The sequence below is a fragment of the Pyrgilauda ruficollis genome, unplaced genomic scaffold (genome assembly GCF_017590135.1).
Source record: "Pyrgilauda ruficollis isolate IOZ18807 unplaced genomic scaffold, ASM1759013v1 scaffold14, whole genome shotgun sequence".
Classification (NCBI taxonomy): Eukaryota; Metazoa; Chordata; class Aves; order Passeriformes; family Passeridae; genus Pyrgilauda; species Pyrgilauda ruficollis.
Window position 1 is genome coordinate 4,800,065 of NW_024512543.1, and position 134,476 is coordinate 4,934,540.

Consider the following 134,476-nt stretch of genomic DNA (forward strand, 5'->3'; position numbering starts at 1 on the left):
GGACAAGTGACCTACAAACCAGTCCAGCAGCCCCAGACATGGAATCAGAGGAAATATGCATCACAGATTTCTGTATTTTGTCTGAGCTTGTCCAAAAGAGTCCTGATCACACCAACACCACAGTAATTGCCAGAAAGGCAACAAAATGCAATCCACGTGCTGCAAATGCCTCCTTCCTAACTTAAAACCTTTGGTCAGTGTCTCTAACAAACACTTCAATTTCTCACTGTACCATAACAGATTCCTGATGCTTGCACACACTCCTCTTACTAATCCCAGCTTTCTCTGGCTTGGCTCCCTTTGGTCCTGGATCTAACCCTCCAAACCTGTGGGAACCAGGATACTTCTGTGCAGCAGTGGCAGCAAACCAGCCCCAAAGAGCCCCAACACCCCCCAAAAATCCTCTTGGTCCCATCAGTGGAGTCAAAGATGAGCCAGAGCCAGAGCTGGAAATTGTGTGTTTGCCCTTAGGTCAGCAGCAGGTGTGCTCTCTTTGGGCAGGAGCTGTCCAGCAGGGCAGGAGGTGGGAAGTGACACCACAGGCCTGTGGAATGGGGTGGGAGTGTGCAGGACCCACTAGGGCAGTGGTCTCTTTTGCTTTGCCAAGCTCTGGTTGCCCAAGAAAGCAACATCCAGGGCAGCCTTGCCACGGCTGCCCTGCCAGGGCTGCGTTTCCTGAGTCCCCGACTGGGAATTCTTCCACCCCACTTGGTCATTTTGCATTGCACTGTGAGGTGCCCAAGCCCCAGCCTCCCCTGGAGCCCATAACTGGAGTTAACATAACACCCATGCTGTCAGGCAGACAGGAGACTGGGGTTATGGGCTGCACCAGCTGCCCCTATGCTTCAGAGGGCAGGTAGGAACAGTTCTAGCTCAAGGGCCACTGTAAAGGGCATTGGAGGGTCAGGTGTCCAAATGCATGTGGAAATAATCAGTCAGTGATGACACTGGCTGAGGAGCCAGCATGGTACTGGCCAAAACTAGGACACAGTTCCTGGAGAGCTTTTGGGGGACAGGTGAGTGTCTCTTTGCCAAATTCTTCTTTACCCAAAGGCTGATTTTTGACCAGCACCCATGCAGTGCAGCACCACTAGGACAGCAAAACCTGTGGGGTGCTGTGGGTGCCCTTTGTGACAACAGTGATGGGAAGGCAGCTAGAGGTACCCCTGGCCCCACACCATGCATGAACCTTGGACTACATCCCCATACCATGGTAGGCCCAAGGGACAAAGCAGCTCCTTTGATCCCTTTGGCTTTTCCCTCCTGATGTCAGGATGTGTTTTTTACTCTCAGCCACAGCAGTGATGCAGGGGAGGAGGCAGAAAGGGAAGATGCGCAGCCCAGAGCACAAGGGCTGCTGGGAGGGGCCAGCAGTTGTTATTGCAGGCTGCCATGGGAAGCTGATGGGAGAAACAAAGGGGAAAGGTCATCAGCAACAAAAACAGCTGCAAAACCTCCTCTCTGCCAGCTAGACAGGGCCAAGGGCTGCAGGTCCTCCCAGCAGCACCAAACCAGAAGGCTGGGGTGGTGGGGTGGGGGACCAAACCAGGCAGAGCCATTGCAACCAAGTCCAGGCAGCTGCCCCAAGGAAAACAGAAGCAAGCAGAGAGCAAGACCTGAAATGAAACAACAGCTTCAGAAAAAAAGCAAAAAATCCCCAAAGGCACCAAACCTGTTGTGTTTTTTTAGCTTGCATATTTTTTAATGGAGTAAAAAAAAAAAAAAAAAAAAGAACATGCCACAGATGTCAGCCTGGTGCAGATCACCCTTCTGCACGGAGGGCACCAGGGGCTCCATACAGTTCCCTCACGGCAGCCAGCCCTACCCCACACCCCTTCCCTGCAGTCAGCTGGAGAAGGAAGTGGATAAAAAGCACACGGTGGACACAGCACAAGCACAGAAGAGCACAGCAGCATCCCAGGCTGGGCTTTAACCAGGGATGGCTGTGCTGGCATGGGCAAAATAAAAGTTCAACAGACTCTGTACGTCCCAATTAAAAACAGCTACAACAACAATCTCCTCTTGAGAACTGCACGTTAAGCCCCCCAAAAAGCATTTGGGGACTCTTGTAATTTTTGCTTTAGTGTCACACATATGAGCTTTGAGGCTGATGGGCCACATGGCAGCAGCTGCTCTTGGTGGCTGCTGGCACTACTGGAGCCAGAAGGACCCACGAGCTCAGTGGGAGCCTGGCCTTGGGGTCTCTTGCCCATCTTTTTCAGGTCCTTCCCCAAAGGCATGGCAAAGGCAGGGTAAGGAGACAGGGTTGGATACTTCTTAGCTTCAAACCAAGTGGCTTTCACTCGTGGGCTCCCACCAACAAAGCTCTGGCTGCTCATCTCAGAAGGATCCCTCTTCTCTGCTTCATGTATACACATTTATATATAGATATCTGATTATTTTGTATGAAAATAAATGTTTTAAGAACCATCATTGCCTCCATCTAGTCACCTGCTATAATGTTACATCTTTTTGTCTATGACAATCTTGTTCCCATTGCTTTTTCCCTAATCCATGGGCACCTCCTCCCTACCTCCTAGGACAGCCAAAAGGACTGCAGCAGGCAGAACTGTACCTTTTGACAGCCCTCTCTTACTTGCTGCCTCCCAAAGTTTAGCTTATTTTAGGGAACTTGATGAAAATTGCTCCCTTTTACAGCACCTGTTTCATGATAGAAGAAATTATCTTCATTGCAAAAACACTTTACAAAGAGTAGGATTTTAACATTCTCTTACCGGGCTCTCAATTAAGAAATATGTTTCTAGATAGCACTGTTTATATAGATATAGGTATAGGTTTTATTTATTTTATTACCAACCCAACATTTCAATTTGCAGCTGTTGATGTAACTCATGACATACTCTCATGGTGGTGGGTTTTTTTCTTCTTTATCCTTAAAAAGAAATGCATTTCAAATTAAAATGATGCTTTTTTGTCTGTCTGGTGTTCCTAAAAGGTACTTGAGATGATGTAGGAGTCCTGGCGTGGGTGGCAGTTTTTAAGCCCGTACCTGTCAATGGCCTGGAGACCACCAGCGAGGTGCAGGTGCTCTGAAAAATGGAGTAGCAACGGAATGGAAGGGCAGCCACACCACGAATCTGGGTGGGATGGTGCTGGGAACATATGGGCACACTATCCATGTTCTCCTGAATTCATTTCCACCTCTGAGCAGGAGGACCACGCAGCAAACCTGTCACCACCACCATCCCAAGGAGCCAGTGCTGGTTTCCCTGTCCCCCTTGCTCCCCTCAGGGCAGGATGTTTTATTTCTTTCACAGTTGTAAATTAACATAATCTTCTCTCCCTGCAGTACCACGAGCTCAAAGTTAATTATACAAAGAGAAATGCCATAGTCAAAATATACATGACACATATTGTATTAGAAGGTTGGGGTTTTTCTTTCCTTCCTTTTTTCTTAGCCCAGGCAGGTGGTTGAGATGCTACATGCTCCAGCTTTTGTCACTAAATGTGTGTGACTGTGTGTCTGTGTTTGTATTAAAAATATATCAGTCTTGTGATGTTCTTAAAAAAGAAAGAAATGGAAGGCGGCAGGGGAGGAAACGGGTAATAGTGAAAAAGTTTTTTGACTGTGTCACAGTCTTTTGTGGCTTCAGAAATACACATGTTCAGTTCCAGCACTGACGGCAGCTTGAAGCTTTAACTTTTCAACATTTTTCAGATTAAGTAGTAAAAAAGAAAGAAAGAAAAAAAAGAATCAGCGTGCTCCCCCAGAACCAAAAAGCAACGAGCAAACAGAAAAAAAAAAGAAAAAAACCCCCACAAATTCCTGAATCAGATTTCTGCAATTCTCAACTAGTAAAAATGAGGATACATCTCCTTACAGTGGAGGGGTGCTCAGCAGGAAAGGAGATGACCCCCTATGGGAGAGGTGGCCTTTGGAGATGGTTGAAACTTCATAATTTCATTGAATAGGGTCAGTGCCTGGGTTTATTGTGTTTTATTTCAACACTTGCCATTGTTGCTTTCTTTTGTATCATTTTTGGATGGGTTTTGTCTCTTTGCTTTTTCACTCTGTGATGGTTTTGCCCTTTTGGCACACAGCTGTCCGACCGTCTGGGCAGCGGCAGCCCCTGGCAGACAGCCGTACCCTCCAGTGAAACCGCGCTTCCAGGACTGGTGTCCGGTGAGGTAACGGAGGAGGGGGTCCCTCCCCCGGCAGCACCGTCCCTCCGCCGCCTAAAACCCCTTGATGTAGCAATAGGCCTCCAGGGTGGCGAAGAGGATGTAGAGCAGCCAGAGGCTGACGAAGAGCAATGTCGTGGCCACTTTGCACCCTCGGGGGCCGCCCAGCTCCCCCCCAAGGTGGGGTCGCCGGCGGTAGAGGAGGACGCTGATGCAGATGAAGGCGAAGATGGTGAAGAGGGTGACGGAGAATGCCAGGGTGCCTGCTGACACCTGGAACTCCTGCCCCTGCGACGCCCAGTAGATCGCTGCCACTGACCACGCCAGCCCGATGCCCAGGAAGACGTTGACAGCGTTGCTGCCTGTGACGTTGGTGATGGATGCATCAGCGTACATGTCCTGGATGGCTGCGGCTTTGCTGGCGAAGGTGTCTGGGGTTGAGGGAGGAGGGAAGGAGAAATCACTGAGGGTCCAACAGGAGAAACAGACAACCCTTCATGCCTGGGGGGCAAGAGAGGCTCAGGTGTGTCACCAACCAGGTTAGGACACAGAGCAAGAGGTGCACAGGCCCCTCCTAGGTTCAGAGACCCCGTGTTGTCACAAAGCAAGGTGCAGACCTTGCCTGGGGACAGAACTTTGAGGATACCCTTCCCAGCCTGAGCCCCATCCCATGACAGAGCTTCTCCCCTGAAATCAGGAGCATCTCCAGAGGAGATGCTTCCACCTTCCACCCCATCCCCTCCCCATGGCCACCCCACCTGGTACAGAAGTGCCAAATGCGACGAAGACGACGGCAGTCACCGAGTCCTTGAGGCCAATGGTGCAGCCGAAGTGGGAGGCAAGGTCGCCGATGACAGCCGTGAGCATGCCGATGATGAGGATGGAGACGACGAAGCAGGCCCAGCCATTGCAGTACTCGGTGGGGGGCACGCAGGCAAACAGCACCTTCCAGAAGACTGTCAGGAAGTGCATCACGTAGTCAAAGCAGGACGGCAGGCGCTCCTCACCAGACTCATCCTCGTCCTCATCGCCTGCTGCAAACAACACAGAAGGAGAGGTCCAGCATTCATTCATTCCAATGGGGCAGCTCGTGATTGTCTTCTCCACCCCAAGGCTCCAGGGATTCTGCTCTACTGGGACAAGGTGGTGTGGTGCTAGCCACGACAGTGAATTGAAGGCACACCAGGTCCTTCAGTGATGGGTGAGGCTCAGCAAAAAGAGTATCTCCCAGGCACCCCAGAGCCCTCAGGGATGGGGAGTGATGTAATGGGGCGTTGTACCCACAGAAGGGCAGCCCTGTCCCCATCCATAGGCAGATAGTCAACCATGTCCCCATACACAGGAGATAGTCAACCTGTGGAAGGGCAGCCCTGTCCCCATCCATAGGCAGTCACACAGGAGATAGTCAACCTGTGGAGATCACTGTTGAGTGGCACGAAGTGGCATGAAGAAATTACACGGGCAAGTGATGTTTTGGGCCAAAACTAGCGGAAAGTAATAGAATTGGGAAACTGGAGAGATCTTTTGATCCTCCTGTTCCAGAGGAGGATCATCCACTGCCTCCTCTACAGCTGGGTGGAAAACACCCTTTTGAGGTAGATGCCAAACCAGCCATCAAGGAAAGGTTCAGAAAGATGCCCAACTGCCATTAATGGCATAGATATGCCTAAAATACCTTCCCCACAGCTGCCTAGCCCTGAAAGCAGTGAGCTCTCTCATCAGGCAACAGCTGGCAGGTCTCTGGGCCTTTTCCTTCACCAGCTGCTGCCTCATGAGACAACATCTCCAGTCTTCATGTGGTAACTCTCCCTATTCCCAGGAACTCCACTGGCTATGACAGGACATCTCCCAGTAGGAACTACCTGCACTGGCCAGGATCCCAGCCAGGATGGGATTTTGCTGCCTGCACACTGCTCATCAGATCACTGAAGCAGCAGGAGCACTGCCAGCTGACGCAGCCTTTGAAAACTGGCCTTCTGGAGGGCTCTGCACCAGAAGATGGATCTCCTGGGCTCCTCACTAATGCACCTGCAAGATCCCACTATATTTGGAGCAGAGGAGCTCTTTGGACTGGCTTTGCTGATGGATGACCACAGCTGAGCATCACTGGCCAGGGAGATGCTGTCATTCCAGGCTGCATGAATCCTGTGGATGTTCGTATGGATGTTCTGATGTCCCGCTCACCTGCGCTCACAGTAATGGCCTCCATGAACTGGTCCCTCCAGGAATGTGTCCCTACAACCAAAGCCAGGTTTGTCTTCCTAATCAGTTTGTCCACGGTGCTCTGTTGAGGGAATAAAGATGCACAGCAATTAAACCAGCTGCTAGTAGGCAAGGATGATCTTGCAGTGCACTGTGGTCTCACAGACCCTTTCCAAACTATGGAAGTGTCACAAGCACTCTCCTACCAGCTAGATTAGGCCATGACTAGGGCTGAGCCCACCTTCTCACTGGACTGGCTGATCCAGACCTCACCAGAGCCAGTTTGTTTGCCACACCTCAATCCTGATTAAGTTCCTTCTTCCCTCAACCCTGCCTGACCAGAGACAGCTTTGCTCCTACATCCTCCTGCCCACTGGCTTCTTCTGCTTCCAGCAGGGCCTTCTAGCCTTTCTCCATCCACTCCCACCAACCAGCAGCTGCTACTTTTGACATTTCTTGTAGACTTCACCCACCCTTTACTGCATTACATACTTCTTTTCCTCTCTCAACAGCCCTTTTCCTGCAAATGCTGCCCCCTCAGTCCTGCTCTCCAAGGCTGCTCGACAGTGCCACATGGCTTTCCCCTCCTGGAGGACCCTTAGGACACCCACTAACCTTGAACTCATAGGACTCCTCAATGATGACTTCCAGTTTGGGGTGCTCTCCGAGTATTGGCTTGCCCATCTCTGCAATTCTCTTGGCTTCCTCCTCTTCAACTGTCATCTTCCTCTCAGCCACCTCTGTGGAAGCAAGGCCAACACCAAGCTGTGGGCAGCAGCCCTGGACCTCCAGGGCACCATGGGGGCTTGACTGCAGGGCCTGAGCATGAGTTTATGCAGCCCCCTCACTCAGCAGTTTGGGGGGCAGTGGTGGGGTGTTGGACCACAGAAACAAATGACCAAGATTTCTGAATAGCAGTCACCAAGAACATAGGCAATGCATTTTAATTTATCAACAAAAAAACCCCTTGAATGTTTCTTCAGTCTGCATTGGTGCTCTCAATTGACACTCTCCCATCACCCCTACAGCAGCCACAGTTTAGGGGAGACCGAGGTACCAAATCATTCTGCCATTTGGCAGAAGTGCCCTTTAAGACACTTCTAACACACACTCCCTCATTTGAATTAACAAGAGACAGAGCCTTTTTTCCCCCTTTGAGTAGAAAATCTTGGTTGGCTCCTTGTGCCACTCAGTGCTTGATCTAACACTGACACACATAGTCACAACCACATGTAAACCACACATGAATTGGAAAAATGAACAAGAGGTAATGAAACAAGTAGTTTTTTCCATTCATAATGCTGTGAAGGTGCTAAGGCACTGGAACAGGGTGTCCAGAGAAGACGTCAATATCCTGTCCCTGGAAGTCCAAGACCAGGTTGGATGTGGTATTTGAGCAACCTAGGGAATGGTGTCCATGGGAGTGGGATTGAAACCAGATAATCTTTAAGATTCCTTCCAACATATTCCATTCTGTAATTCCATATTTAGTTTCTACTGAAGGAAACTAAACCAGGACCCCGGGTCAGAAGCATGCTGAGATGACCCTGTGTCAGGCTCAATGTTGCTGATGACCCAGCTAACCCAGCAAGGTGCCTCAAGAGCGTTCTGGTTGCCCAGATGGGAAGGAGCATCCCAAACAGTAGAAGGATGCCTAGGTCTGGCCCAGGTCTTCTCTTCCACCCACATGCCTAAGTGCAGGAATATGCTGAGGGGCTCTCTGTAAAACTGATGCCTCAAGAAAGGGGCTGGGTTTCCCTGGCTTTCCCGTGCCTGAGCAGTCAGGGTGTACAAGCTGCAATACAGGGCCCAGCTGGGCCTGGGAGTGCAAGCTGGAGCTCTTTAGAACCTGGGAAGGCATATCACAAAGGCAGAGCATCTTGTTCTGGCTAAGCAGTGGGTGAGATGTTACCTGAGGTTTCCTGTAGAGGTTACAAATGCCCAGGTAATGCCTCAGATGTGATTAATCCCATGTGGACTCCAGCAGATCTCATACTTCATACTAAAACTCACATAGAAATTATGCAGTGAAATCTGTTTATAAACTCTGACTTCTGTCTTCATCTGCCTGGCTAGATTGACGGCAAAGACTGTGTGCCTTGCAAGACCTTCAGTTTATAAAACATAACTCCTGTGGCAGGTGACATTATTGTAACCCATCACAGAAACAGAAAAGTTGCATCCATCATTTAAAATCAATGATGTACATCAAAACCATCACTGCCTAGCTCCAAGACAGCATCGTCTGGTTTTAGGAATCCCTGCTAAGTTTAGAAAAAAGTTACACAGGCAGAGGAAAACAGCACCTGGAGAAGAAGAAGGGCAAGCAGGATGCTGGGGGATGAAGGGGGCACACTTTTTCACTGAAAGGTTAGTTAAGCATTGGAATGGGCCACCCAGGAAGGTGATGGAGTCACCATCCCTGGAACAGATCAAGAAACAACTGGATGTGGCAGTGCTATGGTTTAGTTGACATAGTGCTGTTTGGTCAAAGGTTAGACACAATCATCTTGGAGGTCTTTTCCAACCTTAATGATTCTATGATTACATGATTCTTTGAAAATGTTCTGCTTTACACTACACTTGGAGGCATGAATTGATGGTTATCAAGAACAAGATGCAAGGTGCTCATATTCACTGGAACAAGGAGTCAGGTATCATGTACATCTCTTCTTCTAAGACACAGAACAAGAAAGTTCAGTGTCTTGCTCTCCCTGGGAGTGTGTGAAGATAAGCTGTATCCATTGATGAAAATGCAGCTGCTCACACATCAGTTGCCATAGCACATATGACATGACTTTGCTTCTGTATGAGCTCCCCATAACCTGAAAGTCAGGGGCAAAGGTACCCTCAGCTCCACAAAACCTAGCTTGGCAGATGAGCTTGAGCACGTGCCAACATGTGCTGACAATACAGAACTGAGCAAAAGCACTACAGCCATCCCAGCCGGGTTGCAAAGCCCAGACTTGGTGGCAGTCTGACTCACTACAACCTTCCCTGGAATAAATACATTTGAAAAGCTGTGGTCACAGTTGGCAGCGCAGTCCTTTAGGCTTCTGCCCACTGGCTGCAGTTGCAGAGTGCAGAGGAAATGCTCTGAAAATAAGGAATATCAGGCAGCATTTCCTCAGCTTAACTCCAGGAGAAATGATGCAATGAAAGCTCAATCCCCAATCTAACCGATTTGACAAAAGCCTTTGGCATGGTGAGAGAACAGAGTCTCACGCAAATGTTATGCCTCTAGGCAAGGCTGAACTGCAGGCAGGTCTGTAGCACATGCAGTGCAGTAAGTTTTTTTATCTCCATAGGAAATGGTATCCAACACAGCTTTATCCCAGAAGCTGGCATGTTGCTTATGCTAATTTATGTACTTGCACCGGGCAGGACAGTGAGAGATGTGAATCCCTCCCTGAGGAGGAAGATCTTCTGTGTCTCTTTGTGTGTTTTGCTGCGTCCAGGGCTGTTGGGCAGGCTGCATGGGAACGCCTGTGTCCACAGGACCTTGCACCTTCTAGTATGTGGCTTTGTTGTCTCTGCAAGCCACCTGTGGATCACCTACTGATGCAATAATCAAGGCAATCACTTGCCAGGCAGCTCTTAGAGTAAATCAAGAAACACAACCATGTCCAAGAGTGTCTGTCAGCCTAGGGGCTAGATGCTAGTATGAGCATGGGACCGGATACTCCACAAAGTGAAGGTGGTAGGAATCCTGCTATTCCAGAAGGCACCTTGCCAGCAGACTAAGTGCCACCAGAGGCACCTCCAAGCCCTAGGTAAGCCACCTGGAGAGAAGAGACAAGATGACTGGCAATGGAGACCTTCAGCCTACTGACAGCACACCCACGGAGACATGGATAAGGGAGACACTGATGTCACCTCCTCTTCCATGTGTACAGTGAACTGGGGTGCAGAGAGAAGAACAGGGGCACCCAAGATGGCACACCAAGGGCATCCTGTGGGGACAGATGATTGAACATGACTGCCCAGCTAAGTCTTTCCATGTCAGCTAAAGGCAAACCACAGAGAACAGGCACAGGGAGCACGTCCAAATGGGTACCTCATAGAAATGTTAATAGTGGAAGCTTTTGGATAAGGAAGAAAGAAGGTAATTCCTTAATGTCTCATTAAAAAGCAGTCACATTTGTGAACGTGCAACAGGAAAGCAAAGCACAGAAACCTAACCTAAACCTAAATTTCAAAGCTGCATCTGAAAACATTTAAACTGCAATTGTGTTTTCACTGAGGCTCCATCCTAATGTAGGAGAAAAACACAAGACTCCCATGTCTTGCTCAATGCACTTATGCAAGTGACCCACAGGTGCTAAATACCAGGCTGCTGACTGTGCTCTGAAATTAAGGCAGTGTCAGGAAGGACAAATTTAAGAGTTCAGCTGATATTTTTGATCCAGAGCCTATACTTGCCACACAGTTAAGGTGGGGAGCTAAGCACTTTCAAATAGCAATATGAAGCACCTACATGATTCCACCAGTTCTGCCTACCTACTGTTTAGAACACATGAGCATCTTGTGGCGGGAATCAGTGTCAACCTCTACAAAACACCACATCCCACCCTAAACCTGCTCCAGGTCTGTTGGGTCTGCCTGTTTCAGTGGAATGCTGAGGGCTGAGTTGAGCCTGTGTGTAATGACCCAACAGCTGAGAAGGAATACACTCTTGCAAAAAACCCAGTGGCAGAGAACAATCCCAATGCTCTGGCATTTCAGGGAAGCACTTCAGCCAGCACAGGGTGTACCAGCCTGCCTATAGAGCCACAGGAGGTTGCTATCCTCCCTTGCTTCCATCAATCCTTGCAATCCATCAGGCTGCTCGCTTACAGCAAATGTGGAACATGCTCCCACACAGTCTGGTGTACGGCTGGGGTCTTGGAGGGCTCCTCCAGGAAGCAGAGACAGAACATCTGTGATGTGTGTCACACATCACCCCAGTATGGCAGCCTGCAAAGAACACTACTAAGGGCTGAGATAAATAAAACACAAAGTAAGGGGGAGTGAGGATGGGGGGATTGTATGCTGGGAGAGAGATATTAATTTGGAAGGTCAAGTCTGTCAAGGTGAATGCTGCCAAGCTGCAGCTTAATTATTAACTAGCCTGATTTCTGTTTGTATCTGCATCAGTACCTACTTTTCAATGTGGATTGCACCCTGGACTCCCTGCTGTCAACTCCAATTAAGCCTGATAAGGTCTGGCTGTGCCTATCAAGAACAGAGCTTGCCAGGGCCTTCTGGGCTGCCTCCACCTCCTCCCTGAGAAGGAGAAGGTGGCAGAGAGGGGTCCCCTAGACCCTGTCTGCTCTGGCAGTTAAGTATGTGCTACCTTTGAGTGTTAGGAACCTCTCTGGGCTGCAGGAGCACACACAGGCTGCTGAGGCCAGGCAAGCTGGGGCTGCTGTGCCAGCTGCTGCACCAAGGTACCCTGCTCCTGGTGCCAGGGAGCCAATGAGTTAGAGGGAATATTCTACAAGCAGGTGAGACAACAGTCTGGTAAAATCAAAAGGCTGGGTGGGAGGAATGAGGATCAAGTATGCTTTTGCTTTTGCTGTAGCAACAGCCACAGCTGATACTCACTAGGTGCTGGACTGTGAAGGAAGCAAGAGAAATTCTTGGATAAACCACTCCATGCTCTCATTCCGCTTGGCTCAGACCCTTAAAGCTATGACAGACAAGGGGGCTGAGCAGATCCTGGTTATGGTCCTGCCGCTGCTGTGCTCTGCAGCCCTGGGCATGTCTCTGCCATGCTCACCGCTCAGGTTTCACCCCACGTCTGTCTCAGTCTGCCTCTCTCAACTTACATCTGCAGGGCCATCCCAGGACTTGAGCCGCAGTGATCTGCAAAGCACTTTCAGACCTGCACATGACAGGCCATTCCTTGGGGTCAAAATACTGTAAGCATATCCCCCCTCACTGTATTTCTCCCAGGGAAAGGGAGCACTGAGATATGTTCCCACATCATGCATTGCTTGCCCACTCAACCTCCTTCAGACTGGGGGGATCAAACAGGAACTAGACATTGCCTGTGGCCTCTTGGACACATTACAAATCAAAGTTAGATAAAGTCCATTTCTGTGGTGTAATCTGGCCTCTGCATCTTTTGAGCTGATGGCAATGATGAGCTTTTGGCAATGGGAAGGCCCTGTAACACCATTAGAGAGGTAGATTCTCATCACCTAGGCAATGCTGTAAAACTACCAAACAACCATGGAGCAGTTTGTATTCCCTGACACTTGCTGAATAAATTGGACTAAAACCAGTAATGTATTCATGAAAGATTGCTATGAAGGCCATTTCACATTCTTCAAGCTATCTTGTCTCCATGCATTTCTGGAGGAGGAATGTATCTGCATGAAGGTCACCCCTTTTGGAGACTATGCTGCTAGGAAGAAATTAAAACAATTAAAATGGGATCCTTTTTTTTGTTGTGGCTTAATAAGAAATAACCCTGGCTAAACAAAGTAAATAGAGAGCATGAATGAGTTCTTCTCTCCAGAGCACTGTCAAGCTGTCAGTCATAAGTGGAGAAGACTTCTGGCTAAAAGACACTCTGGCTTTGGAGATTAGCATATGGATATGCCCTTTATGGAAGAACATGCTCACATACAAGCACTGGAGCCCAGGCTGCCTTCTAAAATGTAAGGAATCTGCTTACTTAGCCCTGAAAGCTATTTTTGAGACATGATACATCCCGTATACATGCCCAGCATTCCTTAATGGTAACTGGGAAATGATGCACATTCATGAGAGAGAGGCTAAGGCACAGGGCTGGGAACTGAGCATTATTCCACTCCTGGCTCTGCCTTGAGATTGCTGCTGACATGACCATCCCTGTCTGGCCAGACAACTGGCATCTCAATCTTTCCCACTGCTAAGTGGACATGGGAGTTTTAATGCATAAATAAAGAAATATATTTGGAAATAATTTCTTGGAACTGGATGAATATACAGAAATTATGATATAGAAGTATCTACCATTTAGATAATTCCATAGCCCTTTAAGGATCTAGATCACTTGAGCCCAAGATCTTTCAAGCAAAGGCTGCACTCAAGCTTTCAGTGACTTTTGCAAAGGCTGGAAAGACCTTGAGAGCAGCTCTTCCACTGCTGGCAAAGGCAGGGACAACTGGAGTACCTTTGCACTTTGGTATCAAGTATTTCCCTGTGTAAACAATATAAAGAAAGATCATTGCCAGTGTCAAAACAGAAGGTTAAAAAAACCACCCAGACTCTCCACAGTTATGCCACACTACTCTAAAGCCTGAACAGTTGGCGTTGGACACATGGCCAAGCATTGCATGGCCTTGCAAGTCTGGCTCAGAGACAGAAGAAATTTGGAAGAAATAAATGCTGAGCAGAACTGGTGCCCTGCCCAGTTACTTCACCTTGTATAAAATTCACAGCCCTGTTTTCCTTGGGAGAGCCCTGCAAGGCTGGGGGGCCAAAGTCACGATTCCTCATTTCTTCCCAGGTAAGGGCTCTTGGGACAAGAGAGGCATTGTCACTTGGGCTCATCCATTAGGGCACCCACACTTTCTGTGAAGAGAAGGGATCACTCTTGTGATCCGGGGCTGTGCAGCTGCTGGCCCTGCAGGGGCTGCCAAAGCAGTGCCATGGGAAGGGGAATGCCCCAGGGCTGCAGAGGAGAGCCAGGGCACCCAGCAGCCCCAGGGACACATCCCCAGGAATGGGATGGTGCCCAGGAAGAGCTGTACAAGCTGCTCCAGGAAGCAAGGGATGAGGTGTGGGACAGACAGATTCCACTGGAACATTCAATAATGCAGTTTTTAAACAAAGATTCCCATGCGCCGGTGTAACCTAAATCTAACATGACATGGACTAAACGAGGACGTCGCTTCTCTCCCCGCTGATCAGCCGTGATTGCTGCTGAGTGACACTCCAGCACGTGCCTGCTTGCCGGCCTGCTGCTGGATTGAAGCACGTGTGGGGGCCGAGCACCACGAGCCCAGCACCCGTCACATACACAGAGAGCACCCTGAGGCATCTGGGCAAGGGGGGCACCCCAGGGACCCCTCACCAGACAGAGAGGAGGCTCTCCCTTATGAACCGAAAAGTAACTTTTCATAGCTGATGATTAACTTCTCCAACAACAGCTGCCAAAAGCAATCAGCCTGGATCAAAACAGAGGGAGGAAAGTTATGTTATTTTAATAGGAATTATTTGGTTCCCGGGGTTCTGATCAAATTAGGCAGCTACTGAATTAAAGCAATGAAATTACTGGGAAGGAGGCTGTGCTTAACTCATTTCCAGTCCTCTTGGATCTGAAGAAGTAACAAAGGAAACCGTCCAAACCATTCCGAGGAGTTTTCCATAAACACCCTAAGCTGGTATTTGGGGAACTGGGGATTTCTGCCTGCCACTAGCAATTTTCTAATTAGTCCAATAGCCAATGGGCTCAGGACATCCCCTGTGCAGCAGATTTGGCATCCTCTGAAAAGGGGCCAGACTGAAGGCTGCGTGGCAGATGCTGCTCCTTGGATTTGCACACAGCTCAGGCATCATGAATGCTTTGGTTTTCAGCTCTGCTCGCAAACCTGTGGGATTTCAAGCTCCTCTCTGCAACCTCCATGCCCACCCTTATCTTTCAAGAAATGCTTCTTTAGTGGAAATTGAACAGTAATCGCATCTGGAATTGAAAGAATAACCACAATACAGGAGGCATACACTGCACCACAGCAGGATAAAGACAGACCAGTGTAACGGGGATTTCAGGCAAGGAAGAGGGGCTCTGTATCAATACACATGAAATCCTGACGCAGGGACAGGAGATGCAGAGTGCAGAACCAGAGCTGAGGGTGAGGAGGGAAATGGTGCTGATCATATTCTGGTAATACAGCTCTGGTGCTGTGCACACCCTGGGGACCCCCTTGGATAGGAGGTGGAGAGCACAGGGGTGAAGGCACTGAGGGGTGACATGTGACCCTCCATAGGAAGGGGACACCTGCACAACCTTGTACCCTCACCCACCCCAGGCAACACTGTCCCACACTGCAGAAATGCCCCCTCCCTGCAGAAATCCCCATCTTCCCCCATGCATCAGCACAACCCAAGCACCAGAGTTGCCTAACGAGAGGCTTGAGTAACAGCTTCAGACCAGGTATAGCTGCATGTATTGCTTTGCAACTCTGTCTGGATCATTTCCCCCAGACTGCAAGGAAAAATCTGGAATATGGGAAATGCTCTCAGATGTCAGTCAATCAATCAATCAATCAATCAATCACTGTTATTTTCTTAATTGTACTGCTCTTAACTGAACTAGACACAAACATCATGAGCTGAGGTTGTCTACAACATAACAAACACAAGCAGGGAGGATCTGACCAAAAGGGACAAAAAGAGAGCCAGAGCAGCAAGAGGAAAGGAGAAAAAGCACTTACCTTGTGTGAGCAGCAGGGCTGTGGTGAAAGAACATGAGAAAGACAGAGAGAGAAAAGAAAAAGAGGGAAGAAGTTAATATCCAACAGGAAAAAGCTGTTTTGCAGATGAAGGCTGTCAGTGAGCAATGGACATGGTGCAAGGCAGCGTGCGAGCTCACCAGGGCTGCATGTTGGGCACAGGCTGGGCAGCAGACACCACAGCAGCAAGATGGAGAGGAGACTGGGTGCTCCAGGGAGCCCCACGGCACTGGCTCCCCAAGGTCACCCCTTTCCCCCCAACAAAGGCAAAGGGATGGGATGCAGCGGGGGGAAGTGGCAAGGAGGGGAAGGGAAAGGGGGGAAGGAGGGCAGTTACACTTGCCACTGGGGCCTGACACAAACCAAACTGACCCAAAGGCGTGGGAGGTGCCCCCGCCTAAGCTGGGTATGTGTGGTTGTGGTGGGGCTTGGCACAACTGAGGAGCCCCAGTAAACCTGCAGGCATTGAGAAGAGGTGATGGGCAGCTCATTGAGGAGAGCAGCATCAGAGGGAGGCACTAATTAAACAGATGGCCTTCAGTGTCAGAAGGGCCAGGGGATAACACAGCCATGCATCATCCCTCAGGATGATGCCCTGGCTCACCTACTCCTATCCCACACTCCATAGGTACCACTTTTAGAGGGTCAGGGTACCTAGAGGAGCTTAGCCACATGTAGAGCATCACTGTTTTAGTCCTCCTGGATCTCTTTGTTCCAAATTACTGATCTGCCTGACAGTGCTGCAGGGACACAGGCCATGCAATATCACCATAGTGGGATGCAACTGCCTGTCAGGAAATGTGGCTTCATGGTCTCAGGAAATGTAACTGCACAGTCCTCTGAGATTTGAAGTGGGAGAAAAAGAGGAGAAAGGAGCAAAGGTCCTTGCAAGGGATGACCTTACCCTGGCTCTCCATACAGACACAGCCCAGCCCCTTTGGGCAGTGACCCCCTCCTCTCTTGATTTCCCCACTCCCCAGAGCTGTCACAAAGAAACATCTGGCTGGATCCCTCTTAAGTGTAACCCACAGACAGCCACAGCCTACATCCAGGTATCAAACCAGCTACAGCAGAATCCATAGAGCTAAAAAACTCAAACGCTCTTTGAGAGGGGCCAAGCACCAAGTGTGTGCCTTAGCTTTAACTTCTACTTGTCTTTCAAACAGCAAACCAATCCCTGAAGACCTGGTTGCATGTGGTGACAGTATTGTAATTACTAACACTTATTATCATGCACTTTTAGTCTCAGAAGCTTAAAACTCTGTACAGAGTCAGTCCAGCCCTATTTGACAGATGGTGAAGCAAGCAAAAAGAAGCTAAAGGGAACATTTTGCAAACTCAGAAGTGGGCTGGAGTCCAAAAGTGCTGATTTTCCCAGACTTGCTGGTTCGGGCCTCTGAAAAGAAGGCACTTTTATATAGATGCACCCAATTGTATCTGTGCCATTTGAAAGTGATTTCCTAAGCAATTTATCAAAGGTTGCACAGCACATCCATGGCAGAGCCAGAGAAACTAATCCTGAGTCTTGACACTCAGTCACTTCCTTGCTCTGTTGAGCCACAACCATGGGCACAGCTTTCCCAACAGTCTGCAGAGAGACCCGGTTAAGATCTTCACCCACTGATCCATCTCCCCAGCTGTAAGAACTGTGGGCAAACCAAGAGATCTTCCTTGTCCATGTGGACAGGTAGAGGCACAGTGAAGGGTGAAATGAAGAGGCTCCTTGCTGAGCAACTCTTCTGTTTCAGGGTCAATTCCTTTTGAGAGTCAAAAACCTTGGGGAAACTATTCGTGAGTACATTCTGCATTAAGTACAGTACCACTGAGCCACAAGATGCAAAGGGATGTTTGCTCTGCCTGCACGTCCTGTCATCCACACACCTCTCCTTGAAGTCTCCAACAGGCTCGTCAGTACCCCTGGTTGCATGAATCTGGAGGTTCCTTATAGCTCTGTCCTGCTGCAATTCATGCTGTCATGTGACCTTCTTACTGTTCCATGGTCTTCTGGTTCTCCAGACAGTGTACAGAAATTTAATTTGCCTTTTGCAATTACAAGCATTAGTACAATGGGTCGATTTGGTGTTCAAATGTAATATAATGAAATATTACTGGGACCTAAGCTACTGTGGCTATTAAAAAAACGCATTGGTTCCTCATGTTTTTTAAAACTGTTATTATACTGCTCTGGGATTTGAGTTTATTTTTTTTTCCCCATTTGCTTGTGAGCCTGAAAAAGAACAATTTTTCTCCCTTTCACTTGTGATATGATACATGAATATTTGAAGAAGCCTATAAAGCTATGAATGAAACATCAAGAATACAGCATGCAGAAAGCCAAGGGATTATTTTATCTTTATATTTCTGAGTGAATGCTGTGCATGCAAGCAAGAAAATGATTTCACGGACTAAAGCTTTCTTCCTGCACACACATCTGCTAATGTGCCCTTAGCCCTGACCTGTAATGTTTCCTGACAGCCCATCTGGGGATGCTGTACCTGTACCAGCTTCACTGATGGCCTCCATGCTGTTCCCATCCCACAAGCCTCCCTCCACTCTCCCCATCCTGGGCTGCATCCCTCCAGTCCTCCCCAGGGCACCTCTCCCTCTCCTGCACTGCTGCTCTGCACATCACGCTCCTTATGGGGCCAAGCCAGGCCACCTCACTGCTCTTGGCATTTCAGGTAGTCTCAGAGGCTTAACATGTGTACTCTTACAGGAAACTGCTAAAATTAGCTCTGCAGCCAAATCCAAAATAGCAGTCCCAAGTATCCCTTACCTAACCCTTGCATGGTGTGATTGTGGACAAACACGTGTCCTGCAGATAAGGGGGCTGTGACGCTGACTCACCCAGGAGGACCCAAAGCCTTTAGCTCTGCATCTCTGTTCCTCCTTCACTGGGGTTTCTCTGCCCTGAAGGCTTGGTTTTGAGTAGGTGAAGTCAAAATTGCATGCATGAACTCTGCTTCCCTTGTAACCCCTGAAAATGGACAATTTAGACCTGAATTTTAAAAAGCTGTTAAAAATCTGTTTACTAATAAGCCATTTAATCTGCATGTAAAAACATGTATACTTTGAGGTCAAATTCTGCTGTGACATGCATGTTGGTGTGGGTTACAGATCAGGAATTTCATTACCTCCTGCTTTAACTCCAAAAAGCTTAAAGCAAGAGGAACCAGGTTTGAGATTGAAGCAGACCAGCAATCCAGCAGTCCTGTGTTTACAGCAAGCTGATGTGCTGAACCTTTTTCTAAACAGGGAAACATTTTTCTCTGCTGTTTACCTCACTGAGAGATTTGACTATGCTGCATGCTTTATTCTGGACTCATTCTTCATTAACATAAATCTTTTCTAATCAGTATCCCTAAAGACTCAGAGAAGCCACTGTGTAGATAAGAGGATCCTTGTTAAAGGCCTGGGATTTAGAGAGGGAGTTGCAATGAGGGAGAGGAGGATGAATTTTGAGGAAACTCTCAGTCACACAGCAGGGCAGTCACAGGACGCCGCAGGCAAAGAGAACACACTGCCTCCACCTCCTGCACACTCAAAGGTGACCAAGAAGCGACCATGTGAAACACAGGCTCCCTTCCCCAAAGAGATGATGGTCCTCCATCTTCCAGATGTAACTGTCCACAGGTTCTGCCTCCAGATTTTCTCACTGAGGTGAGTAAACTGTTTCCCTAATAGACTGAAGAGACCCATGCATGAGGGTTTTTACAGACTAAACAAGGCAGAGATTTTGCAGCATTAACCAGAATGCTATAATTATTGAAGTCAATAGCAGAGCTCTTGCAGACTCCAAGAAACTCCTCCCCATCAGGAAAATTAGCAGCATTCAGCCTAATCACAGAGCTGTGAGCAAATTATTAAACCTTGAAGAAATGAGGTAATAACAATCTAACATTTTTTTGCTACTCTCATCAGCAGCTGATGGAGTTGGTGAAGAAGGAGTTTCCTGGCATCTGTTCACATTTCAGAAAACTGCAGCACATGTATCAATACAGCTTACCTTAAACAGGTATGGATCTTTCTAACAAGTCAAATAATTTCATCAATATTTTGATACAGATAACTTGATGGATCAATCCAAGCTGGGAATCCTTCCTTCTTTGAAGTTCAATCCTTCCTCTGTGACTCCCAGTCACATCCTCCCTCTGGGCACAAAGCTTTCCCATCAGAGGTGCTGACACTTGATTAGAAGGAGATGTGCTATGAGATTTGTCTGCACCAGTTGATTCTGTGCTGGGAGGGCTGAGAAGACTTCAGACAAAATCCTCCCAAGCCAGGGCATGCCACCCAGCTGATAAAAGTGTTTGCCAGCCATCTGTACTCCCATTTCCAGCAAAGTCATATCTTGTGGGAGACATGCTTTCTGAAGCAAAACTTCACATGAAGGTTTTTCAGTCCCTTCCACAAAACATAGCCCTCAGACTCAGCCTTCAGGCATCAGCCCTGAGTTTTAATCTTCTACCACTGTGCCATGAATTCTCATGAGCTGATTCCCAGTAACCCTCATGCAACATATTTTTCCAAATGCCATTTGCACCATTATCTGCAATCAAGTGAAATCTTCCAAAGTAGCCTCACTTGCCGTTCAGGCTGTATCAAACTAAGTTTAGCCACAATTTAAGGAGAAGAGCAACTTCATCCAGGGAACACAAAGGAAGTTCTTCTCCTGTAATCCAGGGCTGAGGAAATACTGTAAAAGCTGATGTGTGAATAAAGTATTACTCCGGGACAGCAGCAAAATCTGCATTCTGAGTTATGAGCTGACATAATAGCAGAGATGCTATGAGAGCAAGAGTCAAACCAACAGACAGCATCTAGTCATAAAGGAAGACACTCGTTTCCCTGCAGGAACCCTTTAAAAAGGTGCTGACAAAAGGATGCCCAGAAATGTGGTGTAGGGTGCAGGGAAGTTGCAAAACCCTGCAGCTCTCAGTAAACAGGCATTCAGATTACATGACTTTGCATATGGAGGAAAAGTGAGACAAGAAGGATTTGAAGATTAATTTCTTAGAAATTGAGAGGACAAAAAAAGTCAGGAAACCTGGAAAATGGCCAGGAGGATAGAGAAAAGCAACATTTACCATCCTGGCCAAGCAAAGAATGTGAGTCTCTCTCTTTGATTTCTTTTTACTCATTCATTAAGATACAATAAGCTTGCAGCAAGCACCATCTTTGCCAGTGCTCTGTGCATCTGATATGCCATTACTGAGTCAGCACTGGTCGTGCTGGCTGGCAAGATACCAATCTCAGATCTGTTCTCATCTCCTTGAATTATTGGAGCACATCAACAAAAAGAGCTACTATAGTAAAACTACTTGATGTGATTTGTTTGGATGATCAGAAAGACTTTGAAAAACTCCAGCTGCAGAAAGTGATTGGTGAAAAAGAACAGATGACCTGTGAGACAAAGGAGATGTGGCATTTATGTAGCAGGAGTACATAGTCAGCTCTCCTTACTGCAAGGGTTAACAGCTGAGCGTCCCAAGGCTCAAAGCAGCATGACTCATGTAACTGGGGATGAACAGTGAGGAGCAGCATCTGCAGATGATGCAAAATATTCCAGTTCAAAGCTGTATCAGTGGCTGGTCTGCATTCTGCAAGCCCTGGTCAACTTCAAGACAGGCATTTGTGTTTGGACCACCACAGGAACACTTCTGTGTAGAGATTTTTCCTCCAGTAAGGTGATAGCAGATGCAGAGAGCAAGAGCAACAGGATGGATGCCATGCTGAGTTCTGGCCCTAACAGAGACCATCCTGGAGACCCCTGTGCCCCACAGCTCTGATCGGAGCCAAAGAGAAGTTCCCTTGACTGGAAGTGACTGCTTTGTATTGGCAGGTGTACAGGACAGCACAGACACTAATGCAAATCAACCGTGTGGTAGTAAGCCCTGCTCCCACCTGCCATCCTCCTCCACTGCATGTCTGTCAGGAACCCCTGCCACTGCAGCCTGCAGCAGTGTGGGTACCCTCAGGGACAGCACACTGGGTCTGAATAGCACCAGGCTCTGGACCAAGTTCTGCATCCCAAAACAAACCACTCAAACTCTGCCCCAGGCTGCTTTGAAAAGCACATACTACTTCTCCCTGTCATCAGTTCTGCCATCACTTCAGGGAACATTTCACCCCTGATTTCATCACTGCCACCTTGTTTGTATCCCTAAGGTAAGTTTGGAGCTGCCCTCTGCATGGAGAAGTCCTGGGCTGGCTGCAGGCCCTCAGCACAAAGCTGTGGTAGTGCAGGCACAGCTAGCTGTCTGCGTGACCCGGATTGCAGATTACTTCCAAACATGACTGCCATTTATCTGAAGTGCCCAACAACACTCTGCTTTCAGAGAAGCCAGGAGAAGTTTTGAAGATGCTGCAAACAGCTGAGAGCATCAGTCCTCCTACAGCACTGAGGCACAGGCTCAGGGTGACACAGCTAAGTGAGGAGTAACAACAAAACGAGGACAAACTGTCAAGAAAACCACATCTTTTGCAGCACTGGGAACAAATGCATGAATAGCCAAAACCCAGAGAGACTCTACCTCGAAAGCTACCGGGCCTGGGTCCCCAAGTAGAGGCAACAGCTGTGCTTTGCCCTTGCTGAGTGAGTTACGTGGGGGTGCATCCGCCACCACAACAAAACCCAGCGAAGCCCCTGCTAGGTGATTGTGGTGTGGGATTTTCCCTGTCTGTGGGCACGGGACAATGACAGCACCTGTGCTGATGCTGGCAGGAACACGTGTGCTGGAGCCAGCACGAGCATCCCTTCCCAAAGCTGCACGGCACGTCACACAATGCCCGAGCACGAGCAAGCCCGAGCGTGGCCCAGGCTGCCTCCTCTCCGCCGGGAGCCAGCTGGTCATGCATGAATTCTGTGAAGCTGCTGGCCACAGCATCTGCTCTTGATCGCTCACAATGCTCTCTACGGGAAAACCTCGTGTAGCTCCTTATTCGTCATGCCAGGCACAAGGCAGGCTCATCGGAGATGCCGCAAAGTGCAGCAGTACAGAGCTGGGGATCTTTCCAGATGCCCGGAATTTAGTGTAGCGACTGTGCCACCTTGTGCCAGCAACATTTACAAATGCAGTTGAATCTCCTGCCTCTCAGATTTTAAAACCATGGTGCTCTCACTCTGACTTTTCTCTAATGAGGCCAGCCAGGGCCCTGCGTCTCCTTCCTGGCATGGTCCTTTACTTCCTCCAGGCAAAAGAGGGTCTGTCCAAGGGTGTGCCCTCACCTCCTGGCCTGCAGCCTCTGTGCTGCAGATCAATTTAGTCCAGCTCTGACCTCTTCTCTGCCTCTTGCAAATCAGACAAGCACACTGGCTATAGCTGATATAGATGTAAATAAGAGATATATGATACTGGCTCTGTAGTTCTAGTAATAATGAGGACGTTTTACAACTGGTCCACTTCTGGGGCCATTTGGGTTTTATGCAAACACTTGTTCTTATTCAGCCAGGAGCAATGTGACCTGTGTAGGAAAAAGCAATGTGGGCCTACATAAAAACAGCCCATTTCTGACTCTGTATTCTGATTCTGCTCATTGTTTAGAAAAGGCTGCAGGATTCACAGAGAACAGACAGCTGAGAAAAAATTCATTGTGTTGCTCCAAGCTGCCAAGTGCATAAGCAGGAGAAAGCCAGGGGCCTGTGATTTTCCTCCTGGACCTGCTGAGATGGAGGTGGGAGACCCATGGATAGAAAGACATCCCCATACATGTGGAGAGGAGACCCCGGTGTGGTTCTAGGACTGAAGACTTTGATCCAGGACCAAACATTTGGCCTTCACAATATCCAAGAAGAAATCTGAGCGTACTGTGGGTGTAGAGAACAGATACCTGCATGGAAGCTGTGGCGTTATATGGTTCTTTTTTATGATGGAAAAAAAAGTAGTAAAAAAAACTAGTGGCTACAAGCTGAGACCAGACAACTTCTACTTAGAAGCCATGCTCACATCTTTACCCTGGAGGGCAACTGATTGCTGGGACATACTCCAAGGGATATGGCAAGGTTGGTCACTGCTTCTGCTTAAGAGCAGTTGGACTTCAGTGAAAACTGAGGGCTTGTGCTTCACAAAATGAAACCTGATATCCCTCATTGACTGTGGGCTGCAGGAGGCAGTCTAACAGTATTAAAATACGGGTTTACATTTTACAAGGCCACAGATGCTACATGATACTGAAATGCTAACGTAAACTGTGTCTATCCTGAACATCCTATGAAGCAGTCTGTGGGAGCTTGGACTGGCCAGAGGGCAGCTGCTGTGCTGGTGAGGTAAGAAATAGAAGACATTTCAGCAAGGGAGAGCTGTGCTGAGCAGTGCACGGGCAGCAGCCAGGTGTCCCATCACTGAGAGCAGCACCTGAGAGCAGAAATAAGCCTGTGGGCACACACATCTGGCTCTACTCTATAACAGGCACCCAGAAGGTGGATTTGAACTCCTTTTTGTAAAGTGCCTCTGTTTAAATCTTGGCTCTCCTAGGCCACCCCAAAGCTAGTGAAGCCAGTGGCAAGACTCAGTGAGAAAGGGGTCAAATACATAGAGGATAAGAACAAAGATAGATGTTGGCAAGACACAACTGTAAGTCTGGGTTTATTCCAGCTATGAATCCTGGTCTGCTGGGAGATGTTGGATCTCACTGCTGGTGAAGTAGGACCTCAGTAGAGCTTCACGCCCTCTGCATGACAGACTGTGATTGTTTGTGACACATTTAAAGGGGTTTTCAAATGGAAGACATGAAGAACCATTTCAAAAAAAAGCAAGCCAAGTTACTTCACACCTCCTCTCTTCTCCTATGGACTTTTCATCACACTTCATGGAGACCCAAGAGCACCAAAGCAGTGCCATTGGAGGCAACAACAGAGGGAAGGACAGGGGGAGTACAGGAGGAGCTGAAGGGGGCAGCCATGCATTACGCCCTTCTCTTGCTTTTTGCATTCCCCAAGGTCCTGGCAAAGAAGCAGGAGGAGGGAGAACAGCAAAGGTGTGCTCAGAACAAAAAACATTTCAAGACAAGGCAACCCAATCAAAATAACACAGGCTCCGAGACTCAAGCATTGCACAAAAGGAGGATCAGAAGTAAGCTAGGCTCTTAAGGCAGAGATGACACCGAAACAGGGTAAGAGCAGAATACAGGAGGGCAAAGAGTACAAGTCGATCCCTCTACAGGAGGAGGAGAAAAGGAGGAAGGGTAAGGAGGAGAAAGAAGGTTATATTTTCTGGATTTGGGGTTTGGATACTTGATTTTGATTTTTTTCTTTTTTGCATTTTTTTCATAAAGGATCTCACACCTGATATTCCTCGTTCCATCCATTGCGGTTCACCAAGGGCAATGAAGAAATTCTCCTGCCTTTCGTATTCCTCCTCATCTACTATCTTAACCCTTATGGTCTTCCTGTAGGGACAACAAGAGAGACAACCGTGTACAGCGGGTCAGCTGGCTGGAGGCGAGGCAGCGGCGGCGGCGTGGGCTCCTGGCACGCAGCCCCTTCCCGCTGGGGCGGTGTGCGCTGGCCTGCCTGTCGGACACAGCATCCTCGCAGCGGCTCCTTGGGAGCAGGGCTGTTAGGGGCAGAGGGGGCTGGCAAGGGAGTGAGGAGGCAGGGAAAAGTGGGAGGAGGACCTTGCTGATGGTTAGTGGAAGGTGACTTCTGCAGCGCATTTTTTTCCAGTGTCAGATGGTAATGGAAAGGGTATAAGTTGCCTGAAAAGCATCAGGGACCACCAACCTGAGCTACCCACTGCATTTTAGCTGGAAGACCAATTTCTTCTTACCATTAATAATAAATACAGTAATAATACCCTCATGATTAATAATAAATCTGCAAAGACTCTGGACTGGGAACCTGAAGAGAAGAGAGAGACACATTCCCCAGTGCGGTGAGGTAGGTCTCTGCCAGTGGCTACAGCTCCACCAGCTGCTAAGGAGGCTGATGGTTCTAACTCCCATTTTTAAAACGGCACATCTTATTGCTTTCTCTTCTTGATAGTATCTATCCATCTTCCAGTCCTGTTCCTCAAATGAAGATGCAGTTTCTCCAGGAGATGGACAGCTTTGCTCACAGGGGACACAATGGGACAATGCCTCCAAGGCTCAAAAGGAAATGCCCTGGGCACTGAAGCAGGTCTAGCCTCTTTCCCCTGAGGCCAGCTTATCTGGCTCCCTCCACTACCCCTGCAATGCACACAGCTGCTGTGAGCCCCCAGGCAAACCAAAGCGGGCCCTGGCTCTTCATTGCCCTCAGCTCCTGCTCCCAGTGTTGCTCTGTGACAACCAGACCAGGGGCTGCACAGCCTTTGCCCACTGCTTCTCAGAAGTCACGGAGCTGCTTCTCTGCCAGGCCTCAATTCTTCTGTTTTTCTAACACAAGTCTGACTGGAACAACCCATAGGACCAGGGCCAGGGGATGATTTCCTGAGATGCTGGATGTGTTTCTAGCCAGCATCTTCCCACTGACACTACAAAATTTTCTCGGGCCCTCCAGTGGGGGTAGCAGAAGTTTCCTCTCAAGTCACCACAGAAATATGGACAAGCAGGACTGCTCTCCATCCTTCTCTCTCTCCTCCCCTTGCCACTTTGCCTCTCAGCAGCCCCAGCACCACTCCCCATGCCACCCCATGGGTACCATGTGACACGGTGTGCGTGCACAGCAGTGTTTAGGGCAGAGCAGTCAGAGACAGAGAGACATCAGAGGAAAAGAGGAGGAAGGAGATGGAAGAAAGGAGGAAAGAACGTTAATGTTAGTCTGCAGGGCCAGTACTACACCTTTCTGTAAACTCATATCCACCATGCGGGGGCTCATCAGCTCAATGAAGAAATTCTTGGTTTTTTCATACTCCTCATCATCAATTACCTTGATGTGAACTGTTTTGCTGTGGATGGAAAAATAATAAGGGTCATAAAGGGGAGAGGGGAACAGACAAGCATAAGTCAAGGAAGGACGGAGTTAAATGGGTACATTAGAGAGTCAAAGTTTTCTCACCCACTAAACAAAGTCAACATGGCCCTTTGAGAAAGGCTAAAGCCCCCTTTCTGCAAGCAACACTGGCCAATTTTCTGTTTAACCCAAAGGCAGAATGGCAGGCTAAACTAGAAAGTGAAGTTAGACAAAAACAATCCCCCAGCAAACTGGCTCAGGGCTCAGCCTGTGGGCAGTGAGGTCTGATGGGCAGCAGAGAAGCAGGCTTCCCTCACCCTGTTACCCCTGGGCACACACACACACAGGCACGCACACCAGCAGCCACACAAGCACTCACACACACCCTGCTGCACCATGCTGCCACCTCAGCTGCACTGGCCTGCTCTGAGCTGCTGGAGCAGGTGGGCAGCAGATCCGGTGTTTCTCCTTTAGCAAAATTCGTACAAGTTCTTGTACCATTTTGTAGGAAAATAAGAGCTCACTGTGTCATGGTTTCCTTCACAGCAAATACATGCCTTATGCAGCGGTTACTGTCCCACAACTTTCACACCCAAAGAGAACAAGAGAAACAAGTCAAAGATTGCCAACCCACTGCCTGCCTACAGACAGGCTGCACTGACTGCTGCAAGCTCAAAATGACCCCTGCACTCCCCTCATTCTCCCAGTGGCTGCCAAGGTTCATTCAGCCGCATCCCTCACTTGTGACTGAAGACATTGGTGCTTTCACTCCAAGCTGGTATGACCCCCTCTTAAATACAACATTGTTTGCATGTGTAACTCCTCTGAATGGGTATCTGCTTGCCATCTTGGGTCTCCTAGACTTCTAGTTGATCCCAGCCCCAAGCTGGAACTGTATTTTTTAAACCAGAAGTCAGTTCCACATAAAAAGTGTTTCCCTTACCTCAAAACAATTGCTCCTCCTGCCAGTGAAAAATCCCCTGCTTCCCACTGCTCTGTACCCACATGTAGCCCTGCAACAACAACAACCTCCTCTTCTTCTTCCTGCCCATTCTTAGCAGTCAAATCAGGCCCAGGTGCATGTTGTGCACAATCAGTCTTGACTGGCAATGGGAAGGAAGAGAAAAGCAGGACTGGCAATCACAATCACTGGCAATCTGGAAAGATGTGCCCAAATTCACATCTCTATGTGCCTCAGCCTGTAGCCTTTGCAATTAAATCCTGTATCTTTGATCTCACAGTGCTTTAGAGAACAAGCGGTCTAGCCCTGCACCTTGGGAGTACTGTGGTCCCCACCCTGGGGATGCTGCCATGGCCAGCAGCCTCTGGAAAATCACCATTTCAGCACAGACTAGGAGAATCATCACTGCAGCTTGCATTCCTACTGATATCAATAACAACCAAAAAAATTATTCAGTCATCCTACAGTTTGACCCTCAAGTCAATTCCTCCTGCACTCCAGCTGTGGAAATCCTGTTCCCTGTTCTGACTCTGGTCTTGATCTCGGTCCCAACCCCTCTCTTTCAAATGATGGCACAGGGGTAAGAGTAGAGTTTGGACAACATCTGCCTATCCATCAGTGCAGGAATATACACGAAAAATCACCTCCAATTCTTCTTTCTGCATTAAATCAGCTTTATTTTGGCAGTGCTTGCTCTACCCATAGCCGGCACCAATGCCAGCAAGCCTCCCTTCCCTTCTCTAGGCTCCTTCAATCTCTGCTAATCCAGCCAGAAAGATTTTAAAAGGTATTCCTCTGGTGTAAATGTTGCTGCTCTGCTAAGACTCCATCATGATGATTTTTTGTTTCATTTTTGTTGGAGATGTTGAATTTGGCTTTTGAACCAGATTTTATCTGGGTCCCTGATACTTTGCAAAGCTTGTTCAATTTGCTGAGTTAAACCTACAGCTGATTCATAGCTCTGATCTTTCCTTGCTCATTACTACAAAACAGAAGGTGGGATTTTCCAAAGCAGACAGTGCTTCCTGGACGTGGGTTGCTTTTAAAAATCCTTTTCATAAGTACCATTACTTATGGTTTTTCCATTCTAGGAGCTTCGAAATAATCGGTATTGCTAAGTACAAGGAGCTCTATATTCCCTACCAAGTAGTTCCACAGTGTTGAGACTTCCTTAGAATAGTCTTTGTTTTAATGTAAAAAAAAAAAAAAACAAAAAAAAAAAAAAGTTCAAGAAAGAGAAGGAAGGGTTGCTGGGGATCCCTAAAAGCTAGCATGGCAAAGTACTGGCTTTGCAAAAGCAGGTCCCCTCAAGTCAGGAACACAAACCTTTTGGGCTCCAAAACCAACTCAGCTCTGCTGCAAACTGGACCACTACCACACACTCAAGCATCAGGTGGCTTTTCCAAAAAGAGAGTCTGAATTTGATTACCAATCCAGTAACTTCCTGGTTTCCTCCTTTGTGACAAGCTTTTAAGGGGAAAATAACCTTTTATCCAGCTCTGAAACACTAGGTGAAGGACAGATCAAAGTGACAGGCCAAAGCCACAGATGCCCTGCATGGACACAGGCTGGGCCTTGCACCCCCTCTCCCCATCTGACTGAATCCCAAAGGAGGTGGTGCCCGACCTCTCCAGCTTTGCTGAGAGGTGGTGAGTGCCCAGCAGGTCCTCCACCCCAGTAAAGCCTTGGGGACACAGCAGGAGCCCGGAGGTGATGCTTGGGGACCAGGTGTGGTGGGATGGGAGTGATGGGAGCCAAACTGCAGCCACTGCCAGCTCTTGCTCCAGATCAGGGTGTTGCCAGACCTCCCTGTGCAAGGAGAAAAGGAGCAGGGCAGAAGTTGGCAAGGACTGTGCAGTGACACGGGGAGGTGGGTGAGGGCTCACAGACTCAGTGCCACATAATGGGGAGTGGTTAACCTTTCCCTGGGATTTTGTGGCAGAGGGAAGAGCAGCATCCCTGCTCCCAGGCCGCTCTGCAGCCTGCACAGATGGGGGCACAGCGCTGGGTTTGCTCCCTTGAGGGGAAGTGCCCTTCTCTTGGCTGGCTGCTCCCGTGACTGTCACCACAGAAAGGTCAGTGCTGATGGAGGGGGGGTTGTGGTGGCCCATCAGGCCACCCCTCCCAGTCCACTGTGGCTGGTGAGGGCTGCCTTTTCCCCAGCTCTGCAGCTTCCCTACCTCTGTGAGCATTTCGCTCAAATCCAGGCCTATGAAAGCAACCATAAATACAGCTGCGTCCTGAGCTGTCATAAATTGTCTGGAGGCCAAAACACAGATTGCTCCCACACAATCTCATCTCTCACCTACAGCCACACTGAGAGCTGCGTCCTCGGAAGGCATGAAGAGTGCAGGAGATGGATGGGGAGAAGGGCTGGAGTGTAACGCTGCCCCGGGAGGACATCACGCTAATGTGAGAGATGTGACAGAAGGACACCGAGAGGCAGAGAGCGTGTGGGAGCAGGAGGCTTGGGAACATTTTGCTGCAAGAACATCATGACAGCTTCTTGAAATTAATGGAGGCAGAGGCAGGCACGAGAGGGGCTGGCCATGCAGCAACCCTGATGGGCATGCTCACCACCATGGGAAGCAAGGAATCTGAAGCCTACCTTGCTCAGCTGAGCAGCTTTCATTCCCCAGCCTCTGGCTGCTCCACATGGGGAAAGAAGGACACTTTCCAGCTTTCTCCATTTTCTCTGACAGTTTGACTAGGGGGCCAAGACACACATCAGACAGCTCAAAAGCAGAGAACAGCAGAGACCATCCAAAAGCCTCTCCTGGCAGCAAGGAGCCACTCTGCAAAACACAAAGCCCCACTGCCAGCACCAAGCCACAGCACAGTCCAATCTCAACACCTGCATGACTACAGTGATGGGAAGGGCTCTTTAATTCAGGGCTCGGTGCAGCTTTCAGCAGACTGAGCAACGCTTTCAATTTGGCCTGTGACACAGCAGAGCAAGACAAAAGCCAGCACTTCATGGAACACCTGGCCATAGAGAAGTCAGGATAGCTGCTCACTTGCTTCTTTTTCTCTGAGGTCATTGCAAGCTGCCACCCAATAGCCTTCAGATGAGGTTCTGCTTTCAACATACACTTAGAAACAACCACTGGTTTTAAAAATCAGGGATGGAAAAGCTCCTCTGGGGAGCAACATTAAGAATGAGATTTCCCTGAGTAAGCAACAGAAGCTGAAATGAATAGACATCGATCTTCTCCTAAAGAACTTTGTGCACATGATGTTGCTAAATTCCCCATCTGGGAAGTACAGAGGATAATCTATAAAATCATTTTATTTGACAACATGTCCACTTCCAACACATAAGGCAACAACTGAATGGTTATTTGATTAATGTGCTAGAAAATACCGAGTATCTCTTTGTGTGGACACTCTCATTTGCAGGAATTATTGCTGAGAAGGTTAAGAGGATGTGTCTGTGTGGGTCTGTGTGACTTTGGAATGTGAAACAACTCTAAAAACAATGCAAGTCAGGAGATGTCACATAGTGTATACCACTGAAACAGGCAGGGCTGTGCAAGGGCACATTTTAAAGTCCCTGGTGGGATGCTATTAGCCAGGATGAAAAGCAGCCGGGACAGCAAGGTAAACATCCCGGAGCAGTGAGATGAACCAGGAGATGTTCAGTAACTCATTAATGTGAATCATTAGTACCAACACTTTGGGTCAAGCCATTCTGTTCTTGACACATCCTGATAAACCCAAACCTTCATCTGATTTGCTGTGGGTGCAGGTTCCTGCAGCATCAAGTTCAAAGCCTGTGGTACCCAGAGCTCTGCACTGGTTTGGGATTTCACTGTGAAGCTGCAGATAGGGCCCAGCTACTATGCTAGAAGACCTCACAGAGCAGTCACAGTATCACAGAATATGCTGAGTTGGAAGGGACCCACCAAGCTCATCGAGTCCAATTCCTGGCAGGATACCCCAACAATCACACCATGTGCCTGAGAGCATTGTCCAAATGCTTGAACTCTGTCAGGCTTGGTGCTGTGACCACTTCCCTGGGGAGCCTTTCCAGAGCTCAACCACCCTCTGGGTGAAAAACCTTTTCCTGATATCCAACCTAAACCTCCCCTGACTGGTCACAAGAGCAAAGAGATTAGTACCTGATGCTTCCCCTTGTGAGGATGCTGGAGACCACAATGAGGTCTCCCCTCAGTCTCCTCCAAAGAACAGACCAAGTGATCTCAGCCACTCCTCACGTGGCTTCTCCTCCAGACCATTCATCATCCTCGTGGCCCTTCTTCAGACACCGTAATTGCTTAATGCCTTTTTTATATTGTGGTGCCCAAAACTGCACACAAGACTCGAAGTGATGCCACCCAGTGAAGAGCAGAGCAGGAAAATCACCTGCTTTGACTGGCTGGCAATGCTGTGTGCTTGAGGCAAACCAGAAGGGATTAAATAAGGTTATAAATAGTGGGGATCTGTCTTTGCCCAGTTCACTGGGAGGTGGATATTTAACACAACAATGTGGCAGTGCTCACAGGAAAGGTGAAGAAGCCAGCAAAAGAAGCCTGATTTGATGCCCAAATATGGTCATATGAAATTGTGCATCAATAACCCAGAGTAACAAACTGAGAAATTTTGAAGTAAAGAATTATGTTGTCACATGGCACAGAAAAAGAAAAAAGTGTTTGAAGGGCAGAATCATTAGATCCAAAACCAGATTCACTAAACTCACCAAGGAGATGCTGAGTGATCTTAATTTCAAGAGAAAATAATGGTAATTTAAGAACCAATCCAGATTATGACCAAGACAGGAAGGTTGCACTTTGGTCTTAAAATCCTGTTTATGAAAGAAGATTTTTTGATTACTATGAAGATTATGGAATGGGGGGGACAGGTTGTCAAACATTCAGCTGCAGAAACTGGCAATGGTCACAGTTTGTTGTAGCAGAAAGGTCAGAACTGAAGGTGCCTCTAAGGTCAGATTAGATGTTGGTACCAATTAACTAAGCAGGTGCCAACAGGATAGATGAACTGTCAGAACACCGTTTCGAGCAGATCACTGATGTGCATGTTGCTGATGTTTGAGTTACAGGAGAAGTGGTGCTGGTGCAGAAGCTGGAGACAAGCCATGGCAGGCCAGTTTCCAAGAACTGGCTGTGTTGTTCATGAGGACCTTGGAAGAGCAGCTGTGCAAGAGTTATCCTACTTTGTGTAGCAAGCACATGGGAGACAGCCCCAACAGCTTCACTACCAACCAGTTGCCTATAAAGTAACATAGTCGAAGCCATCCCCAGAAAATGAGATTTTTCTCTTCTGTGTTTTCTCTTTTGTCATCAAGTTGTTTTATGGGATAACCAGATGGTAACTAATTATCTTTTAATCAAAATCACCTGATAAATTATTATAAGAAACTATAATCTTATCATTAAAATAAGGTTCTTTGCAGTGCTAATTACAATATGACCTACCTATTTCTAAGCCTGAAGCCATACAAGTAAGTCAGTTGATACTTCCATACTTTAGTTTCTATATCCATGCAGTGCCCGTGGTCCTTATTTCTCACAGGGACTTGACAGGGGACAGTCCCTACTTGGTTTGAACTCCTTATGTGGAAGATGCTACAGTGATGCAACCAGAAAGAAGATGAGGGAAGAGAGAAAGAGGGAACTTGAAGTGGTGGTGGAAGTATCATTTATTCATATGAGTATCAGCTTATTCTGGCTTCATCGGACATGGTTCCCATTTGCAGGAGCACTTCTGTAGGGCACCTTCTCTTCCTTGCTAAAGTCTATTTACTTCATGAGGGAACTAAAAGACCTCAGGAAATACGTCTGCAAAAAACTATCATCCTGCCTCTGGGCAGAGGCATTTCCACCAAGCCATTCCTGACAAGTAGGTGTTGCCCAAATGCTTTCTAATAGCCACATTACAAAGATGGTTTTCTGGATGATCTTTCCCTATATTTCAACTCTTTACCTCTAGAAAGTCCTTTGCAATGTCCATCCAGACTGACAAAGCAGGAGGGGGAAGAAGCCTTTGGCACTGCCCCCTGGAGTGGCTCCCTGTGTCCCTGCTGCTCCTCCCACACAGGCAGAGTCTGAGACCGACCCAGGAGACCCAGAGCCCTTCTGCAAGCCTCTATCCCTGCCACTCCTGCAAGGGCCAGGGCCAGAAACATCCAGCTCTGCTACAGCAGCTCACAGGCAGGGAGGAAAGGTTCACTGGAGAAGACACCATGCAAGAAGCAGCTGTACCCCGAGGTGGAGACAATGACCCCAGTCCAAAGCCTTGTGTGACCCCTCATGCCCACCCTGGGACTGGGCAGGACAATGTGCAGGACCACCAGGAGCTCAGGGGCTCTGCCTGGCTGTTGGCAGTGTAGTTTGTTCACATAACACCAGATCTCCTAAGGCATAAAGGAGGAAATATTGACAGAGAAAGGCATCTTTCCTTTGTGTATTCCTCATGTAATCTTGGCTAATTAGTAAATTGGCTCATGCTTCAATTAGAACTATTGAAAATGCTTTAGTAGCTGACACATGATAATTAAAGGGACATAGCCAAAACTAAGAGCTGTATTTTTAGTCTTTAGTTGTATAAGAAAACTTTAAAGTATTACAAATAAAAGATTCATAGTGATAGCCATTAAAAAAATAAATCCAAAGTAAAAAAAAAAAATTAAAATTGCCTGTCATGGTTTCTCCATCCTACATGACAACACTAAAGGGGTTTCTTTGTCTTTCTGGTCATCTTCATTTTTCAGTTTGTGCCTGTTTTGTGCACAGCAGCACAGCCCTCGCTTCCCACTGCCACCCAAGACTGCCAAGAGACATGAAATGCTGCCAAATTCACATGACAATGTTCCACACCTACTTTGTACCAATGCAAATAACTGTACCAGCAATGAGAAATCAGAGCTGCTAAGTTGCAAGTGAGTCCATTAAGCACTTCCATGCCATCAAAAAAACCCCAAAACCTTTAAGTGTCTAATAAATTCAGGGCAACCCAAGAGATGTGGTATATCCGTGTATCAGCCATAGGAATCACCACTGGACCCAGAGAATGGCAAATTCACTCCACTCTCAAGTCTCACACTCAGCTTGGAAACCCTGAAGCACCAAAATGCTCCATGAGCTTTCATAATGCAGTCAGCCCTGCCAGACAAGATATCCAAAGCACTCTATATTTCACTTTGTTCAAACATGACAAAATGCTCTAATATACAGGGTTCTTCAAGGAAAGATGCCACAGTTTGTTTTTAAGAATTTCTGCAAAAAAAAAAGGGAAAATCAGAGTTTGTTAAACCCCCTTCTTTCAGCTGAGTCCATGTTGCTGACCAGCTGAGCTATTTAGGTTCGGTTGTACAAGCATAACAGCCCAGCTCCACAGGTTTTCTTTTCCTTATTCAGTTTAATGAAGCTACTTGGGTTTGAATATTGAAGCTGTGGGTACAGACTCATGCAGGCCCTGCCTGGCTTGCTCCAAGTCAGCTTCTTCTTGCTTACCCTATGAGACTCGATGCTTCAGGGCCAGGGGAGAGCAGACAAAATTTCAACAGCTTGTGGAACTATTTGTTGAGGTCTGTACAGTAAGTACATGTCTTTTACAAGCAATAATTCAACGTGGCAGCCCATGAGACCAGACAGTTGAGATGGGTATGAGCCTGGTGTAGGTGCAAAGCAGAGCCAGGGCCCTGGGCACAGACATTTCACCCCTCCCTACCTTGGACAGATTCCCAGGGGAACAGCTTCATTGAGGAGATTCTGTGCCATTTTTCTCTTAGAAAGGAATTTCAGAAGGAGCAAGACTTCAACCACAACCATACTGTGGGGAGGGAGAAAGGGAGGAATGAAGGGATGGACAGAGGGAAGGACAGAAGGAGGAAGGGAGGAAGAGAAGAGCAGGAAGGAAGGCAGGAAGGACATTTATTCCTTACTAAGGGTCTTTGAATTTTACTGCTTCCATCTGAGTCTGATGTACCACAACAAACACCTATGATATCAAAATGCATCATAGGCATCAATGGCCAAAAAAAAAGTACTGGAGATTTTTTGTTTGCTCTAGAGAATGGCTCCAAAACTTGACAGGGTGCAGGACTGGGAGTGCCCTGGACAGGAAGAATTTCTGCAAAAAAAAAAGGGAAAATCAGAGTTTGTTAAACCCCCTTCTTTCAGCTGAGTCCATGTTGCTGACCAGCTGAGCTATTTAGGTTCGGTTGTACAAGCATAACAGCCCAGCTCCACAGGTTTTCTTTTCCTTATTCAGTTTAATGAAGCTACTTGGGTTTGAATATTGAAGCTGTGGGTACAGACTCATGCAGGCCCTGCCTGGCTTGCTCCAAGTCAGCTTCTTCTTGCTTACCCTATGAGACTCGATGCTTCAGGGCCAGGGGAGAGCAGACAAAATTTCAACAGCTTGTGGAACTATTTGTTGAGGTCTGTACAGTAAGTACATGTCTTTTACAAGCAATAATTCAACGTGGCAGCCCATGAGACCAGACAGTTGAGATGGGTATGAGCCTGGTGTAGGTGCAAAGCAGAGCCAGGGCCCTGGGCACAGACATTTCACCCCTCCCTACCTTGGACAGATTCCCAGGGGAACAGCTTCATTGAGGAGATTCTGTGCCATTTTTCTCTTAGAAAGGAATTTCAGAAGGAGCAAGACTTCAACCACAACCATACTGTGGGGAGGGAGAAAGGGAGGAATGAAGGGATGGACAGAGGGAAGGACAGAAGGAGGAAGGGAGGAAGAGAAGAGCAGGAAGGAAGGCAGGAAGGCAGGAATTTATTCCTTACTAAGGGTCTTTGAATTTTACTGCTTCCATCTGAGTCTGATGTACCACAACAAACACCTATGATATCAAAATGCATCATAGGTATCAATGGCCAAAAAAAAAGTACTGGAGATTTTTTGTTTGCTCTAGAGAATGGCTCCAAAACTTGACAGGGTGCAGGACTGGGAGTGCCCTGGACAGGACCGGGTAGGTTGGACTACCTCAAAGCCTTTTGAGGTGTTCTGAGCAAACACAAAACAGGGATTCAGCTGGAAGTGATCCCCTGTCCCACCACAGTGTTCCTGAATTCCACCTGCAAGACAGACACTTGTCATTGGCTGGTATTGGCAGATCAGTGCTTCAAGCTGTTGCCCCTAGTTTTAGACTTTTTGCTGAAGGCATGTAGATTTGGAAGCTATATTTAGATGTCTTTTCTATTCTTCAGCAACAGGGTTGCCATGGAGATGCTGGTGAGGACGAGAAGGTGGGGACGAAGGGGGGAGGAAGTTGAGGAATGAGAAATACTAGATTCAAAACAATCCTTACCAGCCTGGGAAGGCTTTAAATTCCTCCTAGGGCAAAAACTGCTGGAGCTTGTTAGCCAAAATGAGCCCCTGGCATTGCCTGATGGCGTGACCCTGCCATGCATTGCTCAATGCTTTGTGATGGCAGGTTTGAAGAGACACAAGGGGCTGGCCTTCAAGCATTGCTCCTTTGGGAAAGTGTGGCCCCCTTCACCTGAGCTTGCCAAAACCAGAACTCTGGGAACTTCATAAATGTCTTCCTGCTGCCATGCTGCTTCACAAGTTCATACTGACTCCATACTTGGTCAGCTCCTGCCGTAGCTGGGGTGGCTTTGTCTCTGCTGCCAACAGTAGAGGCAGACAGGGCACTGCAGCTGGGGCCAGAGCTGCCCAAGCCTACCCAGAAGCATGGGCAGGGACATGCTAGCACACTAGGGACAAACAACCCAGCACAGGAGCCAGCATGTGGTGGGATACAGGCAGGGAATACAGGTCCTTGATCTCTGCCTGCCAGGCACATCTGCATTCCCTGGGATGACACTTCCTGCAGGCACAGATAGATGTGCAGATTCATACCTACAGCATTGCTGTTCCCAGCAGAGACAACATAGACTAAGGGCTCCTCCTAACATGGCTGTTCAAGACTCACTGTACAATTACTACACTGCTGATGTCCAGGTATTAGAAAGATAAATTACTTGTTGATAGAATTTCCTTGCTAAAAGTTTAGGGCTTGACATGCTTCAGTGATCTCAGACCTTGGGGGAGGTTAACAAAGCCTGGGGAGAAGCATGTACTACTGATAGTGGACACAAAAAATGCAGGATTTCCAGGCCACAAGGACATTTGGCAGAAATCCCAAGATAAGGAAGGAACTAATAAAGCCAACTCAGCAACTGTGCTGAAATCGGCTCTGACTGGGCAAAAGGTCATTTTGACAGGAGGAGATTGCGACCATCACTCATGAAGTACCGACTCAGGAAACTGATGGACTCAAAAGAAGAGAAAGACTGAGCATGTGGACTAATTAGCATGAAAAGGGATGAAAAGCTGGTAGAGCAGAGGACTGAAATAATTTAACCAACAGACAACAGAATACTAATTAATAAGAGCACTAATATGCAAGTAATTAATTAATAAGAGCATTAATAGCCAATGAACATCAATGCCTTTGTTTGCTAAAATGCATAAATAGTGAAAAGTTCTGATAGTCCTTGTGCTAACTTTGTGGATTTGTTACCCAGCATGCCTTTCTGCACAGAACTGTAAATCAGACAAATACCTTGATTCTGTATGTGGATCAGCTTCTTGCATACCAGGTGAAAGAACCTGTTTTGGGACAACAATGGCAATGAAATTTGGCTTTTCAACAAAGGTCAGGATAGTCCCCCTAGTTCCCAGCATGGGAGCTGGCATATCTCAACACCCCACTCTTTTCTGGCTCCTGCATGTGACAGCATCCACAGATTTCAGTGCTCAAAGCACATCAAAAAGGGTGGAGAGCAAAGCCAACTTTCCCATCACAAATGCCTGGGGATACCAGCCTCACAAGTCCCCCGTCCCCTCCCTCACCCTGCTCTTCCCACACACCCACGCAGACGGCGCTTTCAGCTCGGCAGGACGGCACTCAGCCCAGCCACTGGAGTTGCACTACATCCAAAGCAGCAAGGCAGCAATCTGTAGGAAATTAATGAGCTGCAAACAACGCTGTGCAGCTGCCAGCCTGAAATGAGCCCGCTCTGCACACTGCAGATACAATTATTATATATGAACAAAAGGAGCTGGAGCCAGAGCTGGGGTGCTTTGGCTCTGGTCACAGGCTTCTTGTGACCAAGATAAGGGGCAGCACAATGAATTGACACAGCCAAATCTAAGTTGCATATCCAATAATTTACATAGAGCCAAGATACTGCATCTTTATCCAAGGCTCTGTGCATTTGGTGGGACTCACAGTTCTCTGTAGCACTGAAAATAGGGCAAAGGATACTCAGTTACACCATTTCATTTCACTCTTTGGGGCTGTTTTATTTCTGTTTCTTACAGAATAAAAACACACGGGGAAAACCAAACAGGGCTATTTTCTGAATTTCCAGGAACTCATGCCTAGGGAGAAGCTGCAGATTCCCAGAAGGAGGCCAGCCCTGCTGGGCTTTTAGTTTCAGAATCCAGAGCTTTGCACCATTAAAAAACCACCTCCTTATTCACAAACTGAACAGAAATCATGTCATCAGCCAGCTTTGCAGTGAACCAGAGTGATCCAGAAGGGTTAAATCTAGGAGCAGTGCAACCCTCAGGCCTCAACTGATGAGCTTCATCAGCTCCAGATCACAGAGATGGGCTGCTGCACTGCCTCCCTGTCTTGCCACAGCCTAGCCCTGTGCAGAACAGTCTGGCTCAGCAGGCAGGGGAGTGCTGCACACTGGCAGGACCCCATCAAACAGACCAAGCACACCACGGCCTGCCCAGCATTCAGCCACCCATGCAGGTCTCCTATAGATTCATGGAATCACAGAAAGGCCTGGGTTGGAAGGGACCTTAAGGACCATCTAGTCCCAACCTTTCTGCCGTGGACAGGGACACCTTTCACTAGATCAGGTTGCTCAGAGCTTCATTCTGGCCTTGAACACCTCTAGAGATGGGGCATCAACAAGTTCTCTGGGCAACTTTTTCCAGTGTCTCACTATCCTCATACGAAGAACTTCCTCCTAATATCTAATCTAAACCTACCCTCTCTCAGTTTGAATCCATTTGCCCTTGTCCTGTTTCTACATGCTCTTGTAAAAAGTCCCTCTCATCTTTCTCCTAGGTTCCCTTCAGGTACTGGTACTGGAAGGCCACCATTAGGTCACCTCAAAGCCTTCTCTTTTCCAGGATGAACAATCCCAGTTCTCTCAGCCTTTCCTCACACCAGAGGTGCTCAATTCCTCTAATTATCTTGGTGGCCTCCTCTGGATTCACTCCAGCAGGTCCTTGTCCTTCCTATGCTGGGACCCCAGAGCTGAAGCAGCCCTGCAGTGGAGTCTCAGCAGAGCAGAGGGGCAGAATCCCCTCCCTCATCCTTCTGGCCCCGCTGCTTTGGATGTAGCCCAGGATACAACTGGCTCTCTGGGTTGGGAATGCACATTGCCTCTCATGCACCAGCACCACCCAGTACTTGGCATTTTGGCTAAGCTGCTAAATGAACCACGTGAGAGACAGCTTAAACTCCTCCTGGAGTCCCTGGCTGACAAACAAGAATGTCCTCCTATCTTTTCTACCTTGTGGTAAGAGTTAGCATCAAGGCCCTTCACCCATCCTAAAAATTTAGCCTACCCTCATTCCAACATGTCCCTCAGTTCTTGTTCCTGTTCTTGCTGTCTAAACCTTCCCACTACAACCCTTTCAACACCTGAAACCTTAATAAATGATGCTCTGTCTTCTCCCTTCCAAGTTCTGATAACACCACTGAACAACTGTATGACTTGACCAGTCCTGTCAAGGACCAGCCACAATCCTGATGCCCTCTGGCATATATCAAACACGACTAAATGCTGGGTTTGTAGGCTGGTCTCACATATTTGTTTCCATCTGCAGTTGGAACTGCAACTAATAAGAAAAATCACTCTCAGCCCTGGTCTGATACATAGCTTGGTGGCAGGTGCAGCACCCTTCACCCCAGCATCAGTAAACATGTCCTCAGGGGCTTAGCAACGTGACACAACTGCTCTAAAGGCTAAAACCTCACCAAGAATTCTAGGATGAACTCCTTGTGGTGTCAGAGGAAGGGCTGTTTAATGGGCTCCCTCTGCCCTCCCAGCCCGTTTATTTAAGAAAAGTAATGCCATGACTCAATCAGGAGTTTTGCCCATTATGGGACCTAGAAAACTTTTTATGACTTGAAATCCCAAGGTAAAGATCTTCTAAAGAGAAAGAAAAAGGTGCACCTGAGGTTTTTTTGAGCTGATTTTATTTTTTTTCTGAAAGGTCCCATCCCAGCTCTCTGCCCAGCCAGTACATAATTGAGCTGCAATGCCATTGGTGCCTGAACATTGTTTCCTCCCTGCTCCAGCCTCTGCTTTCTTCCAGTTCATTTCACATGTGCCCTGCAGTGAGTGTCAGTGCTCTTACAACAAAACTGCTATATGCCAGGGAGACTGTCAGGAGCAGGAGCCTTCTGCTCTGTCTGTTTACCAGGGTGTCTGTCTGTGTTTATCAATGGCTTATTCTATTTTTCAGAGGCTGTCCCTTGCTCCTTGCCATCACATTGCCCCATGCTTCCTTTGCCACCCTAGAAAGGCAGAGGAGTAAAATATATGCTGAGAAATAAACTGTGCATGTTAAAAGCTCTTCAAACTGATGCCAATCAGACACAAACAGACCTGAATGTGCACCTCATTCATCTGAGGTTCTCCCCTGGCTTCTCACCTGTGGATAGACTGCACTTATCTTTGCTCTCCAGAAGCAGAGCCGAAGCAGAGAGGATATCAAAGACTTGCTTGGTTTCACAGGCAGCAACCAACTGGAGCAGATGGGAATGAACACACAAGTGAGATTCCCCCCACTGCTGGCTCCCCTGGCACTTGCCAGGCCTTCCTGCCACCAGGGAACACTCCCACACCCAGGGCTGCTGCTGGAGTGGCGCTGGCCCCGGGCTGCAGCACAGCAGCTCTTTCTGTCCATCTGCAGAATGCCTGCTGCCAGGGCCAACAAGGAGTGCCCTGGGCTCTCCCGGTACCGATGTGTGCCCTCCTGGGTCGCTGGGTGCTGCCAAGCAGGAGCTTACCAGGCTGGGCCCTTGAAACCAGAGTCAGGCTCTGAGCAAGGGTCAGAGGAAATCATTTAGGGCTTTCTGAAGTAGTCTGAAAAGTCCACTTTCACTTGAGCTGTGTAAGACTCACAATCACAATGCTGAATCAGGAGAAATGAGGCTGCCTGGGTAAAACAACACTCGGTGTAATCTCATGGCAAGACTGAAGGTGAGTTGCATCACCTACAATTGTAAAGGAGTCCCTGCGAACCCCTGCAAACCTTTTTCAGGTTCTAATGTTGAGAAAGGTCTATGGAGCCAGCCTTGAAGCTGGAAATAACTCCCCATGAAGGACTCAGAGGTGGTCTACAGCCAGAGACAGCTTGCAGCAGCAAAAGCTGGCTCTGCCAGGTACACTTGCCTACAGACAACCAGGTCACATCCCACTTCCAGCAAATTAGAAATAATGCTGGGTTTGGTGGTTTGGTTTTTTGGAGGTTATTGTTGTTTCCTTTTTTGGTTTTGTTATTAAACATTTATTTACCAGTTAGTGCCTCCTGCAGAGACAGGCATTTGGAGATCTGCAGCTGGAAAAAGGACAAAAAAGGGCTACTAACAATATTGCCATCTCTTTAAAAAGCAATGATAGTAACAGTCCCTACTAGCCCTTGGAGCTTCACATATGACTCCGCTCTGACAGAGTGTGACTGTACAGGATAGCAGCACTGGGCTCTGTTTAATTTTAGCCCAACTGCTCCAGATCAAATTTTCACAGCCTCCAACGAAAGACATGGCTTTTATTAGAGGCAAAACTTATTAGTTTACAGTAAAGCTGGACTCCTTCCTTCTCATGCTTCAGCACAAATAATAACAGCTTTGCAGGCTAAACAAGGCTCTCCTGGCCATCTGTGAGACCCACTGAAGACTGAAAGATTGCCCAGGTGTAATTCAGGATAAAAATCTGATTTTTGGAACATTCAGCACTGCTGGGATTCAGTGCTGAGAGAGAAAGGGCCTAGCTCCATGCTTTGAGCCAAGAAAGCCTGTTAGTGCAGAGATGCTAAAACCTCTTTTTTTTGTCTTCTACTTTCAGCAACTCTGACTAGAAATGACAAGGAATGAACATGTGGGGCAGTTTGAAGGTTTTCTTTGATTTTTTTTTTCATAATTTTTTGTTTTGGTTTGGTTTTTTGGTGTGTGTTTGAATGTTGCTTTTACAGTAAGAGCAGATTTCAGACAGTTCAGTGTCATCTATTTGTTAAACAGGGAGATGGGTTTAAATCCTGTCCTTCCAAAAATGGATTTAGGCAACATTGCACACAAGATTAGATTCACCCTGAGCATCTCTGACACCATCTAGCTCTATTTTCTTCTTTTGGGGGCAATGCACTTAGATGTGGCATTGTTTTCCCCAAAATGTACATGGCTAGGAGTGCAGTGCTGTTCTTCAGCTGTGCTCTGATGAGTTTCTTCCTACCCCTCCAGGTGTTAAGGTTTTGCTCAAGTCAAGAGAGATTTATTATCTTAGTCTAATCTAAAGAGAGCTTCACTCTCTGGAGCCCCTGGCAGAACTATGCCACCACCCTAAAGCTTGCTTGGCCATTAAGCCAAACTCTGCATGCTGCATCTTCCCCGTGCTCACCTCTAGCAACACTGGGGGCTGCCAAAGGCTGCCTGGCCTGAGAGAGCTTTCCTGAGCAGGACATGTCTTTTGGCTGGCAGTGGTTCCTGGCAGACTTCCATCAAGGCAAGATACAAGGCACATCCCGGTCCCATCCCGCCCCCCTTACGCAACCACCGCCGGCTAAAAATACAGCCGCAGCCCCTGCAGCCCCGGCCAGGCGAGATGCAGATTTAATGAGGCTTCCATGGCAACGGGCTCCACTTCGGCAGGGACCGGGATGCAGGGGACAGGGATGCTTGGGGGGAGAGGTGCTCCTTGGCGGGGGAAAGCTGCACAGTTAAAAGCTTGCGGTGGTGGGGTTTGAGGGCTTTTTCCTTGCTGATATTAATAAAACTGTGGAGTGTTTGGTTCAGTTAACTGCAGTCAAAGAGGCAAGCTGTGTAGTATTTTTAACAGACAAACCTGGACCTATTTCTGCCAAGAGAATAAATATTTACTAGTCAGCCTTAATTAAACTCCATCACCCACAGGCAAAAATGTTAAAACAGGGATAAACCAAGGAGGCTGTTTCATTCTACCTATACTGTAAACAACTATCTCAGTAAAAAGTGGGTTTCTCATAGGGTTGACAAGATGTAGCCGTAGAACTGGCCAGTACAGACAGGAGACCTGGAGACAGCTAAGGTCACAGAGGAAGTGGTATTAGTTTATGTTTCACGGGTGACATCTTCTGTGCCAGTGCAGGGAGAGGGGCAGGGGAATCCAGTAAAAAATCAACACTGTTGATGAAAAATCTGGGATAAAAAACCACTGCAAGCATGGCTTTTCAAAGAAGAATAAAACAGAGATTATCAGTCCTCCATACTGATCCTCCTACACTGTGTGCAAGAGTAAGGATGTATGCCAGCCAAAAAACCACTTTGGTGTGCATAGCTCTAAGTAACAGATTAGCAGCTGGTGTCTTGTGGCTCACAGGTGTTCATGGATCCATGGATTATTTTTGTGAAATGTGGAAAATACCTTGGACAAGATAGTTTATTACTAGTCAGATTAAATTTGCTATTCAGAAGGTGACACCTTTGCTGGCGTGTCACAGACCAAAGTCTCTGTTCCCATTATAAAGGCAGAATATTTTTCCAAAATGAAGAATTTTTTCCCCAGGAATTTCCTTCACACAGTGATATTCCTCCTTGTCCTGTGACACAACTTCCTGTCTAAGGACTAATAAGAATAAAAGAAACTCAAAAAATAAAGATAAATAGTAATACCTTCACTTCAGTCATGAGAAACTGAAGCCTGATAAAATATCATGGGAAAAAAGAATGCCCAACCTCTGCTCAAATATACATATTTGGCAGTAGGAACTCATAAATCAAGGCCCTCAGAATTGCTGCGTATTAATGAAAATTCTAGCAAAAGCAGGTGCCTTTAAACAAAGACACCCCTAAAATCAAACAACCCAGCCAGGCACTCAAACATGGTTTGGACCCAGTATATCTGAATGTTAAAATCAAAGATCCCTGTTTTCCACTTCTTTCTGCTCAGGTCCTTGTATTCAGGCATCCTTCAACTCAAAGCAATCTGCCCAGTACCCTTCTCTCTAGAACAAGCCATTCCGGTGGGCATGAAAAGTCATCACTTGGAGGCACTGAACCCTTATATAAGCTGATTTTGTATACATTAGCTCCCATCTGTTACGTCTCTCCTGCTAAACCAGGTTCATATCCTGCTGTAAGCCTACCAAAACACGAGGTATTTCCCAAACTGTAATAGAAAATCATCTCTCCGCCCCACAGAAAGGGTTTGCTGCTAGGATGAAACATGGCTCATGTTAAACTACACACAGCACTAAAACTATTGTCACAAATTAGGATGTCAACAGCACCAGGAAAATTTAAGGGACCCATGCAGAAAACTGTCCACAGCTGCTTGCTTAGGCAGAGACATCTCCAGCACTGCAGCAGCCCCAGCCCTGACCATCTGTGGTCATAAAGCTGGACCAAAAATATTGTCTGTTCAGATATCCTCCTTTCTTCCTTCCTGCTTCTCACAACACAAGGCTGCTAGGCTGTCACCTCACCCTCAGTCTCCCCCCGAGCTGCACACAGAGGGCTTGGCAAGATCTCCCCTCCTCTGTGGCACCATGGCTCATGCCAATTCAGTACAGCTGGAGCTCATTCTGGTCTCTGTGACATCTCCTATTTGCAAAGGTGATGGATGCACAGGTTAGACAACACAAACCTGCTTTCTCAGGATATTGTAGTCTGAACCTTAGTGGTCACATGTCAAGATTTTTCTCCTTTCCCTTGAAAACTCCATTAAAAATAACTTTTGACATGAAATAAGCGTGGACAGTCATTTTGCCTTGTACAGCGATGCAGTTCAAAACCAAACCTCATTACCCCACTGAGTTCTGTAATAAATGAGCAGACATCAAAGTTGTACACTCCCTTCCCCACACTGACAGATGTGCAGCATCTTCTTGATCAAAGGAGGTGCCTGCAACGCAGGAGCGCAGCACTAGTGGGGCATGAGGAAGTCAGTCATGTCCGTACCTTTACTTACACAAACACCAATTTTCATTTAAAATTACAGCATGATCCACTATCATTCCCTATAACATGGAGTTAAGTTACAAATGGCACAGAGGGAGAGCAGAGGCCTCTTCCATCTCAAGCTCCTTAGCTAATCTAGATTTCCAAACCAAAGGAACCAGAGCACTGGGGATGCCACCACGCAGTCCTTGCTCTGCTTCTGACAGTGTTCTCTGTTGTGACTCTAAGACAGTCACTTCTGTCCCAACTTGTAAAATGGGAACAAGTGCTTCTTTGTCTCTGAAGCATGCCATAAGTATGAGTGCATTAATATTTCAGAACACTTCAATATATGGGGGAGAGAATACTTGAAATGCATAAATAAATAGAAGCAAAGTTTTTAAGGAGAGGTGCTATGCTTTACTAGCTCAACTAATGTTGCTCTATGAGATTCTTAACACATGGGATTTGGGCCCAAAATGGACTCAGTTTCAAAACTGGGATTTCTGTTTGAGCCTGTATAAAAAGGTTTGTATTGCCTTAAATTGTCTTTTCTGTGGAACTCATACAAATCAGCCGGGCTCAACTTTCCTCTCCCTAGAGACTTATATCCTTAGGCCATCACAGTTTGCAACAACATAAATAGCTAATTAAGGTCTTACTTAAAAGTAAGAAAGCAATAAGAAGGCATCCTCAATTTCTTCTGGAAATACTTGAGCTTTCCACCACAGCTCTGGTTTCAAACAACCTAAGATGAGACCTACAATATTTGCTGCAACAATATATTCCACCATTATCACACTATATTTGCTGCTCCAGTCATGGGGAAGGCGGCACACAGAGAGATGATTTGTCCTATAACCACCCACCTTGCTAAACAAGTTGACACAACCTGGTGAAACAAATGCTAACTCTCACAAAATGGCAAGACATGGAACTTAACAAGCCAAGCCCTTAGGAAGGCTCTTGAATGTCTGTTCAGTCCTCACCAGGACTGAGAAGAGCCCGCTTGAGACAAGCTCCTGTAAGACTGACCTCAGTCTCACAGCAAGGTTAGTTACTAGCTTTTAAGAAATACTAAGGTGCTCCTGGTCTCTTGCAAAGAGCAAGAGCTCAGATGAGTCTACCAAGGACATCTGAAAAGCACAGTATGTTTGGAGATAAGCATTCATGCTGCAGGAACTAGAACCATGCAAGCTGTCCCAGAGACTCCCCTTCAGAGCACAGGGCCCTGCCCTGGAGGATGGGAGCAGAGAAGATAGCCCAGAGGGGACATCCCAAAGCACCACCTCTCCTGCCTGCCTTCCTCCAGTCATGCTGTCATTCCCAGACAAACTGGAAATCTTGCTTTACTACGCATACAAAATGAGATAACACTTTTTTTGGCCCCAAAGCAACTCTCACAGGCTTTGCACATGGGTTGTTTTCACACCTCACTATGAGGCAGAGAACTCTGGCAGGTTTCCACCTCACCAGGCAGCTCAGCCACCTGGCCTCAGATATCCTCCATGCTTTTTGTGTTCTCTCCCTTTCCAGGATTTTTCCTTACGGATGCTCTTAGCAGGGCATTCTTCCTGGACTGGCCCCGTTTTTCTTCTCTTCCCACCCTTTTTGGCTCTACTCCCAGGCATTCCTGTGCAAGATTCTCTGGATCCCCAGGAGGACCAACATGGGACTAGGCAACGGTGCAGAGACAGGCAGGGAGCTGCCTGTAAGGAAGATGAAGCTGTCAAGATGGGACAAGCTTGGCTTCCATGGACCTCCTGTCTGCTGGCAGGAGGGTGTCCAGCACATGACACTGAGACAGGGATATGTGGCACATAACCCGAATGAAGGCTGTGGCCAGCGCTGCTCCTTAGTCCATTTCAGGAGCCCTGCTGCGTCCTCGGCTCTCACAAACCAACAAGTCAGCAGATCTGTCAAGAATGATAAAACCTAGCCACGGACCCTTAGACCTCTGCTTGTTATCAATTATGAGGCTTGCTGGCAGCACTTAAAGGCTTGCTGTGAATAGGAAGGCCACAGTAATTTCTAGCAATCTGGTCTCTTACAGGACCCCTCATGTCTTAATGTCTAACACACTTTCATGCATTTACCCCTGCAGCATGCCAATGAGACGGGAACCAAAGGAAGAATTAAGGTAGGAGCTGTGACTCCCATCCAGTGTCCAGCTGGCACCACAGAACTCCTGGCTACTGGCTCCTGTCTGGGGAGAAGACGCTTCCTTAGAAAAGGGTTGCTATACATAGCAGCTAGGGATGGGAAAAGATGCCTGAACACTGGTAGGGTCTTCACCCAGATGCCCTCCACCAGATTGTCCAGAGGGATTTTGGTGGCTTAATCCATCACCGCATACCTCAGAAGCATGCGTAGCTCCCCGTGGCTGCTCCAGGAATGAACTCCTCTCAGCAAGGCCAGGCTGGCTCCTGGGCAGAAACCTGGTATAGCCAGGACCACCTGAGTTAGAGCTGAGCTTATTGAACAGGTATGTTTTCACACTCAGCAGCTGAGAACTGGGCAGCTTGGTTCTTGTGTGGAACACTCAGAGCTGGGCCCAAGGCTTGGAGAATGTGCTACAGTTTTGAACCCCTTGCAAAAGCATCTCTTCTACTTCACTGCTTTTCAAACATTAGTAACATGTGGGCAAGGAGGAGTCAAACTTTGCCTTTTATTTCACTTGATTTACAAGAGCTCCTAAGACACGGCTACACACAAAGAAAGAACGGGTTTTTTTTTATATTTTGTCTTAAGAATAGGTACACAATCTGGTATGCTGGCTGTAAAGGAAAGTCTGTAGTAAATTACACCCTCCTTGCAGGCTGTTGTTGCATTTGGGTCAGGCAAGAAAGAGAGAGAATAAAATCATTACACTTCTTTTTTTCCCCTTCCCATACTCTGGATTTAGAGAACGAGCTAGAGATGAAGCTCCTGTTAAAGCACATTTAACAAGCAACTCTGGTCTGCAGCTCATGCGTAAGTGATTCTCTCAATCTGAGTCCTGATCACCTCTGGGGAACAGCCTGCCAGAGGCACCAAAGGTGACAGATGGGTAGTGTGTGTTTGGGATAAAAGCCCTATCGTCTGCATAAGGTAGCTAAGAGATGATGCCTCAACTGAGCCTTGCATTATTACCCAAAATGAAGACATTTATAGGCAGCTATTGTTTTGTGATAGGGAAGGAAAAATAACCTCTGTGATGGAAGAGGAAGGACTATAAGACAAAGACTAAAGTAGCAACAGCAGAAAAACTACAGTCTGAGTGAGAAACAGGATTCAGTCTCTGCAAATATCTGGTTCTCATCATGCTCTCTTATCTCAGCCAGCTCAGTCCTGGGGCTAGGGACCAGGGAGGGTTTGCTTTTGGGTTTTGTTATTCAATATAACTGCTCAAGTTAAAAGGGGCTCCATGAATCTATATTGTCAAAAGGAAAATCATTAGCTCCAAGCCCTAAAGAAGACACGTCTGAGAGCTTGTACCAGCTCCCATGACTGCTAGCACGCCACACTCACTTCCTACCCCATATCAGAAACCTACCCCCTGCTTTAACCTCAATTTCTGAAAAAGCTGAGCATGAATTCATGAAAGAGACCCTGTCTGCTAAGCTCAATGGGAGGGAAGAAAACACCACATAAATGCAGCGGAGATGAGTCAACTCCTCCATACACACAAGGAGCCTGCCATGCTCCCACCTTATTTGACGCAAGGTGGATCTGCAGTCTCTTTACTCCTAAGACCCAACAAAACAGGCTGCAAGGCTGAGTTTATTGCTCTATCTGGTATCTTCTCATTTGGCTCTAATCCTCACCAATATATATGCAATATTTCAAATGCTCTTGTGAACATGGGGCTTTTCTGAAGACCTGACATGTTTATAGTCCTGGCAAACCATCCATTTCTATTTAATTTAGTTCTTGACAGAAATAAATATAGGCACTGAGATTTACATATGGGTAGACAGGCCAATATTTTCAGGCTTGCATGCTGAGGGCTGCATCTGTACTGCAATCACTGCTGTAGCTGTACATGGTGTCAAGCTCCTTGTGCTGGCTACCACCAGCTGCTAGCAATATAGCCACAGCAGTGCAGGGCTCCCCCACAGGCTAAAGCCATCTGCAAGTCTGGGGGGAAATTAATTTACACTATTGATCTCCAGGTTATTGCAACTGTTTAAAACTGGTCTCCTTCTAAAAGCTGCAGTCACTGCACAAATGTCTCTAGAATCAGAAGGCTAAAAGAGAGGTTTTATCCTTTCTGCACCACAGCCACACCCCAAGATGCTACATGGACGCAGGTCCCACTTCCTCTTCACATTTACAGTAGTCTTGTTTGAGAGCCTTGGCTTTGGCTTCTCCAGACTGCTTACTAGGGTATACAAAGCTCCTGCCAACCCTGGCTGGAGTACCTCTGTGATGTCAGGACATAGCTGCTGCCTGCACCACCATGGCTGCCTCTGCTACCCCCGTGGCAGGGGAAGCGAGGGCTAAGCAGGCAGCACTTGATCTTGTCCCCAATGAGGGACTGGAGCATCTCTCCTATGTGGAAAAGCTAAATGAGCCAGGACTGTTCAGCCTAGAGAAGAAAAGGTTTTTATCAATGTATATAAATACCTAGAGTGAAGTTCCAAAGAGGATGAAGCCAGGCTCTTGTCAGTGACACCCAGTAAGTGTATCTGAAGAGTTGAGCACAAACCAAAACAGAGAAGATTCCTTGTGAACATCAGGAAACACTTTTTCACAAGGGTGATCAGGAAGGTTGTGTACTTTACAATCCTGGAGACAGTCAAAATACACCTGGACAACTTCCTGCGTAACAAGATCTAGATGGCCCTGCTTGAGCAGGGGGATTGGAACAGATGACCTCTGGGGGTCCCTTCCAGCCTCAGCCACTCTGTGATTCTGTGAATACTGAATAACCAGGATGATAAAATGCAAAATGATCTGTGTGAAATTCCTCCCTTTGATGGAATAAACATTCTTCAAAAAGCATAACAAGCCAGAAATGGCCCAAATATGCTACCATGTACTGGGAGTAGTGTGAGGAAAACTATTACAGGCAGAGTATGCTCGAGCTGATGTTCTGTCTGGGACTTGTGCAAGGGCTGGTAAGACTCAAGCTGATGGCAGCAATAATGTCTCTGCTGCTCCATTTCACTGGCCTGCATGTTTTAATTAACACACTGGTACCTACCTCCTTCCATCCTGAAAATGCTTGCTATCCCTCTGGATTAATACAGGGAACAATTTCCTCTCTGCTCCCCTGATCCAGTGACATGTCCACAGAGAAAAGAGGATTGGTGACCCTTGTTCTGAGACGGATTAAACTACTGGCTGGACTTCCACAAGCAGATTAAGGGAAATGACTGCCTATCCCTCTGTTCTGAAAGGAAAATTCACCCCGATCATTATGAAGGCTGAAAATTGTTGAGAGAAAAGTCAAACCTTGCACTCCTGGGATCTTGAACTAGAGCAGCCAACACAAAGTGGTAAAAGGATGTTAAATGTTTCAGTGACTGAAAGACACTGACTGAAAGACAGAAGCCAACTTATTAAAAACCCATGTGGTAGCCAGTGGTGCTTAGATCATGGTCTGTGGGGCACCAGTGGCCTGGAGAGTGTCCCTACATGGCCACCAGGCCTGCTGCTGTTGCAATTAGAAAGTATCTGCCAATTTTGAAACAGGGACCTGCCCTGCTCTTTCTACTCCTGTCCAAGATTCACAGATCTTCCCAAGACTATTTTTGACCAGCAGGGCTAAAAGACAACCTTAGCCTGTCTCTCTGTACCAGGCTGTCCTGAGGCTCCTTTTGATGGCAGATTTGAATGTGTAGAGGGAGCCACAAAAATGCCAAGGAGGGGACTACAAACAATCTCAGGAGCACTGCAACTTGTTCATCAAAGGATCTGTTAGGAAAGCAAGCAAACAGTGTGTCATGGTGGGCAGGGTACTCTAACCAGCCAGCTGGGCCAACTGCTCTGAGATTTTCAGCTTATATTGCACCTATGATTTTCACTAATGTTTCCCTTGTGGATAATTAGCTGCGGCATTGTGCTTACCTCAGGGAAGAAATGGGGTCAAGAACAGAGATTCTGGAAGAGGAGAGGAAGATGATGCGGAAGCTAAAAATGTCAAAAGGATCAATGAAAGGAAATCCCCAGTTGCCACCCTAGTAGATGATTTTCAAAAGCAAAAGAACAGGAATTCCCAAACCCCCTTCATTTTCAGCTCACCCTGAAGAGCTCCCTTACAGAGTTATTTTGAATTAGATGCAACTCTGATAGAAAAAGCTGACTTGAAATCCTGTAAAAACAAGGTCTCTTATGTTGCTTTAACTTCAGGGCCAGAAAATCCACACAGCAGTTGTCATCTATTCAGGGTCTGCAAGTACCTTCTACCCTTCGTTAAGTAACTAACACTTGTCACGTGTGCTTTACTAACACTCCCTTCCTCCCCGCAGGCTCTGGGTGCAGCACAGAGTTTTGCCTCTATGGGGTTTAGTGGTTTTCATTTTTCAGGGTACTTGCTGCTGTGTGGTCCTGTTGGCCACAGGAGAGTGCCCCACATTTAGAGACGGAGAGGCAATGTCTGGGGAGGTCCCTTGCTCCAGTGAAAAGTGACTCCACTGCCTGGCATGGAATGTGCCTGGCAGAGCAAATCACACAACACCTTGGCAGGTACAGCTCCAGCCTGCGTTGAATTTAACCACAAACATCACTATTATTGATCCTGAGCATGGGATTAGAGGGGGTATACCTCTTGCTGGAGGAGAGGACACCTACACCTGACAAACCTGACAACATTGCAGATGCTGTGCAAAACACCTCACATGCTAAGCACAACCGGCAGGGGGCTAATCTCACCTGGCACACCAAAACAGGCCAGCTCTAATCAATTCTTGAATCTCCTTCATGACACAAGTAGTTTTAAATCAGGCGTCTGAATGAAGTTGGGGCTGTTACAAAGGGAATCTATCCGTAACATATAGAGAATTTTTTCTTTCCTCTCGGTGTGGGCAAACAACATCACAAAAATCCCAGCTACTTCGCTTTGGTGACCTGAGGCAGTAGGTGACCTTATCTCTCAACCAATCTTTGCAGTGCCTCCATCTCCCTCCCCCTCCACGCTGGGGAAGGCAGAGCAGTGCCGCTGGCATGCTCAGTGAGTCAGCAGCCCTGCAACTCCCTGATCATGGAAATGTTCCCGTTCCCATGGCTTGCTCACAGCTTTGAAACTAAGATGGGACACCCAGTTTGTGATCAAAAATTGTCTTTGAAAGAAGGCAGGTCCTTCAGTGCAGTCAACACACCCATCAAAAAAGCTCTGTCTGGGCCAGGGTATATGCAGAGGTGGTCCTGACCACAAGCAGCCAGTAGAGCCTTACTGAGTGCCCTGATTTACAGAGAGAGGAGCCACCTTCCTCTTGTTATCAGGGCTTGCAGGGCATTCCAGTTGATGGTGGGATGGGATGGTCATGATGTATTTCTGAGAAGTCAAAACAATCAGTGAATGAATGATGGGTTTTGAGTTTCTCAGCAAATGCTCTTGTGAGTAAAATGTTATTATAGCTAGGAAAAAATACTCCCTGAATTTTTGTTGCTAGCATCTGACCTGAATCCCACTCCTGAGATTTCAAAGGAGTTTCTTTAGCTTTTTAACTTTTCACTGCTCTTTGCATTTCCATGCCTGGACAGTGAAAAGGCTAAGTAGACTATTGCTGTTTTCACAGTGTGTGGATTGTGTTCAGTATCATACTGGCAAAGCCAGGCCTCTTGAAGTTCTAGCCTCAGCTTCTGTGAAGAGACCTGAACTCATTTAAACACTCCAACTCTGCCTGTGCTTTTAATCAAATCCTTTGAGATCACCTTTGGGGCTCACTGTCTTTGTTCTGCAGCCAAGTGCACGTCCCACACCTTTATGCTGCTCTGGCTTCAGCCATAGTCAGTGGCTCTTTTCAGACCGAGCAGCACTTAACAGTAAGGACCAAACCCAAGCTTCTGTGTTTGCTTTGTATGGTACCAGCCTGTCCTGCAATAATGAGGCCCTCACTGCATTTCCATCACAGCTCGGTCACTGTGCATCACTGGTCCTCTAATGACGATATTTATGAGTTGAGAGGGGCTGAACTCTGAACCATCAATGACAAAGGTGGTCAGCCTTTTTGCCTACCTCTCAGGAGGTCTGGATGTCCCCTATAAGGTCTGCATGACTCTTAAAAGGGTTAACTCCTCACACTGAACTTCTATTGTGTCACCCCCTCTCTGGGCTGGCACCCAGACAGTGTCCTTTACTGGCCACTCACCTTCTCACCAACAGAGATATCAGATGTCACCAGGAAAGCACACTCCCTTGTATCTTGCATAGGAAGTGTTGACAGCCTTGAAATGTTGATTTAAGGAAATAGTCACCACAGAATTCCACTTACTACTTCCAAATAGTTCGTACTAATTCTTACTGACTTTGACCACACAAGAAATTGTAGTGGTTTAGTTAAAATGGGGTTAAAACCTTGTGCAAACCACAGTAGAGACATCAAGTAGATCCCTAGTTTACATATATTTTTAAAGAAATAACATGATTTGTTCCTTGGTGTTCAAGCTACAAGGTTAATCTAATATTAGCATTCAGAATTGCAAAAAGCAATAACCTGTTAAAGGGCTATCTGTGCTAGATCTGACTGTTGATCACCCTTTTAAATTTAAACAACAGCATATTATGATAGGCTGAGAAAGCTGGGGTTGTTCAGTCTGGAGAAGAGAAGGCTCTGGGGAGACCTTATTTCTGCCTTGCAGTACTTAGATGAGGCTTTGAAAAGGGAGGGAGAGTGACTTTTTACACAGGCAGATAGCAATAGCACAATGGGGAATGGTTTTAAACTAAAAGAGAAGAGATTTAGATTAGATGTTAGGAAGAAATTCTGTTGTGATGGTGGCAAGACACTGGAACACGTTGCCCAGAGAAGTAGTGGATGTCCCATCCCTGGAGGTGTTCAAGGCCACACTGGATAGGGCTTTGAGCATCAGGAATGATACTTAAGGACCTTTCCAACCCAAATCATTCGACAATTCAATGATCACTATTACTGGAAATGGCAATGTAAAACTTAAAAATATTAAAATATTCCCATCAGTCTTTAAAGATCACAATTATATTTCTGAAATTCATCTTGGTCTTAGAATTTGACTCTAAATATCCACCCCCTGCTGTAAATTCACCCCTGAAATCAAATCTGTCAGTGGCATGGAGTTTAAATTGATCTTGTGACTTTCTCCAGTACTTGCTACTAAGCTAACCCGTTACATTCTGGACAACATATTAAGCTGTGACATAACAGCAGGGTCACAGAGACATGAGTAAGAAGCAATATGAGAGCCCATAAGCACCCTGATCCTTTGCTGCTGCCTGTGCTCTTAGTTATTCTTATTCTGCAAGGGCAGAAAGATGATATGGATTTCTGCTCAGAAGCCTGAATCACAGTGCAATAATCAGAAGCCAAAGGTCAGCTTTAGTCCATGACAGAGGTGACTGTATAAGAAATCACCAAGAAAACTCTGATCCAGAGGGTTAGGGTGGAAAAGAGAGAGAGAGGTGCACTTGGTTTTCAACTACAAGTGGCTCAGCAGGTTGCACGTACAAACCTTTGGCAGCTCGTAAAAAGCAGTCATCTACACACACGCCTACTCGTCCCTGTGGTGCAGACTTTCAGACAAGAGGTAGTGCTTCTCTACAGTACAAATGATAGGTGTGGAGATACACACAGCAATGCACGCTAACAGAGTGTACCAACACTGATACCTACATGCTTAAACATCATCCTCACCGGGAGACACGGGATCTCCTGCCTGCCCACACTGTTTCCTCCAGGAGAGGATGTGCTGCTGTGCCAGACTGCAGTGCCTTTGGCAGCAGCATCACCTACTGATGGGTGAAGGATGGCAACCATCCTGGAGTGGGGAAGTGCACATTAGGCAGAGCATCTTCTTTCCTCCTTCCTGCTGCCCAGAAGGCAAGAGTGAGGAGGAAAGAGGGAGGAGGAGGCAGAAGGACCATGGATCCATCAAACCAAGTGGTCTCCACAGAGCTGGCCTTGGACAGGGTAGCAGGAAACCTGCATATTCAGAAAACCATCCATTTGGCCTAATCCTATGAACAGGATCAACAGCAGGAGAGAAAACTGAAGGAGTCTGAGGTCTTTATGGTTTAGACCCATTCATGGTGCAGTTACACTTAGATGGAAGGGCTGAGAGACAACAGCATGGTACCACCACACAGATAGAGCTGCATTGCTGCTCCACCCTTCTGACTGTGATGGAGAGGTCTGAAGTGACAAAAAAGGAACTGTACTTCTTTGCTGGTTTGGAGATACGAGTTCACTTTTTTCACAGTAGCTAGGATGGGGCTGTTTTGGATTTGTGCTGAAAACAGGCCTTTTCTACATCTTGAATCACTCCATCTGCCAGTGGGCTGGGTAGAGGCACAAAAGGTTGGGAGGGGACACAGCTGGGACAGGCATAAGTGACCACAGGCATATCCCACAGCATATGGCACTTGCTCAGCATGTAAAACTGGGGGAAGAAGGAAGGAAAGAAGGGGGTACATTCACAGTGATGGTGTTTGTCCTCCCAAGTAACCCTTATGTGTGATGGAACCCTGCCTGCCTATGGGAAGTGGTGAATTAATTGCTTGTTTTCTTTTGTTTGCACCCATGGCTTTCACATTTCCTGTTAAACTGTCTTTATCTCAACCCATCAGTTTTCTCATTTTTACCCTTCCGATTCTCTCCCCAGTCTCACTGAGAGGAGAGAAAGAGAACAGTTGGGTGACGCTTGGTTGGTGGCTAGGGCTTAAACATGACAACATTACAAGGGGAACACCATTCAGTTTCCACAAAAAAACAAGAAAGAGAAGAGGAACCCGTGTCCTCAGAATCTACAGCAGGAAAGAGTTTGGGCAAAATCAGGCTATTAACTCCAATAAAAGTCCCACAGAGGGCTCCTTCCACCAACTTCTATCTTGGATGCCTGTCCAAGAACAGACAGCATTCATGCAGGTTCTTCTCCTCTTCTACAGTCATGTATTTCAGACTCTTCTTTGAACAACAAACAGTAGTGACCTCATAGAGATCACCATAATGCATCTTCCAGGTGCAGAGCCAAACCTACTGGTGTCTCAGAGACTACAGATCTCAAATTTTGATTCCTGATTTCAGAGCAAGGATACTCAGATCTGTATCTAGAGTAGCCAGAAATGTAGGGCTGTTGCTCTGGACAACTATGTGACAATACTGGGCATTCACTGCAATGAAGCAACCAGTGCTTCTGTGGCACTGGACAAAGCAACTGCTGGAAATCTGGCCAGGCACTAAGGGACAGACCTGAGAACAGTCTTTGGAGAATTTGGCACCTGGAAGTCTGAGAAAAAGACCTCTTAACAAGCTTCTTGTTAGCTTCTTCCTCATGGACATTTTTGGCTCTCATGAATGTAAAATAAGCCTTTTCTATAAAGATGCTGATGACACAGCTAGCAAAATCCTTCCTTGAACATGGTCAGGGAAAACTAAAGAAAGGAAAGACATTTCTGTGGGCTGCTTTGGTCCTCTTAGCATCTCCCACAGCATAGGACCTGAGCTGCCCCACTTCCCGCTTCCCCAAGCTCCAGCCAATGAGACCTGCTGTGCAGAAGCAAACCAGAAGCAGCCTCAGCAGACAGTCCAAACCATCTCTCCCCCAGAGCTCCACCCAGGACCTTCATGCTGTCCTTCAGAGGGGAGCTGCTTTTCAGCTCTTGCCCACAGTACCTGCCCGAGCTATGCTGCAGGTGTGTCAGTCATGGCTGTGCCTGGCTGCACGTACCCTGCCAATGCCGTTCAGACTCTGACCCACTCACCATCCCTGTCCCATCACCACAGACCTCTCCTCCTGCACATCCCAGCTTTTCCATCACCAGGCTGTGCTCAACCTGTGCAGCTGCTGTTTACCACTGATACCACATACCACGAGCCCTCTGGCTCCAGGCACATGCAGGCAGCCTGTTCTGTCTTCTGGGCACCACAAAGCAGGACACTAAAGCACATACAGTCACATGTGCTTTCTGCTGCATTCTCCCACATGCCCTGCCAGATGACTACCTGCAGTGGTGAGGGAGTCCTTCCAACTTAGGCTTGATATTACTCATCCCTTATTTCCAAAGGTGTTGTCCAGTCTGGGAGTCGGAGAGTCTAACAGGTCAGTAAGGTATTCCAAGGTGCCTTCAAGAAAACAGGACACTTATAAAACAGAACTGTGTGGAATACCAGCTCTATTGCACATCATTGCACTAACTGCTACTTGCTCACACCTCAGTAAACAAAGAAGCCAAGAGTGCGCAGCCATTTCATTTTATTAATTAAAGTGACTGGCATTTATACAGCACCAAAGCACTTTGCAAATCTTAATTATGCTTCACAGCAGCTCTGCGAGGTGAAACGTGTTCCCATTTACAAACAGCAAAAACGAGACATAGTGAACTAAGAGACTTGCCAGTGCACTCAGGAGCTCAGTGGAAAATTAGGACAGAATCCTAGATCCCAGTGCCTTCCGTTCACATTTCCTAGCTGCAGCTCCCCATGCTGTGTACTACCCCACGGCTCTAACCTTGATCAGATACCACCACAGGGACCTCTAAGATCAAGCAGCTACATGTGGGTGTGAGTAACATTGGCACAGAAAGCTGAAATGCTCTGTTCTGCCTAAGACATGCATTAGGAATCTATAATTGTTTTTTTCATATATTGAAACAGGTGGAGAATCTACAGCCAGGGCTTCAGAATGCCTCCAAAGTTCATTTCACACCACCCAAGGCCACTGATTTTTATTGTGCTCACATTGGAGAAGACTAATACTGGGAGTCTTGGCACAGAGTTATTCCTACTGAGAAACATCCCCAGCAGCCAGAGAAGATGAAGGAAGATCCAGCCTGGTCTCCCCAGCCTGTCTGCCCTGTCCCAGAGGAGAGCTCCCACACGTGCTCCCCATGGTCATGCTGGTGCAAGGGTGGCACCAGACCTGGGGAGGCTGCTGGCAGTGACCAGCCATCGGGACTGAGGAACAGGCAGCAAGGGGGTGGCTGAGGGGCAGAGGGCAAAGGGGGAAGGCCACTGCTTGACACGGCATCAGGGGCAGAGTCTGGTTTGTGGGGAGGAGGAGGAGAGGGGAAAGAGCAGCTTGAGACTCTACAGCCGCAGCAGGGATCTGCTCCCATCTCTCTTCGGGTGGGACCTTGCTCTGCAAGAGCACTGCTCTGGAAGTGAGTGCCTGCCTGAGGGAAACAAGCCTGACAGATATTTTGCACAAATAATTGAATTATTTTTAGATGCTCAACACATCCACTTGCAAGACATCTAGCCACATAGAGACGAACAGATCTCACAGCCCCTTGCTAATCCACTGAAACAGCTAATCTCCTTAACCCTTGTAGCTCATGAACAGTGGCAGGCACATGACTTCCCTTGAAAAGGCACTGCACCTCGTTACTTCTACCCCCAGACACTGGGCCCAAACAAAGGAGACCTGCAGCAGGGCTTTTTTTTTTTTTTTTTAAGCTTTATTTTACCAGGAGAAAGGTGCATCCAGATAGAATGCCAGCAGAAAGGGACCAGGACAATACAAGTGGGAAAGTGCCCTACAGCAGAGAGACCTGTCCTCTCTTTCTTCATTCCCTCCTTTGCTGTTTCTTGCAGCTTGACATATGCACAGGCATGATTCATCCCTTGCAAAGTGAAACAGGGTCATCAGCAACCATCCCAAAAGCATGATAGCTGGGTTGAGGGAGAAAAGGTTATACAGCCCCAAGCTCAAAAGTCAAAGGCCTGGTTTGGCTGAGCATGGAAAAGAAACCCCTGGAGTCACCTTCTATTTTTCTTCGACTTTTCATTACTTTCACTAGAACAATCTGAAGCATCTTATTTTGAAAGGCAGCTCAGCCTCAGTGCACCATGGATAGCGTTGTGCTCAGTTCTGCCCTCACGCCTCACAAGACCAAGGGTAGAGTCTGATCCCCATAGGCTGTATCATCATCTTTTTGTCTACAATGCATGTTGTAAACAGCAGGTCTGTAAAATCTTATCAGCTGAAGCAAACCTGTGAGATAAACAGCATATGGAAAAAAGATCCCTAAATACATGCATATGCACATTCAGACAAGGCTCAGGGGAGCCAAGGGCTGTATCTCCAAATTTGTTTTCTCCACATAGCCAGGACATAAGATAATACCCTGATATTTCCATGCTGCTCAGGAAATATCCCAACAAATATGAGTTTGGTTGTATTTCAACTATATCAGCAGATCTGCAAAATTCATGGAATCAGGACAAAAAGGATCACACGATATATTCACAGTGGCAAACAGATATTACTGCACCCAGGAGAGATGCAGGAACTGCCCAGTCACGCATGCTGGTATGGCTGTATCAGTTCTGCTTGCTGCTAACTACTCTGAAGAAACTCTCAATAGCTACAAGACAGAGAGAGGTGCCGTTCTAAAGCCAAGGCTGCACAATACTTTGACAGAATATATACCTGGATGAATTTCCAGCACAGTTGAGATGTAGAGGCAAAGGGTTGGGGAGAGTGGTATTTCTGCATCTCATGAAGTTTGCTTAATGGAGCCACAAAGGGTGGCTCCATTAGGCAAATTTCATGAGATGCATGAAATGAAAGATTTCTTTAAACAGCATGCTCCAGCCTGAGCAGATCCCTGCTCTGGTGCTGGGAGAACTTGATGAGTTCCGTCAACCAGCTCTGCAGTGTCCCAACAAAACTAGTAATGAGTGTTGCACTGTGTGTATTAGTGCAGAGGAAAAGGCCTAGCCCTTCCCAAGATCTGGCCACAGCACTGCAATCCTGCTTTATCAACCAACATCCACCAATATATCCCAAAGTTATCAGAGTCCAAGCTCAGCCCGAGGTGCACTGAAAGGAATGCTGAAGTTAGCCCGAAGTTCTGCAGACACAGCACAAGTCCCATCATTGGCAGTGGGTCTACAGCAACAAATCTAATTTACAGATCACTTTTCCAAATTCAGCAATATTTTCAACATAATTACAGCAGTACAAGACTTAGTGTTCAGGTCTTAGAAGACCTTTAGGCATCCTAGTATCCGTTTATATCTCCTGTTATCTGTGCTGCTCTGCAAACTGCTATTTGTGGAGAGCCTGTGTGCCAACAAGTGATTTTGCCTGCTGTGGAAACATAAACCTGAAAAAAAAAAAACCCTGAGATGCTGTATCAACAAATTAAACTATTACCTCTGGAATGATTATACCTTTTTTTCCTAGACTGAAAAAAAATAAAGCCACCACTAGAAGAAAGTGGTGGGTAGGGTTTCTTTCAAAAGCTTTTGTATGCTATTCAAAGAATCACCAAAGTGGATGCATAGTCAACTGAACAGCAGATTTTCCATCAGTTTGCAGAAGGGCACAGCAAAGCTGTGCCCATCGCAGTTTTGTAACACTAAAAAGATTTTGTTTTGTTAGGAGTGTCACAGCACTACCTCCCACCAGTAACAAAGTAAAAATTAATGTTAAATTAGCATTAATATTTAAAGCAAGTTATTCTATTCCATGCTTCAGTGTTTATGAGGAGATCAGGATAATCTCTCTGAGGATTTCTAGTCAGCTTCCCTACCAGGGCAACTGCTAGATGACAACTGATACTTGCCTGTATTTGGTCTTGTTCAATACTTCCCCATCAGGAACGTGGTTGAGGTGCATGGTTTCTTCAAACAAGTCCTTGCCTCAGACTTCTGAGTGGGCAACTTAGTTGGATTATGGTAAAAATTACATATTTTGGAGCAAAGAAAGGCCCTCTTTCCTGCCTGTCCTTTCCAGCAGCAAGCTGGGGGTATTCCAATGTGAATCCTGCTTTCCCATCTGACTGCACACCCTGGCTTCCCTCTCTTCTCTCTCCTGTTCTGCCCAAACTATGTGACAAAAGCAAAGTCTCTCCCTGCACTGCCCTGCTCCCTGTACAAGGCTGCTTCTTCCCACAGCTACCACTGACCAGTCACACTTTCTGACCTTGCCCACAGCCAAAAGAAATTGAAATTGAGAAGTAGGAACTCAAGAGGAGAGCAACTTGTGATGCTGTCTGCAGCTCACTGCTTCTCTGGCCTTGATGCACAGCCGGGATCACTGGGGACCAACGAGCTGGATGGATGTTTCTAGCCAGAAACATTGCCTCTTCCATAACCACATGCCTCCCCTGTGAGACCCCGATGTTTCCCATTGAACACATTGCCCCCTGCAATGTAAGTGGCACTGCAGCAAGGGGAAATAGTGCCAGGACACATCAGCCATTCTAAAAAAATACTCTGAGGATTGCCTTGGCAAAGGGACAAATAGTCCCAGGCAAAACTGATGACTGGCTGAAATCATGCAAACACACATTTAATATAACTGCTCAGCAGGATTTCTAAAATCAAACCTCCAGTGCATATTAGGTCCCCTCAGAGGGTGTCCCAAAGACAACCTCACATCCTCTCCACCCCAGTCCTGTTAGCATCCTACAGACATCATGCATGCTTGGCCTCTTCCCAGGAAGGACTTCTGCCAGTGTTGACTGAAAGCCCCCTGTCTGGGACAGATGGATCCTACATCTCCAGGCACCAGAGTGGGGCACCACGTGTCCCCTGTGAAAAACTCCAACATGTCAAGTCATCAAGGTTAAACAGCACGAGGCTAGCAAAGGGTTAAAGCCAGAGAGGCCATTGCAAAGGCAATATGAGATGGAACAGAGCTCAGCTTTAATACATTGGAGGGCAAAGGCCTCAGGGTTTTTTTTGCTGAAAATCTTAATAGGATCAGCCTACAGGATTCACTCCCATCAAAGGTCAGTGCCTATGTATCAGCTAGCAAATGGGCTGAATGCCTTCCTTGCACCAGGCTGTCCCCTCTCATCCTTGGGCAGCTCCCTGACCTGCTCCTTCTCAGCAGCACTCAGGTAGCTGCTCCCAGGCTCCTGGCTTTTCCTGCTCCACAGCCTGGCTGACACCCAGATCTTGCATTCACACTGCCCAGCCTACCTGCTGGCCTAGGATGGGGCACAAGTGAAATTTCCTTCATTGCAATGGCTGTTAAACAAGATCCAACAAAGAAGCTGCACCCACACTTCTTTCTTTCTCATATTCAGCCTTATTTTACTTCATGGAAATAAGCCTGCAGAGATAATTTCATTTATGCTGCTCACTACTACCAACTCCAATAATGTGTTTCCTCATTTGCATCGCCAAGGGATGTAAATTTTCACCAAAGAGCCCATGAACCACCCACAAAACTCTCCCCTGAGCCAGACAGAAGGAGCAGAGGGAAGAAAATAATGGCCGGGACAAGCTAAAGAAATAGGGGAAAATCCAATAGGAGAAAAATCATGTAGAAAGAGAGCAGGAATAATCTTCAATGCTGCCTTATGGATCCTTCAAGTAAAACTGAAATATAATGTATTTCAAAAATGCCCCCTGAACTGGGCACACCTCCAGCCACTGCATTTTGCCCTCAGACGCTTGCTGCATTCACAGTGAAACGTTAACAAAAAGCATAGAGAAGTGGCCTGTGGAGCTGGGATGCTGGAGTGTCACAGCTCATCACAGGGTGGAGAAAAAAACGCCCCTGAGCTCTGACAGCTCAGCTCTGCATGTCACATCAGTGTCCATTGAGGAAAGCAGGCACAGGAGATGTCTCAGAACAAAAAACACTCTACACAACAAAAGCCATGTCTATGGGAAGAGGAAGGAGCTCAAGGGGCCAGTGGAGATATGGCAGAGTGAAGAGGAACGAAAAGTTCGATTTCAAGCTACATAGAAAATTAAAGTTAAAAAGACCATGTCTAGATGTATAGCTTCCTACCAAGGACTAAAATGTCTTTCCCATCACGTTTTCCATAGTGTTGATAGCTGAAGTATCATGCATTACATTTGTGTTGTGGTTAACACCCTTCCAGGAGGTGAGGAAGCACACAGATTTGAAGCAGCAGGCTCAGGTCAATGAGTACGTCTGAACGGTGACATGAAATTTTTGTGACCCAATCCTGACTTCCTGAGGGAGAAAAGGGAACCCTCTGGGCTCAAGATCACATAGAGCTTGCTCCTGGCTAGGAGGCACTAAGGTGAATGGCATCAGCATTCCTCTTTTGCACAAAACAGGTGAAAGTGGATCAACCCAAAACACAGAAATATATGGTCCAAGCAGGATCTGTTGAGGGAATGAATGGCAGAAAAGCTGGGATAGTTCTCCACCATTTGCAATTTGGGGACCAAATAGTTACAGATCCATTAAAGCATCTCTCCTCCTAAGTGCAGTTCCTGGTCTTACCAGGGCCATCATGACCTTATGACATGACCCACACAACATTGTCTGCTTTGGACTTCAGGCACAGACCATGTGAGAACCCCCCAGGAGAACTGAGACAAGGGTGTTTTCAGGACAGTTTCCAGGGCCTGGGTAATTTTAGGGCATTGCCAGCAGATCTGGGGGACTTGAGTCTTGAAGTGGCTGGTTCCTACACATCCTCCCTAGAAAGGCAGATTAATAGCAACCTGGGGTTCATCTCACAATACACAACAGTCATACAGTTTACAATTACAGTTGTAATACAGTAAACAACTGTGACATCCCAGAAAAAAGAGCAAGCTTCAGACCCGCTGAGTGTATCAAAGATATGCAGTCAAAAATAACTAATGCTAGAAATGCTGTGTAAAGCAAACATTTCACCAAAATGCAAGAGTTACCTTTTAGAAGATAATCATGGAAGCAATCTTGTACATACAGCCACAGTGAAATTTTGTGCAGTTCCTTATGTCCCAGAGGGGTGGGAACAACTACGAGTTCTCTGCCTAATATTTGCTGTTCAGGCAGTCTCCTAGAAGCACCTCCTGAGATCTTCAAAAAAGGCAGAAAGTAAAGGCATCCCAGGCAATCCCTCTACCTCTTCATCTGCAGTTGTCACCAACAGCTGTGCCTGCTTTTCCAAGAGCAAAAGCCAGCTGGAATTCCTTACTTCCCAGAGAGTGCTAGACAGATCCTGTCCTTACCCTGCCTCCCACAACAGAATAGCAGACGTCTGTCACATCAAGCAGGTGACCTGTTTGATCCACCTCAACATCCTGGCAGTGTCCAGCTCCAGCTGGTTTGGCCATGGTGCCTGCAGCACACCAACCTGTATCAAAGGTCTCTAAACAGTTTTTGCTTTCTCCTGGCCCCAGCAAGCATTCAGTTCCTGCCTGAGAGCTTGAGGACTCCTTTCATCCTGATTTGTACAACCAGTGATGCTATTCTTATTCAGAGAAATGTCTAATTCATAGCAACATTGTTCACAAATGGGAGCAAAAAGCCTTGTGCACTGGAGGAAAAGCTCTTACCAAATACAGGTTGTAGCAGAGCTCATGCTGTCTCTTCCTGCTGCAGCCCCATCTGTCACAGCTTTGCTACCCTGACAGCATTGTCTGACAGACCATATCCACCTATTCCCTCCTTCCCATCCTTTTTCACTAGTCTTTTTCCTTGGGCTCCCTCCAGTCCTCAACCACAAACCAGATCCACAGACCAATCTAAGATGTTTGGTTTGAGAAAGAAATATCTTCTCCCTACCTCCTCTCCTCAAGGCCCCAATGCTCTCTTCAGTTTCTTTCCAATTACCTCAGTGGCTCTTCAACTGACTGCTTATTGGTGTTATACAATACTGAATTCAGATTTGGCAACAAAAGGCTCCTCCAAGAAATAGCCAGTGCCACCACCTCACTGAGGTGACCACAGGAGACAACAAGAGACTCTTGCTCCTTTCTTAGTAAGATTTTGGCAGCTCATGGCTACGGAGAGGATTTTTGGAACAGATCAGTCATATCTGCTGCTCCCAGTATTCTTCCTGCTCTTTGGGGATGGAGGATGTGGCTAAGGGATGGCATCCCTGTCTGAGTTCTCAGAAGGCCTACACAGCTAAGTCCAAGCTGTGTCAGTAGCTCAGCTAAATCAGAGGTGAGAATTCAGCTGTCTTCTCTAAGCTTTGTCTTCTCCAAAACCTTCAAGGGCATGGACACGGACAAGCAAGGGTGAGACACAGTGAAAGGAAAAGTAGTAGGAGGTGGCAATAATGAGGGATAAGACCCAGAAGAATTTAGGGATTTGCCTTGTGCTGTTCACTGAAAGGAGTATCCCATTTGTCCAGGTCTATGTTACACTGGGAGGAAAGACACAGAAGAAAAGATAGGTGATGCTGGCCTGGCCTCACAGACACTCACCTCTATGTAGTAGTGCTGGCATGGGAACAAACTCTGATTCCATGAGCTGTGGGGTCAGGCATGAACGTGTCTTACACGAATGGACAAGATCCCACAGCAAGGGGAGGCGCTAGGAAGGGACGGACTCTGCCAACCCCTGTGAGCAGGGCTGAGTGAGGTACAGCATTAGCCCTGTGTGGGTAGACACCAACAGCTCTGCAAACACACAGGGCACACAGTGCCTCCCATTCCCTGCCATTTGCAGCTCGGGAGAAGCTCATTGTGAATGTGCAGATCCCACCCTGACGTCTCCTGGGTCTGTAAGGGGACCAATGCCAAGACAGTGCATGTGACAGCAATGGAGGGCACATCCTGTCTGGTAACTTCCCATTTGTCCTCTGTCCAGGGGAGAGCATACCTCTCTCCTTGCTTCATCTTCAGTCTAAGGTTTGGTAGGAGTACTGTGTCACCTCAGGCACACCAGGAGGCTTCTTAATTAGCCAAATGACCTTCAAAAAATAGGATCAAGATGTCTGCCCCAGACCAGTAGAATATTTCAAATATTACCTAGGTATGAAAAAGGATATTTTTGGAATGTTACAGACTTCACAGTTCTTCATTAAATTTGGAGAGCTAGATTGGCACTAGGGAAGTAATTTCTCCCGCACCTAGAGGGCTTACAGAGACACCTAAGATGCAATAGAAAGTTGTTGGTTTTTGCAGGGAAAGAGTTAATTTTCTCCACGGTAGCTAGTATGGGGTTATGCTTTGGATTTGTGCTGAAAACAGTGTTGATAACACAGGAATGTTTTCACTACTTCCAAGAAGAGCTCACATAGCATCAAGGCCTTTTCTCCTTTTCACCCCATCCCACCAGTAAAGCCTGGATTGAGGTTTATGAAGACAGATGGGACTCCAGCATCTTCATAATAGATCAGGGATTATAAAGTATGACAAACAACCACCTTCTCATAGGCAAGGTGTGAAGTGAATTGCCCCTAGGCTCAATGGTTTGTGCTCAGTAGCCAGTGCAACCCAGCAGAGGCAGGAATACAGATATCCTGGAGGGCATTAAAAGAGGAAGAGGAGGAATTACAGTGGCACAAAGCTGAGAGGGAGTGATGAGATCTGGAGGAGCAGCCACAGCAGGTATGCCTTCAGCCTCATCAAACACGGCAAGTTTTGCTGACCACAGAGCTAATTACAGAAACAGATGAGACCCACTTTTAATTGCCAAGGACAGAAGACAAAAATAAGGGTTGGAAAGAATGATCTACCAGCATGAGCTGGCAGGGCCTACAGAAGGTGGCAGAGATAGACATGGACCAGCTATCATGGGACTATATTCACCTCTCCATGCTACCTAGAACTTAAAAGGCCTCTACTGGAATACAGATCTAGTCCAGGGTGCTGTACTTCCAGAGAGACATGGACCAAGTCCATGGAAAAACAAGGAGAACAACTGGGTAGTAAAGGAAGTGCAAATTTCAGGCACAGCATTCAAAGATGTGAAAGACTTATGCAGGAAGAAATAAAGAAAGAAAGGATCTGGCAAAAATGTATTTTCCATGTCCCTGATGGAGAGAATGAACAATAAGAGGCTGGATTTGGAGCAAGGCCAACTTAGCTCAAAAATCAGAAACCTCTTTCTAATGTGTCAGGATAGTGAATTTCTTAGAGGGTATTGTACATGCCTCTGCACCAAAGATTTTCAAGAACAGACTGGGAAAATACCTGTCAGAAAATACAAACGTTCAAGTGGCTCTGCCCTAAGCTGAGATGATGTTGCACCTTTTTTTAGTTGGCTGTTTTATGCCCATGCTTCTCAGCTGACCAACCAACAGTCACTGTGCTTAACTGGGAGAGCGAAGGAGGGATACCCCTCTCCTCAGAGGGATCATCCCTTGAATTCTGTAAACTGTTGGCCATCCTTGTAACACTCCACAAACTGAGCTGCTTGTCCAGAAGGATTTCACCAGGAGCTGTCTCCTTGCCTGTCCTCTCCCTCTGTAAGACAGGCACTGCATTGACTGCCATTTCTGGGAAGGAGGCTGGCAGCAGGGAAGCCAGAATTTTCTTCCAAGTTAAAGCAGGCATTAGTGGTGACTATTGACGGCAAACTACAAGAGCAGAGTAGTGGCATTTTCTATAAATACCAGAGCCAACAAAGGATGAGCAACAAGGCTAATTTGAGAGCTGGCTAGCTGGGAGACAAAAAACCCCTTTGTTTACCCAGCTTGACCTCAGAATGCCAGAGCACTACACTGCATGCACTGTGGTAGAGATGCCATCAATCACCTGCCCTGCCAAGACATTTAGCCCCACTGTTCAGGTGAGACAGACTATGAATTAAGGATGTGAGAATTCGTTTTACAGAGATTCACGTCCATTTTTGTAGCATCACCAGTTTTAGAAACATCATTAAGAAGATGGTGTTTTTTAAACTTTCCCCCTATTTCTTTCCATGTTCTCTTGCCAACAAACTGCCAGATCCTGGCTAGAAATTCAGTCACTGTGCTGAAATTTAATTTGAAAAGATAGTCTTGCTTCTAGCTGAATTGCTATAAGAAGTATCCAAATTTCACAAGAAAGACAGGAACATCCCTTCTAGGTGCGGAGCCTGCGTACAAGGCTTCGTAGTCCAGCATTTATCTGTAGGGGAGAAGGAATGAGAGCAGCAGAGGGAGAGGACACAGACCTCTGTATGCATCTTCCCTGTCCAAGGATGAAGATGCCAGACTGCAAGGATGCTTCCTAATGGGTGCAGAGCCACGTTCTGAAGAGTTCCTTAGGGCGGTAATGAAAGGACATTAAAGCCAGAAGGATGAGCTACAAGCCACATCAATACCTTTCATGCCATGACTTATAAAAGCTGGGTTTTCTAGCTTAACAGTCCCTTTGCTAGAGTAACATTTTGCCTCTAATGCTCATTTGAATGATATCAGAGGAAGAAGTGATTGTCATTGCTAGAGGGGCCACAACCACTTCTGTCATCACACTGAGCTGTGATTCTTCTGCCTTTAAAAGAGAGCAGCAAAGACATCACAGAAGCAGAGATGGAGATTCTCATCTAAACTGCGGGACTTAACGGGGGTGGTGTGGGTGGAAAATGACATCCACTGATAAATCCAAGCAAAGGATCTCTTAGAGAGGCAGGCCTCTCTATTACTTGTCTGACCTGGACTGCAGACTAGAGGTTTTGTGATTTACCATCAACCAAGGCCATCACTCTAGCCCTACCCAAACAGCAGAGTGTTGCTAGCTGTAGGGATACCTCGACCTGTAGGAACCTGGTTGACACAGTTCTAATGGGCCATGGCAAAAATGAGAGATGAGACACTGTCATTCTTCCCAGCCTAGAGCAATCCAGGTGACACACATCCTCCATTCTGTCCTTACCAAGTCTGAGAAAGCATCTCTGAAATAAAATCAGAGTGTGTAATTATGTATGCATGTGCTAAGCTAAGAAGTGCAAGTGTAACACTGCAGCCTCACGTATAAACCTGACAAAGTGGGAAGATCTGCATAGAGAACCCTGCTAGATTTATCTTAATAGCTTCTTCTCAAAAAAGCTATTCATAAGTATTTAAAATACTACTTGCAATGTTTTGGTGAGTATTAAATACTTATTTATTACAGAATACAGTTTTCTCTCTGCAGCCTGCTGGGAAGGACTGTTGACACCTACACTCAGAGTTCACATCCATGTGATGACCCCAAGGTCTGACTGCATTAATGCTTTCTGAAAATATACCCAGAACCTTTGCTCCAGATGTGGGGCAGGAGGAGAGGCAGGGTACAGACCTACACATGACTCAACATTCCCTATCTCCCATCCCTCCAACTGCCCAGCCTGGATCCTGCCATGCTCTCAGAGTGACAGCCTGCACCCTTCCAGGACACACAACCACTGATGCTGCTAACTTTGCTCCAGCCAAAACAGTCCCCTCTCCATGTTGCAGGAAGTGCTGGTGCCTAAAGACAGGAATCTCACTGGGGAAATTTGGAAGACACCCTCAGCAGCACTGGCAGCCACCTCCTCAAGGCAACAAAAATTTTACCAGTGCCAGTCCTTCACACTGCTTTTGAGAAACACATAGAAAAAAATTTAACAGGAAAAAAGACAGTGATCCTAAAAACAAATATATGTGGGCTTTGGGGCTGTAGGTTTTAGAAAAAAAAATAATTGGCTAAAATGACACAGCTAGCTGCTAACCTTCTGGAAGCCAGGTGGCCAAGTATTCCATCAGTGCCATTCAGGACACTTCAGGGTAGGGTTTTTTTGATCAGATTTGTATCACACCCAGATTGCTGAAGATCTGCAAAGACACACTGACCCGAGCCCTGGAGAAGTGGATGACCTGTCTCGCCCGGCTGCACCACGACTGTAAGCCCAGCTCCATCTTGAAGCTGAGCTCTGTCTGCTGGTGGGGAGTGTGGAGCAGCAGTGATCCCATGGGGACTGGGCTGGATCCCCACTGGGGACTCAATGCTCAGCTCATCGATGCCAGACCACCTCCCACTTCAGATTTACTGCTGCTTCTGGCAGTCAATAAAAGCTTGCAATGCACTAGGCAGGAAACCCTCCCACCCTTCCAGCTAGAGAAATCCGGGAAGATTTATTACAGCAATAAAAACAAAGGAGACGGAAAGCTCTGGGGGAGTCTCGAAGGCAGGCAGTGCTTCATTAAAGCCCAAGCAGGCTCTTGGGGGGATGCTGATCTCTGGGAGAGACCACACCAAACGGCAGTAAGCAATTCATCCACTGGAAAGGGAAATGTCAGCCCACGCTCATGTGATACCCCAGCAGAAGGCTAGGAGAGATAACTCAAACAGAAGGGAATATTGGGCTCTAGCTTTTCAAGTCCCTGAGTGAAGAGAAACCAGATGGAAAGGGAGATGCTCAAGCAGGGGAGCCAAGAAGCAGCCACATGAGAGCACTCCCATCCTCCTACTCCCATCACTGCATCTCAGGCTCAGGCCATGGTGATAACCATTACTCTGGTCCCAAAACTTCACACACTCCTACCAAGGGACTGCACCCATGGCATGGCACTGTCTGCTCTCCTGGTGCAGGGTGGCTCAGAGGGTCTGAATGGTTCCCACATCACCACATGCCTTGCACTGCTGCAGGCAGACTTCCAAAAGAGACCCTCTGCAGGAGCCTTTTGCTCACCTCTGCTCCTACACACTGTAGTCCCTCCTTCCCAGCTCCCAGGTTTCCTTACTAAGGCCTCCCGCTACACAGAGCATGAGATCACGTCTCCCTGGATTTTGGCAGGCGACATGCAGGGCTTGCAACTCATTGCCTTCCTTCACACAGCCCCTACAGGTCCACGTGCTCCCATACAGGAATCTACACACTGGCAGTCTGAAATTCCCTGGGAAACACTCCCCACACATCTCCATCACCCTCAGCACCCAGACTGGTTCCTCATAGCCAGTCTGGCACCCACCAACCTTCTCCCTGGACAGATGTCATGCATGGTGTAATGTCATGTTAAGCACTGTGCTTTTACATCTAAGAAGAAGGGAGAGAGAAACCTGAAAAGAAGGAAAGAGAAAATGTATTCCTTCAAGAGGAAGAAGGGAAAGTAGTGTAGCAGAGAAAAGCCCTTGTTAAGGGCCTTGTTAGCCCTCTAAGGTCCTAGAGACTTGAGTCCCATTCTTCCCCTCTGCAGAGCTTTATGGTTTAACTTAACAAAACTGCCTTTCTGCCTTAGTTTCATCTGCAAAACAGGATGTAATATCTGTAAGAGATGCTAGAAGGTGCCACTGAAGAGCAAAGTTGCTGCCCTTATGGAGGCTGCAAGGCAGATTCCTTCCCTTCCTTCAGATCTTCCTGTCTGCAGCAGGGTCCCTGCAATGTTGCCTCCTGACCCAGGGCGGGTGGCTCCACACTGGGGCACAACACTGGGACTGGGATAATTCAAGAATCCTTTTACTTTTTGAGATTTTCATATTCACAGAAACAGATGCTCCCCAAGGTTAACCACTTCTTACTTAAGCCTGGATTTCCACACAGTAAGGCGACACACAACATAGCTTTGTTAAAAGCTATTCTGCACCCCAAATCCTGTCTCAGATGCAGATATGCATTCAAATCTGCATTTTCTGACAACACAGAAACATGTAACCAACACCTACACCCTGAAGGGCTCTAGATGAAATGTATCTAAGAGTACACACTAAGGTTGGGCTGATCAGCTGCCCCATCCCATCTCAAAGATCTCAAGACACAAGAGCAACTTCACTCCAGGAGCACTGCATTTCAAGAGAAGAGGGAACAGGCAGTACCTTGGAAAGCTCATGAGAGTAATACTCTAATCCCTTCCAACACTGACTTACTTGGTACTGTTGACCAGACAAAAGCAGCAACCAAAAAGCAAGGAGTAAATAAAGGAGGAGGTAATTTTCAGTCCTCATTTTCAATAAGTAAGCACTCAAAACTTGCTATGCTCTTAAATAGTTGGGTAGTTCTTTCCTCCATGCAAAGCTCTTCAGTTCACCTTTAAAAGAAAGAGATGGATGACTTAGAGTCCAACATTCCAAAAGCAAATCTCCACTCCCCACACAATAAGCAATAATTCAGCACAACTATGCTGCCACCAGTAATGCTTCTCATCTTCCCAGTGCACCTTTCCTGTCACTCTCTGGCAGGGGGAAATGGATGGTAGATGCTCCCTGCTATGTCAGGTTTCAGGGCGGCAAAGATATGAAATGGGTGCAAACACTGCCAGCAAGTCACAGGCGTCAGGCTCAGAGATGACTGGTGGTCTCCTTCATAACTGCATGGCTTTGCTAATTTGATGCCTCCAATACCAGAGAGTTAGAGGGGGACACATTAAGCTACCCACAGCATGGTCAGTGTTAGAGGGACTCTGTAATTTTTTTGTTGTTGCTGCTGTTGCTGGTATTTATTTGCATGTTTGGGTTTCCCCCTGCAATGGTTCCCATATGAAACAAGACTGAATGAATTGTCAAAAGATTACAATTTTTATTTACTTACTTTTAACTGTCACTTCTGCAAACCCAGCCTAGGATCTGAGAGTCAGACATGACCTTGTCTGCTTCCCCTGGTAATAAAGACCTTGTAATTATAGAGGAAAGCCTGGTGCTGACAGACAAGCCAGAAGACATCCCAGCCTCTTTTTCCACAGTTATCCTGTTTGTGGAGGACTGGGAATAGTTTACCCATGCTGCCCACACAGAAGCAATTCACACAGAGAAGACCAGGTCTTGGAAAACTTAAAAGTTGAGAAAGAAGGGAAAAAGTTGGTAAAAGAAGGGAACAGCTACTATTTTTTTAAGTCTGGTATCCATCATGTTGCCTGATTCCCTGAGTGCAGCACAGCTCAGGAAGCACACCACAGCATGCAGTCAGCATCATGCCAACCATTCTGCCACAAGCAGGGAGCCCATGTCCAGTGGGAAAAACCCACTGCCACATCATGATTGCAGCTAGCAAGCCTGGAGGAGCCAGTGTACCATTCCCCACCACTTTCCCAGCATCTCATGGGAAAGGGGCAGATCTCAGGGATTATCCCTTTGCCAGCAGGCTGGAGCAGAACACCACTCCACCACAAGGAAACTCATACCAAACCTTTCAGGGTCTTTCCCGAGGCTTCAAATTGCCACTCTGCCATCATTCAGCCCAATGCCAAGTGAATAGTTTTCTCCATTACCACTAAAAGATGTTAAGCTCTAAGCTAATGTGCAGTTCAAGGAATTTACTTGAAAAACATATTAGTTCCTCAGAAGGAAGAGATGCTCAGTCCAGTGGGGGCCATGACACTTAAGAGGCACTGTCTGACACGGATTTAGTTCTGCATTCCCCTGACTGCAGTCCATGCCACTGGACAGATGTAAGGACTTGACCCTACATAGAGCTCTGCTGAAGCCAGCATCCAACCATACCAGCACCCAGTGCAGGACAGATGTCTTTAGCTTTATCCTTACCCATAGGTCTTCTGAGTCAGCTCCAGTCTTCCTCAGAATCACTCTGATGGTTCTTACATGTCTGCTCTTAGGGCAGAGATGCTCAGACCTAGGCTTCCCTGAACAGAGCAGTGAAGGAAGCAGTGACCAGGGACAAGAGACTTTCCATGATACTGCAGCACTGGAAAATGTAATGGCTGCTACACTACCTCCATTTTCCATGTGGGGGAACTGAGGCACAGAGCTGTAATGCATCTTGCCCACAGCTGCACAGTGAATCAGAGGCAGGTCCAGGAGACCACAGTTTCCCCCATCTTATGTTACACAGCAGTGGTTGAAAAAGGGAATCAACCAGACAGACCTAAAGTAGCCACAGGTATTTTAACAACAGATTGAAACAGACTTTCCTGCTTGCAGCTACCTTAGCTGCCCTGCAAGTGTTCCCAGCTCACCAAGCTTGGCCAGTCATACCACTGCTGCAGTCTTTAACTTAAATTGCAAACCTTACTCTTGGGCTGGACTAGATACACCTCTTTACCATTCTGCTGCAAGGACTTACAAGTAAGTAATAAGAGATTCTTCCTCAACTACTTCCCTTAGAGGTGCATTATATAAGACTATTAAACATGGCCAGAATGAGAAAAGATGCTCAGCTGCATCACCACTGGGAAAAAATCCCAACAGAAATTATGTCTAATCTAATCCTAGTCTACTTAGTTATTGTAAATGAAGCCATAATAAAGGTGATATCTTTTTGGCAGCAAGGGGTGGGTGTTGGGAGTACAGTGCAACAGACCTGGGTCAGCCTGAAATCCAAAATCTAAGCTGTGCTTTTACTGGCTGCTCCACAGCCAGCATTGTCATGCAGCTCCACTGTTGCCAGAACTTGGGGGTGCTACTGTGTGCCCCAGTATAATGGCACAGTCCTAGACAACAGTTCCAAATGGTCTTTGCTGGTTTCTTTGAGAAATCAGGACCTACCACAGCCTGTCTTCTATCCCCATCTTCTAGGTTTAGCATGAAGAGACACACATGCCTCCAACACCATGTAAGAAAAATATAATCTAGCAACACTGGGAAGGCCTCATCTATCTGGGGATGCTCTGGAAAATTAAGCTGAATTAATTAGAAATAGGAAGTTAAAGCATTAGAAAGCTCTGTGTTGATGCTCATGCTCTGAAGTAACATGACCTCAGTTCAGTTTAACTTAATCTTCTTGTAAAGAAAATTAAGCTAGAGTAAGGTCCTGGGAATGAGCTCACCCACACAAGGAGTTAACAGACTTTAACTAATGTCTGCACACAAAGCCTCAGTCAATAAAACCAGAACTGGTTCAGCCTGATTTTGACAGACTTGAGTCTGACTGTGCTCATGGTATAGCCACCGATCCAGACACCAGAACCATCACACTGTGGTTTCATACCTTTTCAAAATTTTTCACCTTTCTGCTCATATCACTACCTCTAGAGAGCCACCACATGCTTCCTGAAGAGCAGCATCACCACAGCCTGTGCTCTACCACTCCAAATACACAGTTGGTACCAACACAGCTAGAGGGTGTTTAAATAGCTATTAACCACTGCAGTCATGCTCTACCCCAAAAGCTCTGGTCAGCACAGAACGTTTCCAAATGTCAGCCTATTGCTATCATTTGAATGTTATTTTATTATTTTGTAGTGACAGGATAAGCACTTGTTTCTTGATTGCAACAGTAAATCAAGAGAAAGATGTCTGTATTCAACCATTTGAAAAATAAGATCCCCACTTAAAAACATGATTTGGTTTTGCCATGGAAAAGGAAGCTTGAGCCTGCAGCCTTAGCACAGCAGTGTTCTGGCACACCTAACTAGATCAACCAAATTAAGGGGCAACATCAAGAAGAACACTGTGATGGCAGAATTTTTTTTTGTCCCATGGCATGACAGAGTTGCTTTCCCCAAAGCAATTCTTACTCTTCACGCACAGTGCAGACATCAACAATGCAGCCACATCTCATTATTTCAATCCCATGAAGCCATAATCTATCAGTCGGTGCAATACTGCTCAGTACAGCGCATCTCTATGTTCTACAGAACAAACTTCCCAGAGTCCCTCATGAGAAAAGAGCTTAGTACACTTCTCTTACACAACATACAAGAAATTAAATATAACAGCACATAATGAGAGAACTGCTGCAGGCTTATTTAGGCCACCAAAGTTTTGCAGCTAAAATAGCTCCAAAGTTAACTGTTTCACCCTCCACAGTGAAGTGCTAATGGACAGTGAATGGAATAATACACAGCCATTGACTTGGAAGGGAATTTTTGCCTAAAAGGCTTGGAGCAGTGGCTTTCAGCCTGCCATTTTGATGGCAGACTGCAGACTGCTCCTGAGGGATTCACAAAAGGTTACTGGAAAAAACAAGATTGCTGTACTCTATAAGACAAAGTCAGATGTTTCTAAAGGGGCTCGTATATTCCCCTAGAATATTGTGAAGGCAGTAAAAATTAAGAAAGGCTGACAACCCCTATATGAGGGACAAAATCCTTCTTTTATTTTGCCTGGTTTACACCGGTGTAGCTCTCTTAATGTGAAGGGAGCCTCTTCTGATGTACACCACTGGCTCAGTAAAAATTAAGAGAGAATTAGGCACAGGTCAATTCAGCTGCACATGGCAGAATCAGGATAATTAATTTAGTGAGAGTACAGCGGATTGCAAAAATTCAACAAGATGTTTCACATATAAACCTCTGCATGTAGAAGACACAGAGTACATTTCATTATCAGATAAACAGTGTATAATTGTGTCATTAAATATCATTTCATAATGACACATGCTGGGGGCAGTATTAATGTTCTACTTGGCATTATTGACTTCTAGGACTTACTAATGCAAATGGGATACTCTCTTAACTAGATTTTTTTTAACTGCCCCTCTTGAGTTTAAATGGAGACTGAGCAAGACAAAAGGTACTCCTTTCCATCCCAGGGAAGGCTTTCACACAAAAATACCTTTCATTGGACATACCACATCCTCATCCTGGACAACTACACTCAGGAGGTCACTGGACTGACAGCACCCCGGCAGATCTCCTTAGCAAGCCTCCTGCCCCAGCTCCCACTTCAGGCAGCCTGCCAAGGTGGGTCACTGGGGCACAGCATAGCCATGCTCAGCCCCATGCAGTTTACTACAGAACGAAAGTCATGCTAACAGTGGAGAGGCAGGCTGACGAGAAGCAAGGCAGGAGTGACTGCAACAACGCATCGTGTTCGTGAACCTCTGTGTCAGAAATAAGCTGTGTCCAAAGTCTGCATTTTGCACTGAACTAAGTTATGATCCCTGCATGATTCCAGAAGTGCCATCAAATGTCCATCCTGCTTACATGTACAGAACATTAAAAACCATCTATCTGGGCCTAGCAATGTCCCCTGTTTGCAATGGTCCTGTGTCAGGGTGCAGCATGCCATGGTCTGTACGGATAATAGCAATGGCATGAGGTACCTTGGCCCATCCAAGTCCAGCATCAAGACTAACTCAGAAATGAGCAGAAGGGAATGAGATGGTTTCCCCTCTGTATTTTGGCTCACAGTCATCAGGAGCTAGGGAGCACCTGCAGCCCAGTCTGTATCCACCACAGCGTGCTGAACACACAGGGCTCTGTGAGAGACTGCCCTTTGTAAAACTTTAAACCTTGCTTACTGGAGGCGACACCACCATTATGTAGGATGTTCCCCACCTCTTCTTATATTTGCATTGCTTGCCAATCCAGACTTCTTTCTTCAAGGACGTTTAAAAACATATGAAGCAGAGGTGCACTTGCAGGTAAAACTCACATGGATTGAGAAATAGAGGGTCAGAGAAGAAGAGAAAAAAGATGGATATAGAAGCATACATAGAGAGGAAAAAGATTATGAAACTCCATCTGGCTTCTATCAAGGAAAATGGAGGCTTGGTCCTGTTCCCAACAGCACAAGCCCCTATTGTTTAATGAAGAATCAGTAGTCAAGCAATAATCACAGTCAGCCCCATTGTACAATATTCAGTTGTTCTGCATCCTCTCAGGGCATGTTTGATGAATTCAGTCAATGCTCCTAACCTTAGGCTGAAACACGGGTGGCTCTGTCACTGGATGGCACAGCTTACACAGGCACAGTGCCAAAAAGTACTAATTTCAAGACTGATCCCTTAAAGCATTGGTCTGGTAGTACAACATGCTGCTATGCCATGCCAGAGCATCCAGAGCATCCCCCTGGGATTTGCAGGCTGCAATTAGCAGGTGAATGTGCCACCTTCCCCGGGGCTGATGAAAGCACCTCAGTCCCTATTGATTGCCAATCAATAGCCACTTCCCATTTCTCCTTCTCAGTTTCTGCAGTGGCAAGTGTTAGTAATCAAATAAGAGTGGCAGGCTGATAAGATCCTGTTATCAGTGCACAAGCAAAATGGGATTCTAGATCTAATCTCTTATGTCACATTTTCAACACAAATCACTGAGATTTAACCCTCTCAATAACAAGTGTGTAGCCACAGCTGCTTGAGAGAAAATTTCCCAATCTCCATCCAGGTCAAGAAAGCCAATGGAAAAGCCGAATTACTGCTCTGACTGAAATCCAGGGAGAACAGAACAATTGCAGAAAAAAACCCTCTAATAGTAGGAATTACTGCATTTTCTCATGGCTTCCTATCGTGATTCCAAGTCACCACAAGGAACAAAAATGCTATGCAGCCAAAAGAGCATGAACTGCCCTTTTATTCCATTTTTCACAAAGACACACTTCTAAAAACTGAGGTTCTCAAAGAATATTTCACAGACTGGTCTTCTGGGCCTGTGAAATTTCCATACCCTTTCAGCTAGGAAAATGAAGTCCTTCCACTCCATAGGGGACTTAACTATAGTTCGTACTTGCACTCCAGTTCTGGCAGACCTTGGTTAAAATCTCATGTAAATAGCCCAATTTCATGGCTATTTACTGACATGTCCTCATGGCACACAGCCATCTAGAGACACCTGGACTGTCTGAAAAAGAAAGCTTTAAATAAGCTGCCATGACTGCATGGTTTGTGCTCTTCCAACCGATCAAGTCCAAATGACATGGAAGTAACTTGCCAACAAAACAGCAAATACCAGCAAAGAGACGGTTAATGCAACTCCCTCCACCCGCTCTAACTGTAGGAGTGTTTCTACTACATTTGAGATGCTTGAGCTCAGGCCCTCAGAGGACTACTCTATTTAAAATTGAATGTTAACAGGAAAATAAAAAAATCAACCAGACATCAGGGTTCAAAGACAGCCAGGCTGGCTGTTGTGTACTTCACATGAAATACGTATTATCTGAGATACCAAGAAGATGGTGCTTCTTCCCTCCTTGTCTTTAGCCCTTTTTTTGACTATTATTTCTGGAAAGCTTCTCCTGCTTTTTATCCCTTTCTGCCAAATCTGCTACACCACCAGTATCTGGAAGAAAAACTTGCTCTGGGGTTGCCACTACTGGTCTCCAGCCAGTACCACACAGGACGTAGACAAGGGTAACTTATTTCTGCCCCACAATTTCAATGTGTGATAGACACTCGAAATTTAGACCTGGAGGTCAAAGCAACAGATCACCCGGAGAGGATGTTGCTGCATGTCCTCAGCTAGTTCCAGCAGCCAACAATGGTTGTGTACACCTGAGCAGATGGAAAATTAATACCACATGGTGAGTACATAATAAATGTGTCATGCAAAGGGACATTATCTAACACTTCCCAGAGGTTCTGCAAGAAGTACACTTGCCAGACTGGGATATAAGCTCTAATGCAGAGCTGTGCTCTACCCAGCTCTGCTACATGTCTAGTAATCAGCACCTCAGCTGGTCAGCATCTAAGAGCATTCACCTACTTCAGATGGGAGAAAAATCACAAAATGGGCATTGGGTGGAAAATTCAAGCTTACCAACTTTGCCTGAACATTCTCCAGACAAGGGGGAGAAGGTGGGCAGCCCAGGGAGACCTTCCCTTGACATCCCAATGAGGGCTAGAGCTGCTTCCATTCTTTTACAGGGAATAAACCTCTGCCACTGCCTGCAAAATCCCAAGTCAGTAGTAGTGAGACCTCTGGCTAATATTTAAGACATGCCGTGCTGCTGACCGATGTCCACAGGGACCACCAGAGTCTCACGGAGCTCACCCCAGGCACCAATTGCCATTGAGACAGGAACACCAGGAAGGCACATAACTGTGTGTGAGCCTAATTTCTGGGAGTCAGTTACAGAAGGACTCTTGGAAATCTGTAGCTGAACACCAGCACTGCATTGGTGTCCAGCACTGTGGTTTCTTCCCTGTGTGCTGATATTGATCCTTATATAGTTCACTGATTGCTGGTTAATTATATGTTGCTGATAAATCAATGCACTGCTTCAATCTTGATTTGTTTTAAACTGCATGAACCAAGCAGTTTCTCCCTGCAGCACAGCTCCTTCACTGCAGAGCCATTCCCAGCCAGGCCACAGCCTGCACCAGGGCCATGGTTGACCCCATCCCAGGTACAAGATCTGCATTTCTCTCTTCCAACTTCCCAAGGCCCATTGGTCCCTTTCTGCTGAACACCAAGTTCCTTTTGGCCAGCAACCCACATTCCAGCATACTGACCTTTCCCTTGGACCACAGTGCATATGCGCTCACCAGGACAGGGCTGCACGTTACCCTATCATCCCTGGCATGGATTAGGATGCTGAACTGTCCAGTTCTTATGCAGGCTTCTCAAGGCTGTGATTAGGAACTGGCTACCCATTAAACCTCACAGCACTGACCACTACCTTTTCAGTCTGATAGACCAGAGAGCCTGTTAATCCATCTTGTTATCGCCTATCAAGGCTGTATCTTCCCAGTCTGGCTATAATGATGCCGTAGGAGAACCCATCAAAAACCAGACGCCAAGATAAATGTCACCCACTGCTCCCTCCATGGCCACCATCTCAGGCATCTCACCACAGAAAGCCATCAGGTTAGTCAGGCATAATCTGCTGTAGTAAACTCATGCTGACTGTTACCAGTCACCTTCTGCAGCTAGAAAGAGCACAATCTAGCATATATCCACTCCCAGCTGGTTTTCACTGTAAAAAAGCTTTTCCTTGTAGGTTCTCAGTTTAGTCAAGGCTAAAGGCAATTTAAAGTTGCTAAAGTACCCGAACAGTCTCTGGTGAAAGGACTGAGTGAATAAGGGCTTATAGCACAAGCTGAGATGGGCACATACCCGTATCACACACCATGACATCAGCAAACAAACAGCCTGGGAGACCCTGCCACCATTATGGATGGGACTTCAGTCTCCACAGTTCTCAGAGGTGCTCACCAGAGTCTGGCAACAAGTTCCCATTGGGTCAGTACAGGCAGCATGAGCAGAGGAAACAACAGAGTGGCATCACCTGTGCACAAAAACAGTGACGTGCATGTGAGAGGAGAGAATGGTGTGCCCAGTTGCTGCAAAAAGGCAAAAACAGATCAACAGTTCCACAGCTGCTAAGGGGTTAGCAAGAGGTTGATGCTTTAAATGGCAGGGCTCTGGTGAGACACTACATCCCTGCAGGAGCCTTGCAGCAATAGCTGACATTCAGACCCAAGCAGGCTCCTTGGAGAGGGCTGTGGGAGCCAGGGTCAGCATTGCTACAGCATGCCACAAATCCCACCTGTGGGAATCTATAGGATTAGAGGATTTTAGGAAAGCTGGGAAAAAGAAAGGCCTCAGACATTAAGGATAGTGAAATGCTAAAGCAGCAGAAAAGATATATCGGCAGTAGCGAAGACGTGAGAAATAGAACAATAAAGCTGTGTAGTTTGGCTTTCTAAGTTGCAAAAGGTATATTTTAGTAAATATTTAGAAGGTCAAATATGAATGGGGCTCTGAGCATTGTCTTTTATAAACGAACCATTGTATGAGAGAAAAAGCTGCTATTGTTTTAACCAAAGCTACGTGTGCTTCATGTAGTTGGATAGAACTACTGTCAATATGCTTTTGCTCTATGTGATTGGCTGAAACTAGGTGTGAGATTGTCTTATAGTATGTCGTAACATTAAGTTTCCTCGGCCTGCTGTCTGGATAGCGAGCTGCTCGCATCGATCCATCGCCATAGCCATGTAATAAGACTGATGCTTCTTAAATAAACAGCTCACAACGCTATTCAGGTGTGGTCCCGTTCTGTTCGTGTCTGTATATAAACGGCTGGCGTCACCCACCAACCTATCATTGTCCCCAAAGAGGATCAATGTGCCCCATCTGGGCATGGCAACAGGAGCATCTCAGGGGTGACCCTGGGCAGGCCACCCCAGGGAGGCTTTTTCCCCAGCACCTGATGCCCATGTAGGAATGAAGCCTTGTGATTTTTGCAGCAGATCTGTATTCCTAATGAAGAAACTGTCTGGTTTCTAGTCCCTGCATCCCAGCTGTGTCAACCACTCTGCTCTCCAGAGCCTGTGTTTTGAAGTGAGCACCACACAAACTCTCCAGTCACTCACGCAGCACTGAAGGGTGCTCAGCACCCAGGCACTCACACCTGGCTCACTGCATGCTCCCCAAGAGCAGCACACCCCTCCTCGTGGAACAGGCACGCTACTGCTGACCGTGCCAGCCCCCAAACCTGTTCAGCACCTGCACCTCCCAGTCCTGATAACCTCTGCCCTATGGTACCTCACAGGACCACTGGCTGCCAAACACAGCATGCCTATGGGCACTCACTTTTTCTCAGTAGATAAAATGATTCTGCTGCTCAATTTGTTGAGTAATTTTCGATTCCCTCCATCCAAAAGGAGAAATAAAAACACAAAATATCTTCAACTGCTATGAGAAACTGGCCAGGGTCACCAAATAATATTACCTTCATATTCCTCAGGGCCTCTCAGTGTTCTGCCTACAGGAGGTCAGATAACCTTGACCATGCTACTGTCCCACCTCCGTGTTACAGAAAAAGCATGCAACTGCTCCTAGGGCCAAGTGAAACATGAGCCCGCTGGTAAAAGGAGTTTCCCCAGGAACAGAAAGCCAACAAATGTACATGAGCAGTGAGCATTACTCCAGAGCTGTGGTGAAAACACAAGTCAAATGCAGCCAGTGGGAGCCTGTCCCAAGTGTTTGTCTAGGTCCCCTGTTCTGGACAAGGATATGATGCTCAAGAGCCACCAGGATTTACACAATGATACAGCATTTTCTTTCATGCTAAAACTCTTGCTTTGCTGCAGTGTTTGGAGTTGGGGATTGTCGTTAGAGATACCTAGATGCCAAGAAGAAGGTAAACATGGGGAAGAATCTTGGTTTTCCCTTCACTTCAAGCCATGTTTAACAGCAGTGCTGCCTGAAAAAGAACAGATGCCCTCCCAGTTTGCTGAAGCATTCACTGGCACTAGGTAGTGGAAGCAGGTAGGCTCCACAGTGCTAGATTTTTTTCTGGGGTGGGGGTGTAGAGACAGCAGAAAGAGCAGAGATCAGCTCCTCCTTCCCTTGTCTTACCTCAGCAAGACTGAATTTCCTTTCCTACCAGTTAGTGGAGAAGAAAATAGGAGATGAATTCATCTCCAAGACATTCCCACTGACCGAGGAGCCCTGACTGAAGTGCTGGCCTTGCAGAAGGAAACCCAGCCCCACATTAGAGGAGAAGGCCTAGACCCCATGGTTCTTAGCAAGGAACTCTCATCCACTTCACATTCCAACCATGATGCTCTCTATCTGCCTTTTATCAGATTACTTAGCAATTCACAGCAGAGCTCTACTGAGCCCTGGACACACCTCCACCAGGGCCCTGATGGTCAGTGATTCCCCATGGAACTGTCCCCAAGGAGAGAATCACACAGAGATCACAGAATCTGTTAGGCTGGAAAAGACCTCTGAGATGCATTGAGTCCAACCTGTGACGAAACACCACCTTGTCACCCAGATCAGAGCACTGAGCTCCACTGGCCTTAAACACCTCCAGGGATGGTGACTACACCAGAACCTCCCTTCCCTTTCCACTATCCAACCACCATTTCTGTGAAGAATTCCTTCATAAAAAAGATGCTGCACCCTAGTGGCATCAAAAAAACTCGGCTCCACCTTTGGTGATTCACCCCCAAAAAGCCAGTCAAGGACACACACTGGGACTCAGATCCATTGTCTCCAAGTTCAGCATGATATTCTCCTGCTTTGTAATGGGAGGAAACCTCGCTCATCCACTTTCTCCATCATCTCTCAAAGGTCCTTGTCTCATATTCCAGAGGTGACCAACTCCCTTAGAGCTCTGGGATCTGAGGGCAAAAACACACATGGAGGCTGACAGACAGCAACTCAACAGTACCTACAGCAACTACAATGCTGTGACAGGTAGATGAGCTTACTCACGTGGGTGGATGAGCTTTCTGTGAGAGCAATCTGAGGCTGCTGAACTAACTACAGCAGGACTGGGGACAGCCCAGTCTTGGCAGAGCATTGTCAGTCCTCTCTAGACTCAGGGTATTCTTCAATCACAAGCAGACAACGCTGTTTCCCAGCTGACTTCTTCTGTGGGTCAGGAAATTCCTCCACAGGATTTCTTTGGGTACTCGAAAGTCACGCCAACACCCCTCTCTGCTCTCCTACAGTTTTCTGCAGCTTGACTGAAGCTGATGCCTCTTGTGAGAGTTAATTGGAATTACAATATCCCACAGAAGTCCTCTATGTGGTGGTCAGTGTTTCTCACTTCTAGTCTAAAACCTTTTGCAATGCTGCAATGCTGTGGTTCACACCAGGGAAACTCATTTCAACTGGTAGTACAATTGCTCCTATTCCCAGAACATCCCAACTTGTATTAAAATCTTACCAACTATCAGCAGAAAGGTAGGACACTGCCTATTATGGACCTCAATCCCTGCAGCGTACACTGTATCACTGGCTATTACTACACAATAAGGGGCAAAAAGACAAGTTTAAAGGCATGAAGAAAACTTCCCAATCTTTAAAATTCCCAAGAAGCTTTAGAGAAGATGGCAAAGGTGGAGGTGAGCAGCCCTGGCTGGAGTGGCCTGAAGGCTGGGGAGAGAAATGCGGGTGCAGTGATGCTCACATGCTGCTAACAGGTTTATTCTGCTGGCAGGGATTCCCTTCAGAAGCATTTGGGTAAGTACTGTACACCACCGAGTTCAATCTGTGCTAAGCAGATTAGTTCCTTACCGGTGAAAGGTTCTGGGCAGCAGCAGACAGTTGCTCACCATGTGATATGAGGGGGCTGTCATTATGTTTCATAGATATGATATAATTATATGCTCCCTGGAGGGTACTTCTAATTGAATTATAGGGTGTCTCACAAGTATTCTGGGCAGCGGTTCGAGGAAGCTCTCACCGCCCAAAACAAGATAGAGATACCCTTTCATTCCATTAGATGTTCTCTCCAGGGAGCAGGCCATTACCTTATACAGCAATTCACTTTAAAAAATCATCTTCCCCCATCAAATTGAAAGAAAGGTACCCTTAGCAGAAGTTTGTTGATGCTGCATACTTGTTCCTCTCCTCCACAACCTCACAGCCCTAAGAAACGCTTTTGCCCGCCACCAGGACAGCCCTACACCACAAAGGAGAAATCCCTTGCCAACAGCAGTCACCATTCCCTGCCCAGGCAACTGCTGGGCTCCATTCCCAGAGTGGGGACAGGAAATACGGCACCACATGAGGTATGACACGTCAGGCTACGTGTACGAGGGAATCTCAGCCTTCTTCAGAAAGGCTCCAAGAAGCTGTCTCCAAAGGCATCTGGCCTTGTCTCAGGCTAGGGCATTCAGGGGCTCCAGTCAATACAGCACATGCTGGGAAGGGTCCTCTCAGCCTGCTCATCCATTTGTCCTGCCTTCAAATGCCCCAGAGCTGTGAATGACCACCCTGGTCCCTCAGAGCCAGACAGAGTGACCCCAGCACAAAGAAGCTTTTTCCCCTGAGGCTGGCCATGCTTCCATTGCCTAGGCACCCAAAGCCAGTGACCTATTTCATCCTTGGACGTTGCTCTTCATTTTAGTCTGGACTCACTCAGTTTTTCCATCATGAACCAGATCTTTCCAGGGGAGTTGCAGCACCAGGCTTACAAACTCAGCTGCCCTGCTGCCTCTGCACCATGGCACCTCACCTCCTCCATCCCCTGGAGGGCCAAAAGCACTGCACAGGAGCACAGTGGGGATCTACTACTCCCCACAGAGTTTAGAGAAGAAAAAAACCACTTGCCACTTACTGATATTCTCCCAGCACAGATCCAGGCAGCAGATCCTTTGCTCTTTACCCTCTGTCCTGGGCACTGTGCTCCAAGGACACCACTCTGCACTTCTCTCCTGCTTGGCCACTGCTGTCTACAGCTTACTGCCAAGCCAGGGGGGATGTCACATCTGTTATGCTGGTTTTTTCCTGCCCTATACCATATAAAGGATGGGTTAATAAGGCCTCTCATTTTTTTTTTCAGTACCTCAAGGGAAAGCCAGCACCAGCTGCCCACCACAAAGTCTAATGACCTACTGAAGCTGCCATCAGCTCTGACTCCCACAGACCATGTCTAGCACTGCTCCACTTCTCAGGCCACAAAAAGAGCAAGAAAGACAATTATGTCAAGAATTTGCTAATCACAGAAAATTAAGACTTTGCAATAGGACAGGCACCATGCCACTGAGACAGTGTGCTCAGCTCCTCACGCTTTCCCAGTGCTACAGCTTCTCACACCAGCAGTAGCCAGGCTCCTCCACCCTGCCACAGCTTTCAGGTACTGGTCTGCAGGATCCAGCTGATGAAACCCTGGGAGCTCAGCTACTAGGCAAGCACTTATTGCTTATACATAGTCAGCTCACTGTTCTTCTGCATTATTCAGAGTTCTGCCAACGTCTGGTAGTGTTAGCTAAGAGGACACATCTAGGAAAAACTGCCAATTCACATGCTCCCCCTTCCCAGCTGGACCACAGATTGAGAAAACTACTGCGAGCTACCAAAGCCCACCACAACCCATCCCAAAAGTAACCATTTTTGATGTCTTAGAAAACAGAGCATTTGATATCTTGCAAAGCCAATACATTGGTTCCAGCACATCCTTCCTAAATAGCATTGTGATCTAGTTGTTTTTACTGAGGGAAATGGAGACAACAGTATTAAACCAAAACTCTCAAGCAGATGAGGTAAAGGAGAGACCAACCCAGGAGGGAAGACATGTAAAGCACAGATAAGTGGAGCAAAATTTCTGTATTAAATATTGATAGTTTTATCACCCTTTAAAAAAAAAGGATAAAAGTGAAGGAGCACAGTGCTCAGGTAGATAATTATCTGAGGGTAGGACACATTTGGCTTGATGATCTCATGGAAAGAAAAACAGAAGCACGAAAGGTAATTCCTAACCCGTTTCACTTTAACAACATACTTTTACATAGAGCACTAAAGAGGTGCAGCAGGAGATAAACCATCAATGACACGCTCAGTCAAACAGCCACAGCACAGGCAGGAGCAACCACTCCTGGACACTCTTTGGAGAGGTGAACAGGGAAGAGAGAAGAAGCCTCTTTCTTCCCCAGAACCTGGAAACACCAAAGGAGATTTTCCACCATCTAACAAAAGGAGCAGGAGAACAGAGCCATGGCTTTTGCTCACATGGAGTAGAGCATCATGGAGTAGAGCATCTGGTCTGCTTTTAACACCCAGAAGGTCTCCACATGAGGATGTGGAAGGAGAGAGGCAGGATAAGCAGAGGCTGTCAGGAATGTACTGTTCAGAGGGTTTCCAGTTACTGCAGTCCAAACCTAGGGCTGCACTATGCTCCACATGAAGGCTTTGTGGCACCTCAGCAGATGTCTCCACCAGCCTCCTAAGGACAGTTCCTGCAAAGCCTGGCAGGAAGAACTGGTCCTATCTGATATTCAGACTTCCATCTCACTGCCCTTCCAGCACAATCCACCTAAAGGGTCCAACCCAGGAAGCAGCCAGTGCCTCCTCAACACCAGGATTGACTTCAGCTGAAAGGCTCTCAGCAATACATGCTGGCACCCAGCACCCAGGCAGAGACTTGAGGGGCCTCATCTGTCAACAGTCCATCTGCTAAGACAGCTGTAAATATGTATGAGTCCACATTCCTCCCAGCTTTAATTTGCTGTTTTCACTGAAGCTAAATGGAGGATGAACTTGGTCCCTGGTGCTTCATTCAGCTAGCATAGCAAATTCTTTTATCACCTTTTTTCCTGACATGAGATAAATAAAAACCAAATCACACTGCTAGCAACAGGTAAATCAGCTCTTATTTCAAGCACCTGCCATCTTGCACCAGCATGAGCTGCTTCTCTTTAATCACATCAAAAACATGCTGAAGGACCTCTGGGTGGGGATACTTTAGGCGCCATTGTTCTCTTCATCTCATTTACAGAAGGATAAGCCCATACTTAACACAAACTCTACTGCCACTCTGATTTGTCAGAGGTCAGAGTCACAGACACTTTATAATGATGCCATAAGCAGCATTCCCACTTTTGGCTTTCAAAAAAAATCCCAGCACGTATGATGGGATGTCCATCAAGCTTGCCACCAGCATCTCTTCTTAATCCCCTGAAGCTGCATCATTCAAACTGCGCTTTCTCCTTCTTCTTTACATGTGGGAAACAAATACAACCTGTGCCTCTAACCCTGTGTGTAAATAGCATGACCTCTAAGTTACTCATTTTGCAAAGGTGCTCCACTCAGTAAGGCATGAATCAGTATGAACTAAGCAGGCAAAACCACAGAAAACTTGTTTTCTCTTGGATCAGCTCTGGTCTTTTGTTTGTTTTTAAACCCAAAACTTGGTTGTGTCATTTGTCAGGGTGAATCTCCCTGTGTTTGCACTAAACCAGGAATATCACTGCCCCCTCCTATACATCCCAGAATGTCCCTTTGAAGGGCCTTCTACTTGAAGAATCCATAAGCTTCCCAGGAGCTACTGAAGAGTGATCTCTGCCACGTGCCTCATTTTTGAGCTGGGGTCCCAGCCCTCCCCTATTTAACGCTGTCACATAATGCCACTGGCAAGAAATCACAGTCCCTGAGACAGGATGTTGTTTGCCCTTCATGGACAGAGGGCAAGTATATCCCCCTGACACCTGCCAACAGGACAGGACTGTCTGGGAAGGTAAAGGTCAGATCAGGGCTTCTCTTCTTCCCAGTGTGGTGTCAAGGTCTCACATTTCTGCAGGCTGGTTTTACAGACATTCCAGAAACAGTCCCCTGACACCTTACACTAATCCCCTGCAGGTCACATCACCTAGATCTCACAGTGGGACAGACTGTAACAGAAATTAAAGCATCTGTGCATGTATGTAAAGGAATTCAGTTAAATTAAATACTGCTGAGATACTGCTAAGAAAACTGACAGGAGTATTTCACACCAAAAAGCAAATACAACAGCTTTTATCAATGGCAAAATAGTGGGGGCTTAACTGGAGGGCATCTGCTACTGTTTTCCCTTAATGTGAATTAAAATAGGGATCAAGAACTTCTAATTTAAGTGTAGAAGCAGGAAAAGAAAGCCAGAAGGTGCTTACCCACTAATAGAGACAAACTAGAGAAAAGCTTAGAGGATTCAATCTCAATAGGCTCTAATGGGAAGGAAGCATTCCCTCCTGAGAGAAGGAAAGCATCAGCCTCACACAACAAATTCTCATTGCTTGGAGTCCCACTAATAAGTCTTAATGTTTTGAAGGCTGTCTTCTCAGAACCCAGAGCCTTAGGGTCAGTGTATGGTGTATGACAGCTATTGAACAAGATTTCAATCTAAAGTACCAAAATAATTTTGTTATTACCTTGGTCATTAATTGGAATCATCACAGCTGATATAAATAAAGCAAAGTCTGCTGATGCAGCAGACCTCCATGTCACGTAGCCAAAATTTAATTTAGGAAAATGAACATCCAAAAATGTAGCTCCTGTTGTCAGCTTGGGGGAATAGTGAGATATTCCAGTTACTGCCTACACCTGTACCATCCTGACTCTCAACAACTGGAGAGAGGTCAGTGAATCTGCAAAAATTCAATGTGGTCCTGAGTAATGGAAAACTATAAGTTTGATGCACACAGACCTTTCTCTGGATAGAGCACAGGTAACCAGTTCAGGGAGATCAGATTTTATTTGTTACTTTGCCTTTGATCTGCTGGGTAATCCAGAAGGAAGAGAAGTCACCTTCTCTGTATTTTTTCCACATCTGAAAAATGGGAATACTGTCTCTCAATCTCCTTTGCAAAGTGCTATGAGATCTACTGATGAAATACCAAGCAGAAGAGCTAAGTACCAATAATAGCACTCCCCTCAAGATGACACAACCATGACTGTGTAGGTGATCAAATTAAAAAATTAAGTTGACAGTTTCCTCAAGTGCTGCATGGCAAAAAGGAAGGCCAATTAAAGATGCTAAACCTCAGCATGACATCCTTCAACCAGAAAACCGATGCTCCCTCTTCTCCCTTTCACTGGATCTGCTGGAAGAAGCCAACAGCCATCACGGCAGGTGAGTGAGCAAGGGGTTAGGGCCCAGGGTCTCTGTGTCCAAGCCCTGGTGGACAGGAGGGAAAAAGGAGGGGGAAGGGATACTGACCTTCCTACCAAGCAAGGGTGGCACAGCACACAGGGGAGAGGGCAGCAGCACCAGCAAGTGCTGTCTGCCCTGGGGCAACTGTAACCAGCAGCCTTGGGGCACAGCACCAAGGTGACCTTGATCCAGACAGGACCACCTCCAGCCACCACACGCACACAAAGACACGCATTTCATCAGCACCCTGCCAGAAGGTGTCTGAAGCCCTCAACAGGAGGATGGTTTTTCACTGCACAGTGCCGTGGCAGCCCTTTGGAACACCAGCATTACCAAACTAAGCACATCCTGGGATGTGCCCAAGGCTCACAGTGACTCATGGTGCAGACACAGCCACGCACACAGCAGCCTGTGGGATTCTCTGGGGAGAAGCAGATAAGGAGAGGCAACATGCAACTTGCACGAGATCCTGCCCAAATCCTGAAGGGAAGGAACAGTATCCCAAGTATGCCTATCAAGGCAGGCTTAATATGTTTGTCTCCAGCAGTCTCTGTATAAAGGAGCAGACAGCCTTTCTGATATTAAGCATTCTACCTAACACACACATAGATAAGGGACTCTAGGTTTCCATGTGTTGCCAAAGTTTAGCCACGCTGACTCGGGAAAGAGGCTTTGCAGCCCATTGAATGCCAGTTCAACACCACAGCATCTCTCAATAGCCAGTTCCTCCCTGAGCCACAGGCAACACTCTGGAAAGGCTCAGGGCAAATAGCTGTAATTCTAGTAGTCTGCAAGTCCTGCAAGTAACTTAGCAAGCAACAAAGGCAGCTAGCAATGTAGACCTCTTGGCCTAAGACTTAACTCAGTACAGCTGCTGCAAGTGACAGGGCCACAGCAGAACTTCATATTCTAGCATATCAGCTAGCTATTGGTAATTTGTGTATCTTTCCAAACGTTCTAAAACAAGACATAAACAAATTTCTATATTAATTTGAACATTTTTAAACAGCAGAAACCATTTAAACAGAGAAAATTTAAATTAAATTTAATGACTTGATAGGAGTTCTCTTTCTAATGTAAAAAGAAAATCCTTTAAAACTCAATTCATTTTTTGCTTCTGGCTCTTAATGATTTCTTTATTGCTTAGACATGATAAAGCAGCAGGGTCAATCATTCTTCTACATTTTCATACCTTCAAGAACCTATCATTTATTTCCATACAAAATCATTTAAAAGAAAAGTATTCAGTCATCTTGCCAAAAAAAAAAAAAAAAAAAAAAAAAAAAAAAAAAAAAAGAAAAAAAGAAAAAAGCTTTTGGGTTGATTGATCCTTTTAGTCAACAAGAGAGCTAGGATTCCACTTCAGCTGCTTAGGCTGTAGCTGGCCCTCACTGGGGCTGGAGTTCAGAAATAACAAATGTCTTGAAAAGGAGGCAGCATAATCAAATATTTGAGATTTGATCAATTCCCTTCTCAACAGACCACAGCATTCAAGATTATATGGCTTGATTCACAGCTGTCCAATACTCAAACACACCCATACATACACAAACACACACACACTCTGCATAGAACCATATTTCAGTAATAATGGCATTGTTTCAATACCCCTCATCTCAGCCTGCATTCTATTATGCTCCCACCCAAAAGTGAGTAAGGAAACTTTGACTGTGTTAGTCTAGAAAGGATCACAGAGGCAATAAGCAAGACCCGCTGGCAGGACCCATTTCCCTCTTGTTCTGTAAAGCTCACATCAAACGGGTTTTTTTGGTCCCATATATTTTAGGGAAAGCCTCTCAAAAACAACCCTGAGACAGTTTATTTTATCTTGTTATATCTAAGTGAAGACCTGTTCTCCGTTTAGTTTCCAGGGAAAGTCCTTATCTTTAGCCCTTGGGATCTGGTAGACAGCAGCGCTTCTCCAACAGTTTGATCTCAGGGTGCTGTGTAATCCAATGCCCCCCAGATTAATTTAGCCATTGCTACACTTCAGGAGGCCAACCTACAAACTGCTTACAGATCACCTGCTGCTGCACAATGCGAGTTTTTAAGTTAATGTGATGGAGAGCAAGCTGAGAGCATGAACTGAAGCTTTGCTCTCCTTCAGTTTACACAGATCAGAGCTTCTCTGTGGCTGCAGTTCTGCAGATCCTTGGCATACAGGCATAGCCATGGCAAAGCTCAGCACTGTCTTACGTGTTTGCAAGATGGTGTTAAATAATTTGTCTCTTCCAGGAGTCAAAAAATCTTATCAAAGTGACTCCATGAGAAGACTGAGAAGGTTAAGGCAGTAAGGTGGGCATGCTGGTGTAGGAGTTTTACACCAGCATGGAAACTAGAGCCCAAATTACACTTTTCCTAGGCAAGTATCTAAACAGTAGGCTTAAGTGGGGAGCACGTTAATTTCTCGCTGCTGTCTGACTCCCTTTGTATTATCTGCTGATCATCTTAGTCTCCCTGCTGTCTTCTCTATTCTGTACTGGGCTTGGTGGGCTCTTGGTTCCCCCTTCAGTGTGCAGGGGATGTCAATACCTCGTGGTGGATCCCCCTCAGTGGCAAGGCATCTAAGAGGCAGAGACTCAAATATTTACCCAGGCAATGCTCTGGCTGTTTGGTGACCCAGTGTCTTCAGACAGCCTTGTACCAAGCAATTCTGTAACAAATACACTGCCCTCTGGGTCAGCAAAACTGTACCAAACATCCTACCCATCCATCTTCCCAAACTGGGCTGAGCAAACTCTTCGTTGGAATAGCAGCATTATGGGTCAGAAGTCCAAAACGCAGATCTAAGTCACTTCAAATTTGTTTGCAGCTTAAATATTTACTCAAAATTATTTTTCTGCATTCAGATTTAGAAAGCAGAGAAGGAAGAAAATATTAAAATTTAAATATTCTAATAATATAATGTAAAATAATATAATTACAATTTAAATAAAATATGATACCTACTACTGCTTCCAGGTTTCTACAGCTGCTACAACCTGGACCTCAAAGAAGAGCTAGCAAAATGCAGAACCAACCTGTGTTCACTGAACTTAAAGGCCAAAGACTGATTACTGAAAATTACCTTCACATTTCCAGACTAAAATTCCATTCCTATAATTCCTGGAGGTATGAATAAAGGAGTAAATAGGGAGTGAATAAATATATGTGCTGGTTGATATGATCTCCCTCCTTGTTAGGCTTATTAGCTTGACTAAATGCTCTGTTGAACCACTACACTAATTCCAGCTTCAAAATAAATTAAAATTTGCCAGCCACATGACCTTCATGGCCACTCTGGCCAGTGGGCTTTGTTCCCAGCAGGCTTCTGATGCAGAAGTGAAAGTCTCATTAATGCATCAGGTGTGATCACCATTTTAAATACACTACAAATGTCTTGTCTATGTTCTACGCTACTGCTGGGTCAAAAACTACAGTGTAAAGCAACATACACATACTTGTTTTCTGGACTCTTTTTTTTATTGGAGTCTGTGCCACAAGGTTCTGCTGAAAGTGATTTGTTTTAACCCAACTGAATCAACTATATAGGTATGCTCTGACCTTCTGTCACACTTTTCAAAGACAAAAAGAAGGCTTCCATTAGCCAGCACATGAGAGAAAGGGAGTACGGCTCAGAGTACTCTCTGGTACCCTAATCTGCTGGCCTTTCACTGATGGAATTCTTCAAGCAAGGAAAGTCTCTGCTTCAAGACCTGGTTAAAGCAAAGTACCCATAATATCTTAGGTACCCTGCTCACAGGAGACTGTAACCATAAACCTAACATTCTTCTTTGCTTTCTCCACAGAAATCAGCTTATGGTTCAGTTAAGGAGACTGACCTGCATGGCCCATCTTCCCAAAAAGGCCAGATTAGGACAGCTGATCCCCCTCCTGCTCTGACAGTGGCTGAAGCCAGCCAACAGGAGCTTCTCTTCCTCTAACAGGAAGAACATAGACTTATAATCAAGCATCAAGACTGTGGCTATTGGCTGGATTAAATGGTTTAGCGGGCTAAAACAGAAGAACCTGTCAAATTAGGACATCCCTACTTCAAGAATTTAATATATTAGCATCCTTCTGGGCACAGTACCGGGGAGGTTTGGTACAAATATTTCCTTTCTCTGATGTCAGATGCAAGCCTGCCCAATTCTTTCTGTGATAGGTCAAGTGACTAGGTTTTAACAAAAGGAACTAGGCACTTAGTAGTCAGGAGTTTTAGCACCAGGCTCACACCTCTGTCCTTCTCCCTGCTCAACTAAGGGATTTTTCTCATTCCTCACTGCTGTTAACAACTGGTACTTAAAGCAATTAGACATTATCGCCTCTCTGGTCTTTATTACTTCCTAGCTTAGCATCAGCTACTTAGTATGCAATAAAAAAAGCTGAATTAATAGGATGGGTGCTGCTTCCCTTCTTTATTCTGTATGAAAACACTGGGTCATGAAGCCACATGGGCAGGCTGTGATCTGTAATGCTTTAGACCATAATTGCCATTTGCCACAGTATTTTATAAGGGGGAAAACCACAGGTAGCAAATGAACAGACATTCAGCGACCACAGAGAAGGTGATATAGGGAATACAGGTAGACCACAGAGTCATAAAGGCTGCAAGGATTTCAGGTTCAGCAGAATAGCTTTGCAGCTAGTGCCTGTGCTGGGAATTAGCTGCCACACAGACCTGCCAGTTGCACAGGCAAGCCTAGGGATGCAGGTTTGAAGTATTGCTCAAGTGAAAATAGAACTTGAGGTCTACTGAGCAGCTCTTGCATGCCTGGGAATAATTGTTATGAAACTTTAATCTAGGGATTGCAACAAAGTCCTGTGTTCCCTATGTTTGGTGTTCAAACAGAGGCTTTCCCGTATTTGCCCAGCCAAGTAAAACCTCATCGTTTTCCTTCTTTCTCTACCTCCATTAACCCTTAGCTTTATTACAGGACCTCAGAGAATGATATATTTTATTCCTATCCCCTGGTCCCCAGTATTTCTAAGCCTCAATTTGTCATTCCCAAGAGGGAAGGGACAAGAGCTTTGAGCTCTTAAATCCTGCTGTCGGCTCTTGCCTGATAGAGGTAAGTAGGGAAACTGATAGAAAGCTGAAGAAAGGAGCCTGTCCCTTGTCAGCATTCACCTGTAATGGACTCAAAATGTGGGGTTAAGTACCATAACTAGACCCGAGAACAGAAATGAATGGGCTACTTACACAGTTTCATCATTCTTGAACTCCAACTCCCCGTAAGTGTCTTCAAAGTCTTCGCCACCTCCTTTCGCTGTCCCTTCTACTGTCCTAAATGGCACTATGACTGTACCCCGTGCACCTGATGTCCTTAGGACTTTGACTTCCATCACACCAATGCTCTCACTGACGTGTATAATGTCACACTCAAATGTGAAGATGCCAGCGTGGTCATCATCCAGGATAGTCACTGTGGCCACACAAGGAGAAGCCAACATGGCCTTTGGGTATGGGGAGTTACTGAGCTCTGGAGGTTCCTCACTCTCCACCACACGGAGATTACTGAGCCGCACAAAGAAATGCTCATCTTCCTCAAATATGTCATCATCAATAATTCCCACAGAGAACTCCTTCTGGGTCTCCCCAGATTTCAAGACAACAGTCCCCTCTGTGAACTCATAGTCAGCACCAGCATTGGCAGAGCCATCCTCTGTTTTATAGTCCACATAGATGGTCTTGGACATGTCCCCTCCTTTCCGCACCACTGTCAGGAGAACGGCACCACAGTTCTCAAGACACTGGTAGGAGCATGGGTCAAAATAAATTTTGGAGATGAATTCCTCGGGTTCTTCTGGCCGTACCTCATGCAAGCTAGTGGTTCTCTTGGCTTGCTCAGCTGCATGCTTTTTCAGAATATTGCCAGCTCCTGTCATCATTCTGGTTGCTTGAATGCGATAAAAGGCTCTGCTCTTCTGCTGGTGAGACAAGGCGTAGTAGTTGGCCATCTCCACCAGTTGGTCCAAGTCCTTTTCTGGGTGCTTTTGCTTCAGGTCCTTTAGGATCCGGATCATCTCTTTGCGAGATTCATCTACCTCCTTCCCCTCCATGGTCACTAAGTTCCCATCAAGAAAGTGAGAGTTCATCATCTTGCCATCCATCTCAATTCCCTTAGGGTGATCACCTTCTGATTCTATGATAATGCCCCTGTGCTTATCAGTACGGTACTTTTTGTGCATATACTTGTAGAAAAGCAGGCGTCTATCTGCTATCCAAGCCAGAACAACACAAAGTGGAAAGAAGAACAGCGTGAGCAGGCCTTCCCAAACCTGAACCACACCTGGAGAGAAGACAGCAAGGATCATGTACAACCAGATGTAAGCAAAGATGCTCCATGCAGCTGTGACAAAGAAAACCCTCAGGTGTTTTATCTTCCTGGTTTCCCCATCAGGAATCACATAGACACAGATGGCAATGATGATAAACATATTGAAAGCAGCGCTGCCAACAATTGTAGATGGCCCCAGGTCTCCAGCTATGAATCCATGCCCACACACTTCTATTAGAGACAAGAGGATCTCAGGAGCAGAGGAGCCCAGAGCCATGAGGGTCAAGTTGGAAACAGTTTCATTCCAAATCCGAATGGTGGTCGTTGTGGTCTCTCCATTGGGTTTCTTAATTGTTATTTCCTTCTCCTGTGATGTAATGACCTCTATAGATGCCATGAAACGATCTGCAATGATGGAGACTCCAAGGAACATGTAGATCAGTGCTACAAAGTATACGATAACACGGGCAATTTTGTCCCCAAGGGATGGGTTTTCTGGGTACCATATTGGCAGGATAACACCCTCCTTGCAGTCAAAAGATCCTGAACACGAGCTGTTTTGTACTGTACTGGTTGAGTCTCCCGTCAGGCCAGCATCCACCTGCAAACCATGCAAAAACAGCACAAAAGTAACCAGCCCAAAATGGAGGAAGGCCGAGGTGACAGGCTGCAAGCTTAACCACGCCATACACAAGATGCAACTTCCACTGTGTAGATCCAAAAAGGCTGAGAACCTGAAACAAACAAAACAGAGAGGGGGGAGGGAAGCATGAGAGAGAAGGAAGATGCAACATTTACCCAAATGCACTTCAGTATCTCACCACTGAAGAGTAGTGGTACAGATGTATAGGCTGTCTCTCTGCCACTTGGAAGAAGGTATTTAGCAGGGACTCTAACAAACTGCAGCATTTACGTGCCCTGCAGATGAAGACCAATTGCTAGAATAGTAATTCAGAGGAAAAGTGTGTGTATGTATATATATAGCTCATATATACATTATATATAAATAGATAGATATAGATACATAAAATAGCTCATTCCTGACCTACATCATGTGCAACAGGAGAACTGAGTGCTCAGCTACCACTCACCTAGTGATGCCATGGTGATCCCCAGCACACAGCACTTAGCACGAACTGTCAAACCTAAGGACCCCCCCGACTCAGAACCCAGAGAATAAAACAAGTCAAGCAGTCTCTAGCAACACAAAAAGTACCACTTAAGGCCAGTGACCAATCTCCAAATGAAGTCCATTCGTAGGACGTGATTCAGTCATAAGTCACAGAGTACCTTCGTGGCCAAATCATCCCCACAAAAAGCCCCTCCGAACAGGCTGAAGAGTCTGCAGAAGGGTCCTATGGCTCCCCCAAGCTTCTGATGCACGGGGAGTCCATGTTAGAAGGTAAAGGTATCAACTCAGAAATAGGGCAGAAGACTCATGTGCGGCAAAGTGCCAAAGGCCATTTATCAATAGCCTCTCCTCTGCCATCTGGACGGTCACATTTTACATCAATAATCATGTTTTTAAATGGTCACAGAAACCTACAAAAATGCCACATTTAGGAAAAGTTGTGCTCATAAAACACAGAAGACAGAGCAAAATGCATGTACCCACTAACATTCCCTCTGCATCCCTAAGAAATTGATATATTTTCAAATATCTTCTAAAATGAAAGTAATCTCTAACCTAAAATACCATACAAAAGCAGTGGAGCTGATCGATGTAGCACATAGACTTGGCACATCACTGCCCAATAATACCTTCTATTACTTACAGACTACATTGCTGTAGGGCTTGCACCACTTAAAATTGGATTCTGAACCCTTCACATTATCATGGATCACACTATTCTCCTTCCTTCATAACAGGCCTCTGGAAGAATTTGATCTCAGGCTTAACTGACAAATCGCATTTGTGAGTCCAGACACAGGCAAGTATCTCACAGGAAACATCAACCTTAATAGTGGCATTATCTACAGCACTTGGAAGGTTCAAAAGCCTTAACTCCCACTAACTTTCATTGAGGTTTGTACTGCCAAATGAGTGGGCCTGGGATTCATTTCCCCTACTGTAACTACCCAGATCTTGGGCAGCAAGTCAAACCAAGTCTCTCAGGCTCCCTTTGTAGTCAGAGGAAAGAGACACTCATTTCCAGGGAGCAATCCTTCCCGTCCTTCCTATCCCACGCCATGCTGACACAAAAAATGTATTTAAGACCTACATCTCCAGAAGGGATTACGTCCCTTCACACCTCTCTCTGCTGTCTCATGAGGGTGCCCAGTCAGGCAGTTTAGAGCAAGATGCCTGAACTTCAGATGACAGCAGTTCAAAGAGATTAACTAGCTCCTGAACACTTGAGGAGATCCACCCTCCTCTCTGAACTGTAAATATTCCAGACAACATTATTGTGTTATCAGCAGTAATAAATGCATCTCAAATGGCTATTTTATCATCATATTGTGTTGCTTGCCTATTTCCAAAAGCGGGTGCAATCTTCCCAATATCAACAAAAAACATTTTCAACTTTCAGATAAAAATCTATAAAGACGGCAAAACAGGAGGGAAAGCGTGAACACAGACTGCAAATGAACAAAACTGTTCCTGACAAAGCACAGCAGAGGGAAGAGAATTGATTATGCAGTATCAGGATCACAAATCCATATCTGACATCCTTGATATTAAAAAACAATATACTTCTTCATGCTGTGTGGACTAATTCAGAAGACTGAAATTCTCCCATGTTCGCCTACATACCTTCCCAATCTAATGCCGACTGTATCCCACAACCCTGGTGCCTGATCAAGCTCCCATGGATGAGAGGGACCTCAGCCCCAGTGAGGACTGCTAGACAGCCCCATCCCCAGCCCTCGCCTTGAAACCTCACTAAAACACCCCACTGCCTGCACAGCTCATGGTCATAGCGAGGACTGAATTGCCCAGCAAATATAACTCAGATTTAGTTTGATGCTCCCATTTTCTCCTCCTTCCCTCTCTGCACAGTATTTGCCTAAATTTTGGGCTGCAGAGTGTTGGGAAACCCCTGAGAAAGGGCCAGTGAACATGTGCAGGCCAGTGACTATGAGCAAGCCCAAGATCTCTGGCTGCAAGGTGGATGTGTGCACACGACAGCAAAGACGGCACATTCCAGGTGCCCCTGACGCAAGGTGCACACGCAGACCAGCTGCATGAGCACAGCAGCTCCAGAAACACCCCAGGCACATCAGATCATCCTTTTCCATACTGCAGCTGCTGGCAGGTATCCACCAACCTCTTGACACTTTCAGCTCCCAGCTCCTACTTAACTGTACCACATCCAGTAGGTGCTGTGTCTTGCAAGATCAGCCATGTAGAAATGGCTGACAGAAAGACAGGAGACCTTTGAAAAACATATACATGACTCAACCATCTAAATTTGGTTTCAAAAATTATTTAGGAGTCTAAGTATCACTTAAATTCAGAGCCTTGTCTAGGAATAGTGCAATGACTAAATGCCCTCTGAAATAAATCACTGCTACCACCAACCTCCTTCTCTGTGGGACAAACAACTTCTGTAATTAACACTGTCTACCTTCTGTAATGCCATGATGGTTTCTATTGCTAGGCATTCCTTGACACACTCCAGGACCTTGCCAGTTTTGCTTAAATTTTTAATTTGATTTTAAGCAGAGGGTAATTTTACTATTATTTATCAAACTAATAGTACGTTATCTCAAAGACAATCTCCGCCAGACTAGCCTCTGTTTATGGTTAAGATCTCCAAACTCAGGCTATGTGGTGCAGACTAAAATCTCAGAGTTTGGGAACATTTTTCATCACTGATTTTCATTTGCTTTGACATCAAGTAGAGGTCACAATCATTTTTCTAAAATGAAATGATAATAACCCAGTCCTGCAATTCTTTGCCACAGATAAAACTTCCCAGTGGGATCAACAGGAACCTTTGCTCACAGCCATGCTGTCTAATGAGATCTTAATATATGTTCATTAACATGAAAAACAGTAACCTAACCAAACTAAAAAATACAGTGAAGCGTTCTTATGGTCATCCCCCTATTGAGAATTTCTGCAAAAATGCTCTATAACAGAAAAAAAGCATTAAATTTTAAAACTGGTCTTAAGAAAACATTGAGGTAATGGTTTGACACTCAGGTGACAGAGGACAGAAGAGTTAACTCTTCTAGTCACTCTCTAGCACCAGGTCAACAAGGTTGCTTACACAAGGTGCAAGTTCTCCATAAGATATAGCTACTAAGCTCAGTCCAAAAACCAGTGGAGGGAATTCCTGGCCTGCCCAGAGTGCAGTAGACACGCCCCCGCTCCTCCTCTAAGCAGCGGCATTCATCTCAGCAGGGCTGACTATGACAGGAGCCATCCTTTAGCATGAGACTTGCCCTGAGCACCAGGCCTCCAAGTGGGCTTGCAGCACAATCCTGAGTCACTCCTAGGCACTCAGAAGGCATCATGGTGTCACCCCTCTGACACCAGTGTGACAAAAGACTTCCACATCTGGCACAGAGAGGCATCATTCCAGCACTGTCACTGCCCTGGCCCTACAGGATGCAAACAGCAGGAGGCTGCAACAACAGCAGTCTCTGCCCTGCTACTGCTTCCAAACTGAATACACGCACATGAGGGCATTGGCAGTGAAGGGACCAGAAAGTGCCCTGTATGGTGGGGTAAGTTCAAAGCAATCAATCCATGCAAAAGAGAGACAAAGTACTGTGAGCATCACTGCACCAGGATGAGCAAGCATTCAACAGCAAGGCTCTTGGAAGACGTATAATAGTTATTTTAGCTGAAGGAATTCCTTCTACAAGAGTTGACAATGGCCACATCATCTATAAATGCATAAATAGAATCCATAAAAAAAATATGAGTCTTGAAATCCTTCTGAAGACAGTCCAGAGAGTAGTATGGACCATGCTTTTCACAATTAAGGTATCTTCCAACCCAAACCACTTGATGGTTCTATGAGACAATTCCATATTTTATAATAGCTGAGTTTCAGAAGACTGATGGTTTGTCTCCTGTGGATTTGTATTTGGCATAAAGCTGGCAAGGCTCTACTGATCCCTTATAATTTAGCTTTTTGTATACAGCTTCTCACATGAATCTAAAGGTAAGGATATTTTCAAAAGGAAGAATTTACAACAAATTAAATCAAGAGGCAACATAACACAGTGCTGGCTGATAATAGCTCCTAATATCATTGCTCATTAAATACAAAACCAAAGACAACCTCCTAAGTCCCTACTAATTTCTTACTTAGGCAAAATGCCCCTTAAACCATCAAAAAAGTCTTTGGATTTGACCTGGAAATAAGATTAAGTCTTCTGGCACCTGCATCTCCTTCCCCTCTTCCTCCCACCTCCCAAATAAATGAGACATGGGAGTACATCTGTGGCCATACATCCTCTCTCCCAGACTTGAGATCAGCCAGGAAAGGCAGCTGATTAGATCTCAGCACGGGGTGAGCCCCACTCAGGCGTGGGTGCTGCACTGGGGCCAGGCAGAGACAGCTCAAGGTGCACTTGGCGAGCATCTGTCCCAGCACAGAGCAGATACGGCACTGCTATCAGCATCATCTCACAGCCCCGCTCCAAAGCTGGGGGAGACAGAAAAAAGGCTCAGCTTAATAATATGACTTCACATTCCTCTGTTCCAAAGCACATAAAAGCTTTTTGATTGAACATACAGGGTTTTTCATAACCATGAGCTAAAATTGAAATTATAGCCTTTCTGCAAAGAACACAAATAACTGAGTTTTTGCAGAGGAGGTATTATACCTAATGCACAGTCCTCCCTCCCACAAAATAAAAGCACAGCAAAATATTTAATATAAAACAAAGCCTATTTTTCAATTTTCTCCATTGCAATGCTATTGAGCCCTTTGCTCATCACTACAAGAATAGTATCCAGAATGCAAGTTAAGATTTACCCGCAAGCAAAAGCCACAGCAGTCTAATCAGATCCATTTTGTCTGACAAGTACCAATTTCCAACACAGACCAGGCCTTAAACTGTCAGATGAATGGCACATGCCTGCCTATCTGAAAAGAGCACAACCAAGGAGCCCAAGCTGACTTTACACAGATTATGACACAGCAAATAGGTAGTTTACCTCTGTACTACTGCACCAGCTAGGTTTTATGAGGGAAACAGCACCATAACTCATGTCTAGACCATGACAGATCCCCACAGTTCAGTTCGATGGAAAAGTTATGGCAGAGAGCTGTAGGTGCTTGTTGCTTTGCACTTCACAGTAAACATGCCAAAACCCAGAATTAGCTGCCTATGGATTAATCCCCTTGGTATATGTCAAAAGCAGCTTTTCTTTTTGCTCAAGATGGTGCAAAAAAAAAGCTACATTAAAAAAGCTACCAGCTCTCTTAGCAAGTTTAATAATTACAAGCTAGTGTCTCTACTAATTTGAGCAATACCCACCATTCTAGCATGGTAAATGGGTGTTAATTGACATAACAACTCAAGCCTACTAATTCCTTATAGAAATGCTGCAGTGATGAGATCCCATTACATTTGGTGATCCCAGGGGCTAGCCCAAGCAAAGCACAAGTCTGTGTACAGTTAGGAGCAACCTCCAAACACTCAACTTGCCCTGGGGAATCAGTCCACACTGTTTTTTCTGTATTTTAGTATCCATGATGCTCCTGGAAAAGCAGGGGCATAAATATCTTACCCATAAAGATGCCTGTACTTAAATTATCCCTTTCCAATACCCCACTGACTGCACTTGACTGGCCAGGCATTTTATTTCCTTGCTCTCACCTGACCTGAAAAACATCTGTCTAGGATAGACAGATATATGGATAGCGGAGCTGCAACACAGCTCTGTACACAGACAGAGTACAGAGCACCTCCTATGCCTCATGCACAGGAGGTGACAGACACTGCAGAAAGCCTCCAGTGGGCAGCCACAGCCATACTTTAAGAGCCATCCTTATTTATGGCATGTGGTAGCACAGCCTCCTTCAGAGCCACGGTGTGTTCCCTCTTCTGCTCCCCGTACACATCCATGTCTGAGATTCCTCAGCCTGAGACGCAGCAAGAGTTGCTCTTTTTCCCCCCCGAACCACAGCTTCTTTTACATTCAAACCCCAAAACCTAGTATTTAGGCTGACATACAGATTAGTAGTGGGCATGCTCCTGCTTAAAAGGCAGCATTATCTGCTCAGATACAGATGAGGGTTTTTTCTTTTCATGAATATTACACAATCTCACTGCTGTTTTTCCAGGACTTTCAAGCAGGCAGTTCACACAGGAGGTAGCAGGGATCTCCGGAGGCCATCTACTTCAACTCCCTGGCTCAAATGGGGCCACCTAGAGCCAGCTGCCCAGGACTACTTGCAGCTGGCTTGTGAATACATTCAAAAATATTAAAAATATATTTGAGGATATTCAAACACAACCTTTCTGGTCAGCCTGTGCCCAGTCGCCCGCTCAGCAGGAGACCAAGAAGCACAGCTTCTTGTCCATGGCCTGCTTGTGACCATCACATCCAGCTGCTAGTGCACAGGGACGCAGAGCAAACTCATCTTGTGTACAAACTGCACCTGGAGCTCACTGCAGTTCCTCGGTGACAACCACACGTGCATTTGGCAAAAAGTCACTGTTGTGGCCTTTCAGAAGTCACTGGGAAGCCTCCATTGCACATTTAGAGGCAGACCTTCAAGGATCAGTTTTTTCAACACATTTAGATGAGTTTCTAAACACAGTTAAAGCCTTGAGGTGCTTTTATCCCATTACAGGTGAACTCCCCATTCTTCCTAGTGACTGAATAACCCCAAAATGAGAGGGAAGGTTCAGCCACATTCTCCAGACTCTTATGCTCATGATGTGAAAGGCCCAGTGAAGACTGGGCTGAAAATCTTCCCTTTTAGGTTTAGGAGGCTGAGGGAAATAAAGGAGTGGCCACCCACTCAGTGGTTCCCCTGCCTTTTCCATGGACTGCAGCTTAAGGAGACAACGTGGAGCACGGACAACACATGGGCTTGCACCAGGCACTGGCTCCTCTGCTGCAGCCTTCAAGGCACTGGTTTCCATCACACTGTCTGGCTGGTTTATAAAGAGTAGTGAAGACCATTTGGGGAACAGTAGGGGAAAGGGAAAAACATTTCAGCAGTGTGAGGAAAACTTCTTGTCAGTGAAAGATATTTTATGTACTGCCCGTGGCAGCACACAGGGTGTGTTATTTACTGCTCCTGCTTCATAGACATTATACTGCTGGTTCAGGTGCCACCATCAGAGTGCAACTTATCACCTAGTGACTCACAGCATCCTACAGATGACAGCAGCAACTCTGACATTTCTTTAGCATTCTGGTGACAGATCTGCAACTGTTACAATTAAAGACTCTGGGATTTGTTGTCAACAGTGCACTAGCGCTGCAGAGCCCACAGTTATTTGCACACAGAGGCAGGCTAAATGGTACATAAGGAGAGAAGAGGTGCTGTAGTCATACCTCATCTTTAGATCCAGACTTCATTAAGAAAAACACGAGTTTTCTGACAGAAAACACCTATTTGAGGCAAATAAAAACTTTGTGATGTGCTGGATGTGGTGCAACAAGCAGGCAGGTAGGGAGCCCTTTCCTACCTGGCTCGCAGGCTCTTGGGACAGCTACCAGCAAGCCATGCTGAGTGCTAATCCCAGGAGCTGGCGCACTCACTGTTCCCATCCTCTGGAACAGCCTGTTTATTTCTTAACTTCTCCTTCAAGGAAAAATAAAAACAAAATTTATTACTTTTTTGATCTATATGCAGCCAAAAAAAAGTTTTTACCAAAAATGCCACATCACGCAAAAGAGAAATTACAATCCCTCCGCAAGTCTGTTCAGAAGGGCCTATTCCTGGCTCAGCAAGAAAAAAAATATTAAAAAAGTGAATGGAGGGAGAAGCAGCAAATGGTGAAGTGGGAGACTGGGCAAAAAACCAGGAGAGGAGAGGAGAAGAAGGTTACACTTCAGAAAGCATCTTTACTACTGCAGCAAAAACAAGTGGTTCTTGTTTGTCATATTAGAAAAACCCTCAGCCTAATTAGCACAGATTTCATTTTTTTCAGAATTAGCTAGACCAGAGACAGAAGACCTGCCTGGTCCATGCCTCAGGGACTTCCACTGCCTTCTTCCCCTTGTGACCATTATTTCCTAGTACTTTGTCCAGCTGAGTTTTAAATTGTCCAAGTGATGGTATTTCCACAACTTCCCATAGAGACTCCGCCATGATGTAATTTATCTTGGAGGCTTTAGCCATCTTCCTTATATTAAGGATGAAATTAAGAAAATTTATTCTGCTAGTTCTCATTATCATGTCCTTGGAGCACTCTCAACCATTCTCCTCCCTGTCTGAGATTTACATGCTTCAGATACTTGTAAATAGCTCTTCTCCTCCACAGCTTTTCTTTGGCCAAAGCACACAAATTTATTTTAATCTTTATAAATTAGCCCAGGCTGCCCTTTAATCATTTATCTTCATCTCCTCTTGATTCTCCATCTTCGAGGCAGTCAGAAGCAGACGGGTATCTGGGAGAGCCATAGCTCAGTGCCTGTTCCCACCAAAACCAACAGCAGATCTGCCCTCTTTGGAGCAGGAAGACAAGCTTGAGCAGTGAACACTTGCCTCTCAGCTCTGCTGTACAGCAGGTTTTCACGAGACACTGGACTGTACAAAGGTTAAATCAAGACTGATCCACAGAAACTCAGTGTTGCTCACTTTTTAAGATCTCTCCACCTGTTTGTTGTGCACCCCCAGCACAGTGGGGCAGGCACAAGGAGCACAGTGCTGACTGCCATGTGCGGAATGAAAGCGGAGATTTCCAGAGTTTCAACCAAAAAGTCAAGGTATCCAGCTGAGATGTGGGAAATACACTGTAACACGCCCACTGCTTCTGCAGATCTGAGCACAGCAGGAGGCATGAAAAATGCAGTGAGCTATGGGTTATCCTCAAAATACCTCCCACTTCACTTGGAAGGTGCCAAAACTTGTAAATTCACCCAATTTGAATACAGTTATCAAATAAGATTCCACACAGCACCCTCACCCATTACTGCCATATATCCCCATGTCTCTCTTATTGACAATTTAGATATCTTAATCCTTTGGTGTTTTTTCAGCTGCTAATTCTGCAACTGCTTTAAAAAAAATAAGCCCTTGCATCCACGATGATTAATTCATTCTTCATAAGTCCAGGCTGTTTATTGCTCTTTGTTCATTTCTGCACTAGCTGTTTACAGATTCTCTTTTAATACTAGCTCTGTTATTTGCTAGAGACTCAAGTCATATTTACCATATGGTAATTGCAGAGATGACATGGACAACAAACAGTGCAAGCTGAGCCGCTACGGCAATTACAGTAAGTGGCAGCAGTCTCCAGGCTATCTGCTGCCCCACCTCCATTTCTTCCCTCCCCACCCCCTGATGGCTTTCCCTGTGGGCTGTATAAAGCCATATGCCACTCTGATCTCTACAGCAAAGATAGGCAGAAATTTGTTCTTCACTACAGAATTACCAGACAGGTTGATTCACCTTTTTCCTTTCAGTTTGTGTTCCAACTGCAGGTCTGCCCTCGCTGGCTGGCTGCCCCGCTCTGTCCTGCCAAGGGCAGGTAATCTGAAATATTGTCTGGAGCTAGACACCCTCAATACCCACATCCTTCTTTCTCACCATTGCAGCCTCACTACCTTCCTCCTCTGCCTCATCCATGGTCTCAGTGTGCCTCAGATATTCCCCCAAAGGAGTTGCAAAGGACCACATATCAAAGGGTGATTAGAAGCTTAACGGAGCAGCTCCTTTTAACCCACTTGGACACATGGAACCCACTGAAATCGCAAATTTTCCAATGGACACCTAAACATGATTTAAAATTCCTGCAGAAAACCAAACAGATGACTATAAGAGACTACTGCAATTTTCTCCAAAGAGAGACAAGAGGTTATTTCTTGATTCCTACCAAGAGTGTCAAGCAGATTCCATACCCAAATGTCATAGGGCTAAGCCAGGTGAATACATGGCTCGGTCCATTAAGAAGATTCAAAAAAAATCAAGATTATCTTTATGCGTTTGCCAGCTTGGGGGCAGTGCATGCAATAAAGCACTTTGTCTGAAAAGAATGAGACTTCTCCCCTGTGATTTCCAACATGCCTGCAATGATACTCTCCCATTTCCCAGCAGTCAGCAAGTCTTAACTTAGATACCAGTGCAGAACATTTGAAAACTGGACGCAGGACATCATGTATCAGAAGACTTTTCTACCAACATATCATAATCATACTGCCGTTTATCTCCAAACCGAAGAAATATCCTGGTATTCAGAGCACTTTCTTTCACCAGTTTCCTCCCCTTGACCCTCCCCTCCAAAAGCCTGTTTTTACACAAAGTCATCTTAAAAACTAGAACTATCTTTCCAGCCTAGTCAATTTGCATACCATCAGCAGAGGGCTGGAAAGAAAGAAGAGAGACAGAGTACTTAGGACCAGATTTTCTCTGGTGTAAATCAGCATAGGTCCAGTGAGCCCAAGTCAGCAGAGCCAGCTTACTCTATTGAAAGAGATGCCTTAGGAATTTTGGCAACATTTCCTACAACAGAAACCTTCAAAAGGAAAACTTAATCTATTTCTTCTTCACAACCCGTGTCACACACAGCAGCTGGGGGGCATCTTCCAACTTCCTCCATACAACTATATTCCTGCCCATCCTGCCCTGTTTCCTCCCTCCTCCCAATACTCCATGCTGGCCCCAAATCTGCCACAACTAGTCCTGCCAACAGGAGCAGCAGCTGAGTCATGGGAGATGACCACTTCAGCCAAATGCACTGAAACCAACAAGAGAAAGAGAATATTCTCCTTCTCCCCACAATCCCAGACTGCAGCACACAAGGCTTGGAGTCTCTCCCCTCCACCATGTGCCCACTGTCACCTTGGATCAGCATGTGAAGTGCCTCATCCTGGAGGTAAAATGACAGGAGTCACTGGCTTAATGCATGTGCTTGGATAATATACTCACATGCAGCACTCACTGTACAATCTATTTAAGCCACCAGGGCAAAAAGAAAGGACAGCTTCTATCCTGCCACTGAGGGGTACGGCCTCCGTTATGGATCCTAGTAGTCCCATATCTCCATCAGTTTCACTCAAGAGTTTGAGTCCCCTTCAGGGACAGCAAAAATTATTTTTTCATCCTTTTCTGCAAAGAGAAAATTCAAACTGAGATGCATTTAACTTGCTTTCAAGTCCAAATCTCTCCTAAGACCCTGCTACAGCAAGAAAATTGCAGGGTCCCACTCTTGCTGTGAGTTTCAGTGAAGGACTGACTTGAGCAACAGCTGAGGCAGGAATAAACAGCCTGTTTTCACACCCTTACTCAACACTCACTCCCTACCCCTCCTGCCTCAGCCCAGAAAGCTTCTCATGCCCAGCCATGTTTCTGTGGTGGTGCTCTGAACCCAGCTCATCCTGACGCTGATGACAGCAACTCCTGTCATCTGGGAAACCTGTCACAAGTCACAGGCAGATGCTTTGCCAAATCAGAAGCAACAGTCCCCCAACACCAGCAAGTGAGGAGCAATGGATAGGAAGAGTGTTATCTCAGGCAGAGCCACCATTAGTGTTGCATTCAGGTCAGTGACACAAGCAGGTAAAAGAACAAGCACAAAACATCTTTGACAAAATGATGGTCACTTATCAAGACAAACAAAGCCTTGAAACTAATCCATTTTGCAGTGGGAGTTCAATGAGCAGACAAATGAATAAAATGGGTACTCAATGAATTTAAAACCTGTATCAAAACAACCCTCCATTCTGCAGACATAGAAACACTTCTGGATCATCCTCCTGACCCCTCTTCCCACAGCACCCTTGTGGTCTTTCCCAAACCCAGCTACCAAGACCACCACCCCTTCATCTTGGTTGATTGCACCAAACCCACCATACATAGTAGCTGCTGGCTCCCATACATATACTTGCAAATTATGACCAGACCACCTCTTCATGTTCTCTTTTCAACAATAATTAGATAAGGTTTCTGGAATACTGCACAACCCAACATAACTCCCATGTCCCCTCCCCTCAGCCTTCGCTAGGAAATTAACTTTGGTCTGAGGAATAGAGGTGGTCAACCAAGCCAAAAGAAGCTCGATGCTGGGAAGCTAGAAGGCATGGAGTTTTTGAGGAAAGTCAGGAGTTGGGGCAGTTACTGAGAATCATGAAGAAATCTATACATTTAAGAAGGAAAAGCAGAGGCAGGAAAAGGCCACAGCTGGGGGAAGGAGGGGTGTTTGTGACTCACTAGCATGCACAAACAGCAGAGATGGATTTAGACAGGCAGCAGGCAAGCCAGCAGATTTTTGGGTGTGACGTAGGTGCACCAAGTGCAGCGGAGCATCTTCTCACCTTCAGTCTCCTGGTGTGATTCCCCAGAGGGAAGGCAGCTCCATCATGCTCTGAAGGTTAAGCTGTGCCTTCTGCCTGGCACAAGGCACATTGCAGCCAATGGGTAAAACTGCCTACCTACTTAAAAGCAAACCCCAACACTGCCAGGAGGGACAGGCTTTATTTTTAGCTGGGACACCAACAGGGTCACTGCTGGTGCTGCATTTCCCCATGGAAGCCAGGGTTTCATGAAGTGTGCTGTGTGCGCAGGGTCACTGCAGGGGAAACATCTGTCAGGTCAGCTTTGGGGAGATGGATTATTTAAGTTAAGAGAAGAGGAAACATTTACTAAAAGAAGTGAACCTGAAACTACTCTGGAAGGTTAAAATAAAAGGAAAAAATGAGGCTTAAAAAGTCAGAGTGGTAATTGGTGTGAGGCCAATGTCTAGTCCACCCATCTCAAAAATTCTCATACAGGAGAATACCCGATCATGGCTAACTCCAGCAGCATTCCCTCTGCTTGCCTCCTATGACACAAGCTTTGAAAGGCACATTCTTGTCTAGGGGCTGCCAAAGCAAAAGCAGCAGCAAGTCATTATCCCTCATCAGAATCCTTCACAAAGGAAAAGTACACAGAGACCCACCTTGCCTCACACCTTGAAGACAGCAACTCTGAGAGCTTCACCTCACTCTGGCCCCTGGGTCCTCACAGGGGGCCCCAGTTGGCACCGAGGCCAGCAGCCTCCCCAGGACTCTCATACTGGCCAGGTGAGAGAGTGCATGCTCAGCACCCACAGTGAGTGCATGGCAGCACCCCAAACTGACCCTGCCACGGTCCCACGGGGACAAGGAGTCAGGTCCTGCCTTGCTAGTGGGTTTCATGGGTGCAAACCTAATAAAACAGTTGGCACTGCTCCCACTTGCACTGCCAGGGAATGCAGTCTGGAGGCTTCAACACGGAGAGATGGCTGTTGATGAAGTGCTGAGTGCTAGTGTGAAGCTTTCAAGGGGCTTGAAAGAATTGAGAGCAGAGGGGAAGTTCTCATTTTATTCTCTTCTTGAAAAGCCTGAGTCCATTTGGCATGTTGCATCTGAGAAATAGCTTGGCCTGGACTCTCTGATTATTTTTTTTAATCAGGCTCAACCCTGTGCATGTTCTTGGGAAGATTTTATATTAAAAATTATTTTATATTTTTTTCCTGCTTTTTGTGCCTCTTAATAGCTTAAGAAGTGCTTTGCAGACCCCACCACTCTTAGATTCTTTGCAACTAATTTGCATTCAGTACTATCCGTCTCATCAAGCACGGACTTCAAGGCTGAACCAACTCCAAGCCTTAACTGCTGCAGGCAATTCAGGCAGAAGCTTCACAGGTGGAAGCAGGAATTCTTAAGCCAGCCTGAACATTTTCCACCTCTGGTCATTTGTTACCACTCTGCTCTAGCTCTTTCCTTTCTACTGGTATAACTGTTTGCATGGCTAGGGCATGAATAAGGACCAGGAATCTGTCTGGCAGAAAAGCAAGCAGAACCTACCACTTGGGCACACATGCCACTGTGCCAGTATCCTGCAGGGGTGGGACAGGAGCAGAAACACGCAGCCAGGGTGGGAAAGCTGTAAAGAACAAGGCCCAGATGACAAGCGTGGCAAGTGCAATAGCTGTGTGGGCAGAGGCAGGTTTGCCTCTTGCAGCAGTGAATCCTGTAACGCCTCCTGGACCATGGAACAGCCTCGTCCTGCAACGCAAGGGCAGAGACTTATCTCTGTCCCCATTTTTCCCAACTAACATGTGTGTTCAAGAGTCACTGCCTAATCCCAACCAAAACCAGAGAAGAGGATAAAGGTGCTTATTAAGGTCAACTTGAAGCTCAACATCAAGATACTGCTTCCCAACAAGGAAAGCCTCCCTCAAGTTGGTAAACCAGGACATCCACGTCTTAATCACCCAAGACAAATTTTCCTGACAGTAAACATTATGGAGAGCAAAGGACAGGTTCTTCAGACCTGAAGCATTACTCCAAGTACCTTCACCTGTGCATGGCAGAGGCAGTGCTGCCTTCGCTAATTTGTGTGTGGGGAGCTGTGGCTCTGGGGCAGTAGGGGAATTCACAGCCTGCCTGGACTCTGACATACTCACTACTCACATCGAGATGAGCTAGAACACATCCAGAGTGAGCTGCAGCCTGGCTGCAGAGCGAGGTGCAGACATGCTCTAACCCTCCCTGCTTCTGCCCCTGCTCCTGGATGGAAACCAGCTTTCACCAGCATGCAGCATATGAGTGCACTGGCAGGGCACCTTCTGTTGTTAACACTGGAGTACCACGTTCACTCCTGGACATGTCACCTTCAACACAACCTCAGCAGTCAGATCTAAGTGCCCTCGCACAGGTACATCCCTGCATCACTACACTTCTTTTGATTAAAACTCTATTCTGCGATGCTGCTGTTTGCTTTGAGACAGCCTCCAAGTACCAGCCTAGGAGAGGGGAGATGAAAGCAATGGCAATGCAGTCTCATCTGTAGTTCCTAAAACTCTTTGGCACCTCACTGGTTGCAAAACATGCCCAGCAGCATAGGATATTTAGTATTTCTGATTGCTCTTGACCTGGCTGTCTCTGCTCCTGTCCTGAGTTAGGAGGCTTAGGTAAAAAGACAGCAGAGTACAAGGAAGGCAGCAAACAGAGCAAGCTCAGTTTTGTAGCCTTGAAATAATCTGCTAGTGAATGGAAACAGAAGCTTCTCCCTAAATCTGAGTGCTCTGGAAGAGCTCCCTGTTTTATTATGATGGAAAATCCTCATTGGAGTGTTTCATTAGAAAACAAGCTGTCATAAAAGAAATGTTAAGAGCCCTAAGCTCCCTTCTCTCCCATGATGTCAACTGTCAGAGACATCAATGACAGCTCGGCTGTGTGATCAAAGGCTTCAGCAAGCAGATTTAAAGACAGAATTACCAGAAAATTGAGAGTTGAAGGAGCATGGGGGCATGATAATCACCTATTTATAAATGTGTCCTATGGGGCAAACTAATTACTTTATGATGCTGTACTGCAGGAACAATGACACCTGGGTCTTTTGGTGACACTACCAAGATGGGATGGTGGTGCTGCCTTCAGAATGGCATGACACATCCCTGCCACCTCATGCTTTGTTATTCCTGCAAAACCCTGTGACAGAAGTGCCTCCTGGGGAGGCTGGGAGGCCATCATGGTGAACTTCGTGCACTCACGTCTATGATGGCCCTCAAGCACAGCTTGCAGCTTAAAGCATTAAGGCAGAGGGGAAGCAGAGAAACCAGCTACAGTCTATACCGTGTTAGTCCTCAAGCAGCCCAGAAGCCCACTGAAGCAGCAGGAGACTTGGGGTGGTTCCTGGATCTCATTCTGCAGGTAAGCTGGGACATGACCAGGAGGTCTCCCCTTCGGCCCCAAACCCCATGTCACTGAAATCAGCAGATTCAGGACAACAAGCTCAGCAATACAGGTGTTTTAAAGGTTCCCCAAGAACAGCTTATCATCTCATGTATTTCTCAATGCATGAAATTCTTCAGGACAAAGACAGTAATTTACCAGACATGTGTATGATGCTTGGAAACATGGGCCCCCAACCAGGCTGATGCCTTTAGGAGTTACTGTTATCTAAACAGTAAATCAACAATAGCATTAATCTATGCCACAATACCTCAACACAGTGGGTGATGGTAGATGAAGCATCACAACTATCAATTTCCTGGCTTCAGAGACTTTTTTCCCTATTAAGAAGATGTTTTTGTCATTGTAATTTAATTTCCTTCACTTTTTTTTTTTTAAATATAGAATTAGAAATTACTGCCTGGTTTATAAAAAAAAAATTGGCCAGCAATCAAAGCCATCTTTTTTAACTGTGAAGCACATGAAAGGCACCTGAAACATGACAGCAACAAAGAACAAGGAACTATTTGTCAACGCCACTTGGTCATTGGGGAAGCTTAGGGGAGGAGACTGATGCTGTTTGTTTAAAACAAGCAAACAAAACCCTGACAGACAGACCATTTATCTGTATAGTGCTTCACTTGAAAATATTGGCAAAGGGCATACATCTTCACTTGGTTTCTAATAAAAGTGCTGACACACGCTGTTGTGGCCTTGCCCTGCCTTGGGGATAGAGGATGCCTCCCACAGGAAAGACCCTTTAAAAATAAGGGATCAGGCACAACATTGCTAAGGGCCTAGGCTGGCCTGCTGCTATCTCTCTATCTGTCCAACCTGCAACACCATAGCATCTGCCAAACTCAGACCAGCCTCCTCTGACTTCAAACCCACCAGTTTCAGAGGAAAGCAGAGGAAGCAGGAAGGGTGGATTCATCCATGGGTACCTCTTTCCCTCCTCCAAGCCAGCCAAGCTGAGGAGCAGTGCCTTGAGCATCCTAGGATTGCCATGCAGAACAACTACCCATGACTTCCAACGACAGTGTGCTCCAGTCTGACTGGATCAGACAGGGCAGCTCCTGCTCTACACTGGCCCAGCAAGAACCTGTGGAGCACAGAACGGTACGTGACCCTGGCTGTGCTGGGTACTGCTCCACATATGCTCTGCTGTTCTGGGTGCTGAAGACTGCTTCCCACACTGCCCAGGGCAAGGACTATCCCACCTGGTGATGGCATCTGCCATCCCAGGTACCATCCTGTCAGGTGGCAGTTTGCAAAGCAAGAGCAGGATCTCTGCAAAAACAAGTGCAGTGCAGAGGGGTATTAGGATGGCTACCTTCCCTCTCACACCCTGTCACCCACTCGGTATTGTAACCACATCCTTACCAAATCCCCACGCAGGAAGAAAAATACCATTCATGATACAAATGAGACCCAGGACCTGAAACATGCCTTGCAGCACACTGGAGGTATACAAAAATCCAGAAGCTTACTGGCACTCCTACTGCCCTCACATTAGGACTTCAGCAGAGGGATTACTACAGTCTGTCCTACCTTGGGCATTTGAGCAATGCTTAAACTACCCACTTATTAGAGCAGGACTCATATTTGGCTTTAAGGAAAAGAAACCAGACTGCTGTACTGCACCTTTTGTCTAAGGCTCTCTATACCCATCAGTCGTCTCCTTCCCCACACTAGTTGATACTACACCCTTCTATTTACAACACAGGGTAGCCAGTTTGCCTCATGTTGCACATTCATGGCAGAACTGAGGGCTCCTGGGCTGCTCCCACCCCCTCAGCAGTAGGTGGACATGCTCTTTTCCAACATCACTACTTCTATTCAGGAAGCAAGTCTCGTTCCAGTTGAACACAGAAGCACAAACATGAGCACCAAATGTGACTTTCTCAGCTAAACCATGGTCAGGGTAAACAAATGCTTCCAACAGCAGTGGATGGAGCAGGATTAGGGACTCCCTAGAAATGCTGGTGCCGCAGGGGAGTGATGCCTCTCCCTGCTGCACCAAACAAACAGAGCACCTTCAAGGCCTCTGTTTCCCCGCTCTGTGTCTTGTGTCCCCCAAAGCCAGTTCTGCTCTCCTGGGCCTCCCACCAGTCTCCCAGGGACCACGAGATGTGTGCTCCAAAATGGGAAGGTGCTACCGACTGTTACCTAAGTCTTCCAACCCTGCCATCTCTAGAAATAAAGAAAACAGCTCCAAAAAAATCACTCTTTTGCTTTACAAAGAAATGGGTGGAATTAAAGGAACATACATATAAGCATGAAGAGGGGGGAAACGTGTGTAAGGCACCTCTTTTCACCCTGACTGTCCCTCCAGCATTTCCCCCTAAATATGAAACAGATTTTTAGGGTAAAAATCCCCAGAACAAGCCAAGGAACAATCCAAAAAATCAGGAACCCAACCATTAAACTACAGCTCCATTGGAGGGGGCAGAGGGGGAAACGGCCATGCTTGTGAATGGCCACGTTTTAGAACAACAGTCAATAAAACCCCAAAACCAACTGCAATGGTTTCATCTCTCACTCGGGGTGATCAATACTTTAGACACAGGTGAAAAAACAAAGCTCTGAAGCAAGGCTGGGAGACAGGTAGAGTGTCAAACCAGCCCACATTTAGGTCAGCTCTCATGCGTGTGCATGTGTGTGTGTAGAGTTCCCGTCCTCCTGCCGTGGGGGGCTGCGGGCCTGCCGGCGGCCCCGTGCCCTATTTAGGGCAGCGCCTGGCGCAGCAGCTATATTTGACACCCGGGGTAAACAAGCCGGCCCCGGCGGACGGAGCGCGACAGCTGCCCAGGACGGCGGCCCCGGCGCCCCCGCCCCACGGCCGGGGATGGCCCGGCCCGGCCTCTCCCGGCGGAAGGAAAAAATAAAAATAAAAAGGAAATTTAAAAGGGGGTGGGGGGAATTATAAAAAAGGAAATTTATAGCACTGCATGAGAGCCGCTTCCTCCGCCTGGCAGCCCCGGGCAGAACCAGCCCCCCCCGGGCTCCCCGGCATCCCTGCGGGCCGCGCCGCGCCGCCGAACCGGGGCACCCCCGCCCGGCGGCGGGAGGGATCCCGGGGCGGCCGCGCACGGTGCCGCGGGACCGGGCAGCTCCTGCCGCGCACGCCCCGCCGGAGCCCGCCCGCTCCGCCAGGCCCCGGCCCCGCAGCGCCCGGCCCGGCCCGGCCCGGCGCCCCCTCCCCGGCGCGCATCCACCCCGCAGCGCCCGCTCCGCGCCGTAGGCAAAGCCCTCCCTCCGCAGCGCACACACACACGCACCCCCTCACACACACACACAAACGGGCACGGAGCCGCCACGGCGCCGGGAAGACAGCGGGAATGAAGCGAGCTCCCAGCGCCTGGGCAACGCTAATTCCCTCCGCTATCCCGGGAGATGAGCCTGCAAAGAGCTCTCGGTTCCCCCACCCCATGACACCCCCCGCTCCACAGCCATTCGCGTGCAAGGCATGGAGCCCCGACTGGCAGCAGGACACCTGCCCGCCAGCCTCACGTCTCCCCCGGAGCGGGGGTGGCACCCCCTTACTTACCCTTTCTGGAGGCTTTCCTGACTTTTTTTTTGGAGGGTCGGGCTGGGGGATAGGGAGGGGGGGCTCCACTGGCTCCCCAACACAAATCCTTCCGGTTCCTAAAGGGAGCTCATCGCATCTCCCGGTGATTCACCGACGGTGTGTGCGGGTACGGGGGGGTTCGCCTTTGCATGTCAGTCCAAGTTGCCTCGCTCGCTACAAAACCTGTGCTCCCTTTTGCAGCTGTCAGGGAGAGCGGGGAGGTGCATCTGGAAAAGGGGGTGGGGGTGGAGGTAAAATGTTGATAAATCCACCAGCCTTGATCTTCAGCTCCGTGCGGTGGAGTTTGGGGAGGGAAGGGAGATTTGGCGAAGAGGGAGGAGGGCGAGGAGGACGGAGATGAATGGGGGGTCGAGGGAGGGGGAAAGAGAAAATGGATTGTACCCCAGATTGCCACTGAATCTGCTGGGCTTCCCCCGCTCCCGCGCTCACACCATCGGGGCTCGGTGCAGGTTTCCCAGCATTACGGTGCACGGCAAAGCGCTGAGCCTGATTTCTGGGAGCCAGCTAGGTTTGCACAACTGCAGCAAGAAGCCAAATCAAAAAGCCAATCTGCGAGCCTCCAAACTCCACGTCACCTATCAGCTGGGAGCGAGCGCTGCAACAGAATTACAAGCCATGCATATTTATTCCTCTGAATCCGGGGGGGATTTTCGGATCGTTTAAAGCGAGGCACGGTGAAACCAAGGCAAACCCTTTCCAAAATAAATAAAGGCAGAGCACGTCTTGCATGTAACACGCACACACACACCTCTACGAGGTCTCCATCGGTATATAGATAGAGATATACACACACTGAGCAGGGATCACTCCTGTACCATCCAAGTATATTGACTTGACTTTGTGTATTTCAGGCAAGGTGGGGGAAGAACATGGTACTTGAGCCTCAGAGAAGAAGATATTGATTGCATATCTGAGATTTAAAGCATCTGCCAAACGCTTCTGAGAGATTAAATATAGGCAACATAATTACACAGCCAGAGTTGGTCCTGGTATCCATTTGAAGCTGCATGCTTTAGTTTGTGCTTGTGGAAACCACCCAGTTATTTTTTAACCAAAGTAAAATAACAAGTTGTGAGACAGCAAGTAATTTCAAGGTAAAAAAATACACATTGCCTCCAAAGTTGCTATTTGACTTTGGCAGAAGACTGCTGGGGGCTGGTTTCCAGGACCATGGAACAAAGCAGTACAGTTATGCCTCACACAAGACACATCACAGTATTTGTACACACGTTTGTCTCCCCTTAGGATCCTCTCTGTTTTTGCCCCAGCAGCTGTGGGCACACATTCCTCCAGGAGATTTACCTTCTGGCATGGCTTCTCACTTCTTTAAAGACCAGGTATTACAAGGCAACAATCCCTAACACCAGGCTATCCTGCCAAAGAATGGTCTGTTTCATCCTCCAGAGAGAAGCTGTCCCCAGTCCGTTTGTCCACAGTGACTCCTCATACCCCCTGAGGTGATGGAGGCCCAGAAGCTTTCTGGTGAGACCCGAGCACATGTGCAAGTGCAAACCATCCCTGTCAAAAGCAGCTGAATAAACTGCCATGAGAAACCTGAGCCCGAGTCCTACGCTGGGCAAGAACTTTTACCTCAGCCAGGCACAGACAGCGGACATACAAAGACAGAAGAGGAAAGGGCAGAACAGTTACTGAGAGGATGACCTGTCTGAGAGTTGCACAGGCTTCATGCTGCCAGAAGTGGATAAGGAAAGCTGCAAATGGGCTGTGGTCCCCTGCAGGACAGCACAGACCACTAAGGCCCTGAAAGTCAGCTGGTGCATTCCAGTTAATGCTCCATAATAGTTATGGCTCCATAATAAGAGCAGCCTCTGCCCCCACACCTCAGCACAGAAGATATCCAGAACAATTATCCATTCTGGTCTGGCTACTCACTGTTATTAGTTAGAAGAGGGCATGGAAGTCCAGGACAGACGCACAGCAGGAGGAGGCCACAAGGGGACAGATTTGCTGCAAGTACAAGATGGCAGTACAAAAGATGGCGGCAGAACACCTTGTGGGTCCCACACTCAGCCTTTTATCTCCCCAAATGCCACCTGCCATTCCTGGTGTCCTCAAATAACCCAGCAAGGCAGCTTACCAGGTAGAAACATGGTAAGGGGTGCACATGGGTCAGAGACATGGCAAGATCCAACATATGCAGAAGTGCCTGACCTCAGGGTGCTGGCCAGCCCTGCACAAGGCTGCAACCCTGAATGATGCTCCTGTGCGACGTCAGGGAGGGGAAGGGCTTCCCAGTGCCTGGGGGAACACAGGCACATGTGCATGTGTGGCCCGTGGCATTTAAATGCCCAGCAGTCTCACCCAAGCTGCAGAAGAACCCTTACTGACTTCAACATATAAAATCAACAGCACAGCATCAGTGGCTGAAGTGTAAGACTGTGTGGATGCTGGGACTCTGGAACTGGCCAGTGTCACCTGATCTCCAGGTGGCCACCTCCAAGCCTCACACCCCTGCCAGGGAGGACAGCCCCAAGGGTGGCAGCTCTTCAGTCACCCCCAACACCAAGCAAAGAAAACTGCCCCAGCTGGCACAGGGAAACTCTCCCAACCCCTCTCATGCTCATCAACCCATGCCCAGCTCATCATCAGGCAGTTCCAAACAACTGCTTGTGTTTAAGGCTCAGCAAGAGTGGGTCTGGAGCTGAGGAACTGCAGTACAAAATGCTCGTCAGCAGGAGCAAGCCCGGGGGGCAATACAGAAATTTACAGTTGACAATAACTTCAGACAGACAGAGCTCTTTATGGTACACAGATGTTTCATTTCACCTCATCCCAGTACATAAAATCATGCCTAATACATTTAAGAAACGCTCCCAGGTGTTTCCCTCTTTCCTTCCCTTCCAGATGGACCTAATCTTATGTTGCTCAGCTCAGGCAAAAAAATTTCATCACAAGAGGGAGTATATGAAATTTTTTATCTCCTTAGTCTTAAAGGTGTGCTTGCAAAGTACTAACCTAAGATGAAAGCAACCTGTTTATATAAAAATACTATTTAAATTTTTTTAGAAAACCCCAAAACTTCACAAAAAACCAACCACCTCTTGTTTACATTAGCTTTAACAATTAAAATACAGGGTGTTCAAATTCCTGGGCTGTTTAGCACAATCTCACTAAACAAGCACAGATATTAGTTTTTAATGACTACCAAGATCACTTGATGTTTCAAGTGTTACCTAAGGACCAGAGCTAATGGTTTTAAACTGGCAGAGGGCTGATATAGATTAGATATAAGGAAGAAGTTTTTTACAAAGAGGACAGTGAAATACTGGCCCAGGTTGCCTACCAGAGAGATGGTAGGCATCCCATCCCTGAAAACATTAAAGGTGAGGTTGGATGGAGCTCTGAGCAACCTGATCTAACTGAAGATGTCCTTGCTCATTGCAGAGGGCTAGAACTAGATGACCTTTAAAACACTCCTTCCAACTTAAACTACTGTATGATTCTAACCCAAAATCACTGTAATTCTACCAAACAGTGGAATATTAAAAGAACACAGAATGGGTAGGGTTAGAATGGACCACTGGAGGTCATCTGGTTCAACCTCCCTGCTCAAACAGGTCCCCTAGAGCACGTTACTCAGGACTGAGTACTGACAGCTTTTGGATATCTCCACAAACTCTCTGGGCAACTGTTCCAGTGATCAGTCACCCGCACAGTACAGAAGTTCTTCATAAAAGTGAGGGGGGTTTTCCCATGAACAATCAGGACCTTAAATACTTCCCTCAAACTGGTCTCCAAGCTCTTGAGATTTGAAGCAGAACAAGAAATGGAGGCTTTGCTCTTCCTTTCCTTGTCTACCTAAACCTAGAGATTTTTTTAACACAACGCACAGTTTCAACATCCCATGACTTCAGCCTTCTGCTGGCAACCATGCTGATAATAAGGATGCTGACAGCAGAATGTACTCAACAGCAGTGCTGTTGTTAAAGACAATGTGCATAACAGGCATTGACTTGCTCTGCCAGGCCAACAGCATCTATTGACATAAAAACCTGCCAGTGTCCTACAAGTTCCAGAGGAAACTCTGTCAGTGTGTTAGCTGAGTCTGAAAAGACCTGTTCTTTCCCCTTCATTCACCAGTTATGCACTTCACACATACAGATAAGAATTTCACACAGTTACCATACAAAATTTCAGATAGATAGGGCTATATTATTGTTTTATTATGGCAGACATGACAAGCTGTAGGCTTGGCTCTTCCTTGAAAAATTTCTAGCTGAGCAAGGCTTTAGGAATTTCTCCTACTATTGCTGTCCCACAATCTTTTGGCCCTTGACCTAAAGATCCAAGAATTTGATTTAGACTAGATAAAAGAAAGAAACAAGCACCATATCAGCTTTTTCCTGGAATACAAGCAGACTAACTGCTGCAGACCTCAAGTTTGCACAAAAGGGCTTGGCACAGCCCCCTTCTCTCATTCAAGATCTGATCTCTCATTCAAGATTGAACCTGTTACGTTTTGGGCTATTTTTCCATAGCTTTGCTTTTCCTCCCTCAGCAGCTTTCATCAGGTGCCTGCTCACATTTGTGTCTGAAGGGATAAGATAATGTGACATTTTATTAATATGATGCATTTGCAGAGCCTTGAAATTAAGTTTTAAATCTGAGAAAAAATTACTTTCTAGGCAAAAGAGGAAAGAAGCCACCATGTAGAAGGCAGCTTCAAGCCTATCCATGATTACAGAGCAAATGAACCCAGTTCAAATATAAAATTCTTTATTTTTTCCTCCTATGAAAGCCTGTTTTACAAACATGCTTAGAGCCCTGAAAGCCAAGCTAGGCTTTACACACACAACAGTGTGCAAATTCTTATCAAACAAGTCGTGGGACACCTGGGACAGTCCATGCACTCTTCATGGCGTTTCCCCATAACCAGGGGACAATTCCTCCACAGGTCCTAGCAGACAGGGGGTTTGCCAAAGATGGGTAAATATTCCTTGTGTATCCTTTGTATTATGCTCAGAAAGGAGAAAATTATGGGTTTAAACTTTCTGACACAGAGATGTGTCTGTGACAGCTGTAGGTTGCAATAAGATCCTCCAGTCTCACTGCAGAGCTTCCCAAGAGGTTAAGTCTGGGGTCAGAGGCCACCTTCCTCAGGTCTGAATTACAATGAAGGGCAATTCATTGTGTGGTCATCTTCACAAATGATTGCAGAGTAATGTAGAGTCAGCCCACACACAGGTGACTGATACCACAAACATGTCTTGGCCTGGGCTTGCCAAGGGTTTTCTGTGCAAGGGAACACAGACCTAAAGAAACTTCAGGCAGCATTCAGACATTATGCAGAAGCCCTCAAAAAGTAAAAATCCTAACTAAGGATAGCAACCAGCCACTGGAAGTTCAGGGCAATTCAAACCCTTGAAAACTTCTGATGAAAAGTGGCATCTTCCAAAGACTCTCCCTGACAATAGAAAATGAGGGTACACCTCACAACCAGATTTTGATCAGGGTGGAATCCAGGGCAAGTGCTAATTCCAAAGTTTTCCATTTTAGCACTGGCTTCAAAAACTGTGTTGATCCATGGATGGACCACTGCAGGTTGCAGAGAAGTGGACATCTGTAGTGGAGCATAATCTCTGCTCAGGACAAACACCCTGAGGCTTGGCCTGGCAAGCCAGCATGTCCTGGGACAGGAAACAAGACTCATTCAAAGGGGATTTTTTCTGCATCTTAACTGCCATCCATGGGTGGTGGTCAGGGGGACCTTCTCATGTTGAGGAACTCTGAGATTTTCTTTATTTTTGGTGTCTTAGAGCAATGGCTTAATAGCAACTCTATTACAAATTAGGTTATAAGTTTTTGAGTGCTTTTTTCCAGGAAGGACCAATGGGACTCTGGGGCTTACAGCATCAGGCTATGTGCCAGGACAAGGGGTGCATTCAAAAAGGCCATTTCAACTGCAGTGGCTACTAATGAGCAACCAGCACCAACACTGCTGGAGATACACCCCTTTTCTCAGGTGCAGAACAAGAACATGAGGCTCAGATTACAGCAGTGGATTGGATCTGCTCCTACCCTTCTCTCACTGAAGACCAAGGAACCTGGCCTCAGAGGAAGAGCATTGGTATGACAGAAGACACCAACAAATAGTAACATGGCAAGAGGTCTGTAAGCACATCATCACATTCTGATGCATTCTCACACGTGTCTTACAAAGCGTAGAAGAGGATTTAGCTCACAAAGTTGTCAATTCATTTAACAGCTTCCCAAAATAATTTTGAATTCAAAAAAATCAATGGGAAAAGTTCATATTTCATTGATTTTGAAACCCAACAAAGACAAAAAATCAATTGTACCACCACCACTCTGGTTTCCCTGTTAAACACTGGCACCAAGGTGTTATTTTCTGTTTCCTGCATCACATGCTGGCTAATAGCATGAAAAGAAAAAAAAATAAATCCATGTTTCTTAAACTAATCCAGTGGTTCATAGAGAGGACAATTCACAGTGATTTCAGAGCAGTAGCTGGTGCTTCAGCCATGCACTGCACACAGGCTGGTTCTCTTTCACCTCTTTCAAACACTTGCTTCTGCATCCTGTGCCTTCACATCCTGGGTAAATTACTCCCTGGCCAGCATGTTTGCTAACAGGTTAAAACTGTGCTGTAATGAAATACGTTTGGGGTTATGTTATATTGTGGATAGCACATCAGTAGCAGGAGCATGTAATCCCTGTATTGGCTTTCAGTTCCTAAGGGTCTTCCACAGCAATTCAGACTCTCCTACAGCCGTTCTGTAGCTGCCCACCTTCACATGCAGTGGAGTTGTGGGTGCTCAGCTCATGGGCAGCAAGTGCTGGTGTGGCTGAGGGTGCCCCTCCCTTAACCCCACAACAGCTTCTGGCAGGCTGGCAAACAAGGCTTCACACTATCATTTGTCTCCACTTTGAGTATGCAAACTGCAAAGCTGAAGGTCCCCAACTTTGGGAGATGTTACCAGATAGCACAGCTAGAGACCTTGACAGCACTGTCCAGTGGGGATAACAATAAATGCTGGGTAAAAATTGAATAAAATTTTACAATTCTCCTAAGGTCAGTGTAATAATTTTCTTACACAAAACAGCTGAGACCTACTAAAAAAAAGTCTCTCTATGGAATGGTATCTCTTCCTTTACAAATCTGGGACAATGTGAAGAATGCCAGATTGTCTCTTCCCCCTGAGCAGTTAGAAGAAAGCCGTGCCTCCCTCCAGGAGAATCTGATTCAGGTTTATAAAAATTCGGGTTGTGGGTTGGACTCAGTGATTTGGGGGGGGGGGGGGGGTGTGGAATATGTGAAAAATAACTGTAGAGTAAATTAAGATCAGCTGTTAATGAAAGTCAGTGGTTTAATTAAAGCTTGTGCATGGGGAGACCCATCCATCTCTAGGATACATGTGGCTTCTGTCCAGATCCAGCAGGATCCAGGAAACACATATGGGATGAGTGCTTCTGGGGCAAAGTCTGACCCCAGACTGCTCTGATGGTGCTGATAAGACAGAGACAGTTTTCCTGGGAAGAGGCCTGTCATTATGACACCACACAAGGCCTGCTACCTCCCTCAGCACTGAAGACTTGACTTTAAATATCTAGTTGTGTTGCAAAATCATCCTTCTGATATATGCCATATTTTGGGATTAAGTGGATGATAAAACACTGGTTATCCCTTTATTAATTTATTCAGGTTCTCCTGAAAGTTTAATTTATGAGAATATTATCTCTTGTTTTTAAAAAGTCCATAGGCAGAAAAGGACTTTGGCACATGAACATATACCTATCACAGAATGCATCAGGTTGGAAGGGACCACACTGAGTCATCTGGTCTAACCTCCCTGCTCAAGCAGGGTCATTCTAGAGCACCTACATACCTAAACATGCTTAGATCCTGCTGAACACAGTCCACGTGTCCTAGACATGCCATCACAACCTGAAGCAGTCCCACAGGATTGCTCCAACAACAGGATCCCACCTTCAGAGCAGTCAAAAGAATTCAGATAGAAGTTAATTGGTGGAGAAAGACACAGCTGCATGCAAAAAATAGGGTGGTCTTTCATATAGCCTGGGGTTTCTTTCTAAAGGGGTTTCTTCTACACACAATGTGTATTTTGTCCTGTACTTTGTACAGAGTCCTACATTCAGCCTCTGCCTGCTCCTTTGCCCCATTCTGTGCAGTCTCCGACCTGCACGTATTTCTTGCCCTTGTTCCTCTCATCACACACCCTCTTTAAGACCCTCTTCATGTTGTTCCTGTGGGGACATGGGTTTAGCTGTTGCTCTTTGCCAACACTGCACATAAACTCCAAACTTGGAGTAACTGTTACTGATAACTAATTTATATCCCAGAATGTGCAGAACAAGTTTTGCTCTGGAGATAACAGGGGAATAATTTTGAATGGCTGAAGCACTTCAGCCTGGAGAGTCTTGGGCTGCCTATCTCTGGCTCCCTCCTGGCAGAGGGAGGCTATGGCCATTTTGCACAGGCTCTGGTCTGTGTGGTTTCTGACATCCATTTTTGCACTGCTGACCATCTTGCAGCTACAGAGCAGTAGCTTCCAGAAGTCCTAGTCACACGAGGTGCTCACAGCACTGTTTACCAAATACACCCACCTCACCCCAAAGGCCAGGAGCAGAAACAATGTAGAAAAACCCACCTCATCTCCACATGCCACTAAGAGATTTGTCAGGGCTCACCACTGTACCAGCCACCTGAGCCACACACAACAGGAGTGACCCAGCATCACTCAGCAAAGCTGACAGCAGACAAGACCCAGCTGGCAGCACTGACAGTCTTACAGCAGAGCTCTAACATTCCATGCACTTCCCACAGACTGGGAATTCTAAGCCTCTCCTTCTACTTGCCTAGTTGGTGGTAGATTTCAAAAATCCTAATTCCCAGCTGGGGAATTAGGATTTTGGAAACTGCTACCTGGCTACCAAATTTCCCTGCTGTACGTTAGCAAGTCCCAGAGCTATAGGATGGACAGACCTGCTGGTCCCAGCCCTGCCATGCCCTGGTTTAGTCCAGGAGCTTCAGCAGTACCAGGCAACTCCTGAAATGCAAGAGGGCCATTACTGTTCTCCCAAAGCCGCTACAAGGGCTAATTGCTTGACTCTTGTTGTGATGCTGTCCAGAAGATGAAGGTGTGGTTCAGCACACTCATTATGCAGCTTATCCAGAAGCAGTATTTACTGGGCAAGGGAAATGGCATCCCCGAAGTGGCAGCATTACCAGCAGCCTCCTTCCCCAGCATCACGTGGTTTTGTTCACTCTGCAAGAGCAGTAAACCCTGCAGTGATTCCCTTTCAGTTGGTTCTGCTATGAACCACTGCACTCCCCTTTCAGCTGCTGACCCTACTGCCATCATCTCACTGCTTTCAGCTGCATCTAGAAATGGACTGAGCCCTCACTTACTCTGTATGGTTACATTCATATGGTATTCTATTTAACATCTTTCTAGGGTCCCCCTTCAAGTACCTTCTTGAGAAGGAGAGTATAGGGATGGCTCCCTGTCCTACAGGGCACAGACAGCACTGTGATTGCTGCTGGGGATCTAGTGAAAGAAAAGCCATCAGCTGCCATGGCCATCCCTGGGGAAAAGATCACTGCTCCCCTCTTCTCCACTGGCATCTCCCCCCTGTCCAACACTATCCTGTGGATCACCATGCCTCTAGGCATCCAGGCTGCCACCTGTTCAGCTACTACCCTCAGAAGCCTGGCAGCAGCTCCCTGGCTCAGGTCAGCAACAGACCCACTGTGCTCCCAAGGCAGATGAAGGGCATAGCCTCCACTTCACATTCTGTAAAGATTTTAATCCCATCCCTGTAACAGCAAGCAGTGACAAAAGCATGCAACAGAGCCATGAGATGAGGCTTATTTCATCATGCCTTCAGAAAGGCAAAAAACAGAAAAGACCTTTTTTTCTAGCCCCTGCATAGACAACTTCCTCCTTATCTCTTTATTGGTGGTTTTATAGTTTTTTTATACTGCCTTGATGAGACAGAGATGTTGCCATGTAGTATGGACAGGCTGCAAGAGCAGCTCCCTTGTTGGACTTGTTTGGTAGGTATATTGAGATTGTGCCAGTTTTCATGAACACTGAATGTGTGTTCAGAAAAGGAAAAAAAAATAAAAGATAAGAGAAGATATTATTAGAAGGAGCAAAGCCTCAATGAGTCCCATCACTTCCCCAGCTGCTGCTGTGTCTAATCATTTTCATAGTATATCAGGAAGTGTGAAATCACCGATTAATTTCATGACAGAGGTTTTCATCACAGAAGGTGGGGATGTGAAACCACCTTCTGAATGCAATTGCAGCTGTGTGTTCATTCTCAGCTACTGAGACTTCCCCCTTACCCCAGGTACCTCTGGGGAAGGATGAGACACAGCTGTCCAAACCAGGTCACGATTTTTCTTTGAAAGCAGGCAGACAAGTGCCAGTCCTTGCTATAGAAATGTCTCATGGTGCTTGAGATACAGAGCAGGGGAAGTTTCCTTCACAGATTTCTCAACAGAACAGAGTATATAAGACACATTCATGTTTCCTCTGGCTCTTGCTCCTCTCAGCAGCAGTGAGGGCAGAGCTCTTAGCGCAGGTGCTCCAGCTGTGGAGCATTAAACACCCAGACTCAGCCTCCAGGCATTGTCTGAGCATTCACTGCTCTTGGCTAGGTCAAGGGTCCCCACAACTTGTAAGACCAATTCAGGAAATGCAAACTCATGAACTTTGGACAGCCAGAGGAGCTGCAGATAATCCATCCTCACCCACATCCACAGCTGCCAATGTGAGACCTCTCTGTCACCCTCTGCATTTACAGGGAGAAGTGCAACAAGGTTCCAACCAGCTTGGTGCTACTGCAGTGCATGGAGGGTGGTACAGAGAGCTTCCAGTCCCTGGAGCAGAGTACATATGAGATCAAGGCAAATGCTGATCCTTTAGAAATCAGCTGGAACTTTTCACTGTGAGAAGTATAGTCCACACCACTCTATGAGAGCTGCTGAAGAGCCAGGAACAGTGAAGGGCAAAAAGGAAAGCATGCTGCATCCAACTCCTTCCAAGGGGAACTTGCAGAAGCAGAATGAAATCTGTACTCTGATCAGAATGTCACAGCCACCAGTTCCCTCATGGAGCACAACAGACCTTTAATAACAACTGCTTAGTTGATACCTGCTACTAAAAGGCAAGATGACAGACAAAGAGGTCATTGGTTTTCTCCTGACCTTTAACTGGACTAGAAGTTATTACAGTCTCACTAGCACTGCCTGACCCTCTCAACAAGACTTCCTGACACAGCCTACATCCCCCTTGATGCTGCAGGTCCTTCTCCTTCACACACCAGCCTGGCACAAGGTCACCATCCTCCCTGGCATTACCCTCTGACAGTTTGTTGTTTAATAAACCTGGAGAGGAAGGGGCACAAACCTGGGGCAGCACCAATGAACCTGCTTCCCTGGCATGCAATGGTGTTAGCCAGCATGAGTGAAGTGACAGTCCCTCAGGGCACTTGCCTTGGGCTAGGTTAGCACACACAGGTACAGGTACTGCTTGGTTTTCACCAGTGTCCAAAGCAGACTGACCAGATCAGAACACTGGGACAGAGAGAAACCTGTGAGCCAGGATACAAAACTAAATCAAAGTTTTATAGGCTAGGATGAAAGGGGAAGTACTTCAAAGTCTGCAACACATTAATTTTCCTTTCTGCTGTGGTTTTTCCTTCCCCCTTGTTTTAATATGATGGATCACTTGATAATGACAGGAGGTCGCTCTGACTGACATGTTCACCCAGGATAAAGGGGAGCAGGAAATTGGATCTGAGGCTCTGTGTTGTATTTCCATGAGCTCTGGAGCCACCAGAAAGAGACCCTTGGTCGGGTTACTAATGCCATCACATTCCCCACAGCTGCAGACATGCAGTCCTGTGTTCAATTTCCTGCAATCACTCCTTGTGTCTAGTGCACAGACGAAGAACAGGAGTATAAAGTGTATCTGATTTTAAGACATACACTCATCAGGCACAAGCTCTGGCTACAGTAGGAAATTGAACTCTTGATGAAAATGGTTTTCACCAGGGAGCCTCCTTGTCTCTCGTGGCCTTCCCCATTCTATATTGTCTGGGGCTTAAGGTCACAACTATTGCCTCTTTCACCAAGAGAACTGCTCTAGTATTTGCTTTTCTAGCCCAAATTTTTCTGTCCTCTATGAGGAAAGCTCTTTCCGTGCACTGAGCCCCTTTCCCTCCTTCTTCCCGCCTGTCCCAGCTGCTCTGGGCCACAGTGGAGGTAATACACTGAGCACACCACCTTAGTCACCTTTCCTCTGCTGCTTCCTATATCCTTCAGGAAAAGCTGGTTTATCTGCTGAAGGGAGCAGGCCACATCAGAGCAGGGTGAGATCTTCTAATACAAGAATAAAAAAAACCTCCTTTGGATTCAGATCTGGCCTCGCAGGAGCTATCAGAACACCGGGAATCTGTTCCTGCTGTGGGCTTTGCTGGATCCTCAAAGTTAAATCCCCTCCCTTGCTTCCTCAGTTGTCAGGCAGTCAGGAGGACACTTTTCTACAAGGACCACGAGACTTGCAGGTGCAAAGACAGCCATGACAGGGCACTAAGTTCGGGATCCTACCCTACTGGTACTTTGAAGGAGATAAAGCCTGTGAATCCCAGACTGGGGAAAAGCATTGCTCCTGGTGCCTGTTTCTGAACTGGATTCAAACAGCTTCATATTCTAGAGGCTTCAAAGTGCAAAGCTGGGTTTATAGCCTTCACTTATCCCTTGCTATAGACAGCTTTTTGTACTTCTAGGTTGTACACTGCAACCTGAACAAAGACAGCTGTAGTAAAATGCTCATGCAAGGGTTTTGCTCAAGTACAGCCAGGCAATCCTAAGCAAAACAGCCCAAATATTTCATTAAAACACTGCATTTTTATTTTATGTCTATGGGCTGGAGAAGCAGCTGAACATGCATAAACTTAAATTGCTTCCCAGCTTTGGGTGACAGCCCCACATCCCCCAGGAAAGCTACTTTAATTGCCACACCACCTGGAAAACTAACCAGCAACAATATTCTTTGCCTTGCTGCCCCACCAGGCTGGACTGTACAGACAAGATATTGATGCAGCAACCTGATGTAATCAAAAGCTATAAAAGGCAAAGCAGTAAATCATTTTGGATGCAACAGTCTGTCTGTGCACTTAGCCGTTTTTTATGTTTTCAAAAACATCCAATAAACAAAATTGCATTTAACCATTAACAGCCACACAGCAATATTCCTTGCAAAGCTTGTGCTCTCACAGTGGGTGGTGGTGGGGAAGGAACATGGCTTGGAAGTAGGTCAAGAAGAGTCCAGAATTAGGAATTACTTTTTTTTTTTTTTTTTCTTTCTAGCAGGTGAGTCATCTGAAACTTCTCACCGTTGACCACAGCTTTTGGAAAAGGTGGCTCTCACTTCTAGCATTAAAGAGTCAACCATATTCTTTACTGAGCTTTCCCACAGTGCTCTTATGACTGACCATCAAGCCCACTTAAAAGACTAAAATGAGAGATATAGCTCTGAGGGAAGCTTGTGCAAAACTAACTTTGCAGAAAGAAAAGGAATGAAGGGTTAGGTCTGTCTCCTACACCACAGGACCAACACCCCTAAAGGGCAAGAGCTGCCTGGGCAGAGGCAGAAATGCTGTTGCAGCTTGCCATCTTTTCTCCTAGCAGAAGCTGCCATTCCCCAGAGATGCAGGTTCAGGGAAGCTGAGGAAAAGCACACAGGGGCAGTAGCAAAAGAGCCCCTCTGTAGAGGACCAGGAGGCCAGTCCTCTCCACAGCACAGAAGTGGGTCACGGTCCCCTCTCTTCTCGGAACTCGGTATTTCCACAAAACCCATAGAAACACAAAGCCACCTGATAGATTTCAGATACTCTAAAGTGCATTTTTGTTCCAGTCCATGATATGAACTTTGCTTTTTTTCTTTGTATCTCAAGACTCCAGTTTCCAAATAAAGAATCAGTCAAGTATATGGAGGGTAAATGAGATCAATAATTCCTATCAGATTTTACAGTGACTAAAATACAGCTGAGAACCTGGAAAGAACCATACGTTAGGCAAAAACATAAGCATTTTCTCATTTTACCTTCATCTTCATTCCTGAGAAGGAGGGGAAGACAAAGCCTCTTTCTTTACCTACCTAGCCTCAAAAATAAGACAAATTCAGTTGCCTCAGCAGAGAGAAGACCATAGCAGCATCTCAGGCTTTCCTTAAAAATTGTGGCCCACTGAAATGAATGGGCAGGAGATCTTTCTCCTTTTTAATACCTTTATTAAAAAGAATCAGGTCAGGTGGGGAGAAATCGACAGGTCGCACCCACACTGCCATTGCTCCCAGGGGTGGCACGGAGGAGGAGGATGATGGCGCAGCTGTGACCACTGGTCTGCAGGCAGAGCTGGGGACTCCGCCCTCATGAGAGATTAGGAAATTCTCTCTTTTTGGTCCAACACCTCTGGTCCTCTAAACAGATAACTTTTTATTCATAACACCCACGTGGCCAGCCTCCTCCCCGCAGATTCATGGCAGATGACTGCTATTGAACCAGCCACATCTGCAGGTGGGTGGTTGGTGGCCAAGTGTCCCTCACAGCCGCAGAGCTAGTTTAACCTACCCCAGCTGAAATTTTCCCCATTGGCTGACATTTAACTGCCCTGTTTTTCCCAGGATTTATCAAGAAGTCAGGCACTCAAGGTGACTCATCGCCAGCTAAGCCGGAGCCAGCAAGAGCTGTCACACTGTGCAGTGCTCTGGCTGCCCAGGGGGGCTGTCAGTAAAGCAGTGACCGGATCCTCCCCTGCCTTAACAACTTGGGCATCGGCAGCGTGTGGCAGGGCATCCCTCGGGTTGGATAAGCTCCTCCTGTGCACTAGAAGTGTGGATGATGAGGAGCTTCTCCCTCTGTATTGCAACGGGGCAATGCAGCAAAATTCAGTTTCGCCAGGGCACATAGTGAGCATTCCAACTGGCCGGCATGCAGCTACACCCGGATAAATAGGAAGAAAATCCCTAACCATAATCACCTGTCAAACGGCTTGCCCCTTCCCCCACTCCCTGCCAACCTGCTCTTGATTTTCAAAGGGTTTGCAGTCTGTGTAGCCTGAGGATAAAGCTGAGCAGGTGAACTGGAGGCAGCAGTAGCCGCAAAGGCTGGAGCAGGAGGTGGCGCAGGCACCCGGAGGAGCGGGGCAGCAAGAGGCGCTTCCGCAGCCGGCTCTGGCAGCGCGCCCCGGTCCGCACAGCACAGGGCGGCCCGGGGGCTCCTGCGGGACCAAGGGCCGGGCCGGGCCCGCGGGCAGCTCGCCCTTGAGGGCAGCCGGATGCATTTATGGATGGATGCTGCAGAGCCAGCTGGGCCAAAAGGCACCCAGCCCTGCGGGTGCCCGAGAGCAACAAACGGGGCAGCGCACAGGCCGCGCGTGGGACGGCGCCACCGCTGCGGCCCGCACAGCGGGCTGCGGAACAGCGGGCCCACTGAAGCCCTGGCCGTGGGGGCAAAGGGAGGGCTTGGCATTTGGAATTATGCCGAGCGATCCAGGACAGCTCTGCCTGACATTAATATGTTTGGCACAGCATTAAAAAAGAGGAGCAAATGGAATAGGAGGCCAAAGTAGCAGCCTTGATGTAGGACATGAAAGGAGACATTTGCTATCAGATCAGAGACAGGGAGGCGCCTCTGGAAAAAAAAAATAAAAAACAACTTGAATGGCTGCTGAACAGCTGTGTGATGGGTAGAAATTTGGAAAGAGCTGCTTCTCATTCAAAGACACACACAAACCTGCCTTTCCTGGCTTATTTCACAGAGGTGTTATGCAGGAAGGAGATGTGGGATGAAGCAGTGTGTTCAAACAGTGCTACTAAAAGCTGTGGAAGACTGAATTGAGTGCATAGGATGAACAATAACAATGAAGCAACACAAAGTTTGTCAGTGGGATCTCTGTACTGAAAAAAAAAAAAAAAAAGTGGAAATTACTCAGTGTGGGCAGGTAATCTTCTATTTGAATAGTGGAAACTGCATTTTTATGTTTACTGTGAGAACCAGGTTAGTCCAACAGCACTTAACATAGCACTCATTTTCTGGGACAGGATCTTTCCTTCCAGTTTAGGCTGTAGCAAGTGCCTGTTCCAAAGACATATTCTTAGATATATGGTTTGATTCTCCTTGGATACTAGACATACTGTAAATGACACCATTTAATTATTGTTCAAGCTGGTTAGCACTTTAGTACAGAGAAAATAAACTGTAAGCAGCTTGTTGCTGCAGAAACAAGGATATGTACCAGCCATGATGCAGTCCAAGAATGAAATTAAAATCTTTATAAAACTACACAAACCACCCAGAATCAGTCCTTTCACCACAGAAATGAAAAAGTCTGAAAGAGCACAGCAAAGATTTCATTAGCCATAGCCAGGCCACCATGGAGAAGGCAGCATCCAAATGCCACTGGGGAATGCATTTCTGCAGATAAAGGGAAGTCACCAGCACTGGAGTTGCCTAGGGGACATGGGATTTTAAACCTGGAAGCATCTGCATAGACAAGTGACATTTGACAGCAAGAACTGGAGAGAGTCAGGTCCCAAATGTTGAGTTATGGGAGCAACCTGTGGTACAATGCATTCTGGAACACAGCTAGCTTTCAGTAACTTAAGATGTTAAAATTAATATCTTATATTTTTAACTGATCTACACTATTTCAAGCAGAAGTTTTTGAGCCTGAGGCAGGGATTACTCAATGTGTTTAGACAGCGTGGCTTGTGTAAGAAGGCAGCCTGGAGGAGGTACAACACTTTTCCAAGGCTTTGTGACAATGCCAATATCAGAAGAGAGGTCTTCTGACAACCCCTGCTATTTGTTTGCACAGCACATACACAGGAAGATATCTCTTTCAGCTCTGCTCAGGTGGTTGCACATCTTTCTGCCCCTACAATGGGGGCAGAGGAAGAGCTGCCCACAGGAACCACTCAATAGTCCTTGCCTACCACCACATCCCACCTGCAGTAACACCCTGAGGAGCCCAAAGGGGAAGAGGCACCACAAAGCATCAGGTCCAGTCTGGGCAATGAAGAAAAAAGCAGAGAGCAAGCAAATATAATTAAAGGGTTTTAAAACTCAAAACCAAACAAAGAAACAAACAAAAAGTACAAAGCAGACCTTTTCTGAGCTGTGGCAAATTGTTCCTGCAAAAGCAGTGCAAATGATTAGAAGATAACGAAAAACTACCCCCCAAACTGCCTCTTGTATTTAAAAATCACATAAACACTAGATGGGTTTTCACTCCTTAATCTGCATTCTCCATCTTTACCAATACAGATCATGCAGATAAAACGAGAAAGGTGAGATGGGTGACAACGAAGGACAGCTGTGGGCAGCACCAAAGTACACTCCTTTCTTTAGGAGACAATACAGCTTTCCTC

General features: G+C 46.6%; 1 protein-coding gene across 7 annotated transcripts; it reads right to left on the reverse strand.

The window, feature by feature from the left end:
• Positions 1 to 1,749: 1,749 nt before the first annotated feature.
• SLC8A3 (solute carrier family 8 member A3) lies at positions 1,750 to 117,525 on the reverse strand. Of its 7 annotated transcripts, XM_041460062.1 has the most exons (9): positions 117,411 to 117,525; positions 116,988 to 117,235; positions 95,574 to 97,385; positions 26,529 to 26,635; positions 15,753 to 15,770; positions 6,961 to 7,085; positions 6,328 to 6,427; positions 4,902 to 5,177; positions 1,750 to 4,574 (listed from the first exon to the last, which is right to left on the reverse strand). In XM_041460062.1, the coding sequence occupies exons 3-9, from the start codon at positions 97,337 to 97,339 to the stop codon at positions 4,198 to 4,200; spliced, it is 2,769 nt and encodes a 922-aa protein (XP_041315996.1). In that variant the 5' UTR covers positions 97,340 to 97,385; positions 116,988 to 117,235; positions 117,411 to 117,525; the 3' UTR covers positions 1,750 to 4,197. The 7 variants fall into 7 exon arrangements, with proteins under 7 accessions (XP_041315996.1, XP_041315995.1, XP_041315999.1 ...); XM_041460061.1 differs by having other exon boundaries at positions 116,988 to 117,513; XM_041460065.1 differs by lacking the exon at positions 26,529 to 26,635 and adding an exon at positions 25,054 to 25,157 and having other exon boundaries at positions 4,902 to 5,174; positions 116,988 to 117,503.
• Between the last annotated feature and the right edge of the window lie 16,951 nt (positions 117,526 to 134,476).

What these genes read in the sequence shown, in the direction of transcription:
- SLC8A3 (XM_041460062.1), bottom strand. Translation starts at nt 97,339, where the DNA reads ATGGCGTGGTTAAGCTTGCAGCCTGTCACCTCGGCCTTCCTCCATTTT. An exon ending in GGCCATTACTGTGAGCGCAG is followed by an intron (nt 5,178 to 6,327) that starts GTGAGCGGGACA and finishes TGTTGTTTGCAG; the next exon opens with CAGGCGATGAGGACGAGGAT. An exon ending in ATTTGGCACTTCTGTACCAG is followed by an intron (nt 4,575 to 4,901) that starts GTGGGGTGGCCA and finishes CCTCAACCCCAG; the next exon opens with ACACCTTCGCCAGCAAAGCC.